General features: G+C 45.4%; 2 protein-coding genes, 1 long non-coding RNA gene and 2 gene segments (V, D, J or C); 1 reads left to right on the forward strand and 4 right to left on the reverse strand.

The window, feature by feature from the left end:
- Positions 1-2,130: 2,130 nt before the first annotated feature.
- Positions 2,131-34,954, reverse strand: LOC102544497 (M1-specific T cell receptor beta chain-like). The gene is made up of 12 exons (XM_072965346.1): positions 34,901-34,954; positions 34,318-34,629; positions 16,929-16,979; positions 12,380-12,772; positions 11,885-11,902; positions 11,621-11,727; positions 11,294-11,311; positions 8,064-8,214; positions 3,433-3,825; positions 2,966-2,983; positions 2,702-2,808; positions 2,131-2,393 (listed from the first exon to the last, which is right to left on the reverse strand). The coding sequence occupies exons 1-12, from the start codon at positions 34,932-34,934 to the stop codon at positions 2,373-2,375; spliced, it is 1,623 nt and encodes a 540-aa protein (XP_072821447.1). The 5' UTR covers positions 34,935-34,954; the 3' UTR covers positions 2,131-2,372.
- Positions 21,658-25,453, reverse strand: LOC102532039 (anionic trypsin). The gene is made up of 5 exons (XM_006210049.3): positions 25,414-25,453; positions 23,896-24,055; positions 22,627-22,880; positions 22,107-22,243; positions 21,658-21,855 (listed from the first exon to the last, which is right to left on the reverse strand). Exons 1-5 carry the CDS (start codon positions 25,451-25,453, stop codon positions 21,703-21,705), a joined length of 744 nt encoding a protein of 247 aa, XP_006210111.1. The 3' UTR covers positions 21,658-21,702.
- Positions 34,955-53,608: 18,654 nt separating the features above from the next.
- LOC102524957 (T cell receptor beta variable 6-1-like) lies at positions 53,609-54,146 on the reverse strand. The segment is given in 2 exon segments: positions 53,609-53,961; positions 54,098-54,146. Coding segments are annotated over 2 exon segments (402 nt in total).
- A 6,427-nt stretch (positions 54,147-60,573) lies between these two features.
- On the forward strand, positions 60,574-71,815 carry LOC116278939 (uncharacterized). The gene is made up of 3 exons (XR_012074180.1): positions 60,574-60,768; positions 61,315-61,441; positions 71,704-71,815. It is a non-coding gene; the product is annotated as an uncharacterized lncRNA (long non-coding RNA).
- Positions 71,816-74,809: 2,994 nt separating this feature from the next.
- On the reverse strand, positions 74,810-75,410 carry LOC102545979 (T cell receptor beta variable 19-like). The segment is given in 2 exon segments: positions 74,810-75,231; positions 75,362-75,410. Coding segments are annotated over 2 exon segments (471 nt in total).
- Positions 75,411-144,179: the final 68,769 nt, after the last annotated feature.

Here is a 144,179-nt window from a genome sequence, read left to right on the forward strand (position 1 = left end):
TGGGAGAAAATGTTTGCAAACGATGCAACTGACCAGGGCTTAATTTCCAGAATATACAAACAGCTCATATAATTCAATAAAAAAAAAAACCCAATCAAAAAGTGGCTAGAAGACTTCAACAAACATCTCTCCAATGAAAACATACAGATGGCCAATAGGCACATAAAAAAATGCTCAGTATCACTAATTATCAGAGAAATGCAAATCAAAACTACAATGAGGTATCATCTCATACCAGTCAGAATGAACATCATTAAAAAGTCCACAAACAATAAACGCTGAAAAGGGTGTGGAGAAAAGGGAACCCTCCTACATTATTGGTAGGAATGTAGGTTGATGCAGCCATTGTGGAGAACAGTATGGAGATTCCTTAAAAAACTAAAAAAGAACTTACCACATGACCCAGCAATGCCATTTCTGGGCATGTATCTGGAGGAAACTCTAATTCAAAAAGAAACATGCACCCCAATGTGCATAGCAGAAATATTTACAATAGCCAAGACATGGAAGCAACCTAAATATGCATCTACAGATGAATGGATACAGAAGTTGTGGTTTATATACACAGTGAAATACTACTCAGTCTTAAAAAAGAATAAAATAATGTTATTTGCAGCAACATGGATGGATCTGGAGATTGTCATACTAACTAAGCCAAAATAGAAAGAAAAATACCAAATGATACCATTTATATGTGGAATCTAAAAAAAATGACACAAATGAACTTATTTACAAAACAGAAATAGACTCACAGACATAGAGAACAAGCTTATGGTTACCAGGGGAAAAAGGAGTAGGGGAGAGGAAAAAATTGAGAGTTCACAGTTTGCAGATACTAACTACTATATAAAAAATAGATAGAGAGCAAGGTCCTACTACGTAGCTGAGAGAACTGTATTCAATATTTTGTAATAGCTTATAATAAAAACAGAAATGTAAAATATATATAGATATCTCTTTATAACTGAACCATTATGATATATACCAGAAACTAACACAACATTGTAAACTGACTATACTTCAATTAATAAAAAAAACCCTGAAAATATAATTTATTGGGTTTGTACACTGAAGCAAGGTACTATGCCACATCCCAAGGATATTATAATAAAACACAATTTTGTCATCAAGGGGCCGAACTTCAAGTGGGGATGTCAGACTAGTAAAGAGGTAGTTTCTATCAAGTGTGGTGAGTGACAGGAAGGAGGTGGGCCCAGGGCACTGTGATAGCAAAATACAGGGTGTGCTCCTTCCAAACTCAGGTACAAAGGGGCAAAGAAGCATTTTGCAGGGGAAGATCTCATTGCTAAATCTTCAAGGCTGAGTGGGAGTTTGCATATATGTCATTCCAGGTACATAATGGACTGAGAGCAAGTCGCTCAGGGTGACAAGAGTGAGGATGACTGTGGACAAAGAGGTGGAGGACATTCCTGGATCTTTTATATCATCATGAACTTTGGATTACATCACTATGGTGACAATGTAACAATAAAGAGCTTCTGAAGGATTAGAAATGCTTCTATTTCTTCTACAAGAAGTAGCAATCGGGCTAAAGCTGGTTGCAGGGAACTCTATTTCCTACCCTCCCAGGACTATGAGGGACGTTCTCACTCCCTTCTAGGTCACTAGAATGGAACTTATAATCAGCTCTGTAACTGAAACTGGAAGGTACGTCTGCTACTGAAAAGAGATTTCCAAGTCAGTGACTTCTCTTCTGGGCTGGCAACCCTACCGGGTGGTGACTGAAGCGCAGCAGCACACTCAGTGAGACCCTTCAGAGGAGCGTGGGTGATGGATATGACTGATGGGGACGTGGCCACTTGGCGGGCGGACACACCTGTCTAGGTCAGCGATCCCTCAGAGCACGTTTGTTCAGGCAGAACGGAAAGTTCCTGCAGCAGCACCAGCACTTTTCCAGGCTGGTCAGGAGCAAGCCTCTCTCTTCACCCACCGCCGCCGCTCACCTGTCCTGACGTTCTCTGTCAAGGAGGAGCGGTGCCAGCCACAGCTGGGCCCCTTGCCCCTCAGACCTGAGGGGACTGCACTTCCCTTGAATTCATCTTGTTTCTACTCTGAGAGGAGTCACATGGGGGTTCAGAGACAGACAGAAGAGATATCTAGACACTCAGGGCAGAGTCAGCCAGAACAGGCCGTGTTTATTGGTCACTCGGTCCAGGCAGGCTAGGGCCCCCCGTGGGCCGGGGCATTTCGGTCATGAGTGTGTAGGTGTGCGCACACATGGCGGGTACATGCTGGGATGAGCAGGTAGAGATGAAGGGGCTCTTCAGAAACACCGGGTAGGAACGGAAACAGGAGTAGTGATATCAGGGCAATAACAGGCTGGAGGCTCCTGGCTCCTCCTCTGAGCTGGCTCAGGAATCCTTTCTCTTGACCTGAAGAACAGAAGGTGTGGGGGGTTACCAGGAGCCAGGAGTTGGGGGGGGACTGGGAGGAAGCAAGATGGCCCATTGACAAGACGAATCACAGGGTTCCTCTCAACACCCACTGGTGTTGGTGACCCCAGTTTCTCCTGCCCAGCGTGGCTCCTTCATTGTGATCCCACAGGTACGAGGTGTTTTCTGAGGCTCGGGGTTGAGCCCCACCTTCCTCTCTGCCCCTCTCTGGTCCTGGCAGGGTCCCTGTGTTCCTGGGTCTGAGTAACAACTGCAACCTGCCTGCCCCATCGCGCCCTCCCCCTTACCATGGCCATGAGCACGAGGGCGCTGACCAGCACAGCGTACAGGGTGGCCTTCCCCAGAAGGATCTCATAGAGGAGGGTGGCAGACAGGACCCCTTGCTGATAGGACACTGTGGGCAGGAAGGGAGAATAGGTAGGTACCTGTGAGCAGGTGTCTCTGGTCTCTTCTCCACCTGCTCCCCCCACCCAGGTCCCTGGGATCAGCATTCTCTGGTTCCAGATCAAAGACCATGGCAGATGGAGACAAAGACGGAGAGGGCCACTTACCCGAGGTGAAGCCACAGTCTGAAAGAGAAAAGTGAGGGAAATGGGTGAGAGCCTCCAACTTCTAAGGTGGTTTCAAAATTAAAACAGCCCTGTAGTGAGCACAGGCTCCCAGACTCAGAGCAGCCTCCTGTCAGAGTCCTAGCTCTGTCTTCTGTCTGTTGTGCGAATGTAGCCACAGCATCCTTGAAATTCATGCAGCAGGGCAGCACTGAAGGGGGTTAGGGCCCAGCACTGAGGCCCTGAGCTGTGCAGGACACTGGTGGCGGGGACCCATCCCCACAGCGCTGGGCTGAGGATCTGGGGGACGAATTAGCCCGAGGGGCCCTGTGCACCCTCATGGTGGCCTCTGGTCATCCCACCCCCATCCCTTATTCCTGAATCTCGTTTTTCTGGGCTTCTGCCTGGATCTCTGCCTTTCTCTGGTCTGACTCAGTCCATGCCGAACCCTCCCCGACCCACCCGCTCACCTGCTCGGCCCCAGGCCTCGGCACTGATGTTCTGGGAGACGGGCATGGGCCAGTCCTCCTTCCACTGGTCCTGGTCCTGGTCCGTGAGCCCGTGGAAGTGGACTTGGCAGCGGAAGTGGTTGCGGGGGTTGTGCCAGAAGGTAGCGGAGACCCTCAGCCGGCTGCTCAGACAGTAGGTGGAGTCGTTGCGGCTGGGGTCCTCCCTGTAGGGCCGCGGGTCCGTGCTGACCCCGCTCTGGACCTCCTTCCCGTTCACCCACCAGCTCAGCTCCACGTGGTCGGGGTAGAAGCCCGTGGCCAGGCACACGAGCGTGGCCTTCTGGGTCCGGGAGATCTCTGCTTCCGATGGCTCGAACACAGCCACCTTGGGTGGTTTGACCTGGCTCAGGTCCTCTGCAGGGGAAAGGGGTTGGGAGCAGGGCTGCTCTGAGAGCTGGCTGGGCTTGGAAGGGGCCGTGTGTGTGTGTGTGTGTGTGTGTGTGTCTGTGTGTGTATGTGAGTGTGTGTGTATGTGTGTGTGTGTGTCTGTGTGATGAGACGGCAGGGCAGGAGGTCATCACAGAGCACAATTATATAGTGGTAGGTCCTGCCTGTTTGGGGGGGCACCTCCCCATTCCTCTGGGATTGACCTCCCTCTGCCTGCCTGTCCTTTGCATTCCCCCTGTGACAGGCCTGTCTACCATGTCTCCATCCCCCCAGGGGGCATTCCAAAGGGCACTGCCCAAAGTTCTGAGTATGTCTCTTCAGTGGCCTGTTTTGATTTCTTACCCAACAAGAAAAGCTCCCCTGTCTACGTCTCACCGTGATGTGTGGTAGCTACTTTCGCAGATCACTGGGTTGGAATCACAATAACAGAATTCGAATCTTAGAACTGACCTTGCCCACCAGTGTGACTGCAGACCGTCTCTTAATTTCTCTGCATCATTTCTCCTACTTGTGAAGGGAGAGTCACAACACTGAGTGTCTGGAGTGGGTGGGGGATTAAAGGATGGAGTCAGGACTCAGCCCTCAGCTGGGCTACTTGCTTATGAATCTGAGGGGCTGCGGCGTGAAGGGGAGTTGGGGAGAAGGGGCTCATTAGGGGGCTGGGACTTTCTTCAGGTGACAATATTCAGGTGGCATATTGCTGTGCACTCATGTGAGGACGTGCTCCTGTCCTCAGGAGAAAGGGTTTTTTCCTGCCCGTTTGGTGCATCAGGAGGGGACCCAGCCATTCCTCTGCCTGCAGGTACCCCTGGGTCTCCTCAGCTGGGACAGAGGGCCGTCTCCCCGTGATTCAGATTCAGCACTCTTCAACCTTCTTTGCCCCCTTTCCTTCCAATTACTCTACTTCTCCCTACCAGCAAGCTTCCTAAATATGCATCTGAAATCATCAGAGCCACTGCTGGTACCATTGTCTTGAGTAAGTTTCTGTAGTAAGTGTCTCCTCTGTGGTGTCCTGCAGGGCTCCAGGTGAAGGCATTCTAGTTCCCACCCCGACACCCACTATAGCCTCCCCGTATGGCTGGCTCTCCATTAATTTCTTTGTTTCTAGCAATTCTATGAAAAGAAACTCATCTCATTCTTAAGGGCTCTAGTTAGCTGGGAAAATGGAGAAAATGTTCTTATACTTGACACGTCACAGTTCTGTGGATGTGACTTAACTTGAGAGCTGGCTCATGGTTGTGTGACCGGTGCGGTCACTCAGGACCCCACACTTGGCAGGGGCCCTTGGTCCCTTGCTTGGCTTAACGTGCTGGTTTATTTGGAAATTTTAAATGATTTTTAAACAAAACCCTTCATTTTCATCTTGAGGTCGTCTCCCTCCCGTCAGGCCAGCCTCGCTCCCCACATTCCTACCTTGCTGATTGTGACTCTGTCCCTAAGTCTTTACAGGCTGAAGGTGCCTGAAATGGAAATATCCTAACTTCTATCTGCACTAGTGGCTCCATCAATCTTTCTCCTCCCAGCCTGGTCATTTCACTCCCCCGTCAACAACCGTGCCTCTGGGATTGTACCAGCCCTCCAGAGGCTCCACAGAATGTGCTCCTCTGACCTCCGCACGCATCAAATGCTCAACTCTTACTGTAAAAATTAAAGATGCTCTTTGAGCCCTGTGTGATGGTCCCCATGATGTTTACTGATGTGATCGGCAAAACAAAGAGAAGCAGGACCTTCCTTCCTCCCGGAAGCACTGACCACAGGGCTCCATGGTCAGGGAAGGTCAGTCTTCTCTCCAGGTTTGTGAGTCCCTGAGGGGTGTGGGCGGGCTTGCTTATGTGGGTGTGTGTGCCCTGGTGAGCTCCTGTTGTGAGTGTTCCGATGTGGGCTGGACTAGCCTCAGGCAGAATTATGAAATCTATCTTTCCTGTCCCCAGCCTACCTCTCACACATTCCCAGCCCTCCACTCCATTATCCACATGTCAAACCTGCCCCTCCTTTGAACTGGGCTCCCCTAGCTCCCAAGGGACCACCTGGCGGAGGGACATGGGAGGGGCCGATGGACTGTGGCAATCCAGGTTTGCCAGAACCTCTGCGTGGAGCTGCTTTTGTAATCCTCACAGCAGCAGGTGTTATCGAGGAGACTGCAGACTAGAGAGAACTGAGGTGCGCACAGAGGCACTTGTCCTAGGTCTCCAGATCATTAAAGGCCCAGGGCTCGGAACCCAGGTTTTTGTGATTCTAAGGTCTCTGTCTTTTCTTCACTCTGGCTGATCGCAGGAACGCGGCTTTTCCTCTGGGAACACCCCAGCTGAGCCCCACTGGCTCCATCTTAATAAGTCTAACTACACACAGTGCTTGCTGTGGTCAGATAATCCAGGGAAATACCCAGCAGTGTGGGTTTCTTCCCTTCAGTGCTCTCATCACCTGGTGACTTTAAGTTCCCTTTCTAGCACTAGGATGTAAGATGCTGCTGGGAATTTTCCTCACCTCACAAGCAAAGTATATGCACTTTAACGGATGTCCTGCCCCTCAGGCTGTTTAACCTCCAACACCTAGTGTGAGGAGGGAGATTTCAGGCTGAAGAGAGGGTGTATATCTGGGGAATAAATCCACCCCAGTGGCCCAGGTTCGCATCCAGCCTCTCTGTGCTGTACACACAGCCTGGACCGCGGAGGTCTGGGGCTTAGGAGGAGAGGAAGAGGTTTTAAGCCTAATTTTAAATCGAAACTTCTAAACAGTAAATCAACAACCCCGCTTGTTTGGAGTTCTTGTTTCTCTCCCTATTTCACCTCTCTTTTCCACCCTTGTTTGTCATCCTTTCTGTCCTCCGTTCAGTGGAACCTCCATCTACACCTCCCAGGAGCCCGCTCTGCCCTGGGCTCACCATCCTGTGCTCACTCCGGCCTTTTCCTGCTCCTCCAGCTCATCTTCCCCTTGGTAGCAGCTTCCCTGCTCCTACCCTTCCCCCAGCCCAGGACTGCCCTCCCCAGGCTTTTTCTCCAGTCAAGCAGCTCTCAGACTCCCAATAAATCCTCTCTTTCTCCACCCCTCACCCTGCCCCTAAAACCCTCACAAAAAAGAGACCAAATCCCCGCTGCCCTCTGTGCAAGTTCCCAGACGTGAGCACCACATCCAGTACCCGCTCCCTTGCAGAGCTGACCCACAGATGGACAAGTGGCCGCGCGCCCCACCTCCAGCCCACCGCCTTCTCCATGGACGCAAGGGTCTGGGCTGGAAGGCACAGAGACTTCCACATCTTACCTAAGACCGTGAGCCTGGTGCCTGGGCCGAAATGCTGCTCATAGGAGCACAGAGGAGGAGCCCCACGCAAACCCCCGCAGCGCCCAGCCGCCCCTCTGCTGGGTCCCAGCGCCGGGCTCCAGCGCAGGGAGGGGACCGGGTGCGGGGCCCGGCCGCCCTGCGCCCGCCGCCTTCCGTCCCGCCCCGCCGCCGGCTGCCGGCCCCGAAGGTCAGGGCGGCTGCTGGAAGCACAGCCCCGGGCTCCCCACAGAGGCCGTGCCCGCCCGCCCGCGCTCACCTAGCACCAGGAGCCGCGTGCCCGGCCCGAAGTACTGGGTCTGTGAGTCACGGCCCCCCAGCCCCGTGCAGAAACCCGCCGCACGTCCCGCCGCGTCCCCGGTGTCCCTGCTCACCTAGCACCGACAGCCGGGTGCCCGCGCCAAAGTACTGAGGGTTCTGGCTCACAGCCCAGGGGCGCAGCACAAAAACAGGCCCCCCACCCGGTTGGCATCCGGAGTGCCAGACTCTCCTCCCCGTGTCCCTGGGATCCCCGCTTACCTAGCACGGTCAGACGGGTGCCCCCGCCGAAATACAGAGGATCTGTGCTCACAGCCCTGGAACCCACGGCAAAAACCTGGCGCTATTCTCTCCTGATGCCTTGGATCAGCCCAGGTCCCTCCAACCATGAGCACAGCCCCCAGTGGAGCTGGGTAGCGGCCCACCTCTCTCCATCCCGCCCCACGGAAGCTCCAGGACCAGCTGCCCTCCTTACCCAGGACAGTCAGCTTGGAACCCTCCCCAAAGTAGAGCTGCTGGCTGTTCACACAGCCTTGGAGATCCACAAGCAAACTTCGCCTTTCCAGAGAGCAGCCAAGGAGGGTACAGCGCCCACTCCCTGAACATCAGGGCTCAGAAGATCGTCCAGGCTGGGCAGCCCATCCTCCCTCCACCTGGAGCAACCCTCTTACCTAGCACAGTGAGCCGAGTCCCTGCTCCGAAGTACTGCTCAGCGTAGGAGCACAGTGAGAAGGGGCTGACAGGAATTCCGCCCCCTTCCCACCTCCCTTGGCACAGACTGAGGGCCACCTTCCCTCCGCTCTCTGGCTTCTCTCTTCCCACCTGTCTCCAGAACTAGCTGGACACAGTCATCTGGACCCTGCTTGAGGTCATCCCTAATTTACAGAGAACCACCTTGGCTTGGAGGCAATACAGTGGCTGTGAAATCTGCAGGGGTATTGGTGGTGGAGGTTGGAGCTGGGAAGTGTGCCGGGCTAGACCCTGCCTCTTACTGGTTATGTGACCTGTAAGCTCTCTGGCCTTAGTTTCTCCACCTGAACAATGGGGTAGTATCTTTACCCCAGGGTTATTGTGAGTGCTTAACAAATAACGCATCTGCAAGTACTTTGTCAAAGGGCAAGTTTTATGAAAAGCACTGAATGATGATCCCACTTTGACGCCTTGATTCTGAGTGTGGAGCAGGGAGAGGCAGAACTGTTTGCTGAGTCCATGTCCCTGCAAGATCACATCAGGGACCAGCTCCAGGGACCTCTGCCAGCTACTCTCCCATCCAGAGCGGGAGACTATGTCCCTGAGGCCTGGTGGAGCTATTTTCTGAGGCAGGGCTTTTTGTAAAAGCACTTCCTCTACCTGAATCATTGTGCCTCCCCCCGCTATAGTCCCCACAATGTTACACCAGGATACAAAAATTTCTCCTCCCGTTGGCTCTCCTCCCCTAACCACTAGGCAGAGGCAGGAAGTGCAGGTGGCAGAGGCTGATCTGATTGAGTGGGGCTGGGAAAAGATAAAAGCTGAGTACATTTAAAGTGGGGAAGGGCAGGGAGCTAGTGGTGGTGGGGGAGCAGCGAGGCCCCTCCCTGGAGCACGCTCCACTCTGAGATCGCCTATATCATGTCATGAGGTTCCCCCCTCAGGGACTCCCTGTGCCCACCTGCACAGGCTGCCATTTATAGGGAGGTGGGGTGGGAGGAGCAAGCGGTGGAACCCATAGAACAGGTGATGGAAACATGGCAAGGGGATTAGCAGCCTGCAAACCTTTGCACTTGCTTCCTGAGCGAGGTCCAAGTTCCTTTCCCTTCATTTATTCCACAGATATTTAATGAACATCGACTGTATGCCAGGTGTCATGCTGGTCGCATGGATAGGCTCCATTCTCAGCGTGGGATGCACCGACCAGCCTTTTCAACCTTCCTTTTTATGACTCCCCTCTCTGAACCATGCACCCAGCTGAGTGGAAGTACAGGACCCTGTAGCCTCAACCCTTGTTCATGTCTTTGACTGCCGTGACCACTCTCCCATATGGATAATTGAGACCAAGTTTTCCTTTGAGGAGTCTGCCACCTTCTCTTATCCTCCCTGATGATCCCAGTCAGAAACTGAGTGCTAACTTCTGCCTGCATTTTAATAGACAGCCCACATTGCTAATCAAAGCATCACCTTGTGTGTTAACTGTTTTTACTTATGAATTATCCCCCTCATGAACAGGGAAGTTCTTGGGGACCCTGCCTTGGATATCTTTATTTTTTGAAGGTTAATAGCCAATGTTGTAATGATACGTGCTTAACAAGTGGGCGACTGTGCACAAGCATGTTTGTATATACAGACACACAAATGTGCATGTGCAAGTGTGGGTACATACACAGACACACAGGTTAGAATGCAGGGTTGCGCTGTCATAGAGAGAGACGGCTGTGTGCTGCAGGCCTGTGAGTGGAAGGGTGGACGGCTATTTCAGGCAGGACTTCGGGTGATATCTGCTTCTGAATTAGGTCACTTAGGCTCCACTCATTAACTCATTCATTTATTCAAAGATAATTTATTTGGTTCGTACACTGAACCGAGGTACTATGCTCCATCTGAAGGATGCTGTAATAAAACACAATTTGTCATCGAGGAGCTGACCTTCAGGTGGGGGTGTCAGATGAATAAAGGGGTAGTTTCCATTAAGTGTGGTGAGTGGCAGGAAGGAGGAGGGCCCAGGGCACTGTGACAGCAGAATACAGGATGCGTTTCATGCAGTCTCAAGGAGTCAAGGACAGTCCAGAGAGGGCTTATTGCAAGGGAGGATGTCATTGCTAAATCTTCAAGGCTGAGTGGGAGTTTGCATATATGTCATTCCAGGTGGAGGAATGCAAAGTAGCCTGAAGGCAAGTGGTTTGGGGTGGGGGTTCAGACTGATGGCAGTGAGGTGGGGGGTGGGGGGGTCAGACTGATGGGAGTGAGGGGGAGTGTAAGCTAAGGAGGTGGAGGACAGTGGTGGGCCTTTCATGACATCCTGAGGACTTTGGGTTACATCACCATGGTGACAATGAGTCAATAAAGAACTTTTGAAGCAGTTTACAAATAGCAATCGGGCTAAAGTTGGTTGCAGGGAACTCTATTTCCTACCCTCCCAGGACTATGAGGGACGTTCTCACTCCCTTCTAGGTCACTAGAATGGAACTTATAATCAGCTCTGTAACTGAAACTGGAAGGTACGTCTGCTACTGAAAAGAGATTTCCAAGTCAGTGACTTCTCTTCTGGGCTGGCAACCCTACCGGGTGGTGAGTGAAGCGCAGCAGCACACTCAGTGAGACCCTTCAGAGGAGCATGGGTGATGGATATGACTGATGGGGACGTGGCCACTTGGCGGGCGGACACACCTGTCTAGGTCAGCGATCCTTCAGAGCACGTTTGTTCAGGCAGAACGGAAAGTTCCTGCAGCAGCACCAGCACTTTTCCAGGCTGGTCAGGAGCAAGCCTCTCTCTTCACCCACCGCCGCCGCTCACCTGTCCTGACGTTCTCTGTCAAGGAGGAGCGGTGCCAGCCACAGCTGGGCCCCTTGCCCCTCAGACCTGAGGGGACTGCACTTCCCTTGAATTCGTCTTGTTTCTACTCTGAGTGGAGTCACATGGGGGTTCAGAGACAGACAGAAGAGATATCTAGACACTCAGGGCAGAGTCAGCCAGAACAGGCCGTGTTTATTGGTCACTCGGTCCAGGCAGGCTAGGGCCCCCCGTGGGCCAGGGCATTTCGGTCATGAGTGTGTAGGTGTGCACACACATGGCGGGTACATGCTGGGATGAGCAGGTAGAGATGAAGGGGCTCTTCAGAAACACCGGGTAGGAACGGAAACAGGAGTACTGATATCAGGGCAATAACAGGCTGGAGGCTCCTGGCTCCTCCTCTGAGCTGGCTCAGGAATCCTTTCTCTTGACCTGAAGAACAGAAGGTGTGGGGGGTTACCAGGAGCCAGGAGTTGGGGGGGATACTGGGATGAAGCAGGATGGCCCATTGACAAGACGAATCACAGGGTTCCTCCCAACACCCACTGGTGTTGGTGACCCCAGTTTCTCCTGCCCAGCGTGGCTCCTTCATTGTGATCCCACAGGTACGAGGTGTTTTCTGAGGCTCGGGGTTGAGCCCCACCTTCCTCTCTGCCCCTCTCTGGTCCTGGCAGGGTCCCTGTGTTCCTGGGTCTGAGTAACAACTGCAACCTGCCTGCCCCATCGTGCCCTCCCCCTTACCATGGCCATGAGCACGAGGGCGCTGACCAGCACAGCGTACAGGGTGGCCTTCCCCAGCAGGATCTCATAGAGGAGGGTGGCAGACAGGACCCCTTGCTGATAGGACACTGTGGGCAGGAAGGGAGAATAGGTAGGTACCTGTGAGCAGGTGTCTCTGGTCTCTTCTCCACCTGCTCCCCCCACCCAGGTCCCTGGGATCAGCATTCTCTGGTTCCAGATCAAAGACCATGGGAGATGGAGACAAAGACGGAGAGGGCCACTTACCCGAGGTGAAGCCACAGTCTGAAAGAGAAAAGTGGGGAGGGAAATGGATGAGTAGGGAATGCCATTCCTTAAAGAGACTGAGCCTTAAGTCACAGCCTTTAGAGTCATAGGTTCATAGGCCACAAACAGGAGCAAGTCAGACAATGCAGTCAGCCTCCTGGTATGGCTGGAAACTGTCTCTCTCATGCTGCTCAATGTCAATGGCATCACCATTATGATTTTAGAACACTGGGATCAGTGCAGGGATGCGGACGCACCACTGAGGCCCTGAGCTGTGTAGGACACTGGTGATGGGGACCCATCCCCAAAGCGCTGGGCTGAGGATCTGGGGGAGGAATTAGCCCGAGGGGCCCTGTGCACCCTCATGGTGGCCTCTGGTCATCCCACCCCCATCCTTTCTTCCTGAATCTTGTTTTTCTGGGCTTCTGCCTGGATCTCTGCCTTTCTCTGGTCTGACTCAGTCCATGCCGAACCCTCCCCGACCCACCCGCTCACCTGCTCGGCCCCAGGCCTCGGCACTGACGTTCTGGGAGACGGGCATGGGCCAGTCCTCCTTCCACTGGTCCTGGTCCTGGTCCGTGAGCCCGTGGAAGTGGACTTGGCAGCGGAAGTGGTTGCGGGGGTTGTGCCAGAAGGTAGCGGAGACCCTCAGCCGGCTGCTCAGACAGTAGGTGGAGTCGTTGCGGCTGGGGTCCTCCCTGTAGGGCCGCGGGTCCGTGCTGACCCCGCTCTGGACCTCCTTCCCGTTCACCCACCAGCTCAGCTCCACGTGGTCGGGGTAGAAGCCCGTGGCCAGGCACACGAGCGTGGCCTTCTGGGTCCGGGAGATCTCTGCTTCCGATGGCTCGAACACAGCCACCTTGGGTGGTTTGACCTGGCTCAGGTCCTCTGCAGGGGAAAGGGGTTGGGAGCAGGGCTGCTCTGAGAGCTGGCTGGGCTTGGAAGGGGCCGTGTGTGTGTGTGTGTGTGTGTGTGTGTCTGTGTGATGAGACGGCAGGGCAGGAGGTCATCACAGAGCACAACTATGTAGCGGTAGGTCCTGCCTTTTTAGGGGTCACATCCCAGTACTCCGTGGTTATTCTCCTTCAGCTTTTTCCCCATTTTTCTATGTCACCCTAGGGGTACACAGTGCTGCCTGCCTCCTCCATCTCCCTGAGGTGGCATCATTTCCTGATTTTCTTGGCTTTCTTTGCAAAGTCACATACTTGAGGCCCTGTAGGATTATCTATCAAATGAGTGTGTCCGTCTATTTGCTTCCTAGTTCTAAGCCCTCTTTGGTGCATGACTGTGTAATTTTTCAGACTTAGAAGTGATTAGAGTTGAATAAGGGTTGATTTTTGAGGCAAAAGATTCCTACTAGCAACGTGATCCTGGGAACTAAATTGACCTTCTAGTCATCATTTTCCTGTTTTTGCAAGGGGTATGTGTTTGTTTGAGTGGTAGCTCATATTAATCAGAATTAGCTGTTCTTGACTAGAAGAGACACTTTTCTCATTGCATCTGATATATTTTTTTTTCCTACGCTATACCCTACTTAGCTTTTGTTTTGTTTTCTGCAGGTAACCTGCTTTGAGGAGCCCAGGTGCCTCTGGCTAGTATCCTACCTGAAGTTCCGCCCGCACTGAGTCCTACCCCGGGGTGCCCAGGGTGTGTGGTAGCTTGCCTCTGATGGTTGTGATTCCAGGAAAGAAGCTGTTTCTGGGTTGAACTCTTTCTTCTTTCTGTTGCCCAGGAAACCACCCTCCCAGCTTTGGAATCCAAATTCCAGCTCCATTTTATATTTGTGAAAGCAGCAAGACCTTGGGAACCAAATTCCCAGGGCCAGTTCATCAGAGATTCGTAGTGGAGAGTCCCAGACTCTTCCAGATGCCTGACAGAAGGGAGAGAATTCTGGAATTGCTGGAAGGCATGCCCTCATGTGAAGACACGGAGGGATGGAAAACAAACTCATCTACCTTTCAAGCACCCTCCTTTTGCCAAACGTACCGTGCCCTCTATTTGGCTGTGTTCTGACAGCGCCAAACTGGGAATGAGTTTGTGGAGCAGAAATGTGGCAAACCCTGATGTCTCAGCTTCATTCAAGTCTGGGCAATGTTTCTGATGGGGAAATTGAGACCCAGGTTTGGAAAAAGGCAAACCCTCTGACACAGTGAGGATAAACAACAGAGATGAAAAGGATGACAACAATAAAGCAAGTCCTTTGCAAAGGATTTTCACATAATTGAGTCCCTTAAGGACCCCCAGAGGCTGCCACTGTTATCTCTGTTTTTTGCATCTCAGAGAGCCCGAGAGACAGTTTAAGTCTCTTTGCAAATTGTGGGAGCCCCTTTTCCCCAGGTGTTTTGAATCTCAGTGATTTGTACTTTCCAATTTCCATTACCTTCCTGGCACATGCTCCCATCTGCAGGACAAAATCTGCTCCAGCCAACTAATCTGGTAGGACCGATGTGGCCCATTCCTCTGGCCTTGTCAGTGTCTCCAGCTCAGGCCCATCCTGTTCTTGCCTTGCTCCTCTGCCTGCCTGCTTCCTCCCAAGGGTGGTGATGGTGTGTTGGTGCTTTGTGATGGGCCCCTGACTCTAATCTCAGGGTAGATCTCAAGGTTTGAGAAAGTGGGGCCTCCAACCTATTTCTCTTCTTTATGCCTTGTTTGTTGCTAAGATGGTGTAAGTTTCCAGTTGTAACAGCTTATTCAGGCCTACCTCTTCTGACCCCCACCAAGCACTGTGTTCCCCAGAGACTCCCCTGCAACTGAAATGATGCTGTGACATGGATTTCTGCGCCCTAGGCTCAAGCACACCCCAAAACCACGCCAGTCTCATCAAGCTGCTCCCCCATTGCCTCCTGAGCCCTTAAACCACCTCAGGAAGACACACCTGGACCTTGGAGATGTTCGAGACAGAGAAGGAGGACAAGGAAGGTGAGGACAGAGTTCTTAGCTGGCGGTAGGTGTTGGGAGGAATTTTAACATAGAAGACAGAGCTATTCACCAGCATGGAGTCAACAGTGCAGGACTGAGCTAGAATGGGAGGGAAAAATGGGGACGATCGGACAAGAAAGGAAACGTAAAACAAAACACACATTAAAAATGCAGAGATGAGAGCAGTCCTAGAGAACAGTAGGAAGAAGAGTGAGAAAACACAAAACCCGGAGACTGAGCACGGCCCCGAGCTGGAGCTGCTCCGGGAGGGAAGGGTGGCTCTGACCCCCATCCTTACCCCCAACTCCCCTCCCAGGAGCTGACCGTCATGGCCAACCTCAGGCACCCCCATCAGCAGCGGGGCCCCCATACCTGTCACGGTGAGCCTGGTGCCGAGCCCAAAGTGGAGGGGTGAATTATAGGAACACAGCTGCAGACAGCTGTGGTAAAACCCCCCACCCCGAGGGCTCCAGCCGGGGCGCAAGTCTGAGCGCCCTGAGAGCCCGGATGGCCACGTTTCCCCGCCTGATTCACGGCTCTGGACCAGAGGGATTCCACTAGGAGAAAGGCCGAAGCCTTTCTGGGGAAAGGTGGGAAAGAGGAAGAGGCTTAGGAGCGGCAGATCCACATGCAGAAGAAGGAGGGATGAACCGACAGAGTGAGGAGGCAGATGATGGGCTGAAGACTTAGGGAGGAGAAACAGAGGAATTAACCAAGCCTCATCTACAGTGAGAGCAGACCCAGCTCCTTGGAAGCCCCACAGGGATCAGAGAGTTTACTCGACCCCTTTCCACCAGAGCTGGGAGGACAGAGACTCCAGGTCCAAGGGACCATCGCCCTGCCTCCAGGGTCCCGTGCCTTACCTAGGACAGAGAGTCGAGTCCCTTCTCCAAAATGCTGCACCTGGTTGCTACACAGTAACACACGAATGTGGCAAACCCGCGAGTGGCTGATGAGGGGGTCATGCTTTCCAGAAGCTAGCTACCCCCGACAACTTCTGGAGGTTCTAGCACCTTCTCTACTCCCCCGTGCTCTCAGAGCCTTTTCTCTGCTGTGTTCTCAGTCCCTGTCTTCTCTAAGGGTCCTCCTAGAACTCCAGCCTTACAATACACCATCCCCAGGGAAGACCTTTACTTACCCAAGACGGAAAGCTTCGTCCCACTGCCGAAATAGAGTTTTTCATTAGTCACACAACACTAAATCCTGGTAGGAAAACTGCTCCTGCGCCTCCCATCCTTCCTCCTCAAGTCCACCTGCCACTCTCCCGTTCCTTTCTTTAGTGGAATTTTAACTCCCAGAGGTGGAGGGGGTGACAACAGTGCAGTCTGAAATGCTGTGGTCAGAGGACAGATTCCACCCCACTCCCACCCCCTCCTTCATCCATCTCCTTTCTGCAGGAGGGAGAAACAGCAGAACGGACAGATCCCAGGCCAGAGGCTCTCCTATCTACCCCTGCCATGATGGGCACATGCCAGGGAGACAGGAGATGGACAAGGTGACCCCTTTCTAGTTGAGACCACCTGCCTCCCAGTAGGGGAACCCAGGCTTGGCACAGGCCGTCCATGAAGTCACTGAATATGGAGGCTGTCCATCTCATCAAGACAAGAATTCATCAAGACATGAATTCGGGTCCTTCTGACAAAAATACGCTTTAACCGAAGCATCTGAGATGGCAGATCTATTGGATGCTGCACCCGCCCCCCTTTTGGTTCCCAGCTCTCCAGCCCTGACTGGCTTACCTACGACAGTGAGCCGGCTTCCCTCCCCAAAATAGTAGGTGTCTGTAAAGCACAGCCTCCCAGATCCACTTCAAAACCTCCCCTTGTCTCCTGAGCCAGCTGGGATTCAGGGAGAGGTTGGGCTGTTCGTGGATCTTTTCCCCCACAGAGCCTCCAGGTCCCAGGAGCTGGGTCATCCTTCCCTCCCCCAGGGAAGCGAGTCCTCCCCAGGAGACAGTCCTGCCTCATGGTACTCGCTGGAGACCCTGGCCTTACCTACGACCGTCAGCTTGGTCCCTGGGCCGAAGTAAAAGTCATAGCACATCAGAATACAGCCACCCTACAACGCCCACTGGGGACCCGCCTTCCCCTACCAGGGGCCAGGAAAGAGCTGGACTGTATCTTACCTACAACCGTGAGTCTGGTGCCTTCTCCAAAGAAAACTTCAGTGTTCACACAGTGACACGGAGCAAAAAGGAAAACACGCATGAGGTGTGCAGAGAGGAGTGGGTCCTGGATGGTGTCTGGTGGATTTTGGAATTAGGAGCCCCTTGTGTGCTTTACAGACATGGCACAGAAGACTGTTTTTGACTTTTGATTCTTGGGGCCACAGAACATGGCCAGAGTCCATCCAGCAGGCCCTGAAAGATTCCTTTCTGGAATCTTTCTGAGGCTCCATCAGAGAGGGATGTGGGCCTGGGGAGGGGAGTGGAGTCCCGGAGACCCATGCCTGTCCACAGGGAGCTGGGACACCGCCGGCTTCCTCTGTTAAAGAACGGGTCCCTTCCCACTGACCTTGTCCTGGGGGGCGGGTGGGGTGGGATCGGCCTAAAGGGGTCTTTCTGGGTTCTTCACCCATGAGGCCCTGAGGCAGCCTTCTCACATCTGGCTTTCTGCCCGGAAGCTGCAGCTCTGATCCAGGCCCGTCCTTGTCCGTGGCCTTGACTTGACAGGTGGCCGGGGGTGAGGCAGAGGCATTCTGACCCAAACCACCCTTGGGCCTGTGACCCGGGCAGAGGGCGGAGGGACTGTGGGCTTTGGGACAGGCAGAAAGGTTTTTGTAAAGATTTCCCGTAGGGTTGAGTCACCGTGGCCCCCTGTCCCCACAACGTTACAGCTTTATACAAAAACGGCCCCTCCCATGGGCCCGCCCCTCGGAGTCGGAGTCGGGGTCTGGGAGAAACCACCAGAGCAGCTGCCCCTCTGAGGGCATTGGAGGGCGAGGTGGTGACGTCAGCGCCCCTGCGAGGGGGAGGGGGTACGAACCAGGCCCCCCACGCCCTGCCCCGTGCCCTTTCATCAAGACGGTGTGTTTTCCCTGGTGCCCGCCCCTCTACACAGTTGTCGCCCACCGTAGCAGCCCCTTTCCACCCTGGGTCTGCCCCTGAGACTGGTCACTAGAGGTCACGCCTTTCATCCAAGAATGGGATCCCTCAGTACCCAGACTCTGTCCCTTTGGCCCAATTCTGAACCTCCAGGGTGATGTGGGGAGAAGTAACTACGAGCTACACAGAGGTAGGGCTTTCCCAGGGGTAGATACAGTGCTGAGGGCTGAGAGCTGTGTTTCTAACCAGGTGTGAGGAGAGGGAGGACCATGTGTGTCGCCCGCTGGCCTCTCTCCTCACTGTGGACCTCAGACATCAGAGTTCAGGGAAGGGAGCTGGGGGAGAGGACGGAGAAGTGGATGAATACAGCCTCAGGGACGTTCAGAGCAAAGCGCATGGTCACGTGATCGCTGTCAAGGTCTCCTTCCTCTTTTCCCTGAAGGGCAGAAACATTTCACATGTTTGATGGATATTTCATTTTCCCTGCACTAGATGACCTTGAGATTGAACCTCCAGTGTGTGGCCTCAACCTCATTTCACTAGATGGTGCTTCCTTTTGCTGCCTTTCAAAGTATGACTTAAAATCTAGAAGGAAAAAAAAAAGAGACCACTTGCCTGCGTAATGATAACACACTTACAGGGGAAAATGTACGAAGAATCAAAAGACAAATAACAACATGGGAGAAACGTGAGCAATTCTCATCCTAAGGGCTGATCTCCCCATTATGATGAACTCCTAGAGATCAATAAGAAAATAATCCAGTAGCTCAATTAAACTAGCAAAGAACAGAGGCTCAGAAACAAGATCCAAATGCGCTTAGCCACAGAAAAACACTTGCAGTGATAAATACAAACTAAAACTGAGTTGAAACGTTGCTTTTCACCAATTTGATTGACAAAAGTGAATTATGGAAGACCATTCTTTTTTGGCTAGTTTCTGGTGAAATACATTGATTGCTGGTAGGAGTGCAAGATAATACGACTCTTTATAGGAGCAACTTGGAAACATCTATAAAACCTACGAATGTGCCTCATCCCACCTGTGGGAATTTATCCTGTGATCACACCTGCATACAAGTGAAAAAAAAGTGGGTAAAATATTTGCATTGTTTGGAATAGCAAAAAGACTGGGAAACCCTTAAGCACCCATCAGTAAGAAATTGGATAAATACATTGTGATACATTCACAAATCAGAATGTTCTTCAGTGCTGAAAAAGAATGAAAATGTTTCATATTGCTATGGAAAGCTTACAAAGATATACTGTTAATTGGATAAAAGCAAGCTATAAAATAATGTTCCTGTACCTGCTACCTTTGTCTAACAAAGGGGAAAAAGAAGAATTATACTTTTGTTTGCTTGATGCTACATAAACAGTGGAAGGTTACAAAGAGATGGATAAAAGAGATTACCTGTTAAGAATGAGTGGAGGAGGCAGAAGCAGAGTGTAAGTCAAATGAACATTTCTCAGTATCAACTTTATCGTGTTTTGATTTTTGAACCGTGCGGCTTTATTATCTATTTAAAATTAAACTGAATAAAATTTTAAAAGAAAAATAACAATAAAGCACTGCTTTAAGTAATTTTGAAATCTGCTACTGAAAAAAACCCCTACATGTTTTATTGACAAAGTTATTCTTTTTTTCCAGAGAAGATGCGTTTATGCAAGCAGTTGTTTTATGGTCCTGAATTTGCATACTGAGTCTCCGATCAACTAGGGAGCTTGTGAATAATACATACTTCTGAGTAGTCCCCAGGATATTTTGAGTTAAAAATCTCTAGGGTTGGGTTTATTAATTTACATGTAAATAAACAATTAGCAGAGAATTACCCTGGGTATTTCTACTTCAGCACCAGGGGACCCACCTCTTATCCCCAGGAGGAGAAGGGCAGGTGTCGGGTGCTAAGAAGAGCAGGGTGCTATCTGGTGGTGCTACGAGCTGGCTGCAACCACAGGGCTCGCAGTATTTACAGGAAAAGGGGCTACAGTCTATTTAACACAGGCATGGTGACAGGTCTCACAGTGCTCTACCATAGCCTGAACAAAAGTTCATTGATCGCTTTTATCAGTTGGAAAGTGGCAAGACCATTTCCTTGCTTCTCTTCCAAAATGAGGACCACTCTCATCAATGCGGTGACTCACTTTGATCTTGCTCCATGATTTTCCCATCTTATTTATGCACACTTTTCACCTGCCAGTAATTTACTCCTTAAGTGGTTTCCTTTGACCAGCTAGCTGGGGACCCTCATCCCGACTGGCCTTACAAAGAATAATACTTCCCTGTCTCGGTTCCACTACTTTTAACCCTGCTGGGGTTTGTCCCAGCTTTGCCACTACTCTGTCATACTCTCAGATGCCTGAGTGTACGTGAAGGTTTGTTTATTTTTCCCTGTAGAAGGAGTTTCCACCGGATAGGCAGGGACCCAGCGGGGTCATTCATCCTCTTGGACAGCAGGGAGCAGACTTTCCTCATTTTTTGTTAGACCTAAGCGGCTGCAATCTCAGCGCGGCCGCTTGAGGGGGCGAGAGGAATGTGGATGGCGCCCGTGCCTTTCTCAAGGCGTGTGTCGGGATGTAGGGAGGAGACACACAACTAATATCTATGTGTCATTTTGAAAACTTTCAAGTACGTTAACAGACATTTTAACCCCGAATTTGTCTTCTAATTTCCCCAGATGAAATTGAAAGTTGAAGAGGCTAAAAGGGTCCTCAAAGGGGTGTGGGATAAAAGAAAGGGCTGGAACCAGTGCCCAGGCGCCGCCACTTCAGTTCCCAGGCTCTGGTAGACCCGGCATCTGCTAGACCCCCCAGCCCCAGCCCCACCACCATAGCCAGGCTGTGGGGCTCCCAACCAGCCTGCTTGGACCTTGGACAAGTTACTGAACCTTTTAAAACTCCAGTCTCCTATCTGTAAAATGGGAAGGATGATGATGATGATGATGATAAATAGAATCACACCTACCGTCCGGAGTTGTTGTGAGAAATAAATAAGAGAATACACGTAAAGCTTTATCATGGTGCCTGCAGGGAGTAAAGATGATATTACTGTCAGTTTCACAGAGGGTCCCGGTCTAGGGCTGTCACTTTGACTTCAGAATGACTTGGAAGTCTTGTTAAAATGCAAGTTCCTGGGTTCCGTCTTAGAGATTCTGGCTCAGTGGGTCTGGTGTGGGGCCCAAGAATTTGCATTTCTCCTAAATTCCCAGGTGATGCTGGTGCCGCTGGTCCAAGGGCCACCCTTGGAGGACCGTCCTCCTGGAAGGCTCTTTCTTCCTTCCGTACATTTCCCTCCAGGCCTAGCTCATACTCCATTTGTTCGATCACTGGTGGCCTACTCTGCCCCAACTGTGGTTTGATCAGTAGATACACCAGGTTGAGCAAGACCAGATTTCTTCCCCAGGAAGCTCATGGCTGAAGGCCAAGGCAGACACATCCATGTACACCAGCAGCATGAGCAGACGTGTGATAGGGGAAAGTGTGGGAGGGAAGGAGGATTCCTCACTGAGGCCAGAGGGTCAGCAGGGCCAGGGCAGGGGTGTGGGGATGAGGGTCAGGAGCAGAAGGAGTCAAAGACTTTTCTGAAGAGGGTGAAGGGGCGGGTAAGACCAGAGCCCCTCAGGAAGTGCCGAGGGCAGGGGAGGAGCTGGAGAGACGTTGAGTAGCGGGGCTGATGGACCACAGGCTGATGGACCACAGGCTGATGGACCACAGTCGCAGCTAGAGATGGGGGTGGACCCTGTCTGGCCTCGGATGGGAGGATGTTCCCCAGAGTAAGGGGGCTGGAGGGAGCAGATGCAGACCCGAGCAATGGGAGCAGAGTCACTTTATTAGCATAACGATGGCAGAGGGATAGGGTTTAGCTGTTGGCCACGATGGTCTCCTCAATCCAGTCCACATAGTTGCAGACCTTGGTGTAGACCCCAGGCTTGTTCTTCTGGGCACAGCCGTAGCCCCAGGAGACGATACCCTGGAGCTGTCCGTTGCAGGCCACAGGGCCACCAGAGTCACCCTGGGAGGGAAAGGTGGGACAAGCTTTATAAAGAGAGAGGAAAGACAGACCAGAGGCGTGTGCAGTCTGAACCTTAAAAAACCCGGTTTCTGTCAGCTCTGTGGCTCCACATCCTTCTCACTGATGAGATGCCACCCATGCTAGCCGCCCTCGCTTCTCCACGGGACCACTGAACAGGAGCGTGCAAGCCCGCTCCCAGGGGGGGCTGCGTGGTGTCTGGGCAGGGTCTCAGCGTGACAGGGTCAAGTCACCTGGCAGGAATCCTTGCCTCCCTCCAGGAAGCCAGCGCAGACCATGTTGTCGGTGATCTGTCCCGGGTACGAAGCCTCACACTCGGCCTGGCTCAGCAGGGGGGCGTCCAGGCACTGCAGCAGCTCAGGGTAGTTGACTTTGAGGATCAGGAAGAGATCAAAGAAAGGAAAATGGGGGTCAGGCCAGGACTGGAGATGGTACTTCAGGGCTGAAGCTGGGGGCAGCCAGGAGAGGCGCCCCATGGAAGGGCCAGCAGCGGGTTTCAGCTCCCAGGGAAGCTCTCTGCCAACCCCTCCCCTAGAGGTAATAATAGCAAGGCCTACACTGGTCTTGTCTTTTGATTCTAGGGGTCAGCTCTCTACACCTTGCATCTCTCTGGTACCCAGCACAGAGTCCTGGGTGTAGTAGGCGCTTGATGTGAATTTGCAGACCGGAAGCAAAGTGGTCCAAGCTCAGGGGCTGCTGGATTCTGGGCAACGTGGCTAGGTAGGAGGCTGAAGTCGTGTGGGGCCCACTCACCGCCAGAGCTCAGGGTGTTGCCCCAGCCAGAGATGAGGCACTGGGTGCCCGCGGCCGCGCAGGCGGTGGGCAGAGCTAAGGTGGATATGCGGGTACTGAGGACTGCAGGCGACGAGAGCTTGATCAGCAGGATGTCATTGTCCAGGGTCCAGCTGTTGTAACTGGGGTGCTGGATGACCTTGGCCGCACTGATGAACTGCTCAGTGCCCTCCACGACATCGATGTTGTTTTCTCCCAGCCTCACCTCGATGCGGCTGTGGGTTTGGGGGGAGAAGGGGAAACACAGAGAAGTCCTGTTCTCCACAACCCGACATCTCCTCCCAGGGTACTCCCTGCTCAGGGGTGGGGGTGTGGGAATGTCACAGGGCAGAAGGGCGGTGGGTCAGTGCAGGTGTGAGACTGACAACCTCCATGCTTCACAGTGGGTGGGGGTGGAGCAAGGACCAGGTGAAGGGGTCTCTGGTTGGGGTTGCTCCTCCATCCCCTTCTCCAGCCACCTTTCCCATAATCCCTCAGGCAGTCAGTGCTGCGGGCATGAGAAACGAGCCACTTCAAGTTCCCCAGGCGTCCTTCTTCCTCTGTAACCTTGCTAACCACACGCAGTGACTTTGACCCCCTTCTTGCTCCGGTGAGCACCACCATCCCGTGTGATCTGCCCAGTGCTGTGCCCAGTGCTGCGCCAGCATCTGCAGCATCAGCCTCACCTGGGAACCTGTCAGACATCCCCTCTCCCGGTTCCTGCCCTGCGCCTGCTGAATGAGAAACTCTGAGGGTGGGACCCAGAGAGCTGTATTTTAACAGGCCTTCCAGGTGATTTTGATGCACACTCAGGTCTGAGAACCCTTGGTCCAGCCAGTGATTCTCAGCTCTGCCTGTAGAGTAGAGTTGCCAGAGGCAGAGAGCGTTAAAAACTCACTGATATTCAAGCCCTCTTCCTAAAAATTCTAAGTTCAGTAGGAACTGGGCATCCGTATTTTTCGAACATTTCTTAGCTGGTTTTGACGTGGAGCCAACTGGGAAAGGTGACTTGTGTGAGGTCCCTTTCTGCTTTTCCCATGGGGACATTTCCACCCCAAGAATAGTCCCTCGCGGTTTTTGTGACCGGCAGCCCCTTGCTGTTTGATCTATCTATTTAGGGTGTGCCCCTCTTCACTTGCAGCTCCCACTTCTTCCCCATCTTTGTACCAAACTCAGCAGCCGCCTGGACGGACCGGGCTCTCAGAGAGGGCCCCTGGCGGTGGGCCTGGCCGGCAGGGGCCCAGCACTTACGACTTGTAGCAGTGAGCAGCGGACACCACCCACTGGTCGCTGATGAGGGTGCCCCCGCAGAAGTGGTAGCCGGAGTTCAGGGACACCTGGTAGGGGACGGAATTCTCCGCACAGGTGTAGCCCCCGACGATCTTGTCATCGTCGTCAGTGGGGACAGCAACTTGAGTGGAGACAGAAGGGAGAAGGCGGCTCAGCCGGAGGTGGGAGGGTGCAGCTCGGAGCCCCGCGGCTGGACCACGCTGATCAGGATTCCCGACCAAGCACAGCGACGAGAGGGAGGCCACAAGGGGGCGTCCCCGGTGCGCATCGCGGGAGGTGGCTCCCCCAGCCGCTCCGCGTGTCCGCAGGGCGCGGAGGTAGGGACCCCGCGGGGACGCAGGCCCAGACCTCCAGAGGCGGCACCAGGGCAAAGAAACCCCCTCACAGTGCTCTCAGTGTGATGGGGTCTCACGGGGAAGGCTTCTGTCTCTCTCTTTTTCATAATTCTCGTTAAAAGAGTCATGTTCTAGCTTACTCCAGAAAACTAACCACAAGTCACTGATTCCTTTTAAAAGAACAGTATTTGAAATAATTCCTTAAACTATTCAGAATTACTTTGGATCATTCCTTACTGATAAATGAATAATAGCATATTATAGATGTTAATATTTCTGAGATGAATAAATCTGAAACCACAGATCTCCTTTTATGTTTTAATATAGTTGAGAATGAACATTATGAACAATCTAATACTCGAATACTGTTCTGATTTTTGTGCTTTTTCTAGTGATTTATTTATACATATATGTATATTCCTTTTCGTATTCATTTTGTCGTAGGCCACTACAAGGCATTGAATATAGCTCCCTGTGCTATTTGGCAGGATTCCTGTGCTGTGCACAAAGTCTCTCTTACTCATCGCCAGTCTCCTCCCCACTGCACTTTCAGCCCCAGGCTGTGAAGGTGGGCTGGTCTAACCAGAGCAAGCTCCTGAGTGGCCCTGGCTGCACCCAGCTTCTCCCACAGCTCCAATCTCCACAGTGAGGCCAGGCACCCATCACACACGGCAAGGGTAGATACTGTTATTGGCCAAGAGCACAGTGATTTGCAACGGTGGCTGGACACCTGGGAATCTTAAAATCACCTGGGAAGATTAAAAATTCAATATGCAGGCCACGTCCCAGGCCAGTTACCAGGACTCCAGCAAGAGACTTCCAGTCTCCCCGGGTGCATCCAAGGTTAGGAGCAGCTACAGCCAAGCCACAAGTACTAGCTCACATCACAGACCATCTCTACCTAGTCTCCCTTTCTAGCCTCTTTCGAAAAAGTCCCAAAGGGAAATGGATGGATGTTGGGGATGGAAGTGGAGTTGGGCAGAAGGGGAGAGAAGCGAGGCTTCAAGAGAGCCCAAGAGTGAGAAGGAAGGTGCTGGACAGGGAAGATAGATGATCAGAGCACAGGTAGACCGGAGAGGCAGCAGGAACGATGGGGTGTGTATCTCCGCCAGGAGAGGGGGCCTGGACCAAGCATGAACCTCACCAGCTGCTCCAACGAAGGCAAGGATCAGGAGTGGATTCATGGTGGCAGAAGTCTAATTGAGTGGGTGACGGGGAGCCTTTATACCTCCCAAGGAGAGGGCGAAGGGTGTAGGTGAGGGTGGAGGGCCACCGCTCCTCCCAGGACAAACACACCTGCAGCTTTCCCTTCCCTGGCGTCTTGCATCAGTTCTGCTACGTTTGGCCGCTCTGTGGACTCAGGACCTGTGGAGATAAGGAACCTTACTTCTGAGGACAGAGAGGAAGAACAGCTGAGCCCAGGAGGATTCTGGGGTGAGGGAAACAGGGGAAGCCAAGACCCTGCACATCACAGTTGGGCCTTCTGAAGCAGAGGAGGTGACGGTTAGGAGGAGGGAGAATGATCTGGGCCCCTAGGAATCCTCTGACCTCATAGAGATTAACTTACTTTAAGAAAAGGCTGCTACTGGGAGCACACTTGGCTTCCCAGTATCCTGGAGTCCCAAGAGAGGAAGGAGGTCCTGACTAAGCCATAGCTGTAAGCGGGAAGACCTTTCTCAAGTCTAAACCGCTGGGGAGGAAGGTCAAATCCAAAGCCTTGGGGAACCAGGATCCCAACATCAAGACGTGATGAGATGGGAGAGGCAGAGCTTCTTGGGAGTCTGGCCTTTCAGCTGGCTCTCCTTCCTACCGAGCCTTGTGGACGAGGACTGTTTGGAAGGAGGAGGGGCCAAGGGTTAAGTAGGTGTTTACCTGATACATTTGTGGGGACAGAGGACCAGTACCATGTTCCCCCTCTTCCTCACTATGAAGACACTGGTCTTTCTCACCGCTCATGCTGCTGTGGGTTCTCTTTAAGCAGCCTCGTGGTTGTGCTAGGAAACTGTATTCAGGGTGAGGGAAATTGCCCCCACCTGCTAGAAGCTGGCAGCCGGAGCTGGAATTTTAAGCTCCAGATCAGAAATTAGGAAAGGTTTGGACAATGGTAAATTGGGGTCCTGATCAGAGAATCAGCCGTAGGTAGAGAGACTGGCATTCAGTTATAAAGGTCGAGTATTAGGTGATTGATAACAAAGTTGAAGGTGGGGGAATTCTGGAATTTTCCATTTTAGATGCAGTGGGACTATTTTGCTAAGCTCAGTACATAGTGAATCTTCCCAGAAACAATCTCAATTTGCAAACTTCCATGGCCATTAAGACACAGCTCTCTCTGTAACTTATTGAGACACAACCTGGCCAGAAGGGCAAGAGATGGAACTGGAGCCTGTGCTTGAATCTAACGATGTGAACCAGGTGGAGGAGGCTGCCTGTGAGGAGACTTCTCAGCTCCTCTGAGCACAGGGTTCGTGACCGGCAGGAGTGGGCAGAGCTCCCACTTTTCTTGGAAAGGTAACAATGAGTGGACGTTCTGGAGATGGTGAACACAGTGAGAAAAGCTCGGAAGTCTGGTGGTGAGACAGGAGGTAGGCTGGGGGGATGGAGGAAATAGAACTAGAGGGAGGTGAGGGTGGGGCTCACGGCTTGAGAGGGACCACGGGGTGTCTCCTGGCCCAGTGCCTGGTGCTGCTGGAAGCCAGCTTCTCCACACCAGGACACCCACCCACGGCTCAGAGCTCTGCCCTCTCCCTCTGCGCACCCTCTGTTCCCTGCTGGGCTCCTGTCTAGGTGGGGATGCTGCTAGATTCTTGGCAGCTCTTACATGGAAGAGCTTTCATACCTGCTGACAGCGATGGGAAGCTGATGCCCATTTGTGTGGAGTTTTAAGTCTCACTGATCATAAATGTTTTGACAGCAAGGTGTGCAGAACAACATTAGTTCCATTTACAGAGGATGAGACTGAGAATAAGAAAGCTTGTGTCTCACCCGAGAATACAGATCTATAAGGCCAGTAGAGCTGGCCTCAAGGCTCCAGGAAGGCCTGGGAGAGCATTGTGAGGCGTGGGAATCACTGCAGATGGCAGCTAAGGGGTCAAGCCGGAGGACAAACTACTTCCTGACCCCCGCTGATGCTTGTCTCCTGGAGGGAAGTAGAAGAGTGAATTAATCTTCCACCTGGCACCTGGCTTCACAGCCTTACCTTGCCACTGTCATGGGTCCCTCCAGGACATGTCTAAAGGATGACACACCTCTCTGTGGCCACAGGTAGCTGAGCTAGGTTGTGAAGTCTCCATAATGGGGACTTTTTCTGAAATATCAAATATGCTATTTTGTTTTGTCCCCCCATTATGGCGTCTTTATAGGAAGTCCTGCTGTTAGATAGAGACCCTTCCTCTGCATGCCAGCATGCCCTGGACAGGTCTGGGGTGGGGGGTGATCTTTGGTAGAAGATAAGAAATTATCTTGGGAAAAGGGAGAAAGTTTTTGGATTGGTCCTTGCGGCTCTGACTCTGTCTAAAAGGGAACTCCCAAGTTTGGGGGCTTTGCTGGGTCTGAAGCCTATAGACTAACCTCCTCACATTTTGTTCTCCTCATTAGAGTAAGCCAGCTCACCCACAACACGGTGTGATGGGAGTTTCTGTCAAAGTAGCAGGGATCGCCATACAGGCAGAGGAGAGAAACGTAGGTGGAAGCCATTACCTCATACTCTAGGCTCAGATGTGTAGAATGGATCAGGTCCACCTTTGCGCAGATTCAGTTTGGATAAGTCAGTGCAGCTCTTGGCACAATCATCCTAGTTCATATTTAGTGCTTGGTGTATCAAGCCACTGCCTTTGAATCAGGATAATAGTGCATAGTTTCTGTGTGCTTACTACACCAATTGTTGTGAGTCCTTCACGGACTTTTTCTTCCCTTTATTATCACAACCACCTATGGGTTGACTGTTTCATAGATGGAAAGATGAGGTTTGTAGAGTGAAGTAAATTTTCAAGGCCATACAGCCAGCAGGTTGTGGCGATGGGATTGAAGCGCGGTCCCCCGACGCCCGAGCCTGCATGCTCTACCACAGAACGAATGTTGATCCTCAGCCTCATGAGGTGGGCAGCAGGTAGCATTTCCTCCTCTTTGTACTGATGAAAAATCTAAGCTAAGAGGTTAAGTGACTTCTCCATGGTCACCCCGCTAAGGAACACATAAATGACACCAGAACCTTTCTCTGTTGAAGATAAGTTCATTTCCCATCGTGTTGTCACACATGCTGGAGTCTTTCCAACCTCCCACTCATCTGAAAAGTAGACTTTTGTCAGATTCCAAATCCCTGGTTTCTTTAAAAAAAAAAAAAAACACTTGCCTCCCCAAGCCCCCTTATCCCCCCAGCACAGGTATTTCTCAGCTCTGAGTCACCTCCTCCCTGGCACCCGGTGTCCTTTACCACCTCCAACCAGATTATCAAATTCTGGGCTATCTTTTCTCAAAACTCCCAGATCCTCCCCACCTCCACTAATTTTTTCTGAACTGCGTGTTTTCTTCATTGTGCAATTTCTCCTTCTCCAATAAGAGCTATTTCCTTGAATATCTCTGCCTGGGAATCACTGAGTCTGAACAGTGAAGGGGTGCTCTGTGCGATAAGGAAAAATTGAAGGGTGAGGCAGAGGCTGGAGGCGCAGACTGGTCAGGGCTGGCTGGCTAAATGGAGAAGCCCGCTCCTCCTCCCCAGCCCCCTCCTGCTCCCCACCTCGAAGCAAGGAAGATGGGCGAGTTTTATGCCTGGGGGCCGTGCATTTGTGTACTGTAGCTGTTCTTCAGGCTGATATAGAGGGGTGACTAGGGGAGGGTCTAGCAATGAAAGGTTTTTATCTGAAGATAGATTGGTTCCTGTAACGTAATGGTCTTTCGGCTCACGTTCCAGTCCCTCCTTATCTGGTCCCTGGGCTTCTTAAGTGACTTCAGTGTCGCTGAAGAGTGAGCAGAGGAAGCCCGTATACATTCTGGCAGCCACGACTTGTCCCGTGATGCTCAGGGCTTAACAGATGACATGCATTTCTTTTTCTAAATCATATTGGATGCGGATTGAGCCCCACAAGCCAAGTTCAGTGATAAGTCTAGTCAACTGAGCTCCCTCCACTCTTTTGGGTTTACAGAAACCCTAGACTGTGTTGTCCACTTGGGATGCAGCCAATGGTCAGTCCACTTCCTACAGGCCAACCTGTCCAGGAGGATCTCCTGAAGGCTCCCAAGGCCCGGGACTGAGTGCTCAGTCCACACAGGCGCCCACGCGGTTCCACCTGAGGACCACCCAAGTTCAGGGCCATTGCGTTTGCCTCTCTAGAACCCATCACACCTGTGCCCTTTTCCAGTCTGGGGGTGGGGCCGCCGATGGAGCCGCCCATGTTACTGGGACACCTTTCTACTCAAATAGAAAGGAAAAGCCTCTGCTCCCCCTCCCGTTAGAACAATCTGGTTCATTTTTTAACGGGCTTACGTCGTCTAAACTCAAATGCTTTTGTAGAGTTTTTCTCCAGGGAAGTCATTATTGCTTAGCCAACTCTTCTCTTTTCTTCTGAATCATATTTATTTACTCAATGTATTATTTGCTCAGACTGCCTTAACAAAACCCCGCAGACCAGGTGTCTTGAACAACAGAAACCTATTTGCTCACAGTTCTGGGAACTCGAAGTCCACGATCAAGGTGTTGATAAAAGAAATTTTCACATACTGAGGAAAGTCATTCTGGCTCCTACCTGAATTAACTTGAATTTTATGCTACTTAGGTAGCATATTTCAGAACGGCCTATTTGTGGCCTATCAACCATACATTGTACATCTGCTTTAATTATTATAGAACAAGACACATCGATCAGAAGTAAAGAATGTCCATGTTAAAAATAAAAATTAAATGCATCCCTTCCTAGGAGACCAGCACTGGTCCTTCTTTGCTGGTAAGACTCTTGTTTCAGATGCCAAGGCCATACTGACTCTCTGTGTATGTGCTGGTCTTTTTTTTTTTTTTTAAACTTTGAAGGAATGTTTCGCTGACTTGTTCAATGTTCTTTGTTCTGACAAGACATAAAACTGTGCTGAAAGCCACGCTTCTCCAGAGCAGTTCCTCAGTTATTTGAAAAGCTCTCTGCTGGGCTGTAGTTCTCCATTTGGCTCAGTACAACTCCTTTCTATTCCTATTACAGATTGTTTATTGATTACTTTCCTTGACAGCGTCAGCAGGGTTGGTTCTCCTGAGGCCTCGCTCCTTGGCTTGCAGACGGCCTCTGTCTCCCTGCGTCCCCACGTGGCCTTTCCTCTGTACGCACATCCTGGGTGTCTCTCCCTGTACGCCCTCATCTCTTCTGATGAGAGCACCAGCCAGACTGGATTAAGTCCATTGTCATGGCCTCATTTCAGCTTAAATATCTCTTTAAAGACCCTATCTGCAAATACAGTTACTTTCTAAAGGACTGAAACATATGACTTTTAGGGGAACACAGGTCAGTCCGTAACACTGAATATTTACTGAATTCCGGTGATGGTCCTGCAGTTTTTCTAAGCTACATGGAAACAGCAATGGGGAAGATACCAATAGTCTTTGCTTTCATGGCATTTATGTGTGTGCGTGTCCACACACGTAAGGAGGTATGGGAGAGGCAGACAGTACATTTAAAAATACATATTATGTATATACAGTTGACCCTTGAACAACATGGGATTCGAGCTGTGTGAGTCTACTTATACACAGATTTCTTTTTCCCAATAAATACTATAATATTACACTATCTGGGGTTGATTCAATCCACCAATGTGGAACTTCAGATACAGAGGGCTGACTATTTAAAGTCACAAGTGGATTTTCAACTGTGCACAAGTTTGGTCCCTAAGCCGCACCTTGTTAAGGATCAACTATATCTTTATATCAGAGTAGTGATTGGGTGTTAGGATAAAGAGATAATAGATGTGAGTGACTGGAGGCTGGGTCCACAAGTGCCATATTAGGTAAGAAGGTCAGGAACACTGTTTGTGGGGAGACGGTATTTGAGCTGAGAACTGATTAAGAAGATACCAGCCCTGTGAAGGTGGGGTGAGGGTGCCTTTCATTATTCAATGCTGAGTCTGTAATAGAAATAAAGAGACACATTCAACCACAGGTTTTTTAAATTGAAGTATAGTTGATTTACAATGTTGTGTTAGTTTCAGGTGTACAGCATAGTGATTCAGTTATACATGTATACATGTGTATATATATATATATATATATATATATATATATATATATATATATATATATATTCTTTTTCAGATTCTTTTCCATTATAGGTTATTACAAGATACTGAATATAGTTCCCTGTGCTGTACAGTAGGATCTTGTTGCTTATCTATTTTATGTGTAGTAGTTAGTATCTGTTAATCCCAAACTTCTAATTTACACCCTCCACCTTTCCCCTTTGGTAACCATAAGTTTGTTTTCTATGTCTATGAGCCTGCTTCTGTTTTATAAATAAGTTCAATTGTGTCATTTTTTTGATTCCACAGATAAGTGATATCATATGATACTTGTCTTTGTCTGATTACCTCACTTGGTATGATAATCTCTAGGTCCATCTATATTGCTGTAAATGGCATTATTTCATTCTTTTTTATGGCTGAGTAGTATTCCACTGTGTGTGTGTGTGTGCGTGTGTGTGTGTATATGTATGTATGTCACAACTTCTTTATCCAGTCATCTGTTGATGGACATTTAGGTTGCTTCCATGACTTAGCTATTGTAAATAGTGCTGCTAGGAACATTGGGGTGCATGAATCTTTTTGAATTCCTGTGGATATATGCCCAGGAGAGAGATAGCTGGATAACAATAACTCCAGTTTTAGTTTTTTTTTGATGGAATTTCCATACTGTTTTCCATAGTGGCTGAAACAAATTAGGGGAGTAAACTAAAAATATAACCAAACAGGCAGTAAACAAGGACAATTATTTCTCTTGGTCTTGGCTTTGGGTGGAGGATTAAAGAGTTTGATCTGAATATTCATGACCACTAGGTAGTCAGCTCTTTGGGGTTTGGCGTAGACACTGTACTGCCAAGAAGATGGACGCTGAGAATTATAAAATAAAATATGAGGTCTGTTGTCCCCCTAATTGTTTGACAGAGGCAAAAAATAAATATTTCCTAGAAAACCCAGCTATACTCCAGGAATTAGGGAAAACACAAAGGTGAATCGATAATATCAAATTACATAATGCACAAGGAAATAAGCCACCCCGAGTGAGAGGCAGCAGAAACCACAAGAAAACCAGATGCATAAAGTCATCAGAAGTCGGCATTAACAGAGAAAAATTCCAAGTAGAAGTTCGATATTTTTAAAGAAATAAAATAACTGAAAAATACACGAGGAGCAGGAAGCTCCAAAAATGACTGCTCACATTTATAAAAGTCCCAAGTAGATTTTCTCGGAATGAAAATATAATTTACATTAAAAAGTCAATTGAAAAGTGATACAGCTTATTGCAGCTCAGGTGTGAATTAGTTGATGGGACAGAGGATCTAAAGAATGTATCCCTCAGGCAGCACAGAGAAGCAGAAAGAGGGAAAATGTGAGTGGATAGAGTCTAGACGATACGGGGAACGAAAGCTGATCAAAGGCTAGAGCTACGTTTCGGGCCATCTCTCCCTTGAAACGTGGACCACCAGATTCACGGACTGAAGTTCTGGCCCTTGCAAAGATCTTCCTCTGTAAAGAAACGTGATCGCTGTAATGCTGACTGCAGAGTAAAGTGCAACCTATGCAGACAACATGCCTGTGGGTTTTTCAGCTGAAAATAGGGGATTTCCCACGAAAACCTGAGTGTGGGTTGAAGGTAAAGCGGCACGGCTGGGGGAGGGGAGAGCGGTGGAATAGGAATGTGCACCATGAAGCTGGAATTTGCTCCTGCCATCAAATCGTGCCTTTTTCAACCTATGCATGGGTCTTGTCTTAATGATATGTTTTCCACGTCATATCAGAAAAATCAGTGTGTGTCCGAATTTACAGTTTTTCAGATCAGATAACAGCTAGTTGTGAACGCTGTGATAAGGCATTTAGTACAGAGCCGGGGGCAGGTTTTTAAAGAAAGAACAGTTGTTGGCAGGTCGTATGAGTTTCCGCCAAAACTGCTTGCATCCGCCTTGTGATTCTCTTTTTTGGGAAAGCCGAGGGCCCTGCAGAGCATCCCTATCTGCCACGGGCTCGTCAAGAACACCTGAGCCGGCCTGGCCTGCGGTCCAGGTGGCTGGGCTGTTCTCAGCACAGCCTTGCTCTGCTACAGAATTGTCTCTTGCATGGGCCCAGCCATACAGATTAGACAGTAAATGGACCAGAGCAGCACACCCGGAAGTACCAGATGTTAGCATCAATGTCTAGAGCATCCAGTAAGCATTGCACCTCTTCCTCCACGGCAGATGATGTAAGATGCAGCAGCTTACCTGTCCCTTTCGAGGACACTCCAACATGTCCCACATCTGCAAACCACTCAAAAGCACACCAAGGTGGCAGGCCCCTGAAGTTTTGCAGATTTCCGTTGGTCTGGCATGCATTTGACATCCCCAGGAGCTAGACTGCTTTATAATTTCTATTCACCAAGAACAATCAGCGTAAGGCCATCCATGTGATGGGCCAGTATGGTAGCAAGATGACTACGGGCCTCGTGAACCATGCTGATGGAGAACGGGCTAAGTGTAGCCTTGAGACGAAATAGTTAAATGGCATTTGGGACTCTGCCACTTCAAGGCAAACTGTATCTGATTGTGTTTACTGAGTATTTGCAAATACTCTTTGGAAGAAATTTTGTCCTCATCCTCCAGGAGCCACTCTTCTTCTCTGTGGCTGGAGCCCCCCAGGCAGTCCTCCAGACCCTCTCCCCGTCCCCAGCCTACTTGTTCACACTCATACCCACCCACCAACACACAGGCGGCTGCATCTGCCTGAGAGCTGTGGTTTCCTGCCTCCACCAGCCTCCCAGGGTTGTCAGGCCCAGCTGGGTGGGAGCCGGCAGGAGGGAGCCGGGGTTCTTGCTCAGATCTGTGATCTGGGCCCAGCACTGTGTCAGCGCTGCAGAAGTAAGAGCTGCTGTCTTCGGGGCTCACACTGCTCACAGTCAGAACTGAGAAGTTCAGGCTTGGGCGGCTGATGGGAAACTTCTCCTTGGCAAATCCACTTTCATAAGTGGCCTGGGAGCCCTGATTCGCAGTTGCCATCAGGCTCAAGCTCTGTCCTGGACGCTGACGGTACCAGTACATGGAGATGAGTTCGCCGCTGACCTCACAATCGATTGTGACGGAGACCCCGCGCTGGCAGATGGCCCTCCTTGGCTTTTGAGAGACGAGAGCACCGAACACAGAGCCTAGTTCCAGAGAGACAGAGAAACCCACGAGGGCTGAGACAAGCTTGTCCCTAGGCAGGAAGGTCTTTTACTATTTGCTCCAGTATCACCGTGGCTCCCAAAGAACTCTGTACCACTGCCTCCATTTGTTTCTGTTCTGCCAGCTGTCGTTCTGTGGGGATCCTCCAATCCAACATCTCCCCCCATCCTCTGACTCGTGTCCTCAGACCCTCGACTTCTCTTCTCAGCAGTTTAGCATTAACTCCAACCGTCCCCATGGGTAAGGCCATACCTAGCCCCAGGAGAAGCAGCAGGAGAGTCCGCATCTTTAGGTGGTAGCCGCTCTTCTTCCTTGAGAAAAGGCACTAAGAAGCCAGATTCAGGTTTGTCTTTCCTCACCACTGTGTACTTCCTTCCTACCATGCTCCCCCCTCCACCCCAACATAGGAAGCTGAGTTTCTGCAGAATAGGGAGGAATTAGTCTGCCCCCTAGTGGAGCTGTGTGGGTCTTCACTTCAGCTGTGTCTTCATTCACAAGGCTCCCAGCCTGCAACTGCCATCCTTCTGTCAGGTATCCACCACCTCCCCGTCCACCATCACTGACTGATCACCTGTACGTGCTACCCTTTGGGTAGAAAGCAAGAATGAGATGCGGTATTGACCTCAGGAAACTAAAGGTAAAATTTTAGATTATGTGGGAATCTTATAACTCAGCATTTCAACTGTTTAGTTCTCACTGGGGTTGCCCCAAACTGAACTCATTTATCCTCCCCTGACGTGTGCTCCATAAACTGGCTCCTATTCCTGAATTCCTCCCTCCTAATAAATGGTATCCCCATTCTTCTTGTTGTCCAGGCTCAGAAATTCATGTTTTCTTCTCACTTGCCTCATTTATTAATTCACAGCTTAAATGCATTTTCTCTCACATCTCCTCCTAATTTTGGTTGTTACAGTCATGACTACTTGGTTCCCCTTTACTTGAACTCTGTATATTTATAATTTATAAAGTTTCTTCTAATTCAACTCAGCGTGCACGATGAGACAGGTCATTCCTCTGTAAAATTTGACCACAGTACTAAGGTCCTTTTTCTTCATCCAGCTGATTTCCTCTATCGTGGAACTTCCTGAAATAGTTTTTTTTTAATTGAAGTATAGTCAGTTTACAATGTGTCAGTTTCTGGTGTACAGCATGTTTCAGTCATACATATAGTTATATGTGTTTGTTTCCATATTCTTTTTCACTCTAGAGTACTACAAGTTATTGAATATAGTTTCCTGTGCTATACAGAAGAAACTTATTGTATATCTTTTTTATATATATGGTAGTTAGTATTTGCAAATCTCAAACTCCCAATTTATCCTTTCCCACTCTCTTTACCCCCCGGTAATCATAAGTTTGTTTTCTATGTCTGTGAGTTTGCTTCTGTTTTGTAAATAAGTTCATTTGTGTCTTTTTTTTTTTTTTTACATTCCACATATGAGTGATATCATGTAGTATTTTTCTTTCTCTTTCTGGCTTACTTAGCTTAGAATGATGCTCTTCAGTCCATCCCTGTTGGTACAAATGGCATAATTTTATTTTTTTTATGGTTGAGTAATATTCTATTGTATAAATACACCACAACTTCTTTATCTAATCATCTGTGATGGACTTTTAGGTTGTTCCCGTGTCTTAGCTAATGTAAATAGTGCTGCTATGAACATTGGGGTGTATGTTTGTTTTTTAATTAGAGTTCCCTCTGTATATCTGTCTAGGAGTGGGCTTGCTGGATCATACAGTAAGTCTATTTTTAGTTTTTTGAGGAATCTCCATACTGTTTTCCATAATGGCTGCACCAAACTACATTCCCATCAAGCAGCGTAGGAGGGCTCCCTTTTCTCCACACCCTCTCTGGCGTTTATCGTTTGTGGACTTTTGAATGACTGCCATTCTGTCTGGTGTGAGGTGGTACCTCATTGTAGTTTTGATTTGCATTTCTCTGATAGTTAGCAATATTGAGAAATTTTTCATGTCCCTGTTGGCCATTTGTATGTCTTCACTGAGGTACTGCTTGTTTAGTTCTTCTGCCCATTTTTGGATTGGATTGTTTGGTTTTTTGTTATTAAGCCGTAAAAACTGTTTATATAATCTGGAAGTTAAGCCCTTGCCAGTTGCACCACTTCCAAATATTTTCTCCCATTCCATAGGTTGTCTTTTTATTTTGCTTACAGTTTCTTCTGCTGTGCAAAAGCGTGTAAGTTTAATTAGATCCCTTTTGTTTATTTTTGCTTTTATTCTTATTTGCCTGGGGAGACTGCCCCAGGAGAACATTGCTAAGATTTATGTCAGAAAATGTTTTGCCTATTTTTTTCTGGGAGGTTTATAGTGTCTTGTCTTATGTTTAAGTCTTTAAGCCATTTTGAGTTCTGAAATTGTTTATACTTCCATAAACTTGCTTTCCATGTATTATTTCAGTCTATCTATGAATTAGGCTATTGAGGCAACAATTATTTCATTTTTACAGATTTTAAGACATTTTACAGATTAGGCATAAAGATCTTATATAACCTATCAAGGTTGACAAAATCCAAGTGAGTGACAGAGGCAGGACTCAAATCCATGTCTATGTGACTCCAAAGATCAAGAGCTAATGTCAGTACAATTCAGGACTGCCTCACTTTTGCTTGTGCCTTACTAGAGTAGAAGCTGGTGGATGACTGAGAGCTTCAGGTCTAATAGCCTAAAGTAAACGAGGGACCTGGAGAAAGAAGTTCTTGCCAAACTAACTTGTTTATTTGATTCTGAGTTTCCATCTATTATAAGACATATGGTTAAAAACATAATTGTTATTTTGGGGTGGTGGTTAGTTCCACTACATGAGAAATGAATATTGATTACAGGACTTGGCAATATTTTAGAAAAATAAATCTGTGGAAAACAATTTTCCTTATAATAGAGGAAATGCGGTATGTTGGGGATACTAATACTCCAGTAGCCCCTTGTATGGTGTGCACGTGTAGCTTCTGCATCTACGGGAGATGTTAGAGACAGAGGTTCAAAATAAACCCTACTAAGTAGTATACTGGTGAAAGGTAGAGAATAATCCAATTTTTTCTTGACATGTAGGAGTACAGCAAAATTTCCTGGTCAAATATATCATACTTTCTTCCAAAACAATCCCCCACATCTTCTATTTTAGCCATCCTAAGTTTTCCTGAAAATTACCGAATTACTTACTGCAAGAGTCTGAAATCTAAGAAAGCGCTGACTCCCCATTCCATTTCGATGGAACAGCGCACTGCTCAGGGGTCCGGTGGATCAGCACGGATGCAGAGGTCTTCTCCCTGCTGAGAGAGCCTCGAACAAAATGCTCCTGCAGGTTTTTGGACCCTAGGGCCAGGGAGGAGGGTGTGACCGGAGGGCTAGTGGTGAAGCCCTGGGTACTGAGTCAGAGTGGGGAAAAATGTCCCAGGACCCCTCCCCCTCTTCCCACTAGGAGGCTCCCTCTAGGAGACCCCTCCCCAAGCCCCGAGGCCTCAAATAAAGAGACTTCAGGATGCAGTCTTAGGACCAGTAATGCAAATCTTATGCAGAAGAATGACAAGCTGTGGGGGTCTGAATGCTTGACTACAACTCCCTTCAGAGACTGCCCTGCGTGGGCTGCGCCCCAAGGCTGGTGTGGGGGTGGTAGCCTCCCGCTGTGAACCTGCAGACGGGTGTCTGTTTAGCTTCCTAACTGAAACTAAGCGAGGTGAGAGATGCTGGAAGAAGCAGGTGCACCCGCGTCAGCACAGACGCGGAGAGGAACCGGGTCTGGGGAAAGCGCTCCCTCTACATGGGCTCCACTGAGGAGGTGGCAGCTGTGATGGGGAGGCTCCCAGGCAGCGCTGGAAACAGACTCTCAGGCTCATGCCTTTTCTGTTCCCCTGCAGCGATTTTCTGAGTCTGGGCAATGCTTTCTGTGGGGAATTAAAAAAAGAAAAAAAAACTTTGGAGAGATTGTAGGACTCCCAGACACCCTGGATGTCCACCGAGGGTAAATGTTTGTAGATGAGATGTTCTGTTATTTACTGTTACTCTGTGAAGGTGTGTTTTCTCTCTTCTGGATGTTGACCCACAGCCAGGAGACTCGTGACTCCTGCCTTTTCTCAAAGAAAGAATTCACTCCTTCATTCTAGTGGGACCTCTCACAAAACATTGCAGGGTATTTCTTTTAACTGTTTCTCTGTTATTTTTATCCAAAGTCAACCCAAGTCCTGTCTTTCATATGAGCTTTATCCTGAGTGTTGTAATACACATTGATTTATTTTTTTCTTTGAATTCTTCTACATCAAAATTTAGCACTGAATCAAAATATATTTTCATATGCCCATTTTTTCTCATTAATGGTTTTGCAAATCCCCTGCATTTTGGGGCTTCTTTTTTTCTGTATATATACACATTATTGAAGTATAGTCAGTTTTCAATGTGTCCATTTCTGGTGTACAGCATAATGCTTTAGTCATGCATATACATAGATACATATATTCGTTTTCATATTTTTTTCACCGTAAGTCACTGCAAGATATTGAATATAGTTCCCTGTGCTATACATTCTGGGATTTCTAATACCCTTTACATTGCTTGTGTACTCCCAAACAGAAGAGATTCACTTAATATTTACTGAGGGGATACTTCATTCTTAAAAATAAACAAATACTTTCTCCAAATGATCGTGACTGCAGTTAGAACCTAATTCTTACCACATTCTGCACCACAGTTCCCGATCAGAATTTTCAAATAAAACATTACTGACCTTTCAGAGAACCTGGAGAAAGATTTATTTTTCAAAATCAGTTTTCCTCTTTTTAGATTGAATGAGCAAAACTCAAATTCCACAAACTTTCTCTTGAATCAGCACATGGACAATAAAGTTTATGTCAACCAAGGGTTTAGATTGTGTGAGGGCCCTCTAGTGAGACATCAGGAGCAAAGATACTGAGCAAAGGAGCAAATGTACAGTAAGAGGGACAAGGGAAGGGAAGGGAGGGGAGGGGAGGGGAGGGGAGGGAAAGGAAGGCTGATTTAAAAGATAGTAGGGTGGGGAAGGGCTTCCTCAGTGTGACTCTGTGAGAGGGCCCCTCCTCCTGGTTGGGGCAGAGTATCATGAATTTAGACAACACATCAGGCTGAGCAGGTTAACGTCAGAATGGCCCCTAACTTGGAAAGGAGTATTGAATGGGTCCTGAAAAATAACCCGTGCTGTTCTAGCCAAGATGTGTGCCTGTGGGCTCGGTTCCTTCTCACTGTCTACCTGTCGTCTAATGGGCACACATGTGCCACTGGAGCAGCGTAACTCAGCCCTGAGTCACTCTTCCCTTGCATCTGCCCTTTTTGTGCAGAGAGGATGTGGCCGTGCAGTGCTGTGGATATACTGCTGGCGCAGAGGTACACAGATGTCTGGCTGGTGCTGGCGGACTCCAGGGTCAGGGCGAAACGCTCTTTCTTCTTCCTGGAGACATTGTACTCTTCGGGCATATCTCCTTTCTCAACAATGTCGACACCATATGAGTAGTGCAGCAGTTGCAGACCCAGAGCTGGGTCTTGTCGATACCAGAACATTCTCTCATGGCCCATGTCCTGTACACAGTCTATCAGAACTTTCTCTCCCATTCGTTTGACCAGATATCTTGGAATTTGGATTACTTTTGCATCCATGAGGCCTATGGAAGACGGATGGGGGAGGTGAAAAAAGAGGTCACTGGGAAGCCTGATGAAGGAGTAATCTTATCCAGGGTCTAGAAATAATAGAACAAAGGTTTGCCATGACCTCCCCAAACTCACCTACTCCCAGGAAACAAAAGGCACAGAGGAGCCTGATTCCCATGGCAGGTTTAAGGCAAGGGTGCATCTTTCCCCAGGACCAGGCTCTGGGCAAATTGACTATGAAGTCCCTGTCCCGCCCACACTCGTAATCTCTCAGCCACCTGCTAGATTCTAGAGAGGTTGGAAGAGCTAAAGTGAAAGCCATCCCTTTTCTTTGTGAGAGTGTGTGTGTGTGTGTGTGCGCGCGCGCGCAAGGTGATCTGTAGAAGGAACTGCTTACAAGGGAAGCCCTTGGCTTGATCTGGGAACTTGTTTCGGGAGCACTCCCACCACTTGATAACTTGTGAGTGTGATTCATTGTACCTGCCTGCAGAAACAATGGAGTCTACGCTGAACACTGCTCTGTCTCCTTGAGTCTAGAATTTGGTATATGCTAGGCAGCAAATGCCTATGTGATCAGCTCTATGAGTTTGCTGGGACTGCCAGAATGAAGCCCCATAGACTGTGAGACTTAAACAACAGAACTTTATTTTCTCCCTGTCCTGGAATCTAGACGTTCGAGATCAAAGTGTTGGCAGGGTTGGTTTCTTTTGCCGCCTTTCTCCTTGGATGGTATGTGGCTGTCTTCTCCCTCTGTCCTCGCAGTGTCCTCCCTCTCTGTGTGTGTCTGTGCCCTAATTTTCTCTTCTTATAAGGGCATCAGGCATACTGGGGAAGGGCTCATCCCAACGGCCTCATTTAATCTTAGTTACTGCTTTAGAGAACTTATCATCCCCAAATATAGTCACACCCTGACGTACTGAGGGTTAGGACTTCACCATGTGAACTTTGAGGGGATCCAATTCAGCGCATAATACCAGCCACCCAAAGTAGAGTCTCTAACGGGCTTCTCTGGGCAGAGACATTACACACAGTTTGCTTCATTTCTATCGCTGGGGTGAAAGTGTGTGCCTTCATGGGAGGGAGAGGGCATAAGAACATCTCACAAGGATTCCTCCAAACTCTGCCAATGTCTTCTTTCCCTGATGCTCTAGCTGTGTATCCCTTACAAGGTCTGTGTGATGATCTTAGCCGTGAATACAACCATAATGCGAGTCCCATCAGTCTTTCTTGTGAGTCTCTGAAAGTGCGTCTCCAGAAGTCGGATTTTTTTTTTTCTTGACCAGCTCTGATTAGGACTGCTTTACTGTTTCTCCCTCTCTCAATGTACATTTCTTTCACAGCACGTTCAGTTTTTCATACAATATTATTTAACAACAGTAATTGTGACAAGTAATGTATTGGTTTCAGACGTTGCTGCTAGACTGCCTGGGCTTCAAACTTGGCTCTTTGACTTACCAACTTTGACCATGGGCAAATTCTGGGCCTCAGTGTCCTTATATGTAAAATGGAACTAATAAAAGTACCAACCTCACAGGGTTATGGTAAGAAGGCAGCAAGCTGATACGTATAAATTGCTTATAACTGTGCCTGTCTCAATAAACGTAGCCATTAAAAGCATTGACTATTATCACTACATCCATCATTTACTGAAGATTAATTTTGTCTCAGGCACTATGTTAAAATTCCTCACTGATTTTTAGCAGCCTTAAGTAAGACTTTGTCTTTTTAGATTTGCCTTCCAAAATATTTCTGTAGGAATAGTTTTTCAATGAAGTCTAATCTATAAAATTAAAACTACACTTACTATGCCATGGTTTAGCCACCATGGATATTAAACTTTCATCCATTACCAAGCATCCTGTATAATCTCTGTTGATTTTTCTCTAAGTCTCATGATACATGTGTAATAGGTACCTCATCCAAATTCATCTGCTCATCTGCTAGGAAGGAAAAGCTACAAACTCCAGGGCTCCAATTCTGATATTAACCATCAATTTTTTTCCTCTGAATTCCTGGTGAATCTCTTAACCAGAAGTGGTCAGAAGAAATATGTCTGGCTTGGTGTTCTGGTTCAAGTTCTGCCTTCCTGTTGTGCTGCTCTCTGCTTTTGAAATGATTTACTTTAGCATTTAGGGGACTTTATCAGATTCTAGTAGCTCCCAGCCGTCCAGAGGACATCTTTGCATCCAGGTTGGCATCTTGTATTGCAGAGTATCGTAGCAGAAAATACAAACCTGACTCCATATTGGATCTATTCCGTTGGCTCTAGCCTTTAAGCTCTGTTGCTTGCGCTTAGTCATGCTGGCTCTGCACCTTTGTAAAAGAAGGTTGCCAATAGCCTGAATTATGCATAATAGCCCTTTCTATAGGCTCTGCCTCCCAGGCTTGACCCTCAAAGGTATAACACTTCTCATTCCTAGAGAGATAAAAAGTTGCAGAACAGAGAGTAACATTTGTCTTGCTGGAGGTTTGCAGGAACATCGTGACTAGACTCAGGTGGACAACGCAAGAACGAAGGATTGTTACATCCCCTTCAGGGTCTGTCAGGCACCAAGAAGTCTGCAACAACCAGCCACACCTCCTCCTCTTCTAGTATAAAAGAAGCCTGAATTATAACTCAGATAAGATGGTTGTTGGGGATGCTAGCCCACCATCTTCTCAGTCTGCTGACTTTCTGAATAAAGTTGTTTTTCTTTACCCCAATGTCTTGTCTTGCAATTTATTGGCTTGTCGTGTGGCGAGCGGTCTGAGCCTGGACTCGGTAACAATAGGAGAAATTTATATGTAATTTTCATAGTACATAATATTAAAGAATTAGAAAATCTTTGTTAGGTAAGATAATATTAAGATAATATAAACATGTCATTATTTTCTAGAGCTTTCTAAAATCTGGAGTGAAATATTGTTACCAAGGCTGTTGCCCCAGAATCACACCCCTGGCTCCGCCCTCTAATGGCAACCAATTACTCTTATCTTCAGGAGGAAGCTGCAAAGACTAAATAAGAAGAACTGACTAGAGCGAACTACGCCCAAGATGGTGGCAGATTTGACTTCCAATAGACCTTGAGCTTCATTATATGCTCATTATAATTCATTAGCATGCTAAATGACACACCCACCAGTGCCATGACAGTTGACAGATGCCATCACAACGACTGGAAGATCCCCTACAAGGACAGGAAAGGAGTGATGCACCAGGTCCAGGTCCAAGCCACACCCCTGTTCTTGGATAACTCATGAATATTCCTTCCACTCTTTCCAGATCCCTCCTTTTACTTTTTGACTCTCCTATGTATTTAGTGTCTCCACTCAAACTGGGCTGAGAAATTGATTTGTGAACTAGGCTCCCACTTCTCCACTCTTTGGTCATTGAATAAAGCTCATGCTGTTTCAGCGACAGTCTCAGTGTCTGTTTTGTTACTGGCTGCACAAATCTGACAGGAAAAAGAACTCCCCTGACCAAGACAAGGGATCTTAGCCTGAGCCAGGACCCATGCACGGGTCCAGTCAAACAGTTTGGTAACATTATGATGTCTGGAAATTGCTCCCAAATACATCAACTAAAAGTGTCGTGAATAGAAGAAGGAAGGACAGCAAAATACTAATGACTGCTTTTGGGTAACAGGGCTCATTATTATTCTCCTTGCTTTTGCAACTGAAATTTTTCATAATAAAAAGCTTGAAAATGTTATACCAAGAGAAACGTGGAAAGTACAAATTATTTTTATCCAGTGCTCTACCACAACATTCAAATAAGCACCATCTCTTCTATGAAGTAATTGACTTACATTTTTCAAAATTGTCATGATTACAAAAGATGAAGACAGACTGAGGAAAATTCCAGATTAAAGAGCAAAGGGACACAAAAACTCAACACAAGATGTAATTTTGGATTGGACTACAGACCAGAATCTTTTTCCCTTTTTGCTATAAAGGACATTATTTGGACAATTGCAAACATGAGTAAAATAATACATAATGATGTAAAAAAAATAATAAAACCTAATTGAAAGTTGTTCTGCTTTTATTATCACCATGTGCCAGAAATTCTAAACAATTTTGGTGATAAAAGATGCAATATTTGTCCTTCTGTGACTGGCTTATTTCACTTAGTGTAACGTCAAACACCTGGAAGCAGAAAGAAGCATCATTGCCAAGGGCTGTGGGGGGTGGGGGGGATGCCCATAAAATCCACACCCTTTTTCTCTTTAATTCTTTCTTCATTTACACACCACCACTCTGCCCACCCATTCTGCTGTACAGCCGTTGTACTGTCTTTACCTTTTTAAATTTAGTCCAAACACTGAGATGCCTTTGTTCTCTGACCTAAACCCAGGTCTATAATATTGTTTTCTGTTTCATACTTTCATTCTTTATTCTTACAAATTCCCTTTCACTTTTTTCTACATATGTTTCTAAGAACATATCTCAAGTCTTCTTTGTTACACTTGAGGAATTGGAGGGAATCCCAAACAAAGAAACTTTGAGAAAACTGTAGATTCTCCATCTAAACAGAGAGGGACCTGAATTCCTGGATGGACAGAGAAAATCTCACATTTCACGTGTGCATCTGTGTGTGTCCATGTAACTTTGTGTCATTCTATGTAAGTGTATGATCCTCTTTTTTATTTTTTCATGCAATTTGGGTACATTTACTTTTAATCATTTTGGTTTTTTCTCTAATATGAAACACATCAAAGTTATATTCAGGAACTAGTTTTTAAGGATTGCTGCAAAACCGTGCTCCTTGACTGCCCTCCAAAACTCCTGGTTACTCACATGAAAAACTGGATAATTTGGTTTTCATCAAGACTGGCAAGGGGATTAAGTGCACAGAATATGAAGAGTTGAGTTTGAAGTACAAATGGAGATTTCAAGTGACATCACCATGTAGAAAGTTGTATAAATTGGAGTGAAGCTCAGATTAGCTATCTGGCTAGAACACTTAATTTGGAAGTTATTAGAATAGAGATTTTTATTAAAGTGATAAAGTTGGAATGCTACTGTTCAGGCAAAGTGAATAAAGTAATAAGAAGAGGGAAAAGGATGGAATACTGAAGAAAATCATTTTTAATGGAAGAATATAGAAATAGTAGTCTACCAAGGACAGTGGCAGTGAGTGAACCAAAAATTAAGACTAGAATATTGTGAATAGTGTTCTGTCTTAGTCTGTTCAGATGCTATAACAAAAATACTACAGATTGGATGACTTAAAAACACCAGAAACTTATTTCTCACAGTTCTGGAGGCTGGAAGTCTGAGAGCAGGGTGCCTGCATTGTCTGGTGGGGGCTGTTTTCTGGTTACAGCCTTCTTGCTGTAGCCCCACTTTGTGGAAGGGGCTAGGGAGCTCAGTGGGGTCTCTTGTAAAAGGGCGCTATTCCCACTCATGGGAGCTCCACCCTTACAACCTAGTCATCTCCCAAAGACCCTGCCTCCTAATACCAGCCCATCTGCGATTAGAATTTCAACATACATTTTGGGGGAACATAAACATCCAAACCATAGCATGTTTTAACTCTAAATATGCACTAAATTTTGTAGATATTTCTTTAGCATGTATGAGATTGGTTGAGGTGGAAATTAATCATAGGGGAAAAATTCCATAAGGAATACTGAGACTGGATCCCTCTAAGGAACAGTGTAAAACCAGAACGCTCCTAGTCCTAGGAAACAAAGGGCAGAGTAATCTGGTGCCTAATGCAGGTCTAAGTCAGGAATAAAGGTTTCCCAGCTCTAGGCCTTGATATAATGGAAGGCATTAGGTTTGCGGATTCTATAAAAGCAAGAAGGGATCTGTCGACATCATTGTCTCAGAGGCTCCCGTGGGATGCGGGTCAGTTGTGATGACCTCCAGGAACCAAGAATAAGTAATTGGAAGTAGACTCTTTCACAGGGAACAGTCTTTGGTCTTATAACCTCTACTGACATCTTTGACTTAATTAGTATAATTCTATTAACATTGAGAATATGATAAAAGGTCGGACCTAAGGGGCAGCAATTTTTAAAATTCTGAAATGTCTGGGTAAATCTTTTGAAAAGGAGAGAATGGTCCACTGGAAGCCTATGCTGATAATCACATGAGATGCTCCCAGGAGAGAGAGCTCACCTTGAATTAAGTGTGGAGACAGGGGTCTGGCAGGGTAGACGGACCCAGTAAGACAGCAGTCATTCTTGGAAAGATGAGCAGATTCTAAGCTGAGTTTTTGTTGCCAGACTTTGTATGTTGGATGAGGTTCTCTGTGTGCTTTTGTTCCAGGTGAAAATTACTATTTTAGTGACTGGTGAATGATGTATGTAGTTGAATGAACCTTTGCACTAAAGTCTCAGTAAGACACTGGGGATCAAGACACAGACTTGCAGTTCTGCCCCTCCAACACAGAGAAGGAAAAGGCAAAGGCTGAGCAAAAGGTTTCCTCGTGCACTTCACCAACAGAGATGCTACTCTGCAGGAAACTATACCTGGGAGTGATGATGGAGCCCACTGGGAGCAATACTAGGGTCTGCTTATTGCCTTGCTTGGTAGGTGAAATGGTACAGAGCAGAAGCCTCAGCAGCGGCTGGCATGTATTTTAGGGTCCAACAGAAAAAGGAAAGAATCCCATGGATATCGTGGTACCCAAGAGAGGCAACATCCTTTTCGGGGTGATATATAGCACAGAGTAAACCAGGGCTGGCGTAGAGGAAGAATTAAACACTACTCGAGTATGTGATTCATCTTGTTTGCATTCCCACGTGAAAACCTCTGGAATCTCCCCAAAGAATGGGTGGGTGAGGACTCTGCAGGGGGCTCAGATCCTGGACTAGTCAGAGGGGTGTTGGGAAGATGGTATGACTGATCCTTCATTCATTAACCCCACTCTCCTCAGGCACTCTGGTAAGTATGGAGATTAAAAAAAAGTACCCAATATAAGCATAGTCGCTGCTCTCATTAACTCCAACATTTATTCATGTACGTTTTAAACAGCAAACAATCGAGTATGTTAACTGCCCTGAGGATTGATGTTCAGGCTGTCATTAGAGCACAGAGAAGAACTAATTCAGTCAGGGATTCAAAGAAATCTTCCTGGAGGAAATGACTCTGAATTGGTATGTGGAGAAATCATTAATTAGGTGTCCAGGTAGAGGGAACATTATTGGTGAAGACCCAGGGGTGAGTCAGCGGAGGACATATTTGGGGCCTGAGGCGGGTGGTAGAGCGGAAGGTAGCTGTGTAACTGAAGGAAAAGGGACGTTCACGTTAAGGAAGGGAGACAGGTGCAAAGACCACATCGTGGAGTTGTTGAGAGGCTTGTAAAGTAACATAAACTTCAGATGTCAGCCAAGTTAGTGAAAGACGCTGATGAGTTTTAAGCTTTAAGTGGGTGAGGGCAGGTAGCAATTTGGACGGTGGTTAAGGAATCCAGGTGAGAGACAGCATTTGCTGGACCACAGTATTATCAGTGAGGTTAAGAAAAGCTAGTAAAATTTGCAAGAAGTTTAATACTTAGAAGTGTGCAGGGAGGGTACATTAGGGGTGGGAAGAGAGTATCCAAGAGATGATGGGGACGACTTCTCCACCTTTGGCTTGGGCATTTGGGTGGATGGCAGACCATTTGCTGAGATGAGGAAAATGAGATAACAGATTTAGTTAACAACTCAGAACGTGCTGTTCCTCCAAGCTACAAGACTTGTAAGAAGAGGACTTGAAATGTGGGGTGAAATTTTGTTAAGTGATTGAACTGAAAACAAAATGTTCAGTTTGGGTAATAACGATCCTCAGTAAGGAGAAAGGATTGCAGTGTGTGCAAAAGTCTTTTTCTAGGAAAGGAATGCTTTACCCCTGGTGCTAGACTTAACGCAGTTAGCTGGGCCTGCTTTGAAAAGCTCCTTAGCGCCAGAAATGAGCGGAGGGCACATTGCAGAGGGGCTGCATTGCTCAGAGTCCTCACAGCTGGGGAGTCAGGGAAGGACTTCTGTGGGCACAGATGATGGGGGAAATTCTTCCTTTTGGTTGGGTGGGGCCCTTGCGGCTGCCCTTTTTGTGCAGACAGCAGTTGGCTGTGCCGCGCTGTGGATACGCTGCTGGCACAGAGGTATAAGGAGGTCTGGGTGATGCTGGCCGACTCCAGGGTCAGGGAAAAATCCTTCTTATCTTTTCGAGAAACAGTGTACCCATCAGGGATATCTCCCTTTTCAGTAAAATTAACATTCCGTGAAAAGTAGATCAGCCTGAGACCCAGCCCTGGGTCTTGTCGATACCAGTACATAGCATCGTGGTTCATATTCTGAGAACAAGTCACTGTCAGCTTCTTCCTGGTCTCTGTGATGCGGTGTGTCGGGCTCTGGGTCACGTCAGCTTCCACGGGGCCTGTGGGGGAAGGGGACAGGGCTAGAGGCAGCCGAGGAGGCACCTGATGCTGCAGCCCTTAGGAAAGGACTTGAGCTAAGACCTGCAAGCTACAGGCGAGGTTGCCCACGGGCTCTGGGTCTCACCTGCTCCCAGGAGCCAAAGCAGGACCCAGCCCAGGAGCCGGGGGCCCATGGCAGTGTCACTCAGGCGTCTGCTAGCCCTGGGGGCTCTAGTCGGTTTCTGTGATGTCTCTTTCTCTGCGGCTACTTGGCCCTCCTTTTCAGGAGAGAAGCCACGCCCCTTTCCTTATAGGGAAAGCGGAAGTGTAACCCAGGCGACAGTCCAGGCCAGCTCGGGCTGGTGAGGCTTGTGATCCCTGTCATTTTCCTCGCCCTCCTGGGAGAATGCTGGTTTCTGTGCATTTGACAGCTTCTTATTAGCACCTTTTTTTGGTCAAAGTTGAAAAATATTTTGGATCTCTAAGATGGAAACTGGTGTAACATACTTGATCATCACTTAGAAATGTGAGAACGTGAAACATGCTATCATCAAAACTACACATTTTCTGTTTTTCTACCTCTCATTTCTACTCTGCAGAAAAATTTCAAGTATATTCCTGTCTTTGTATGGCCATGGACATATTTTTCAGCCACGACCTTTTAAAAGAGTCTTGTGTGAAAATTTAGCCAAATCCCTGTCATGGATTATTTTATTGGTCTGTATCCAGTTCAAGATCCTAGACCCAGGGCTCTTTTCTCGTTAGCAGGTTAAACTTAGTCATGAATGTGAATAACTGCTTTCCTCAAGGCTGGTGTTGGATGTATCTTTCTTCCCTTTCCTCCTGTCTTTCCTCTTAAAGGGGCTGTGAGAGGCAGAGGCGACATCTGCCTTCTGCAGCAACCTCACATTTTTACCAGCAAACTCAGTTTCTTTGCTGCTTGTGGCGTGTGGCTTTGCTTGCTTGTGGTCTCCAGATGCGGCTCCACAGGGAAGGTTACTGTCCCTGGAGAATCGTTAAGTCAGTCTGTGCTTTTCTGCTCTGGTCCCAGCCATGCGGAGCTCTGCCGGTGACTGGGGTGTCCCCGCATCATCTTAGCTCCTCCAGCAGCTCACAGATGGCTCCATTTTCTGGGTCTCTATGCCCTTCCTGCATTGAGATAACTTTCCTGGGGCTGCCCAGAATATTTCCCCCCTTTAACTCCCTTGAGCTTTTCTTGGGCTCTGTTGGAATCGCAGTATTCTTGAGAGGGGCGGAGGAGGAGAGGGAAAGACACTGCCCTGTGCTCCTAATTGCTTCCCACCACAGCTAGAGCTTCACCGAGCCCCTCTGTATTTTGCTAAATCGTTATTATCTCCAGACAAGAAGTGGGTCCTCATCCCAGTTCTTGGGCTGCCGTCAAATCTCAGAGGTGGCTTTCTGGCCCCAGTCCCCTTCAGGTGGACATTTGGCTCTAACAGTCCATGGGAGTGAGGGAGTCGTGACATTAACCCTACTCTAGGAGAGTTCTTTCTTTTTATATTTCTGCACCATTCCTTTCTGGAAAAGGCTGTAGGGAGCAAACTTGGTTCTACTTCCATCCTAGGTGTTCATGTTGTCCTGGCCAGTCCTCCATACCCTAGCTATGGATCCTGGTACTCTCAAGAAAAACCCCTAGCAGTTTTCATTCTCAAGAAACTGCCTCAGTAAATAATTTTGTATTACCTAGTAACAACTTGTCATCCCAAATTTCATCTTTAGAAATCTTTCACAGCTTACCCACATCCACAAAACAAAAGTATCTATTTATGCTCCTGTCCATTGGATTTTCCCAGGTTCCGTGGTACTTCCAACATCATAGAGGTGGACAATTACAACTCAAAGCTTTGTACTTTATCCTAAGCATTTTCCATATTAGATTAACCCAAGATTTAGGAGGCTGCTGCTTCTATATTCCTACCATCCCCCACTGGCTAATTCCCTCTCCTCAGACACCTGCTTCTCGCCTCCCCATCCCACGGACTGTGAGGCTGCTCTGGTCTCTTCTTTCTTCTTCAACATCAACCAAGACACTAAAGTGATACTGCTGAGCCGAGTCCCCAGTATGTTTGTACTTAGAAGCCAGTTGCTGTATCTTCCCACCCTTCTTTCCTGGAAACTTCCCTTCCCTCTGATCTCTCCTTCCCAAGGCCACCACAGTCAAGAGTTTGGGGAACTTCACTTCCCCAGTGTGGGCCAGGCTCCTGTGTCCCTAACAAAGGGACTGGGAAGAAGAGAGAATTCTCTAGGTGGCCAGGAGCTCTGAAACGTCTCCTCCATCTTTTACACTTTGATGTAAGGCATTCTGCTTTACACTGTCCATCCCCGTGTGTCTTGCCCTGCGTGTCTTCAGTGCCTGCTCTCAGCCTCCTCCTCTGAGACACTGCTCAGTACATCTGCCGCGTCTCTCATCCATCCTTCTTAGATGACAGTCTCTTGACAACAGTAAGTATGTTTGCCTTTATCCATCTAAGGAACCATTTCTTTAAAACCCCTGTAGGAAGGACACATCTGTCCCTTTAATTATACAGCCATATTTTTTTTCTGTGGGTGATCCTGAACCCAGACACAGACTATAGAATTTTCACCACACTTCAAATCCTGTTTTACTTATCCTCAGGCCGTTTTTGGTTCTGAGGAAGTCATTCTATCCTGTATATTTTTCTATACTATATGAGTAACCTTCAAAAGGCCTTGTGAGATTTTGGTACTGAGCTTTCTTTTAATTGGTCATATAGTATCCAATTTTATGTACACTTGTCTTATCGGTGTCTGAAATGCAAGTGTATATTAAGTAATATGTTAACGCCCTCTAGTGGACTATCCCAGCAGTAGGCCGACTAATGGCCCCTTAAAGATGCCCAAGTCCTAATCCCCCCAACCTGTGAATGTTTAGATTGCAAAAAGGAGGGAAGGTTGTGGATGCAATTGAGGTTGCCTATCAGCTGACCTTGAGCTGTAGACAGTAGCATGAGTTATCCAGGGAGGCCCAGTCTAATCACGTGGGTCCTTCAGAGTGGAGAACCTTTCCTAGCTGTGTTGAGGGAGACGGGAGTGTGGAAGAAGAGTCAGAGAAGGAACATTGCTGACTTTGAAGCTAGAGGAAGTGAACCACAAGGCAAGGAAATCTGATTCTGTCCAAGAGCCTTCAGAGAAGAATGGAGCCTTGCCAATATTCTGATTTTAGTTGAGTGAGACCCATGTTGGAATTTGGACCTCTAGGACTATAAGATAATAAATTTGTATTGTTTCAAGCCATTAAGTATGCAGTTACTTGTTGTAGCAGCAACAGAAGACAATCATAATCACCAACACTAAAAATTAGTGGGGAGATGTGGCAAGAAAGCAACTAAGGCGGGAAAAGCAGAGGAAAGGATGATAACCTGGCAGGCAGGGCTCTGGGTGTTCTTGTGTGGGTGAGGGGAGCTGGGGAAGGCAGGGTCACTACATGTCTTGGGTTTTCCACTTTTGTGCAGAGGATATGGCTGCGTTGATAAACTGCTGGTGCACAGGGACTCTGGTGTACCTAGAAGATTCAAGGATCAAGGGGAGAGCATTCTTTTCTTTCTCTGTCTCTCCACATCTCCATCCACCCTCCACCCCAACCTTTCCCTCTGCGTGCTTGAGTGTGTGGTCACCTCACAGTGGAATGAAAGCTGGAAAGCCAATGGACTTCTTTGATATTCTCAGTAGCAGGAACAAATTCCAATCTCCTGCTATTTGGAGGGTGACTCCTTGGGTCACCCTGGTGGCTCTGTGCTCCTTAGTAGTGACCATGCACACCGTGTTGGCTATTGACTGTCAAATCACAGGAAGGATTTCTTCCCAACAGAATAGTCCATCCCTGAGGCTAGCAATGACTGCGGGGCTCCCTGCTGGAACATTCTGATCCTAAACCTGTGGAGATGAGGCATTTGCAAAAATGGAGCTTGTCAAGAACAGAAACTGGTAGCATCTACCTTTAAAAATGGCATCAACTCTTCTTTAAAAAACTAAAAGTGAAATTACCATATGATCCAGCAGTCCCACTCCTGGGCATATATCCAGAAGAAACTCCAGGTTGAAAAGATACATGCACCCCAATGTTCATAGCAGCACTATTTATAATAGTCAAGACGTAGGAGCAATTCCCCAGTGACAGCCAACAAGGAAACCGGGTCTCTAGTCCCACCACCACAAGGAGCTGAGTCCTGCCAGTCATAGGGATGAGCTTGGTGGGGGAGCGGGGCTCCAGAGAGAATGCTGCCAGATGACACCTTGATTTTAATCTCATGAGACCTTGAGCAGAGAACACAGTCCCTCCCATCCAGGACTTCCGACACACAGAGCCATGACATGATAAGTGGGTGATGTTTTGACCTGCTTAATTGCAGTGATTTTTTACCCAGCAATAGAAAACTAAGACAGCTGGCTGGCACTCAGCATCCTCCCTTGGGGACTGTACAGTGAAAGTTCTGCTCCCGGATAATCCCTGAAGACAAACACATTTCATTTCTTTCTCACCCCTCTCCGCTTCCTTTCACACACACACTAAGTTCTTCCTAAACCCACACATTGTCTGACAACCTTTCACTACCGTTGCATCCTCTTTTACTTATGCTCAGGCCACTGCATGTCTGAGGAAGTCCCAATACCCTATCTTCCCATCCAACATGGTTACTCATTGAGACACTCATTGAAGAATCTTTGGCTTTTTGTTTTTCTCCTTTCTTGACTTAATTGAACAGAATTCAGTTTCATCAAAATTTTCTTACAGCTGAACCTGAAAACTGAGGTTGGTCTTAGAAAATATTCACATTGGGTTAATATCCTTTAGTCTAGTAGAATATCAAAGAAGGGCAAAGACTTTGATGAGAATTGAGAGAGTGATTTAGACAAGAATGGGAAAAGGGAAGCAAAGAATATTAAGGTCAAAGGCAGGGCTTCAGTGCAGGCTTCTGAGGAAACTTCTAGTCGGGGTCAGGAATCTTGAGGACAGCACCCCCTCACTCCTCCGTTTGCCTCTCTTTTTGTGTGGAGAGGATGTGGCCGTGCAGCGCTGTGGATTCACTGCTGGCGCAGAAGTACACAGATGTCTGGTTGGTGCTGGCTGACTCCAGGGTCAGGGGGAAATCGGTCTGACTGTCTCGAGAGACATGATACCCCTCAGGGACATCTCCTTCCGCAGTAGTTCCGGTACCAGTTGAGTAATAGATCAGCCGCAGCCCAAATCCTGGGTCTTGGCGATACCAGTACATTGAATAATGATTCATCTCCTGTGAACACTGGAGAATTAATTTCTGTTGTGTCTTCAGGATTCTGTGTCTTGGGGACTGTGTGACTGCAGCATCTTTGAGGCCTGTGGGAGACAAAGCAGGGATCAAATAGAAACAGCCTGGGGAGCAGAGATGAGTGCTACCTTCCTGACAAAACATTTTGCTGTTGGAGCCTGGGAAGCCAGTGACAAGGATTCCTGACCTCTGCTCAGGACTCACCTGCTCTGATGAGGAAGATAAGAGCACAGCAGAGGAGCCTGTTGCTCATGGTGGCAGCAGATGGAGAACATTGTCTGCTCCTGGGCTGAACTAAGGCTCTGATGCCAACACTTTTCACCCACTTCCTGGCCCGAGACCACGCCCTCCTCCCTCACTGCTTCAGAAAGGATCGCAAAGCCTCTTAGACTTGACTGAATGTGATAATTTCATTTATCCAGGTCACATGACTGTTTACGCCCTTCCCTTGAAGAAGTAGCATGGCAGGTTTTGCCTCTGTGACTTTTCTGATTTCCCTTATCTTTTGTAATATGGGGGTTTTGTATCTTTTGAATTTTCTCTGGACTATTGTGGTAAATTGACCTGTGTTCCTTGGACCCTTGAGTGTTTTCTCGGAATACTTCTGGAACTCTTTTCCATTTTGTCCTTATGTCCAACCTCAAATTTCACTCTAAAAGTACTCTCGTCTCTTTAGCCAGCCTAATGTTATTCTTTTCCACAAATACTGTATGTGCTTTCCAACCTCTGTGCTTTGCACATAATCCTACGTCCTCTCTTTTTCCTTTAGGCTGATGCTTAACGGAGTGAAAAGGTGTGGGGAAGGGAACGAAGCAACCAGACATATACAAATTTAGGAAAATCTCGTAGGTGCCCAGAGCATGTTCAGAGAGGATTAGGTATGGTGTAGCAACTCATCTTAGCAGAGCTTCCACCAATGGAAGTGGGTGTGGACAAATGCTGATGTAAGGACTTTCAGCAGCTGTCTCACAACTGCTCTGAACAATGCTTGCTTTGGGAAAAAAGCATTTTAGGGAAATTGTGGGATGCTCATCAGATGAACTGAAATCCAAATGTCATTGATGTGATTTTCTGCAATTTAACATTATTTCTAGGAAGTTTTTTTTTTTTTTTTTTTTACAAATTCTAGGTCACCTAGGATGTGGTAGTGAATTACTATAGATAAACTGCTAGCACAGAAGTGTGAGGATGTCTCTCGGACCTGGAAGAAACCCTTCTTCTTCTGGGAGACACTCATCAGGGAACCTTTTTCAGTGCTGCCCCCAACAAGTGAGCAGGGTTCAGCCGTAGCCCCAACGCTGGGTCGTGGATGCACTAGAACATTCTGTCATGACCAAAGTCTGAAAGACATTCCAGAAAAGCTTCCCCCCTGTTCTTCTCTAGGTTCTGGATTACTCTAACCCCCAGGTGACCTGTGGGAAAAGGATGCAGAAGTTACAAACTGTGTCCATCAGGAAGCCCAATGTTTTGACCATGACAAAAACAAACAAAAACCCTGTGCTGGTGCCTAGAAGCCTAGGGTCTGAATTCCCCTTGTACTCCAAGACCTCATCCACTTCCAAGAGATAAACTGAGAGCCTGAGCCTTGTGGCAGGATAGGAGAAGGAACAGGTCTTCCTCCAGCTGTCAACAGCCCATCGATTGCTTGCCTGTGATGTCACTGTCTCCGCCCACACCCACAGTCCCACATCTACAGAGGTGGTGTCTTCCCTTCCTTTCACAGAGCACCACTAGGCATTCGACTTTCCCGACCAATTCAGGTTGGGGAAAACAATCACTCTTTTCGGTTAATGCTTGCTATTCCTTTGCATTCTTTCTCACTCAGACTCAGTTCTTCATCCATGACACGCCCTAACAACTACCATTGCAGCAAAGTAAGTGGATAACATGAAGTTTCCAGAGGGAGACTGCCTAGATCTGAATGCTGGTTCTGTTTCTTACTCTCATCTTGGGGAAGCAAATGACTTGTTTTGTGCCTCAATTTTATGATCTGTAATTTGTTTTATTAAAAGTATGTACCTTATAGAGTTGCTGTAAGGATTAAATGAGTTAATATGTTAAGTGGTTATAACAATGCCTCGTACACAGTAATCACTCCTTCAAATTTAGCTTTCAAATTGGTAATGAATTGTATTGCTACAAACGTCATCATTTATCACTGAGTCTAATTTTGTGCTGGGGATTATGTTAGGCAATCTGCATTCATTTTCTTGACTAAATAAAACCTGGGAGCCCCGAATTATTCACTCCACTTTCTAGATTAGGGAATTGTCTTTAGACAGGCTAAGTAACTTGGCAAAACTAGAAATTAACCAGATAGTCTAATTCCAAAACCCGTAATTTCAACTGTTTTTTTTTTAGTTTTCTTTTTTTTAAACATTTTTTATTTATTTATAATCATTTTACAATGTTGTGTCAAATTCCAGTGTTCAGCACAATTTTTCAGTCATTCATGGACATATACACACTCATTGTCACATTTTTTTTCTCTGAGTTATCATAACAGTTTGTGTATATTTCCCTAATTTCAACTGTTAATGATGAAATTTTCAAGATTCTCTACTCTGTATAGTCCTCTCTATTTTCTCTCTCTTTTAAAGAGTTTGACTGGAGACTTCTTTCTATGGGAATTATTTTTCAGTTTACTGCAGCTTCTATAACTAAATGACACTTAGTATGCCTGAAATTCAACAGTAGCACCAACTGATGCCTGCCGCTCCGATGGCCCCTCCAGTGGCAGGGAGGGGATTCTCCTAAGAGAACTGCCCTCTTCTGAGCCCAGGGATCACTGTGGAGTGCCCTGCTGGAAGATTCTGTCCCTGAACCTGTGCAGGTATGACATTTACAGAAGTGGGCCAATTCGGGGGTTATCCACCCTTCCAACTGAAATCACCAGAATAAAAATAATTGTCTTCATTCCATGCCTCTTTTTTAGCCCTTTCCACAGAGGTGTCTCCATCAGCCTCCCATTTTAAGCTGCTTTACAACAGGGCCTTCGTTCACTCAGTTAGGGAGGAGAATGAGACCTGGGACATGGGAAACTGGAGCAATGAATAATTTTGGGGGTGAGTAGGGAATACTGGGGCACAAATTCAGGGTCAATTCCAGGAAAATATATCTGACTCTTTCTTTTGTTTGTTGAATACATTTTTATTGAACAGCTACTATGTGCCAGACCTACGATCAGACATTGGGATACAAGCATGAACCCAAAAAAGTCTCTGCTCTCATGAAGTTTCTAGTTTTGCATCCAGTATATCTCACACAGTCCTGGATCCTGGGGTTACAATGTAAAAGGATATGAAGTCCAGTCTCTCCAAGGCCATATTTGCCTGTGAGGAGTCAGATGGGGCCAACATTTCAAGCTGGATTATAAGGACAAAAGTTGGGGTTTCTTTAAATTGATGTAGGACCACAGAGAAAATGAATGATTTATCTTTCTGGAAAGGAAGGGAGGACTTCACAGAAGTGGTGTGGTTTTAAGTAAGATTCGTAGGAAAAGAAATAATTCTCTGGTAGACTAGACAGAGGGACCAGCATAGGAAAAGTCCAGGGGCTTATGACATTTTTGGAGTTTAGAAAAGGTTCAGTAGAGCTGGAAAGTACAGTTGAGGGAGGATGTGAATAGCTGAAAAGGAAGATAAGTTTCTCCTCCTCCTCCTCTTTACCCTTCAATAAAAGTGTGCAAGAGGAGCAGAAGCTGCTGTTCTTATAGCAGAGGGAGGCTTGGTGTTGGCTGTGTACAAGTGGTAGCTGCTCATAGAACATCTCACTCATTTCTTTGCCGTGGACCCAGCAGTTCACTCGGCATCTGTTTAAGAAGAAGTCACCATCATCGGCATCAGAACCCAAACCAGATCTTTCTCCTACCTGAGTACAGCGAGGATTTTACTGCCTCGGCATCCAGCATCACCCTCAACACTACCCAGCAGGACAGACATCTGTCTACGCTCCGAGACTTTGCTCTGCTTTGTTTCTGACTGACTTATGCCCTGTGACCATTCTTATTCAAAATGTATCAGGAAAACCAGTAGCCCAAAGAGACTCTATTCGGGCAAATAAGACAGACAGTGGTAAGGGAAGCCTCCCATACTGCTATTTGGAACACGGGGCTGGACTGAAACAGAAGAAGACTTCTTGTGTCAGGACAGTGATGAATGGAACTGTAGGAGTCAGCCTTGCAGATGAGAAGAGTAGACCATGGAAGGTGGAGAGACAGCTCGTGCAAAGGCTCAGAGGGGGTCAGAGAGCATTGGTTCAGTGATGCTGGAATGAAAACCAGCAGGGGTGAGGGGACTGAAGGCCAGCTAGATCTCCAGAGTCCAGATTGTGAAATACCTTTGTGTCAGGTTAAGATATCTAAATTTTACCATGAATGTAAAAGAGAAGGATAGGGAATGTGTGAAGGGACTGGGAGAATGATCAAATCTATGTATGATGCATGTCACTCTAGTGGCAATGAGGAGGAAAAGGTGGAAGAGGACAAGAGGCAGGGAAGAAGGGTTCTTTTTTTAAAAAATTAAATTAATTAAACTTTTTAAATTGAAGTACAGTCAATCACATGTCAATTTCTGGTGTATGGCATAATGTCCCAACCATGCATATACATATGTATATTCATTTTCATATTTTTTTCATTGAAAGTTACTACAAGATCTTGAACATATAGAAGAAGGATTCTTAACCCTCCAGGCATCACATCAAAACACCTGACCATAGAAGACAGGGCTCCCCGAGTTCGCTGGATCGGGCGCCTACAACAGAGGGTGATGAACTCTGGGGGAATAAGCTGAGCTGAGGAACCTATAAATTAGGAATGTGGAAATACCTAGTAGGTGGTTCAGAGAACTAGCTTGGAGCTAACGAGAGATGCAATGTGAATCGTGGATTGGATGACATTATCCAAGATGCATGTGCAGATCGAGAAGACAAGAATAAAAAGTCCAGAAATCAGGATAAAATAAGGAAGAGAAGAGGAAGAGCCCACACGAAAGACTGCAAAGGAGTGGACAGTACTGTGGGGATCAAACGTAAAAGAAAGATAACCAAGCAGTGTCCTTTACAATCAAATACATATCTTGTTCTACGGATCGTTTTCTCACAGACTGAGCCCCTTCGGAGAAGAGACCAAGACAAAGACTCTGCCTGGCTTTGCTCTCCGGAAACCTCAAGACCGGGGGTTCACATCTGGGCCAGCAGCCACTTCTTCTCAGGAGACATAGGGCCCCAGCGCCGACAGCTGCACTTTCATCTGCTGCCTGAGTAACAGCAGAGTTATTCACGGTCCCAGGTCTGGCCTTGTGTGGATGGAGACCCGGTTCTGCAAGATTTGGTTTGTCCAGGCAAGAAGCACTGATCTGTGGAGTAGCTTCCCAAAGGCCAGGACGGTCTCCAAAGGGGTCCAGGGCTAAACACAGGGAAGCTTTTGGAGGGTTTTCTTTGCAACTACAATTTCTGTTCCTTGTGTCTCATGTAGATTTAGTTAAAACTCCATTCATTTCGAGATAGGATTGTGAAAATCATCAGTTCATGTCCTTCTGCTATTTCAGTGTTCAAAGCCACGGAGTGAGGACCCGAGGGTTGAGAAGAGGGACTGCGTGGGAAAGGAAAAGGCCTTTGAGCCGCTGTGAGTGAAGTAACCTGCTTTACGTGAGGAAGGAACCGTTAACCAGAGATGATGGTCTGTGGAGAAAATCAAAGGAATCGTTTCCTGTTTCCTCCCCTGCAGGTCGCCACGAGGCAACCGTCAAATACCATCCCACTTATCTTGCTGGACACAACTGGCGCCGGCCTCAGCGGGGCGGTGCAGGAGGGCGCAGGGGACGGGGCAGTCCGACCGCGGCCGGACCATCCCCCAGCTTGGTCGAGGCCAACCCGGGCACGGCCCTCTTCCCAGCTTGCTGCTCAGACCACACTGGCCGCTCAGGGCTGGGGAGTCGGTGGACACCTGCAGTGGCTTCTGCAGTTTGAGATGAGGTTTATGAAGTTGGGGCTTCCTCACTTTTGTGATGAACTTTTTTGTGCTGTCTGTAAGTGCCTGCGCAGTGCTGTGCATTCACTGCTGGCACAGAAGTATCTAGATGTCTGTGAGGGGCTGGTGGCCTCCAGCGTCAGGGGAAACTGATCCTTCCTTATTCTGGAGACAGTGGACTCGGAGGGGCGATCTCCTTTCTCTGTGATGTTAACCCCGTGTGAATAATGGATCAGCTGGGGTTCCATTCCGGGGTCTTGTCGATACCAGTACATGCTCTCATGGTCCATGGTTTGATTACATTCCAGAGTGATCTTCTTTCCTGTCCCTATGACGGCATATCTTGGGGTCTGGTTAACATCGGCATTTGTGAGGCCTGAGAGATAAAGAATAAAATTGGCAACTGAGTCCAGGATGGGCCTGAATGCTGAAGCCAGAAGCAAACCTAATACAGAGAAAAATGCTTCTTCCTGATTTTAGAGAATTCTGTGTCTATGCCTTACCCGCACCCAGAAGGGAAAGGGCCACATAGCAGAGGAGCCTGACGGCCATGGCGCAGTCGGGGTGAGAAGGGTGTCTCCCGGCTCTGGGGAAGTGGGACGGGCTCTTAATGAAGTCGCTCAGACTGGGATGACGTAGTCCTTCTGGGCCCCACAGCTGTCCTGTTGATACCGTAGTGTCGTCTAGACCCTTTTACCCATCAGAGCACTGATATTTTTGTCCACGTCTCTCATCCAGAGGAGGCTAGATGCTTTGCTGGTCTTAACTCAGGTCTCTGTTTTGACAAAACATTAAATTGCACCTGTATTACAAGCAACGAAGATGAGAACAGTAACGCTTCGAAAGCTCGTAATAGGAGGACTTGACCTGATCAGGGAGGTCGGCAGAGGCAGTGATGCTCGAGGTGAGTTCTGGGGGACGGGCTGGAATGAAGTCTGCAGAGCTGAGAAAGAAGCACATTTGGTGAGCAGCATGGCTCAGTCAGATGGGGTGCAGGGACCATCTGGCGAGGATTAAGTGGGACAACCCCTTAGGTAACACGCGTGAAGGGCTGAACGCAGTAACTGGCGTTCACCGGGTTCTCAGAAAATGTATTATTATTGCGTGATAATCACACAACGTTCCCCGTCTCGCTTCTCACTATTCGGTGTTCAGATTTCACTCACTTCATCAACTTAGGCTCCATGGCACAAGGTTCATCTTTCTTTAACTGCACTACCAATTGTGCCAGGACGGAAAATTCAGATCTGCAGTTTTTTTCCAATACATACTTGGGTAACATTGGCTAAAAAATTTTGGATGCTGCTGCTATGAACAGAATCCAAAACAAACACTCCTCTCTCCTCTCTCTTTCCTCATGTCATCTTGAGAAATGTTTTTAGCTGTGACTGTGAGCCACGAAGATTAATCCCAAGTTTCCTTCCCCCTTTGTCTGCTCCCTCTGCCCCAGTTCACTAGGATACACACCCAATAAAACTCCTGCTTGCAGACTGCTGACCCGGGCTTTTGGATTTTGACTATTACGGCTCCACTGTTTAAGGATCACCTCTTCAGTTTTCTTGGATGTATTAACACCGGTAGGTCCCTGCTCACTCTTGCTCTCTCTCCCCTGTGTCCTGAATGAATATAACGCTTATGACTTACAGACCCTGAAATACTCTCATTAGGGGCTCTCTTAAGATAAAGGTAATCATTAAAATCATTGGTGACATTTGGTCTTTGCTTTTACTGTGAAAGCTGGTCTTCCATTAATAGGAAGTGGCCAGGAAGAGAAAAATCAATGAAGCTTTACTGCCCCCTGCTGGAAAAAAAGTGGAATGGGTGAATAGAGAGAGATCTGGAGAGATTCTTTCTGATGAATTTTAAAGAAACAGGAAGGGGAGAGGCTTCCAGTTGATCTAAGTGTGAGGAGGTGTTAGGATTGAGTGATGAGTCGATAAAAGTTCTCAGCAGGGCCTGGATGTAAAATCTTTATCTCGCGGTAGAGATGGCTAAAGAAAGAAGGAAGGATGAGAGGGGTAGATCTTGGGTTGGGAGTAGATATGAGAGAGGCTCAGGTTCTGCTCAGGGGAAGGGATGCTTGAAGGCAGGGATAAACCATGTGCCCCTTGTTGCCTGTGCAGGAGTGACTCATGCGTGCCCACCTTTCCGGGACAGCCAGGGAAGTCTCTGGAGCAGCTGACGAGAATTTCTAAATGTCAACAATTAGGGATACAGGAATCATCAGAGATAATTGTTACATACATCTGTATGCATTTTTTGGTCCAGTAAAAACACCCTGTCTCATTTTCTAGTCTTCTTTGTCTTCTTATATAATTATGCTTAAAGGACTTGCAGGTCAGGGTGGGGGGGTGTGTGGAGGACTTAAACACCCACCAGAGCTCAGAAAACATGTTATTTGGAAGAAAATCCTGAACTACTTGAGACGTGTTTGAGTCTATTTCCCTCTCCTGTCCTCCGTCCCATCCTTCTACTTTTTCTTCACTCAGTCAAACAATGTTCTCAGTTCTAGGGGTGTCAAACTGGAGGGACATCACTCTCAAACTAAAGAACACAGTCTCGGGAAGGGTGAGCATAAAGTGATTTATGAAAGAATACGCCAACTGTGGTAGTTTTAGAATGGATAGGAGCCGAGTCTTCCCTGTCTGTAGGAGTCAGAAAAGCCTTTATGGAGAAGCTAATCTCACAGCTAAGAATGAAAGGACATGCAAGAGTGAGCCAGGCGGTCAAGCAGCAGTGACCCACTTCAGACACAGGAGAAGCCTTTGCAAAGGTGAGGCCATGCGATTTGGCTTGGCCCCTTCAGTGAAATACGAAACATTCGGCAGAGCTGGACTCTCAAGTTCTGCAGTGAATTTGGAAGACTTGGTCATACTTTTAGACAGAGACCTCTTCATGAAGGGCTTTGTGGAGAACGTTGGACTCAGTCAGGCTGGTGGGAATGTCCAAGACAGAGGAGAGCCGATGCAGTAAGAGGCTGGCGGACCAGTGAGAAGAACACTGCATCTTTTCTAAGTGACAGGTGATGAGGGCCTGCAGTAAAGTAGAGGCAACGAAGAAGGACAGGATCAGCTGAATCAGATAAGCGTGTGTGTTGGAAACTGTGATGAGTCTCCTGTCTGTCCCTTTAGGCATGAAGGCCATCTCCCCTGCCTGCTAGGCATGCTGCTGGCTGGCGGCCCTCCTTGTGAGTTGTCTTGGCTAAAGGGACCCCTCTTCCCCTGAGGGCAGCCCCCTTCTCAGGGCCATCGTGTCCAATATGGCTGCACTGAAAGCGGGCATGAGACCCGGGCTCCTCACCTCCTCTTTGGATAATTCTAGGGGCCACCTCCACCTCCCAGCACCCTGTGGACTCAGCTTAGGCCTTTGTGGAGGCTGCAGGACTGCCCAGCTTCTCCTCTGCCCCACGCAACTTCCTTCTTTTCCCTCCTGCCCATGTTGATCATAAGGGCACTTTCTAATAATCTTCCTGAACACTAATGTCCCTTGTAAAGTCCATTTTCCAGAAAACCAAATTGATGACAATGTGCAATATAGAAGTAATAGATTTATCAATGGATGTAATGTGAGGACTAATGGAAAAGAGGAACTTAGAACCATCATTCCACTCACTGAGACAGAAGTACTGTATATGGGCCAGAGTGGATGCATGTAGGAGCGGGGAGGCAATATATTCAGCAATAAATTACTTGAGTTTGAATTGTAGGCCATCCAGCTGGAAGTGTTGAGGAGAAGACTGAATTTATCATTTAGGAACTCATGCAAGAAATTGTCAAAACCATGGATGGGAAGGTTAAGGGAAAATAGTTATACTGAGGGGGAAAAATGCAGAAGAAAAGTCCAGGGAAATCTACTACAAATGTCCAGTAGACTGTAAAATGGAACAGTTACAGCTCATGAGAGAAGAATTATTATTACAGGTAAGATTGCCTGTGAAGTGTGTATAGAATGCTGGGAACAAAACTCCATAGAAAACTGATTTTTTTTTCCAAGGGAAAACATGAAACAGAACTCATGAAGGACACTGGAAAACAAAAAAGAAGTATGACTCACCCCTCGCCCAGATTAAAAGCGGTAGAAAACAAAAGCAATTTGGTTCTTTGTGTCTGAACATCACCAGATCCTGTGGATTCTTCTGTTGAAATAACTAAGGCTTCCAAGGTAAGAAGAGAAAGCACATTAGGAAGGATTTAACCTGGTCCGCAGGCAGACTCTTACATCATGCTTAGCAGTCCTTGATTAAGTAGCTTTGTGCCTACAGTTCACTGGCTCCTAAGAGGGTTCTCCCTGCAGGGCAGTCAGGGTCTTTTTTTCCAATGCCTTGAGAGAAAGAGGAATCTCCAAGCTCCTAGCTTTGCCTCCATGTTGGACAGTAGGCGTATTTTTTTGAATTCAGTACATCCAGGAAATGAAACAAGTCTTTCTGCTCCTGCAGGTTAAGATTAATCTCAGGACAGATTCAAGTATGGAGCAGTAGATGAAAGATAATTTTTATAGATCACTATCTCTGGTAGTTGAACTCCACCTTCTGAGTCAAATTGAATGGTAATTAAATTTACTTAGAATGAAGTTTTAGAAAACAAGCTAGTCTGTTTGTTCTCAGTATCAAGGCAACCACGTATAGAGCTAAACAGCAGGATCTGGAGGGCCCAGGACTGAGAAAGGCTGGCAGGGTAGAGGGGCCATCAGCAGGGACAGAATGGGTGGGGATGCTGCAGAGTGGGTGGAGGGAGACAGGTGCCACAGGACCACTGAAAACCACACTGTAGAAGAGCCAACAAGAGATGCTTTTATTGAAAACCATCATGGTTTTCCCAAATGCTCAGGTTCATTCTCCTAGGAGGACACTACTGGGCTAGCCCCACCAGAACAGGTAACGAGGGTCAGAGGATAGCTCTAGTCTAGCCTGTGCTTTTGGAGTCATCCCGTGGCCTGGGAGCCCTAACCCAAGGTGGCCCTGAGTTCAGATGGAGGCTCACCCAGGCACAGAATGACCTTGAAGGATCCTACATCTTGCATCCAGGAAGACTTCTGAGCCCTCCTGAGCAAATGTGCTGGTCTTCCTGTGCAGAGCACAGGTGGGCAGGAAGCACTGTGCAAATAACTGCTGGCACAGAGGTAAAAGGCTGTCTGGCTGGGGACGGGAGTCTCCAGGAACAAGAAGAACTTCTCCTTCTCCATACGAGAGACCCTGTAGCCATTGGAGAGCTCTCCTTTGTTGGTATCATTGACATTGTAGGAGGAGTAGATCAGCCGGAGCCCTAGTCCTGGGTCTTGTCGATACCAGTACATATAATCGTGACCCTTAGTCTGAGAACATTCCAGTAAAACACTGTTTCCTGTGTTTGTGATCCTATTCCGTGGGGTCTGAGTCACACCAGTATCCATGGAGCCTGTGAGGAAACAAGACAGAAACTAGAGAAAGTCTGCGTAGGGTCCTCTTGCCACAGTCTTGAGGAAGAAGCTTCAGCCATGACCGGAAAAATTTAAGGCACGGATTCCCTATATTTCCCTAACTCACCTGTTCCCAGGAGACAAAAGGCCACACAGCAGAGGAGCATGGAGCCCATGGTGGGGAGAGGCAGGATGGAGGTGTTTCCACCTCTGAGGGCTGGGGGAACAGGACATGGAAATAGGAAACTGCAAGGATTCAGTAGATGATGTCATTGTCCTTCCCAACTGACTGGGCTCGAGAAAGATGCAACCACACCCCTTCCCACCACACCCCCCAAGGATCTAACCTTCAGTGCCGCACTCGTCTGGCGGTGGAGCTTTGGCTTACTTAGTGTGTGTCCTATCAGCGGATGCGGAAACTCCTGCTCCTTCCGCTTCCTGGTTCTTCTCTGCCATCTGTCAGAAAGCAGTCTCTCTCCCTCTTCTCAGAACCTGTCCGTTTCAGTTGTTCAAGGAAGCATCACCGTCCCAATTGAATAGGGCACAGAGAAAGTTCAGAATCCTCTCAAATAAAAGGAGTCTAGTCTCACTGGAAGGCTGTGACCCTGTAACATTTCTCTTTTTTTTTCCTGCATTAATTTTTTTCTAACTCAGGTCTAGGTAAGCTATGTGATTTGAATATATTCACCATAAATGTTGAGATTTTTTTTTTAAAAGAGAAGGGAAGCATGATACCTTTGTTCCAAGTTGCCACTGCTCTTTAGGGGATGCTGCTTTTTTGGTCAGTATTTTCTAGATGCAGATCTTCGCTTAAAGTATTAGCTCATTGCAGGAAGGCACTCACTCAATGTGGGTAGGGTTTGGAATTTCAAAATTTTAACATCTTCACTCATATTTTGAATGAACGGTAAATGGTTCCTTAAAGAAATATTTTTGGCATAACATAAATTGTTCCTGATTTTAGGAGGAAAGTGTTCAGTATTTCAGTGCAACAAATTAAAATATGGCACAGTGAGACAACAATGGTGTGAAATCCTGTGTGATGGACATAATAGGCAAAGTTGGTGGCCTCGTCTTGTCCTGGCTCCCCCTCGTCCGTGGATACATCATGGCATCTCACACCAGTCAATCCTGCTGCATATAACATTGAAAAATCTCCTTCTTAATCTTTTTTCTTTTGATTATGAAACATTCTAACACATACAGAGTACATACAATAGTATAATGAGCTTCCATGTCCCCACATTACCTGGCTTCAATAATCATCAACGCATGGCCTGTCTTGTTTATTCCCCGTTTGCTTCTCTCTCTCCTGTGTTATTTTGCACAGTTCCTGATTTATTTGGAGCACCCAAGCACATTGTACAGCCAGTGCATCATTCCATATCACACATTCCACTATTCTCTCCCTTGTCTCTCTTTCTGAGTGGAGTTTTCCATTAATAATACCAATAGAAATGTGGACTTGTTCCAATAAATTGCATATCCTTGGGTTCAATGAACACAAACAAGGTCATTATAATAAAAAATCATCAGTTGGTCCTGTCCTTAATGGGAGAAATATAATTGCCCTAATTTGCAATTCTTAAACATGCTCATTTGCTGCCCCCTGCTGAAGGCAATGATTTGAGTGGAAGAGAGATTTGGGAGCTGAATACAACCTATTATTGAGGGCGAGGTCACATCAGTTGAGAGAACAGAGGAGTCAGGTCCGGTGGAGTCCTACGGGAGGAGTCTGTAGACACAAGGCAAGGAGCGGAGACGCAGAAATCATTCTGGGAGCAGAATCTATGCCTGAGGAGGAGTGAGAGACTATTATCAGAGGAATGAATGGGAGAGATACATAACGGATGCGAAGGGAATTGAAAAAGACATTCTAATTTCTGGGCAACCGAGAAGGTCCTTGTTGGAATGGACCAATATTCCCTCTACTCTGGGCGGCTCATATGGCTTGCAAACCTTATCTATAATCCCCTTTTCCTCTGATTTACCTTCCACCACAGGCAGAGCACAGGCCTCTCGGTCTTACCCACATGCCATGCTCCTTGCCACATACGTGCTGTGTGTTCGTAGGTGATCTTAGGGACGCTGAGAACACTCTTCTCATTTGTGAATCATTAATCTGTATAACAAATGTCCTCCGGTACAAAGAATGCCAAAGGAGAAATGATGTTTTATCACTAGTTAGTCAAAAGAAAATTTTGTCTACCTTCAACTCTCAAGGGTGTTTTCTTCTAGAAGATTTGTAGTTTTAGCTTTGACACTTAGTCCTATGACCCATCTCAAATTGATTTTAGTTCATGGGATGAGGTACCAGAAAAGTCCATTCCTTCCCATGTAATCATCCATTTGTTTCAATATTATTTGTTGAGAAAGTTGCTATCGTAATGCTTTAAAATTTTCAATCCATAAACAGGATATATCTTTTCATTTTTAGTATTTTCTTTAGTTTCCATTTGTGATGCTTTGTAGTTCTTCATTGACCATCGTTTGCTAAATTTATTGATGCTACTATATATGGAATTGTTTCCTAAAGTTTATTTTTCAGTTGTTTGCAACTAGTCTAGAAACATCTGATTTTTAATTTTGATGTGGTATCTTGTGATCTTTCTAAAGTCACTAATTGTTTCTAGTTGTGGATCACTGATTTCTATATAAATAATCTATTTATATAATTTCTATATAATAAATATAAATTTATTTATAATTTATAAATACATAAAGTTTATAAATATATATAAATAATATAATCTAATAAATATTATATAATATAAACAATCTGAAAATAGTGATAATTTCACCTCTCCTTTTACAGTATTTAGGATTTTTATTTCGTTTTTATTTGGCCTATGACACAGTTTAGGTCTTCCAATATAATGTTGAAGAAAACTAATGAGAGAAAACGTCATGCCTTGTTCCTGATTATAGGAAGAATGTGTCCAATATTCACCATTACGTTGGGTGGTAGCTGTAAATTTTTCATTGATAGGCTCTATCAGATTGAGAAAGCTCTCTTCTATTACCAGGACTGAGAGTGTTCATTTTGAAAGTACTGGATTTTTCAAATGTTTTCTCAGTACCTATTGAGATGGTAAAATGGTTATTCTTCATTATTTTGCTAGCATGATGACATCCATTGATTTCTGAGTGCTAACTCATTGTGCCTCTTGCAGTAAATTCACTGGGTCCTGATGCATTATCACATGCACAGATACATACACATACACACATGCACACATTACACAAATGCATTTGGGCTGGATTTGTTAACATGTTGGGAAAAATCTTTTCACCTACGGTCATATAGGATAGTGTTCTGTAATATCTTAGATTTGGGCATTAGGGTTTTGCTAGTTTTATATAATGAGTTATGAATTGTTTCTACCTCTTATTTTCTAAAAAAAAAAGAAAAGTTAGGTAAAGCTGGCATTTTTTCCTCTGAAATGTTTGAAAAAATTCACCAGGAAAGGAATTCAGGTTTGTAGTTTCCTTTGAAAGAATGTTTTTGATAAAGAATTAAATTTCCTTCAAATAAGGTTCTTCACATTCCTAATTTCATCTCTAGTCAGTTTGATAAGTTGCGTTTTTCAAATAATTTCACTTCACCTAGTTGTAGAATTGATTGGCGTATTCTTATGACAGTCTACCATTTAATGTCTGCTGGATCTATGGAGATGATCTCCTTTGCATCATTGATATGGTAACTTGTGTTTTTTCCTTTTTTGTCTTGACTGTTCCGGGTTTATCACTGTTATCGATTAATCAAATTATGTCATATTTTCCTCTAAATCCTTGAACATTTTTGTAACAGCTCCTTAAAAATCCTTGTCTGAAGTTCCCAGCATCTGTGTTATTCATGGTTGGTTTCTGCTGCCATTTTTTCCTACATTGGGTCATATTTTCCCATTTATTCCCAAGTCTAACACTTTGTTGTTGCATGATTCAAATTGTGTATACTACCTTGTTAAGAGTCTAGATTTTTTTTTGCTTTATTTAATGAGTGCTGATTATTTTTCTCTAAAAGGCAGTGAATTTCTTGGCAAATCAGCTGGATCCCTTTGAGGCTTGCTGAGCATTGTTAGGGCAGTTCTGGCGTGGCTGTCACTCTAGGACCTGGGTGGCCCATCTCCCGACGTGTGACTGCTTCCCCCTGGTGGTGCCAAGTGTATTCTCAGGGTGTCAGCAAAGTCTGTCCACTCTGGCTGCTCAGGAGTCCTGTCTCCCTGGACTGTATGACCCCCAGAACCTCCATTCCTCTCACAGCTCCCCAGCAACTGCTCTCTGCCAGGCCTTGGGGGTGCTCTCTCTGGTAGACGTCTACTGTTACCATTTGACCAAAGACTACAGAGGACTCCATGAAAAATAAATAAATAATAAAGAGGACCCCATGCCATACTGGGAGCTCTGTTTGTGCACAGCTCCTTTCTCCATAGCAGCTTCCCCTCCCCTACAAAGTCAGCCACATCCACAGCCCTGAACTCGGGTCTCAGCGAGGCCCCTGTGCTCGGCTTGGTCTCCACGCCCTTGTGCTGCCATCCAGAAACTGTACCAAGGCAGGGACTTGTATGTCTCCGCTTCTCAGTGCTGACAGCCCTCCCCTGCCTGCTGTCCAATATCTGGACACTGCTGCCTTAAGACTTTTGTCAGGTTTTATAGTGGCTTCTGTGTGTAGGGCAAGTAAGTAACAACCGTCCATTTTGAAACCTGAAGCCAAATTTCCAAGTTTTTCTTATTATAACGATAGAATTATCATAATGCTTTTGCATTTTTAAAGTTCTTGATTCCTATTGTCAAACTGACACCATTATCAGTAGTTTATAAAAGGAACCCTTCGACTGGGCTCTTTATCAAACTGGATAACTTGAATCATTTTTAAAGTGTTCTTAAACACTTTTTCACAAATATTATTCCTTTCCAAATTTACATGAAAAAAATTTTTTCTATTCACATTTTCTCATTTCCTACAAAGTTGTTGGTTTTGTTCTTTTCTAAAATCATTATTCTCATCTTTATGGTAAATGCTTAAAATTTGTTTCCCTAAAGTTATTCCTCAGGAATTTGTTTTAATTTATCCAATGAGTAATTGCTCCCCACAGAGCATATAACATTCTCATATTTTTCATTTAAAAAATCTATAACTTGCCATAACTACACACATTCTTTGAAATACATTTTTCATGGCTCGTTTACTCTTCCCTCTGTTCCCAGAGACTGAAATTCTGTGTTGCACCCCCCAAAGTTTCTCAGCCCTTTTAAGCCTCAGTGAATGGGAGTTGTTCTGCCACACTGGTGAAATTTAAATGAATTAGCTGTCATGTCAAGAGCTCAATAGAATCGATGATTGTACTGGATGGAATTTGGCTCTAAAAGTAGATAACATGTGGATAAATATTAAGTCTTTAAGAAAAATTTGTGAATTTTTGCTGCCCTGTGCAGCAGAATCCACTTAGAAAAAAGAGAGAGAAAGAAATTTGTTTGAATCAAGTTGACTCCAGGGAGCAAACAGCACAGCTGAGTGGATGAAGCACTTTCTCAGCATTTTCAGATGAAAGGGGGCTGTTGAGGAGTGATGAGTAGTCTTGGGGCCAGAAATGATAGAAAAGCTTTTCTATTCTTCACAAAGACATGAGTGATAATAGGGGAGGCCACAATCTGGATGCCCAGGGGACTGGGAAAGGGAGAAAACAAGGTGAGATTCATGTAACAGAGACAATGACATGTGCCTGCTCGAGAAGAGAGACCCCCGGTTCCCCCACGCCCAGTGGTTCTTTGGAGTCTGGGATGCAGATGACGTCATATAGGAAGGTGGTATTTCAATGTCTAAAATAAAAAAGAGGGCTAATATCTAGTATATCTCATCATTGTCTGTCCATCACTCCTTGGCTTCTGCTAAGCACCCTTTAGCCTTGTATTAGATTGCACTGTGGCTTAAGCTAGCTCCAGGGAACTCCTGTTACATCCTTCCAACCTAATAGATCACCTGCTTCCTGAGTTGGGTCTGTGGTAAGTTTGTGCACTAGAAGGAACTAACATTTCGGCGCTGTGGGTTGGCTACCGGCACAGAAATACAGTGCTGAGTCTCCTGGTTCAGAGGACTGGATTTCCAGGCTGCAGGGTGAGTTTGGGGGGCATTCTGCTGAGAATCGCTTCTTGACTAACTCGATTTGATGAAGAACTCGTTCGTTCTGAAAAGAAATTAGAAACTTCAACTCTTTTTTCTGGATCTGTTGATACCAATTTAAAAAAGTATGTCCTTTTGGGGGAATACAATCCATTTTTGCTCTCTGTCCTTTGCTTTACACCAAGTGTCCTGGAGTCTGGGGGACACTGGCATCTACAGAGCCTATAAGAGAAGGAAGCAGAAGCTACAGACAAAAAGGGAACCTGACAAGACTTGGGTGTGGGTCTTAGCAAACCCAGAACAAGATTTTTCTTTTGTGCTTAGGACTCACCTGCTCCCAGAAGACAAAGGGCTACAGAGCAGAGGAACCAGGTGCCCATGGTGGAAACAATATAGCAAAAGGATGAGGCTTTGAAATCCCCATCAACAACCTTCTTGTGTTGTCATCACTTTGCAGACTCAGTCATAATGAAATTTACCAATGTTTGCATGTTTCATGACTAAATAAATTTCTTCTTTTGTGAGGTGCTTGTTTGTGTTTTTTATACATTTTTCTATTATTGTTTTTCTCACTAATGTATAGAAAAAAGTATAGTAATTTGTAGATGTCCTTTATAAATTCTATACACCAGCCTTTCTTGGATATACAAATATAATATACATCTTGGACATATAAGTGTAGCTATGGATAGAAAAATAGGAATATAATCATATCTCACTATGGAGCTATTTGTTCACTCTTGCATAGTTCACTTTGATGGATTAAATATCTTAAATTTGATAGAGTCATTTCAGTCAATTTGTTCGTTAATGATTAAGGAGATTAAGAATGATTTTCTTGCCTTGAGAACATGAAAATGTGCCCCTATCCTTAAAGTTTCATGATTTGACTATGTTTATGCTTTGAACACAGCTGGAATTGATTTTGGCTGTTGTGAGGTAAGTGGCCAGTTTCATCTTTCTTCATACATACAGAACCAATAGTCCCACCCGCATTTGTTGAAAATCTGTTCTTTGTCTTCTGTGGTACTATCTCTGTGTGTATGTGTACCTGTATAAATAAATCCACGGAAAAAGCCCACAGTTCCTATGCCACACTGTACCTTGATTTCTGTGGTTTTATAATGACTCTTAACACTTGTTACAGTCCTCCCTCTTCTATCTTCTACTGTAAGAGTGTCCTGGCTACTCACTGCCCTTTGCAGCATCATATAAAGTTAGATTTAGCCTATCAAGTTCTATCAAAAACATATTGGGAGTTTGATTGAATTCTGTTAAGTATATAAGTCAACTTGGAAAAATGGACATTTTAAAATTGTCAAATCTATCCAACCTGTAAATATAGGATCTCTTCACTTATTTAAGCCTTCTCTAATGGTGTTAATAAGGCCATATATATATTCTTCGTTTCATGGAGGACTTTCACTACTTTTGCTCAATTTATTCCCAAGTATGTATATTTGATATCTTTGTTTGATTTAATTTCCTAAATCTGTTTCTGATATACAGGTGTTTATGTTTAGAATATCATTCACATCTGTGTATACATGTGAATAATATATATAGCTTTATATATGTATATATATATTTATATATCTATATCCCATGAAATATACCTGGTTGGGAACAGTATTTGTGTGTCTCATCACTCTCCTCTTTCCAACGCCTTTTATTTCTTCCACATCCTCAGAGTCTCCTCTGGCGTCAGCCATTGGTAGACAGACCCACACTCCTTTCACAGAGGCTTCCCACTGCCTGCTTTGGTGGTTCATCAGAAGCTCACCTCTGCCTCATGTATTTCTAAAGATGTCCTGAAGAAACTACAATGTAAAATCTCTTACTGTCCAGAATAAGCTAATATATGACCCTTCCCCTATTCCTACAAGTTACCCAAGAAGTGTTTGTGGCTTTTTCTGCTTTGATCACCTTTACTTTTTTCATTTTCTTATAAATATCAACATTAGACAACCCAAAGCTCACACTTGCTCTTAATTCCCTTTTTTTTAAAGGTTTTATACCTTGATCAATCCTTACATAGTCCATTTCTGCCTTCTTTTATCTCCTTAAAGAACTGCAATACCATAATCTATGTTTCCAAGTATTTTATCTCAACCTAAATCTATATTTTGGGTGGACTTTTCTGGCCCCAAAGTTTAATTCTTGATATGCTGAGTTCTACAGAACCTGTACCTCTAGCCAGGCTCTATTCACATCTGTATGTACAACTGCCTACTTCCAATTTTTATCTTATTATCCAATAAATAATTCAAACTCTACTATCCAAATGGGAAATGCTACTGATAACATGAAGTTGTGCCTTTATAAGGAACCAAAGTCATCTAGAGACCATTGAAAAATTGTATTGATCGCCTGTCTGCTGGTGACAACTGAGTATTTCTCTCACGTTTCAGTTCCATCTTTTGAGCATTAGCCCACAAGAGATTTCTATACTCACATCCATGAAACCAGAAAGTCACCTTGTTCAGAAACTCCATTCCATCAACTCTCTCAAATTTGTTCAGTTGGATAAAATTCATATCAGTTGATCATGTACTTTCTCATCTTTCAATTTTGCCAAATGTGACTCTCTTTAATATGAATGTTCTACACGCAATGACATCCATCTGGTGAAGCTCACATTCTCTTAGCTTCATCTGATCCACCACCAGGCAGAACTGTCATATCTTCCCCAGAGCAACCAAAGAGCTTCTGATTGCAGTGTTATATTGTATCGTGTTGCGATATATGAAATTACAATGTATTAAATTATATTCAAATTGATTATAATTACTTTCTTACTAGACTAGTAGCTCCTTGGAGAACGAATCTGTTTTCTATTTAATTTTTTATCCTTTATATCTGGAAAAGTGGCGGGACACAGGGAAATGTCAAGGAAAAATATAGGTGAATGTATAAGGAGCGATTAAAAGACCGAGGCCCCAAAGTGCTGAAATGTATCTTCTGGGTCTATTCTCCTGTGTTTTTTTTTTTTTTTAATTTTTTTTTGAAGTGTAGTTGATTTACAATGTTAGTTTCAGGTGTACAGCAAAGTGATTCAGTTATACATATACATACATATGTGTATGTATAAATATAAATATGTATAGTTTCTTTTCAGATTCTTTTCCACTATAGCTTATTACAAGAAATTGAATGTAGTTCCCTATGCTATGCAGTAGGTTCTTGTTTATTTTATATATAATAATGTGGTGTCTGTTAACCCTCAACCCCTAATTCATCCCTCCCCACCCTTTCCCCTTTGATAACCATAGTTTGCTTTCTATGTCTGTGAGTCTGTCTTTGGTTTGTAAATAGAATTTGTATTTTTTTTTTTAGATTCCACATGTAAGTGATATCATATGACATTTGTCTTTCTCTGTCTGACTTACTTCACTCAATACGATCATCTCTAGGTCCATGAGTCATTGACTCAGAATGCATAGTGCAGGGAAGCATGCTGAGCAGAGGGACATTTAAAACGTTTTAGGTAGAGGCTGTAGTGGAGGCCGCAGGGCTGGAGCGGGTTTGTGCACTGATGGGCGGTGGCCGTGTTCCACCGTGGTGCGCTGCCAGAACAGACGTACAAGGCTGTTTGGTTGATGTGGGCCAGCTTCACAGTGAGAGGAAACAGTCCTTTCTCCTCTCGAGAGACACTGTAGCCTTCAGATATGTCTCCTTTCTGAACATCCTTTTCAACCGTTGAGTAATAAATCAGCCTCAGACCTGGCCCCGGGTCCTGCCGGTACCAGTACATGGCATTGTATCTCAGACTCTGTTTGCACTCCAGGGTCACATCCCATCCAGCTTCAGCAAGCAGGAATCTCCTCTGGTAGATTTCAGCATCCGTGGGTCCTGTACAGTAAAGATACAGAGGCTGGGGATAACGCCCAGAGGGGAGCCCGACAATGTAGTGAGAAGAGAGTGTCAGAGTGAGGGTCTGCACATCCAGGGTAGAATTGTACTGAGTGCGTGTTGGGCTCACCTGCACCCAGGAGACAGAGGGCCACGTAGCACAGGGCCCAGCTGCACATGGCAAGGGCTGGCTCTTTGTGAAGCTCCAGACACAGAGTCTGAGAGAGGCCAAGGGAAGGGGCTGGGATCTCGGGCTCCCCCTGGCTCAAGACGCAGAATTTGTCATTGCTATAAGGTGACTGTCACAGCTGATTTTGCAGATGGAGAAATAAGACTAAGAGAGATCAAGACATTTGTATCATCTCTTCTGCCTTATGGAGCACTTTATATCCCTTCTAAATGGACAGGTGCCCACATGGTGAGAAGATTGAATCCCCCATTTCCTGGTCAGAGCCACACTCAGAGGGTCACGTGCCTGTGTACTTGCTGTGATGAAAACTAGGAAATACCTACAATTTTCAGTCTATTGCCTGCCCATCGACTGCTGTTTCCCACCAATACTGTTAGTGGGGAAACTCCAAACACAAGAAGAGATTCAGATGTTGTGCTGTAAGATGGGGTCAGTGTTCTCCATCCTCTGCATTTGTAATAAATAACTGACATAGAAGAGATGGAGTAGAGACGACTGCAGTCAATAGCAAAGATCCCTATACCCACCCTCCCCCAGTGGCGGCGGATTAGAGCGGGGAATTGGGAGGCAACCTGGGCTTGAGTCCTGGCCCTGCCGGTTAGCAGCTGTGTAACCCTGAGCAAGTCCCTTAACCTCCCTTTGATTTGATTTTCTCATCTGTAAAATGGGTAGAATGAGCATCTACTTCAAAACTTGTGAATATCATATAAAGAATTAAGAAGGGTTCTTAACACAGAATAAGCACCGTCTTTGTGTTTGCTATGATTATTTTCTGGAGCTGTTATCTGATCCACAAGATTTAGGAAGTTAATACCATGTCAAGGAAACTCAGACATTTATTGACATAGGATTGTGCAAGATAGCAAAAATATTATTCCCAGTGCTGAGCTGAAATGTATATAGTGAGTATACATTCATTGCAGAATATCATTTATTCGCGAGAATCTTAGATAAACAAAAATGTGATCATAGATTAATTATTTCTTATCAAATGTTATTTTGGTAGACAAATGTTTGCTTTATTTTTATTTCTGGGGTCATCTGTAAGAAAAGATACTTTTATGATGAAACTTGGTTGGAAACTGATGATTCACTGTTGCTGCCACCATCTAGAATAAAGGCGTGTGTGAAACAGAGACCGAGACCAGAGAGAAAAGGGGAAAGGAAATGATAGAATGATTTAGAATGGGAATCATTAGAGAGTGCAGCCACAGGGTAGAACTCTGAGAAACAATGCCAGCCGACAGCTCTCTTCCAACCAGCGGGCCCAGTCTTGAGGTTCTCACTCTACCAAGTTGAGGACCGCATTCCTCACACTTGGACTCCTTTGGCATTTTGGTAAATCCTAGAAACCCCTTCTCAGAAAAAGCGTTTTAAACTCAAAATAGAACACGTAGTATTACAAAGGAAACCAATTATTTTGAAGTGCAGTTACCAAGACATTTTAAATAAAACGTATAACATATTAATACATAAACATCTTTAAAGTTCATTTAATAAAATATATCCTGGTGATTCTGAAAACTGCCATGATTTCCAAGTAGCAAGTGATGAGAGTAATGATATTTACTCTGTAATGTGATATGAAAATATCTGGGACTTCAATATCAACTGTAATGTGCTGATAACCAAATGGACTGATATGCAAATGTATTTATGCAAATATCTGGGATTTCTATTATTGATTTTGTCACAGGTTCTACTAACACTGCTACGTTTTATTCACGACAGCTATTATGAACTAAATGCTGTAGTTTAGTTAGAGATTAGTGAAAATAAAGATACATTTTTTCCACTCAAATTTATGGATTCCTGAATTCTATTATTGCACCCCTTGGAAGTCCATGGGTCCCAAGTTAAAAATTTCTGCTTTAGAAGAGAATGTTCTTGGTACTGAAATCCATGAACAGAAAGGATTAGGAAGTCGATGTATCCTCAAATATTTTGCCTCAGATTTGTTAAAGGTGTCCTGATTTAAAAAAAAACTCTTTTTAGACTGATTTACAGACCTAAATTATGACAGTAACAGGACTTACTATGATTGTATTCCAGTCCTGGAAATGTGATTTAATATCTGTATCCATCTTTCTATACACCATCTTTACCATCAGTTACTTTCACCATCTCTGTTGTCCATATCATCTTTGTTACTAAGATGTACGTGCGACTCTCGAGGGGCACTACTGGGATAGAAAGTGGCAGGGACACGACGTGGCAGAGATACACTTGTGTGAAAGAATGAGGCTTGTGCTGAGAAACCCTGTAATCAGAAACAGCATCCCCCAAATGGAACAGTAAGAATATTGACAGAGACTATACGTTAAAACCATCCCCTACAACGATGGTGTGTGTGCTATTTCTGAGACACTTCAGATCCCAGTGAATAGTTACATGTGTGCTATTCTCATTGATGGAATTTTAGACAATTCTAGTGGATTCAAGATCTTCACTGCATTCATTGTTAAGGAGAGTCATGTTTCAGAGGTAGCTCGAGGAGTAAATAATGAAAAAGGTTATGTTGTTAAGCACTGTTTTCTGTATTGCAAAATATTTCACAGCCTGCACCCTTTCCATGCCTCTAATGCAATAATTTCATATCTGGAATGCTTGTATATTTTCAGAAATAACCCTGAAAGGATAAACCAAAAATCAATAATAAAAAAAAAATTACCCAGAAAGGGAAGGAGCAAATAGGGTAGAAGAAAGAAGCCAAACAAAGAGCAAGAATGACATTTTCATCCAAATATGTTGCTAACCATATTAAATACAAGCACTCAAAATGACCCAGTCAAAATGAGGAGATTTTCAATCTGGATACTGAAAACTAAGGGACAGCAGATTTATTTGATAGCAGAGTAAGGAGAAAGATGACTGTCTTGTAGGGCTAGAAACCTGATGAAATGGCCCACAAGAGGAACAAGAAGAGCACTTGCAGATTGACCAGCAGAGCTGTGACGCTGAAATTCATCTCTGTAAGTCATGTGCTTCACTGTCAAATAACCCTCTTTGGTATTTTTAACTCAAAGGTTTACTTTCATAAGGAAACAGTGAGACTTCTTAAAGTGCACACTGCCAAAGTTTCATAACTTTTTCAACATGTTTGAATTGTCTATTTTACTTCAACACAGAGCAGTACTAACAGTTGGTCACACAGGTAGTAAGGCCAGTGGTGTGACCCAGGTGTGGTTGCTGGTGAACACTTTTTCTGGAGAAGGTATTTTTCTGTGAGATACTGAGGCTCAGACATCAGCTGAGAAATGCAAAGACTAAATTGAAGTGGACTAATGTGAAGTCTTGGCAGAAAATACTTTAAATAAATACATTCTTTATGAGTATTAAAATAAAATCATAATACATTTTTAAAATCCAAAAAGTACAAGACATGTATGATAAAACTACAAAGCAATGTTGAGAGATGTTAAAGACCTTGACAGAGCAGCATGAGGACACTATTAGGGGAGAGGGAAATGTTCTGGGTCTTGATTGTCATGCTAGTTACATGAGTGTAAAAGTCTGCGAAAAGTATTGAAATATATACTTAAAAAATGGTGCATTTAATTGTGGGCAGGTTATGCTTGAAGGTTGCTTGAAACCACAGACAACCCCAGCGTTTGGGAGAGAGGGGGTTGCAGAGCGCCCTCAGCTGCTCTGGCAGGGACAGCTGTGACAAGCAGTCATGAACCCACAGGAGAGTCTGGGTCGGGATCTTGAATTGTGCCGGGCCAGGGGATGAGGGTCCCCAGGAGAGAAAGTTCACCTGCCAATCATCGAACTTCCTGAAGGCACAGCTTTGTGAGGTGAAAACCACACAGTTACATTTCTCATAGAGACTGTTAGAAACCCATCAGGCTCATACCCCGTGTCTTTCCCCTGCCTGACGCCCTGCACGCTGGGGCATCTGAGCCCCTTTACCGCTTCCTCCCCCTTCCCTGGCTTTCTGTGCCATCAGCTGTTCTAACATCCCTTCCTGCTCACCCACAGTTGCCATGTACCAGCTTCTCCTTCTGTCTTTCAAGTTGCGTTTCTGTTACTCCCCTCCCACCTCATACACCACTGATTTCCTGAGCTGGGCCCACGATGAGTTTGTGTTCTAAGAAGAGCCAGCGTTCAGCACTGTGGATTTACTGCTGGCACAGAAGTACCGCGCTGAGTCCCCTGGCTGAGTGGAGTTGATTTCCAGGCTGCAGGGTGAGTTTTTGGGACATTTATGTGAAAATTGCTGTTCAAACCCTTCTGTCTTTTGTATGATATGTTCATTCTGTAAGTAAACCAAAAACTCGAACGCTCCTTCCAGCTTCTTACGATACCAGTAAACATAATTATGTCCTTTTATGGGGACACAGTGCATCTTTGCTCTCTGCTCCTTTCCTCTGACCAGATGTCCAGGACTCTGGGTGACCCCCGTGTCCATGGAGCCTGCGGGGGAAAGAGACAGAAAGTGGAGACAAAGCCCAGGAGGAGCCTGATTCTGCAGCCACAGGAGAAAGTCCCGGATCTGGAATCTGACAAGTTCACAGCAGGAACTCACCTGCTCCCCAGAACAAAAGGGCCACACAGCAGAGGAGACTGAAGCACATGGCTGGCTCCGGGGAAAAGCAGGGCAGGTGGCTTTTTGTCTAAGTCTCCTCATCCCCCGTCAGCGACGTCTTGGTGACGTGGTCCCTTCCCATGTCATCACAGTCCCCGTGGAGAGGAAACTAAACACTTTATAGGCTGGAGGGCAGGGAGGGCTGGTGATTCAACTAGTGTGGCTTTCAAACCGCTTTTATTGACTTTTTCCTGCTTGTTCATTTTTCAGAAAATAAAGCCACTTACAGATCTTTAATTTATTTGCTTTTTTAACTTGTCAATTTCCCTCCTCTCCTCCACTCTTGCTTCTCAGGCAATGAACCATACAGCTTGGTGTATGTCAGTCATAACTTCCCCTGCACTTACAACTCAGATAGAAGCTGCTTCAAATTTTAAAAACTGCATGTTGAAGTATACAAAATAATATTTACGATGAGTATACAATGCGTCTAGGGAAACAGCAAAATCAATGATCTTGCCTGAAACCGTCAATTTAGGAAACAGATGATCACTGAGAAATTTTCAGCCGCTGTGTTATTTTTCTAGATTTCATTGTTCTTTCTCTACCACGTCCAGGTAACCATAACCCTGAAGTTTATATTTTCATCCCCTTGCTTTTCCTTACAGTTTTTGCACTTATGTAAGAATCTTTTTATACCTATTATTCAATGTTGTTTGTCTTTGAAATGTGTCTAAGGGAGTTCATTTTGCTCATACTGTTTTCTGTCATATTCTTTGTTTTCAACACTATGTGTATGATATTAATTCATGTTGTGGCATATACTTTTAGATAATTCATTTTCACTAACATGTAGGCTTCCATTCTATTAGTTTGACAGATTTATTATTCATTCTCCAGTAAATGCACATGAGGATTTTCCCCTAGATTTTGGGGCTACTGCAAACAGGACTATCTTCTTGTACTTTCTTTTAGATACCCTGGTGTAATATGTATCTATCCCTGAGATATAAAAATTGAGCCTTAGGGTCCCCATGTCAACTTTACATAATTAGGCAAAATGCTTTCTACATTAAGACAAATACACAGTTCCATCAACAGGGCATGCGTGATTTCTTCTATTCCACCTCTGAGTCAATTCACACTTAATATTCTTTTATTTGCCCATCTTCTAGGTTAAAATAGTACCTCACTATAGTTGTAGTTTGCATTTGTATGATTGCTAAGGTGGTCCAACTTTGTTTTTTATATTTATAGGCCACTAGTGTTTTGTGTACACGGCCCTTTGCTCTGTAGCTTTTGGTTGATTAGCTATTATTTACTCATTACAGTTCCTTATATATTTAGGATACCAAACTTTGTTAGTTGTATATGCTGCCAATATATTTCCATTTGTGGCTTGAATTGTCACTCTTTATAATGTTTTTTGGTGACATTCCTAATTTAGTAGATGTGTCATTCTTTTTTGAGAGGGCATCCATTCTTTAATGCTTCATAAGCAATGCTCCCATAGTGCAGCTTCATAAAGGTGTACTCCCATGTGACTTAACAAATAGTGAACAATTGAAGTGTTGTATTTAAGCATTTAATCCTTTCAGAATTTATTTTTGCTTATACAGGGAGACGTTGTTCAAAATTAGTCTTTCTGTGGATAACCACGTGTCCCAGAAGAACTTACTGTATATTGTGCCATTCCTCTGCATTCATGCCATGATGGTTCTCTCACATATTAAGTGCCTCTCTATGTTTGGTGCTATTTTAAATCTATTATTTTCCATTTGTCCATTTATTTATGCCTTTTTCAGTATCCTTAATTATAAAATAATTTGATGATACAAAGGGGGATTCACCTGACTTGGTAATTCACTATTATCTGCCCTAATCTTCTCTCTCTTTTCCATTTAAATATCAGATTAGTTTTGTCAAATTTCATGAAAATATCTTTTGTAATTTTGATTAGTGCTGCATTCAACACATAGATGATTGTTCAGAAATTGGAATACATTTCCTGTTGGTTTAACTTCTGCATGACATGACATATATCTTCACTTACTTCAAATTTTTGAAATGCTTTTCTCTAAAGTTTAATAATTTTCTGAATTAAAGTCTAACTCATCCTATGATATTTGTTTCTGTATTTTATAGTATATGTTATTCTTAATTGCTCTCTCCTTTCGAAAATATATATTTCACTGTTGCTAGTATATGGAAATAAGTTGACTTTTCATATTATATGAAACTCGGTTAACTTATTAAGTGATATGATAAGTAATGCAATGCTTCTTTAGATTCCTTTGCGTCTTCTGTATTTGTCGTCTGTCTATAATCACTGACTTTCCCTTTGCTCACTTCACACTTTGTCTTGTTTGTTAGCTGGGATTTCAGCACAATGCTGAACAGAAATGGTGGTGGCATTCTTCTGCTCATTTATCAATTACGTGTGACCAGGACAACTAGAGGTACAGGATACGTGCTACTCACAATGGGGGTTAAAAGTGTAAGACTAGATCCTGGGTATTTCAAGGACCTACTGGCATCCCAGGATGGTTGCAAATCATTCTCCCAGCTGCTACTGAACCCGGTTCATCTCAGCTGACCCACAGGAAGCCAAAACGCTGAGGTGTGCAGCAGAGAGAAGATTTTTCTCTAAGGCAGCCAAGCGAGGTGATGCGAGAACAGATCTCAGATCCACCTCCCTGAAAGCAACAGGCGCAGGGTATGTATGTGATAAAGAATAAAGAAGTAAATCTGCCTTAGGTGTGGGGAGCGTGGAGATCTTGAGGAAAGGTGATTTGAAAAAGATGTGATAACTCTCATCCTGCGCAGGCATAACTGAGCTAGAAGCCCTGCAGAGTCATAAGGGAAGACTCTGAGCAGGATTCGAGGGTCGAGGTTTTGGTCCTCTGATTTGCTCACCCAGGTCGAGGGTCCACGGTTCTAACCAGTCTTAACAAGCTGACATCCACTAGACGCAGCTTACTCTGGCTCCTCGCAGCTGGATGCAGCTGCCTCCAGGTTCCAGGAAAATACCTCAAACAAACATGGTGTTTAGATTTACTTGAAGCTTGGAGAACATGCAAGTCTTGAAAAGACCTTGATTCGAGAAGGCAAGCGAAACGGATTTGACTAATCGTTACCCAGGGTTCCACAGCCGGGACCTGAAGTATGTCACTTGAGTTCCCTCAAGTATCTGAGACTTCCCATCTCAGGTGAGGGGAGGTCTGTGCTTGCTCTTTAAGCTCCAAAAGTGTTTTTACAGAAAGACCCACATCCCCTCCTAGTGGCCAAAGTTCCAAATGGTCTTTCCCCTTGGTCCTTCTCATCCATCTGGCTGTGGTAATCCTCTCCATGAGCCTAATGAAGCCCAGCTCATCTTTAGCAGGACGTTGTCTTGCTCTAAAGCACTGTCTGTGATTCTACCAAATCTCCCTGTGTCACAGAAAGTAATAACTGGGTTCACACGATACCCTGCCCGAGCCTGGCTAACACGGCCAGAGACACCAGATCCCTTCAAAGAGTTTTCCCCATGAGTCTGAAACTGTAACAGAACTGTAGAGACAGAAGGTAATGGTTGCTGAGGCGTTTTTGGCTTTTAGAAAGAAGACTTACGAGCTTCTGCTGCTTAGGAACACAGGAGGAGGGTTTCTGTTCTTTGTGGTATTTTTGATGATACCATCTGACAGGTGTGATGTAACATCTCACTGTGGTTTTGATTTGCCCCTGTGACGACAGCAGTGTCGAGCATCTTCTCTGTGACCCTTGGCCATCTGTATGTCTTCTTTGGAAAAATGTCTATTAGCTCTCTTGACCATTTTGCAATTGGTATTTTTTTGGATATTCAGTAGTATTAGCTGCTTATATATTTTGGATATTAACTCCTTATCAGTCATCACTTTGCATACATTTTCCCCGCTGTGTGAGTTGACTTTTCATTTTGTGTATGGTTTCCTTTGCTATTAAAATCTCTCAAGCTTCATTAAGTCCCATTTGTTTATTTTCGCTTTTGTGTCCTTTGCCTGAGGCGACAGATACAAAAATATTGCTGCAGTTTATGCCGAAGGGTACCCTAAGTTTTCCTTTCAATGTTTTATGATTTTTGGCCTTGCATTCAAGTCATTAATCTATTTTGTGTCTATTTTTGTGTAAGCTGTGAGAAACTGTTCTCACCTCTTTCTTCCACACGTGGCTGGCCAGTTTTCCCAGCACCACTTTTTGAAGAAAGTGTCTTTTGCCAATTTTAGGTTCCTGCGAATTCTGTCACAGATTAATCAACCATATTTGTGTGGGCTTACTTCTGGCCTCTCTACTCTTTTCCATCGACCTGTGCCTCGGTTTCTGGGCCAGTACCATGCTATTTTGATGATTATATCTTTGTACTACAGGCAGAAGTCAGGGAGCGTGACGCCTTCGGCTTTGGTCGTTTTTCTCATGATTGCTTTGGCTATCCGGGGTCTTCTGTGGTTCCATGTGCATCTTAGGACTCTTTGTGCTGCTTTTGTGAAAATGTCATGGGTTTTATGATAGGGGTTGCTTTAAGTCTGTAGATTGCTTTGGATAAAATATACCTTTTAACAATCTTAACTCTTGAACTGGCCCATGGGAGGAACAAGAAGTGAATTCACAGACTTGAGCAGCAGAGCTGGGACACGCGCATTCCTTACTGCAGGCCACGTGCCTCCCTGTAAAACACGCTCCTTAGTGTGCTTAATGGACTGGTTTATTTTCGTAAGCAAGGGGCGTCTTTTAAGTCTATCACTATTGAATTACTAATAGTCTGTATTAAAGAAAGAGAGACTAACAGTTGGTTACACAGGTAGTGAGGCTGGTGCTGTGACCCAGGTGTGGTGGCCGGTGACACTCTTTCTGGAGAAGGTATTTTTCTGTAAGATACTGAGGCTCAGACATCAGCTGAGAAATGTAAAGACTAAATTGAAGTGGACTAATGTGAAGTCTTGGCAGAAAATCCTTTTAATCATTAAATTCCTTATGAGTAGTAATATACATTCATAATGCATTTCTTAAAGTAAATTTAGGAAAATATCAACAAAATATGTGCAGGATATGTTCAATTAAATCACAAGTCAATGCTGAGAGAAGTTAAAGACCTTGACACAGCAGCATGGGGCACTTTTCAGGGAGAGGGAAGTGTTCGGGGTCTGGATTGTCATGCTGGCTACATGGGCAAAGGTATTTGTCAAAAATCCAGTGAAACATAAACTTCAAATGGGTGTGTCTCATTGCCCTTATGTTATATCTGAAGGTTGCTTTTCCCTTGTACATTTGTGGTCTTCAGGAGGGAGGGGGTTGCAGAGCGCCCTCAGCTGCTCTGGCAGGGACAGCTGTGACAAGCAGTCATGAACCCACAGGAGAGTCTGAGTCTGGATCATGAATTGTGCGGGGCCAGGGGATCGGGTTCCCCAGGAAAGAGTTGACCAGCTGGTCATCCTGCTTCCTGAAGGCACAGCGTTGTGAGGGGAAAACCACACAGTTACATTTCTCATAGAGACTGTTAGAAACCCATCAGGCTCATACCCCGTGTCTTTCCCCTGCCTGACGCCCTGCACGCTGGGGCATCTGAGCCCCTTTACCGCTTCCTCCCCCTTCCCTGGCCTTCTGTGCCATCAGCTGTTCTAACATCCCTTCCTGCTCACCCACAGTTGCCATGTACCAGCTTCTCCTTCTGGTTAATGTCTTTCAAGTTGCGTTTCTGTTACTCCCCTCCCACCTCATACACCACTGATTTCCTGAGCTGGGCCCATGATGAGTTTGTGTTCTAAGAAGAGCCAGCATTCAGCACTGTGGATTTACTGCTGGCACAGAAGTACCGCGCTGAGTCCCCTGCCTGAGTGGAGTTGATTTCCAGGCTGCAGGGTGGGTTTGGGGGACATTCAGCCGAAAATCGCTGTTTAAACCCTTCTGCCTCTTCCATAACATTTCCTCCATTCCGTAAGTAAACCAAAAACTCGAACGCTCCTTCCAGCTTCTTACGATACCAGTATACATAATTATGTCCTTTTATGGGGACACAGTGCATCTTTGCTCTCTGCTCCTTTCCTCTGACCAGATGTCCAGGACTCTGGGTGACCCCCGTGTCCATGGAGCCTGCGGGAGAAAGAGACAGAAAGTGGAGACAAAGCCTAGGAGGAGCCTGATTCTGCAGCCACAGGAGAAAGTCCTGGATCTGGAATCTGACAAGTTCACAGCAGAACTCACCTGCTCCCCAGAACAAAAGGGCCACACAGCAGAGGAGACTGAAGCACATGGCTGGCTCCGGGGAAAAGCAGGGCAGGTGGCTTTTTGTCTAAGTCTCCTCATCCCCCGTCAGCGACGTCCTTGTGACGTGGACACTTCCCATGTCATCACAGTCCCCGTGGAGAGGAAACTAAAACACTTTATAGGCTGGAGGGCAGGGAGGGCTGGTGATGCAACTAGTGTGGCTTTCAGACTGCTTTTATTGACTTTTTCCTGAGTCTGCTTTTTCATTATTTTTTTAAAACTAAAACAACTTACCCGTACAGATTTAATTTATTTGCTGTTTTAACCTGTCAGTTTGTCTCCTCCCCTCCCTACTCCCCTCTTAGACAGTGAACCCTCCAGTTAGCTGTACATCTATCAGCGTCTACTGCACTTACAAAAATCACACAGCAGCTACTTCAAGTTAAAAACTACATTTTGAGCTATGCAAACAATATTTATGATGACTATGCAGTGCGTCTAGGGAAGCAATTTGTTTTTGCCTGAACCAATCAGCTTAGTATTTAAGTCAGCGCTAAGAATTTTTCAGCCCCTGGGTTATTTTTGTAGATTTTATTGTTCTTTTTTCTACCATGTCCAGGTAACCATAACCCTGAAGTTTATTTTCATTCACTTACTTTTCATTACACATTTTAGTATTTATGTAAGATTCTGCAAATTATATATTATTTACCGTTGTATGTCTAATTTATCTAAGGGGAATCATTCTGTTCATATTTTTTCTGTGACTTTTTTTAATTCTTTGTTGCATATAATTTGAGATAATTCTATTTCACTAATATTTAAGATTCTATTGTATTATTTTGGGAGAATTTATTATCCATTTTTGAATTAATATCCATAGTTCTTTCCTAGTTTTTAATGCTACTGCAAAGAGGACTGCATTCGAATACATTTCTCTGCATACTTAGGTCCAAGATTTTCTCTGTACCTGGGAATGCTGAGATCAAGCATTAGGGTCACCATGTCAGCTTTACATAATAAGATAAAATGCTTTCCAAATTAATTAAGCTGAATTAATAGTCCCATCAACATGCATGAGTGTTCTCTAGTGCTCCACCTCTAGGACTCAACCACACTTCACATTCTTTTTTTCTGCGCATTTAAAAAACAAAAATCACAGATATGTACTGTTCATTGTTTCGAAGAACATTTAGAGCTTTAGATTTTTAAACTTACATAGTTATCAAAAGAATAAAGCAAACCACAAAATAAGAATTAAATAAAATGCACACACCTCACTATTAACAGCAACAATATTCTTTTTCTTATTTGGGGGGTAGATAATTGGGTTTTTTATTTATTAATTGTGATGGAGGTACTGGGATTAAGCCTGGGACCTTGTGCATGCTAGGCACGCGTTCTACCACTGAGTTGCACCTTCCCACCTTGGGGCTGACATATTTTAATATTTGTAGGCCACTAGTGTTTTCTATACATTGCCCTTTGCCCATTTTTGGAGGATTAGCTATTATTTGTAACAATTCCTTTTATCTTCTGGATACCAAACTTTATCAGTTATATGTGCTGTTAATACCTTTTCAACTTGTGGCTTGTGTTTTCACTGTTCGTAATGTTTTTTGTTGATATTCCTGGTTTGGTAGAGTCTATCATTCTTTTTCGGGAGGTTATGCATCTTAATGCTTTATAAGCAAGGCTCCCATAGCCCAAGTTCATAAAGATGTACTCCCATTTTTTATTTTTTACCAGTTAACATACTGAATGTTGCATTTAAGCATTTAATGCTTTTAGCATTTATTTTTGCTTATGCTGCAGAGAAGTGGCTTAAATTAATCTTTCTGTGGCTAACCCCTTGTCCCGAAGACTGTACTGTATATGGCATTATTCCCCTACAGACATGCAGTGATGGCTCCATCATGTATTATGTGCCTGTATATGCATGGGCCTATTTTAAATCCATTAGTTTCCATTTGTCCATTTGTCTTTCATTATCTTAAATTATAAAATAATTTGATGATTGGAAAGTCACCTCAGTTTTTACTTCATTAGTATTATCTGCTCTAAACTTCCCTCTCTTTTCCACTTAAATTTCAGATTCCTTTCGTCAAATTTCATGACACCTTTTATGATTTTTATTAGTGTTGCGCTTAATACACAGATGTTAGTGCAAAAATTGGGATGCTTGTACTATTGCTTTAACTTACTCATGATCATGGTATATATCTTCACTTATTTCAGATTTTTAAAATGCCTTCCTCTGAAGTTGAATAATTGTCTCAGTTAAAGTCTTGCTTATCTTTAATAGATTTGGGTTTTTTAATATTTAATTTTACTGTTGGTAAATGGACTCTCCCTTTAAAAATATATCTAACTTTTGCAAGTATATAGAAATAAACTGACTTTATTTTTGTTAAAGTCAGTAAATTTATTAAATGTTGTTATAAGTAATGCAATGCTTCTTTAGATTCCTTTGGTCTTCTAAATTTGTCATCTGCCTTTAGTCAATTTTTTTCCTTCTTATTCTTCCCTTTTTTCCTTATTCTACAGGCTGAAAATTCAGCACAATGTTGAATAGAAATGGTGGTAGCATTTATTTACTTATCAATTTTATTTGACCTGGACAACTACAGGTACTGGATGTGGCACGTGGTATGGGCGTTAAACTTTAAGATTAGATCCTGATATTTCAAGGGTCTACTGGCATCCCAGGACATCTGCAAACATTCTCCCATCTGTTACTGAACCAGGGTCATATTGTCCTATGCACAGTGAGCCAAAATGTTAAGAAGCCGAGGTTTGCAGCTAAAATAGGGTTTATTGTCAAGGCAGCCGAGTGAGGAGATGGGAGAACAGATCTCCAATCCACCTCTCCGAAGGCAAGGGGCTTGGAGTATTTATGGGACGAGGAATAAAGAAGCCGGATAGTCTGAGACACAGGGCACATGGGGAGGATGGGGAAAGGCGGTTGGAAGGCAGTGTGTGAATCGTCTTTCTACACAGGCATGACTAAGCCACACGCCTCTGCGTGTTCATAACGGAGGCCGTTAGCATGAAATGAGCATGGACTCTTTGGTCCTTAGGCAAAAGGTCACGAAGAGGAAATGTGCCCAGTTGGAAGGTCACTGGTTCTAACCAGCCTTCACCAGTTCAGCTCCAACTAGACACAGCTGACTCTGGGCTCAGCTGAATGGCAAGCAAATGATGCCATATTCCTGGAAAATAACTTGGGCAAATGTCTTATTGTTTAGGCTACATGCCACTTAGAGGACAGCAAGTCTTAATTTTTTTTTAATTGAGGTATAGTCAGTTTACAATGTTGTGGCAATTTCTAGTGTACAACACAATGCTTTAGCCATACATGAATATACATATATTCAACAATTAAAGTGCCCTTGAGTAGTGAAGGCAGGTGAACTGGATTTGACTAGTCATTACGCAGGGTTCCACCGCCAGTGTCTAATGTGTCTCACCTGAGTGCCCTGAAGGCCCTACCAACTCATCTCAGGTGGAGGAAGGGTTGTACTTGCTCCTTACACGCAGGAGTATTTCAGAGACCCACATCCCCCCTAGTGGTCAAGGGGGCACATTCATCCCATGCCCTCTGGTCTCTCACTGCCTTCACCTCCTTTGTGGTGAGTGGGCAGTGGCCAGTTCCACACTGTGCAGCAGCAGCAGCAGCAGCCAGGCACCCCACGTATCAGAGCAGAACCAGCTATCGGCGTGTTGACCTGCTGGGGTCCTGCAGAGATCTGTTACTAGTAATTAGGGATGCAATTCGTCATTAATCCAGTATTATTGGTGGCTCATCAGTAAAATTTGCTTCTCAACCTCTTCTGGCCACATTCAAGGTGAACAGGGTCCTTAGATCGCTGTCCTAAGTTCTCTGCTCTCTTCTCTGTGTATTCTATCATCAAGGGATCAAATGCACTTTCATTCTTCCAATTACGGAAATTGTCCCGGATTTTTACCTTCATCCATTTCCACTGAGTCCCTGTCTTGAACATACAACTGCTTTCTGCATATTTCTGGTCAGATTTCTGTCTCAATGTAATGCCCAGTGTCAAATAAACCATGAAACCTTCCCCCTCGGTCCTCCTAGTCCATCTGGCTGTGATAGTCCTCTCCATCCTCCCCATTTATTGCCTCTCGTGTCTAATCAATTACCAAGTCCTTTGATTTTCTTCCTTATTTCCTAATTGTTTTAAATTTCTCATTTTTCAGTATTTCCATTACCACGGCCACCATTGTCTTAGCTTCGCCTGCCCGGGTCACTGCAGGGGCTGACTCTGTTCTCTGCCTCAGCCCTTTCCACACTGTCCATTGTTTTTTCACACTGTAGCCAGGACGGTTTAAAAAAAAAAAAAGCAGTGTACACACACACAGCAAGAACAAACATTAATTACTACAGAAGTTAAGTACTTAAAACCTCAAGCGCAGGGCAAGGGATATACGAGAAAATGAGAAATGGCTGTACCTTGTGCTCAGTTTTGCCGAACATAAGACTGTTCTAAAACAAATTATCTACAAAAGAACCTCAATGTCTCCTATTAAATTTTAGGTTAAATTCCATACCACATTCTTCGACATCCCTCAAAATTAATTTAGACTAAAATCTTTCTAAGAACCTTTAAGAGTTTTTTGCCCCTTGTTATGAGGAGAAAGTAATGTTTTTGTAAATGACACACAAATCTTGATGTAAATCATTAAGAATAATATTTAGTGTTTTCTCATACTTTTCCTAAAGGTCCGATAACCATTAAATATACGGTAATAGAGGCTTCAAATTCTCACCACCTGTAGTAAGTTCATTTTTGTTAGGAAAACCAAAGAATCTTAACTTTTTTTAAAAAAGGAACCAGAGATAATTACAGATTTAAAAAAAACACTAAAATATTTGAAGACTATTTGAAATTGACTATTGGTCACTCAAAAGTAGTCCAGTTGCTTTCCATGTTCCAGAATGGAGTCCCAGTAAAGCAGCCGATCAAGTGATTCTGTTCAGTTCCACTCTGGTCAGGGTCAAGGTTTAGTGTTCATGCCTTCATGTTCACACTTAGTGTCCACGAGCCAACTCCCTGGTTCTCACGACACAATACCCTCCATCCTCCCCTTCCATAGACTCTCATCTCTTCAGTTGTTAATTTTCTCTCCTTTTTGATCTCATAGGCACAGGATTTGATTAATTTTAAGCCGTGGCTAATAATACAGAGGCACTGTTTATCGATGCACATTCTTTTATTTATTTAAATATACTGGTTAGCTGACTCATCCAATGACGTGCGAGGTAGACCTTGACAATACTGAAGTTTAGCGCATCCCAGCTCCTGCCACTCCCGATCCAAGCCCCGTAATAAATATCATTCTGGGTTGGGGGAGGTGTAGCTCAGCAGTAGAGCGTGTGCCTAGCAGGCACAAGGTCCTGGGTTCAATCCCCAGTATGTCCATTAAAAGTAAATAATAATCTAATTACCTCTTCCCCTGCTCCAAAATAAATAATTTAGGAACAAACATCATCATTCTGGACTCGGGTCAATCCTCCTTGCCAGTGTGTGTTGACAAATATTTGACAGCCAGCTCCCTGGAGGAAAATAAATCAAGAACCCTGGATTGCTGTGCTGCACGCACCCCCACTATGGCTGATTTCAAGCCATCAACGTGATGCCACTGACACTGAAGTTGGGGAGATGTGTACCAGCGGCTTTTGGGAGCTGGTAAAAGCCAATTCACTCAACAACAGCTATTTCTTGCTTTTCTTTTAATATGATTTTGTTCTGATCTATTTGTGGTCATGAAAATAATTTCCTTGATTTAGTTGGTTTTAGCTTTATATAAAATACATCATGCTTTACAAAATCTTATCAGGGTGAGTTTTTGCGCCTCATATTATATCGTTAAGATGACCTATAACTTTGTTCATCATTCGTTTTGACTGGTGTATATCGTTTTCCATCACATGGATGTGCTACAGTTTAGTCATTCACTTTCTTGTCAATGCATGTGTGCCTTGGTTCCATCATGAATAGTACTGCTTAGAATGTTTTTGCATTTATGTCATCTGATACGCGTATGTAAGATGTAGTGGAACTGCTGGCTGCTGGAACAAAGGAACGATCAACTCTGAGATAATGCCAAAGTGCTTCCAGTTGTTTGCATCACTTACACTCCCACCAGTAATCCTGTGGAACCATACCCTCTCTAACAGGTTTTATTTCTAAGCTTTTTATATTTTGCTAATCAAATGGATATAAACTTAACGTATCTTTGTGTCTTGCTTCTCATTTTCCTGATCACCAGGGAAGTCAAATATCTCATGTGTTTATTGATCACAGACGTTTCTTCTATTAAATATATGTTAATATCTTTCGCTTATTTTTATTGGATCATATAAGAGTTGGGATCAATGTATGGTTTTTCCTGGGAAAGGATTTTTCTGAGGGCTTTACATTCAATGCTCTTCTTACTATCTGGTGGCTTCTGATAGAAATTTCTGGCTTTGTAGACAGGTCTGAAGTCTTTTATTTACTCCCTCTGCCTTCTCTTCCCTCTGACACCTTCGTTGGGTGACAACTCAACCAACACCTTCTCTGTGAAGGTTTTTGGCATGCTCAGTACCGAGGTGCAGAGGGTGCACCCCACCCGGTCTTACCCCCTCCCTTCATCAATCACAGCGCTATATATAGCACATCACTGAATTCTTTCAGTATCTCTGCTTGGCTGCCTTATGATTCTGTTTTGTCTTGCAAGCCTGAGATGTTGACAAGACAATGCTGAATTGTCTTGGAGAGACTAGTGCCAACACTTATTATAAAAATGCACAGTGTTTTATAGAAGCATTTTGAAATCTACCCATAGGATTATGTGTTGATTTATCTAAGAACATATGATTAACATATGGTAGAGTCGGGGAAAAAAACCCAGGCTTTATCATTTTCAGCCCAGGGAAATTCCATGTCAGTCGGCCACTTATAGACCCAGGTCCTTTCCCATATTGCTGGTTCTCAAACACCAAACCTCCACACTCCACACCCAGATATTTTTTTCTCTGTACACGTTCACGCTGACAGATGTCTCAGTCAGAGAGGCTGTGGTTTTTCTCTCCCACGCCCCCTTTCCACAGGGCTCCCTGCATTTGGTGGGGTCGGGGAGAGGGGCTGTTGCCGGATTCTTGTTTGGGTCTCTGATCTCCGCCCAGCGCTGTGTCACTAGCACTGCAGAAGTAGAGGCTGCTGTCTGCAGGGTGCACGCTCGTCACCATCAGAGATGAAAATGTTAGGTTTGGATGGTTGATGGGAAACTTGTCCTTGGTAAAACCTTGTTCGTATGTGGCATTGGAGCCCTGGTTAGAAGTTGCTATCAGTGTGAGGCCCTGCTCCGGGAACTGACGATACCAAAACACAGTCATGGCCTGAAAGTCCTCTGCATGGCACTGGAACGTCACAGAGGCTCCCTTCTCACGGATAGCCCTGCTCGGATGTTGAGAGACGTGAGCGCCAAGCCCAGAGCCTGCGGAAACAGAGGTCAAGGAGATGAGAGAGGCCAGCAGGGCCAGGCAGAACATCACAGCCTCGCGCCCTCATCTTTCTCCCTGCTTCCAGGGAATCCTGTTTGTTGTGTGCAATCTTCCCGTCCTACTTCCTAGGAACATGATCCCCCATCTCCCCTGACTGGTGCCTTGTCGCCTTACGCTCTGCACCTCCAGACAGCATGGCTGCCCCCCTCCCCTTGATCAGCATCAACAACCTGGAGTCTGGCTACCGCTTCACCCAAGCCAGCACGTGTGCACACTCGCCCAAGCTCCTCAGATAATAAGGCTTATACCAGGCCCCAGAAGCAGCAGGAACACCAGCATCTTCAGGTGCCGGCCTCGTACCACGCCTCTGAAGAAAGGTCTGACCTTGCCCCTCGATCTTCCCTTCTCCACCCCTAGGAGGAGGGATGACTACCGGCCTAACCCTGAGGGTGCTCTATCCTGCCCCCTGGTGGTCATCGTCGCCAATGCTGCAGGGTCCATCACTTTCTAAAAACATTTTATTTTATTGAGTTATAGTCAGTTAACAATGTTGTGTCAATTTCCAGTGTAGAGCACAATTTTTCAGTTATAAGTGAACATGCATATATTCATTGTCACATGCTTTTTCACTGTGAGCTACCACAAGATCTTGTATACATTTCCCTGTGCTGTACAGTATAAACTTGTTTATCTGTTCTAAGTATACACCTGTCAGTATCTATAAGTCTTGAACTCCCAGTCTGTCCCTTTCCACCCCTCTCCCCTGGCAACAAGTTTGTATTCTATGTCTATGAGTCGCTTTCTGTTTTGTATTTGTTCATTTGTCTTTCTTTCCTTTTCCTTTTTTTAAGATTCCACATATGAGCGATCTCATATGGTATTTTTCTTTCTCATTCTGGCTTACTTCACTAAGAGTGACCCATCACTCTTTCAATCAAAGAACCATACCAGCATCGCTGGAAGGGTCTCAGAGATGTTCTAAATGGACTCCTAATTTATTGGAACATAAACGGAGACCCAGATCATTGAAGTGACCGAAACAAGTTTCCTAGCCTTCTGTAAGGAAGGGGGCATGTTTGTGTATATTAAATGATACCATAGGTAATTCTTTCCTTCCGTAACACATCCTCAAAGTAACAATCGTGAGTTGTCTTGGCTAATCACTAGAACTAAGGTGAGCATAAGAAATCCCAGGCTAGAAGCTCAGTGTTCCTTCACACTGATAAGGACACTTCCTCATCTTCTCAATGAAATATTTATTTCATGACTATCTTACGCCAATGCCCTGGTAAAGTAAAGCATTTTAGTTCCATCTCATTTCCAACAACTTTCTTACTATTTCAGAGAACCCTGGCTGCAGGGGGCGGCTGGGGGAGGGGGGCTTGGAGTCCTCATCCTACCATATTTCAGTGTTTTAGATCCTATTCAGCGGTGAGTGTCTCTTTCCCGTCTCTATTTCTCAGCATTTTGGTCTTTGTATAAATATATGGGAGAATACGGGGGAGAAGAAAGCCAGAGCTAACGTGAGGTTCAGAAAGGAATCCAAACAAAATGCCTGGAGCCAAGGCTTATATGTAATGGTCCGGGGCTCCCTCCATTTCCCCAGAAATTGCTGGTCCCAAGAGACATAGGGCCACACCAAAGAGACTGGGGCTCGTGGATGCCTCCAAGAATTATTTTAAAATATACTAGTCCAGCATTTTTTTCTGTATGCAGTTTGAATAATATAGACTGTCTGTCATTCATTGCTAGAAACAGAATTATACGATTAAATAAATATTTGTGAAAAAATGAAGTCCCAAGAACTAACAATACCTGTCTTCCAATTCGATGGATGGCAGACCTCAGAGGGAGAAAATATACAGAAGACACTGAGACCATTTGCAAAATAAAACTGACCACCTGTCTGCTGATTAGTCATGCAAATATTTCTCTCAACTCTTTTCCAAGTGCCAAGCGTACAGTTACATGAGTCTGCTCGGTGTTTCTCTGCACAAATCCAAGGAAGGTCCACCGGAGCTAGAAACCCAATTTTGTTTAATAACGTTGTTGCTCCACTCATTTTTCCAAATGTTCTCCTACTGCCATATTGGGGGGGGCTGTGATCATCTATTCCTGATTTTTATCTCCTGATTCTCTCCTGCCGTGGTTCCCTAAGCCCGTGTCAGTCTGTCCGTGTGTGTCCATCTCGTGAAATCCTGCTCACCATGTGAGTTTCATCTCACATCCTGCCTTTTCTCTGAAGCCCTTCCTGATGTCACCAGACAGAACTGGCCGTGCTGTTTCGCACACTCCACTCACACCTCTGACGCATGCACACAGCATATGATACTCGGTAACAGTGTGTTTCTACACGTTTCTCTCCCCACTGGGCTTTTATTAATTTTCTGAAGGAAGGGACCATTTTGTGTTCATTTTTGTTTTCCACGATTTGGTAAAAAAGAGCTGGATTGTAAAATTAACCTCTCCTCTCTCCCTCTTTCTGATGTAGACAGATTTAGATACGTAATTTAAAAATCAGCTTAGTGGCTCTCCGAGGCATCGTGCCATTGCACAAAGCGTGTTGATGCAGCCACTGCTTTGGATGCCTGGTTGAGGAGGAAGACAGCGTTCTGATCAGGGGACCAAAAACAGAAAAGCCCTGCCACCTGGTGGGGATGCAGGGCTTGGGACACATTTATGTGCAAAGAGAAGGTGGCTTTGCTTCACTGTGTCTGTACTGCTGGCACAGAGATAAACAGCCGTCTGGTTCTTCTGTGTCAACGTCACAGTGAGAGAAAAGAGTGGCTTCTTCTCCCGAGAGGCACTGTAGCCTTCGGCTATGTCTCCTTTCTGAACATCCTTTGCAGACAGTGAGAAGTAGATTAGTCTCAGCCTTTGTCCTGGGTCCTGTCGGTACCAGTACATGGCGTCATAATTAAAATCCTGCTCACACTCCAGGGTCACATCTCGTCCTTCCTCTTTGAGCACGTATTTTGGGGTCTGTGTGATTCCACCATCCACGGTGCCTGTGGAAGAAAGGGAGCCGTTCTGGAAACAAGGCCCCGGAGGGCGTCTCAGGGCTGCTGCTGTCGGGAAAGGCTTAGATCTGGAGCTCAGCACCTTATGGGGCAGGAATTTGCCCCCTGAAGCCACGACTCACCTGCTCTGAGGAGACAGAGGGCCACCCAGTAGATCACCTGGTTGCCCATAGTGGGAAGGGGGGTCTCCCTCCAGCTCCAAGCCCAGACAAATGAGGAAAGGAACTTAGCCTGGGGGCTCCCCCTTGGCTTAATGTGCAGAATTTGTCACACGGCTAGAATGGACACTTGGATAGGATCCTGGAGATATTCAAGACTGTCTCCCCAGTTTGGCAGATGAGGAGATTGACAACAGAGCTCTGAATCACTGGCACCGCCACCTTGTGTCTTCCTTCCCCAGACTCTGCACTTTGGCCTGACTTGTCAGCACTGCCACATTCCAGGCTCGAGCTTCACTCTGATTGGCTCACGGGTTCACCTTCCTCGTCATGGTAACGTTTGCTCACTGGAGGACGAGCACATAGATGCTCTTGTCACACAAGAATGGAGAGTTTATGTTTAATCCCCTCGCTGCCAGGTACTGCTCCAGGCCTGCAGCAGAGGAGGAACAGGACTACCACCGCCTGGAAATCGCCCCTCTTCCTCAGCCTACGAGTTTTGTTACTTTAGCTCGGCACGTCAAGTGTTGAACATTAAAGAAACGTTGATTGTGCCCAAATAGTTCAGTAAGTCCCCTCAGGAAAGACCCCACGGTCCCAAGTGGCTATTACCTGTTGTAGATGAGTTTGCTTTCCGCCTAGAAACCTTAGAATAAGCAGGGATAAGAATGATCAAGTAAAACTAGCTGCTAACAACTGGAAGTTCTGCAGGAGCCCTGGGATAGCAAGCAGAAAGACAGAGGCACGTTATGCTTTCCTTGAAGGCCAGGTGGCTCCGAGCAGCCTGCAACCCGCCGTTTAGTCTTAAACCCTCCTCCTCCCACTTCTTCCTTAGAATAAAAGCAACCTGAATCCTACCCCGCATTAAGATGGTTCTTTAGGACGTTAGCCCGCCATCTTCTCAGTGTGCTGGCTTTCTGAATAAAGTTGCTCTTTGCCCCAACACCTCTCTTGACTTATTGGCCTGTGGAGCAGTGAGTGGTGAGAGCCTGACTCATCCACAAAATTTGACAAGCCAGCCAGGAGTCTTGCTGCTCGTGGCCCCGGCTGGGAAATTGTGTTGGGCAAGCCCCTAGCAGCTTCCAGGACCTCTTGTGCTGCAGGTCCTCCTTCAAAAGTCCTTGGAGCAGTGCTGGCCACCCCGGTGCTCAGCAGTTGGAGCAAAGACTTGACATTCGGGAGTCAATGGACTGAATGCAGAAGGGTAAGTTGCTTCCATGTACGCAGCCAAAACCTCCCCTCCCCTCCACTCCGGGCTTTTCCTTTTTCCTCGCCAGAATAAGCCCCACTGGTTTTGCATTTGCGTGGGGGGGGGGGTACCCTGTCGGACTCTGCCCGATCTGGTTTGTTTGTTTCTTTGGATGCTAGCATGTGGTTTGGGGGGCACTATGTTTTGTTTTTCTTGACTTTGTTTTTAAAAGATGGGGAACGTCTCATCTGTCCCTAAGGAAAGCCCTCTAGGTCGCTTTTTGGAAAAATGTGCTGATTATAGCTATGAACCTAAAGACTAAGAAACAGATGATATTTTATTGTAACAATGTGTGGCCACATTATTCACTGGGATCTGAAGAATGGTGGCCTCTGAATGGTTCTCTGAATTATGACACAATCTTACAATTAGAGTTATTCTGTGAAAGAGTAGGGGGAAAGATAAAATTCCCTATGTGCAAGCATTTATGTTGTAACGTCAGGATGAGAAAAAGACAGTTGCCATCTTATGGTACAAAGGTCTGAAAAGAAACCCAAGAAAATCTCTTCTACAGCAGAACAGGGAAAGGAGCAAGAGTGAGGATACGTTGCTGCAAACCTTACATTCCCCTCGGGCCGTGCCAGCTGTCCCTGCAGCTGCTCCCACCACCCCTGTGCAACTGACATCCATCCCTTCCATCGCCTCTTGTCCCTGAAACCCAACCCGTGACACTGAGGCATGGGAAGTGGCAGGACTGGCTCTCCCCTCCTTATGGGCATCAATCAGAAAATCCTGCATTATTTCCTGGAGCAAAGGGACCTGGTCTCCAGTCATCATCTAAGACCCATCAGGGCAGTCAGTTCAGCCCGGGAGCCACCTCTGGGGCGGGGCAACTTTCCGTCACCCTCCAGAAAGCCTCAATAAGTACAGCCAGTCGGCTGGGTTTTGTGAAGCACTGTCCATTTTCAACCTTCAATTTATTTAACTGGAAGGACCGTGAACTTCTTATAGAAAAGACCCTTTCCAAAGGACAGAATAGTTATTTTCGTTTTCGCTACCCACCACCCTTCACGGGCAGGCATTCATAGTCTCAGTATGATGCTTACTGGCAATGAGACGATGGTCACCGATAAGGCTAGACGTAGCGCACCAGCGCCACCTAGTGGATCCAAATGGCACACATGAAGCCTGCTTAGCAGGACCCACTGTTGAACCGCACTGGACCCTAATGAAGGGATGCCCCACGCACTACTGTAAGTGCATCCTGGCAGGACTCTGGGAAGGGGTACCAAACCAAAAGTGCCTAAAAAAATTTCAAGAGATTCAGCAAAACCAAGTGAAGACCCCTCCGAGTTTGGGGAAAATTTACCAGGTGTTACACTAAGCAGACCCTGAGGCCCCAAACACTAGAATGGTAAACTATGGGTTTACTGGACAAAGTGCTCCAGATATCAGGAGAAAGCGACAGAAACTGGATGGTGCCTTTGGAATCAATCCTTCTGGGTTGGTGGATATTGCTGTTAAGATATTCAACAGCAGAGAACATAAGCAGAAAACATAAGGTACAAAAAAAAAAAAAGCCACTTTTCTGACTGCAGCATTGGATTCCCCAAAAGAAAGGTAAGTTCTCCCTAGGCAAGGAAAGATGCACTGACTGTAGAGAGGAGGAACCTTGGAAAAGGGAATGTCCCAGACAAAAGAAAAAGGGCTGAGGAGGAGAAAAGGGGAGCGAGGGAGGAACGCTTGGATCATAAATGAGGGAACCCAGGGCCTCCCCGGGATGCGCAGCACCCAATTCAAATATCCCCACTGGAGCGCCAGGCACAACTGACAGTGGGGAGCAAACTGATTGACCTTCTAGCAGACGTGGGTGAAACCCATTTCATGCTAAATACCAAAATGGCACACAGAACATCGCAGTCCACTCCCATCACTGGGGTATCTGGAGAAGTACAGAGCCGATCATTTTTACAACCATTGCAGTGTCAATTAAGAGGCCTGACATTTAAACAGTTTCTTGTATACATCTGAATGCCCTAGTCCCCTCTTGGGTCGAGATCTCCTTTGTAAAGCTAAATGCACAAGTGACACTTTCACCAGGACAACTTGATATATGGGTCCTGCCAGAACACATTTTAAATGTACAGATGGCTCTCCCAGAAAAGGAGACAGACTTCTTTGCCCTGAGGTCTGCAAAAAGGTAAGACCAGAAGTGTGGGCTGACGGTACCTCAGGAAAGGTTGAAAACTGAAAGACAGCACAAATCCCATTGAGAAAGGACACTGGGACTCCTAGCCTAAAATATCCTCTGAAACACAAAAAGGAAATCTAGCTAATTCTTGAGAGATTTTTTAAAATGGGACTCATCAGATCTTGCAAGTCCCCATACAACACCCCCATCCTCCTGGTTAAAAAGCCAAATGCAGCAGAGTATCTCTTTGTTCAAGACATGAGGGCCATTAATGATTTAGTCCAAGATCTGCACCCTGTGATACATCCTGCTCACAACTATTCTGGGAGAATGCAGCTGGCTCTCAGTTTGGGGACTGAAAGATGATTTTTTTTTTCCTGCATCTCTACTGCAGAAGAGTTACAGTAGCTTTTTGCCTCTGAATGGCAGGACCCAGAAACACCGGTAACGCAACAGTGTGGCTGGATATCTCGGGGTTTCAATATTCTCCTCCTTAGTTTGGAGAAGTGTTGGCTAAGGACCTCAGGAGCTTGACAGTAGACGAAGGGCTCTTGCTCTGATGGGTGGATGACGTGCTGGTAGTGAGCGCCACGCATGAAAAGTGTCTACAGAATAGCATTAAAACTCTCAACTATTCGGCTGAATGTGGATGGAAAGTCTCTTCGAAAAAGGCCCAGGTTTGTCAAGCAGCAGGTCACTTATCTGAGTTTTGCTCTCTCCCAAGGACAACGAGGTCTTTTGCCTGACAGAAAACAGGCGATTGCAGACTTAGGAGTACCCGAGGCCACAGACAAGAGGGTTTTTTTTTTTTTTAAGGAATGGCAGGATTCAGGATCTAAATCCAACAGAATTAGAAGCTCATACTAAAGCCCCTCTACCAGGCTCTAAAAGTGTGCCAAACAGCCTTTGAAACCATAAAAAAGTTCATCTCAGCCCCAGCTTTGAGGCTACCAGATTTGAAAAACCCTTTCAAAATCTACATCCATGAAGGATAGGGCGTAAGTCTTGGGGTATTAACTCAAGCTCTGGGACGCATCCTGTGACCTGTCGCCTACTTCTCAAAACAGCTAGATCAGACAGTTAAAGGAGGGTCCTCTTGCCTTTGGCTGCCACTCGTGACATACTTCAGGAAGCCAAGAATTAACCCCTGGGACAACCCACCACAGTGTCTGTCCCTCACCATGTCCTTTCTTTACTAGAACAAAAGAGGGGCTATTGGCTGGCTTCTGGGAGAATGGAAAGTATCAAGCCACTCTCCCAGACTATCCCAGTGTAAGACTGCAGGTCACTTTGGCTCTAAATCCAGCCACATCGCCCCAATGAATGCTGCATGATCCCCAGAGCATGGCTGACTGCCTGCCTGTCATCGAGCTACTGCATACTTCAGCAGACCAGGCCTAACAGATGAACCCTGGCTGAGCTGAATTTTGGAACTAGTCATCAGTGGGAGGAGGTTCACGGATCAAGGAAGTCAACACACTGGATATGTGGGGGTAACCTTAGAAAAAATTGAGGCCCTGCCCTCGGGGAACTCAGCTCAGAAGGCAGACATCATTGCTCTGACAAGGACCCTCCTACTCACCAAAGGGAAGAGAGCAAATATATAGACAGGCTTGTTGTGGATTCTCTGTAGTACGTGCTCTCAAGGCGGTCTGGAAAAGAGAGGGGCCTCTCCTTCAAATAATAAGGACATAAAATATGCTTCTGAAATCCCGTCACTGCTAGAAGTGGACCACAAGCACTCACAAGTGGCCACAAAGATTGCCCAGGCCAAAGAGGTGAGACTCATAAAAAACGCAATCAGTTAGCTAACCAAGCGGCAAAGAAGGTGGCAGAGGAAGGTGACAACCAAGCCATGATAAGTTCACTGTGCCCGCAAATTGGTTTGTCAAAATATCAGCCAGAATATTCAGAAGGGACAAAGAAAGGGCCAAAGGGTGGGGCCTCACTTTTGATCACACCTCACCCGGCTGGAAATGTCATGCACAAGAATTGTTTTGATCCCTGACGCCCCTTTGAACACCGTGTTAACGACACATTGCTGACGGTGCCCATCGAGGGAGGGAGGCCACCTCACAATGGACTCAGTGTATCATAGGGCCTAACCTGAAAGAGACCGTCCAGCAAGTCAGTCAGAACTGCATGATCCGATCTAAAAATAACCCAAATACTGCCACTAGATGCCCCGAGATGGGAGCTCAACACAGAGTGCCCCGCTGAGGACTGACGCATAGACTTCAGTCAAATGCCCCGAGCCACAGTAAACTTTATACTTGTTAGTGTTTATGGATACATTTTCGGGATGAGTGGAGGCATATCCCATCAGGGCAGAAAATGTCTCTGAAGTAAAGTCCTCCCAACAGAAATCATCCCCCAATCGGACTGCCGAGCCCCCTTCCAAGTGACAACGGATCTGCTTGTCTCCAGCATAACCCAACAAGTGTCTTAAGCGTTGCGTGTTGACTGGAAACTTCATTCACCTGGGAGACCACAATCAACAGGGAAAAAAGAAAAGAAGTCATCCATGAAAAGAGCATTGCTAAAAAAAAGTCAAGAGACTAGTTTCGCGTGGGATGAGACCTTGCCAATTGCCCTGCTAAGGATCAGAGTGGCTCCCAGAAACAAACTTAAGCCCCTTTGAAATTTTGGACGGCAGGCCATTCCAGATGTCTGCCCAGGCGGGGAAATCATTCATGCTTTAAAGGACCTAGCTGGTGCTAACTATGTCAAATCGATGGCCACTATACTAACTTCTGTTTATACATTTTGCTTCCAACAGGTCTGTCTCTCAGGCACCTCATCCTCCTTAAAAGCTGGAAAAAACAAGGACCCAACCATCCGCTGGCTGTAAAGTGGACCGGAGGGGGCCGTATGAGGGCTTGCTGACCGCACAGTCATCAGTTAAGCAGCTGGGGTTAAGCTGTGGCTTCACCACACCTGTTAGAGGCAGCATCCACAGCAGAGGGCCGAGGGGCGCCCTCTAGGGTGGAGGAAACTAACAGGCAGTGGACTCGAGAGCCTCTGAATGATTTAGTTTCTCTTCAAAAAAAAAAAAAAAAAGGTACGTAAGGAAAGCATGTTATTCTCCAAGTGTTTTGACTATCCTCCTGGGAACCTCCTCCTTTCCCTCAGCTTGGAAAGATACTTTTTAGGAATTTCCTGCATCAGTAGCCTCTTCTGCTAATGCATCTCACAGCTGGATATGGCATCCTAAATCACATTCTGTTTGTGATCATTGGAACCCCCCAGTTTACCCCATTTATGATTTTTCCAGTATCTCCCTGTGTTGGTCTAGAGATCCCCAGACCACCCGAAGAAAAGTCCTTTGGGTCTGGTGGATACATCTGCTAAATGAGGCTGTGAAACTGCCGTGTTTTTATATAGTGACTCTCTTTTCCTTATTTCATTAAAGATGCTTTTGAGTATGTAGAATCTGAGGATGATTTCTGCTATCAGCAAGGTGTAAAGGGAGAAAGCACATTACTGATCTGCACTAATCACGCGGATCCCTGGTTTAGAGACAGCTGTGTAGATATTCTCTTCCACGGTTTTGTAGCCTATGCCCCGGAAGGACACAGATGTGTGTGTCGTCAGGAAAATATGCCACGGGCACATGACTGCGTAGGGAACAGAGCAGACAGGAGCTGCTGTCCATTAGGGGTTCTTGCTATGCGTTAGGTTATATGCTTGCTGAGCAGGAAGGGGGCCTCTTGGTAGCGAACTCCAATGATGCACCTGTATGAGTTCTTTCTCTGATGTAGAACTCACATTGGCAGAATTCGACAGGAGTTCGGCTACAATAGCCTTCAGACCATCAAAATGGGTCTCATCCGGCAGGCTGGCTTTCTGCATTGTTTTCCTGGGTCCCACAAAGGGTCCAGTCAATATTTTCAGGTATTTTAAGCTTGGCCTGTCCCTCTTACTAATTGTTATTCTGTCTAACTCCTACTTAGTGTCATCATTAAGTGCGGGATATGTCGTTCAAGAACCACAGATCACAGTGCAAACGTGACAACGATGTTTAACAGAGACTAGGCAGGCTTACTGACCCTGGACAGTTAACAAGGGGAAAGAAGAGCCCCGCTGATAAGGAACAGGAGATTTCTCTCACCTCACAACAGGCTCCTTAGACCCCAAAGACATTCCCCAATATCCCCTCCTTTGTTCCCGCCTACGTTTCTGCTAATTGCCTTGTTTCAGGGCTGAGCTGAGGGAGGATGGAGGCTAGCAGAAAGTAACTGCCACCACCAGGATGAAGACATGGTGACAGGACCTTGTAATAGACGACCCCGCAGCCCGGCCAGGAGCTGGAGCCGTCCTGACCAGCTACCTGGCTGACGGCTCCCGACACGAGTGTTTCGTTTTTCCCCCTCTCCAAGCAATAAAAGCAGCTGTTTTTCACTTCGTCTTTCTGCCTCATTTGAAAATTCTTTCTCACTCTGCGGGCAAGAACCCACATATTTGGGAAGCAGCCTTGTCTACCCATTTGGTGGGCTTTTTTGGTTTTGGGGGTCCCTCTACCTGCAAACACCAGACACAAAGAACACTTTCAATTTCAGGTTGATCAATTCCATTCCGCAGTCACCCCTTCCTCCACCCCATTCAGCACGAAGTAGCCGGAGTGGCTGTTGCCCCCTTTCCCCACTAGATTGTGGAACGGTGGTGACAGCGGGGAACTGGAACAGAAGAGAACTAACACCTTCTTGAAAGAGCCTCCCTCATTCTTCAGCCTTCATATTCTACTACTTTAGCCCTGCAGGTCAAGAGTTAAACACTAGAGAAACGTTGCTTGTACCTAAGTAGCCCATTAAGTTCGCTTAAGAAAGTTCCCATCCCGCAGTCCCAGATTAGCTCTATTACTTGTAGAGAAGTTTCTTTCAGCCTAGAAACCTCGCGAATAAGCAGAGAGAAGACGGGTAAAGTAAAAACTGCTAACAACTGATGAGAGCTAACAATGCGGAGTTTTGCAGAAGCCCTGTGATCCCGCCCACGTGAACAGACAGAAGAAGAAATGCTATGCTTTCCTTGAAGGCCAGGTGGCTCCAAGAAGCCTGCAACCCACCTTTACCCTTCAATCTTAAGCCCTCCGGCCTCCCTTCCCCTTTTCCCGCCTCAGTTTGTTGGCTCTCTGAATAAAGTTGCTGTTCCTTGCCCCAGTACCTTGTCTCTCAACAAGGCTGGGTATTGGCCTGTGATGCAGTGAGCGGACAGGCAAGGACTAGTACAGAGCCATCTTGCTTTCACACCAAGGCTCCCCTTTCATTTCACCACCTTCTCACTGGCTGGTTTTACTTGTCATTTTCATTCTCAGGTGTTTCCCTGCCTTCCTTCAATCCCTAAGTTTCACATTTTAGTTTAGTTCTTCCTTCACTTCTTTAGAGAGTTGTGTTTTAAAGAAAAAGAAAGAAAAGAAAGGAAAGATCTAGTTCCTGAGTTCAATCAACCTTTAAAAAAATGTCTCCCTGCTTTTTGCCCTTTCTGTTCTTAATTTTTGAGCTTCTGGTTATACGTGGATTACCCTGTTACTGAACTAGCTTTGTCTTGCTCGAGGCACAGAAAACAGGGATGCCAAGACTTGAGGCAGAGAGTTTCTTCTTAAGATAGACAAAGAGAGAGCACGCAAGAAAAAAAAAACCTCCCCCCTTCCCCCGCACAGCGAGGGGCTGCGGTATTTATGGGATGAGGCCTAAGGCAGCAGGGCGCTGTGGGGCGTGGGGAGCGCGGGGAAAGGTGATTGGCAGGTGCGGGAGTACCCTTCTGCGCGGGTGTACCCTTCTGCGCAGGCGTCACTAAGCTGCCGGCCTCTGTGTGTGTCAAAGGTCACGGGACGCCCTGCGCATGCCCAGCGGGAGGGTGGGCGGTCCCATCCCGCCTTAACCAGCTCAGCTGAACTAGATGCAGCTGAGACTCCAAGTTCCTGGGAAATAACTCAGGCCAACATCTTACTGTTCAGACTACAGGCTGCTTAGAGAACATGCAAGTGTTCAGATGACCTTGATTAGTGAAGGCAGGTGGAGTGGATTTAACCCATGGTTTTACTTGTTGAGTGTATTTAATTCTGTTGGGTGTGTAGACTTGGAATTTTTTTTTCTGACTCATGATGGGAGGGGGAGGGGTAAAAGGTGTGAATTTTCCTCTAGTCCATGGATTTTACTTTCCTCTTCATTTTTGTGATGCTGGGGTGTTTCACAATACGCTCAACTTAATGGTATCCTTTTCCACTGTTGGAGCAAGTGGAGACACTTTTGTAGTTTTGCCGGTTGGTTTTCATGATAGGAGTTGTGAGTCCTCTTATTTTGTGACTCTCTTCTGTTTTGCAGGACTCTATAAGTCCCCCCTCCCCTTTTCTTCTTTTTTCCTTTCCACTACTCAAGTGCCAGAGGAGCCTTCTTCCTAACTTATTTACTTTTTTTCCCTCAGAAGCTGCACATTCGGAAGAGGATTGCTTTAAAACACGTGCCAGGTGCTTTTAAAGGAGTGTGCAGGCTTTGAAAGCTTCTTCCTGCAGTCCCGCCCAGGTCTGATCTGGGGTTCATCTGGTGGTCCCTCCAACACCCTCTAACCGCCAACCCCTTGCCCCTGTCACTGCCCCTCCTGCATCTTCCTAGCAGTTTGTCTGGTCCTCCTCCTGCATGGGGAGGGGAGGGACTGGAGTGCTTGAAATAATTTTTAAAAATCAAAAGGCAGAAAATGCTGTAGTCACATGGTTTCTACTCCATCCTGGTGAGGGTGGACTTCTTGGTACACATGTATGTGAAATGACTTTCCTGCATCTGTCTGCTTTTGATTTTCTGAAAATGTTTCATCAAAGAAAATGATAATAAACAGTGTTCTGTAGGTGCCCAGCATTTGTTGTGTGATGAGAATTAAAAAAAAAATTCACTATTTGACGCAACCTTGTAGACTGAATATACTTCAATAAAAAAAAAATTCACTGAGATAAAAATTTGAGATGATGTTTCTAATGAACAATATTTGGGGACCAGATCTATCTCTCAAATTCCAGACCAATTTATCCAACTCTATTTCCACCGTCTCTGCAATAGCTGGAGTCTTCAGTCCTGACATCTGTACCTGCCTGCGTGGGCACTAGGCAGAGGACAAAGCCAGGATTATTCCAGAAGGAATAAGAATCAGCATAGCATGGTGTAAACATCACAACCCTTTTGGCCAGACAGAACTGGGTTCTCTCTTTCTTCATCCTTTTTTTTTTTTTTTTTTTTTTTTTTTTTTTTTAGTTTAAGGAAAGAAATGAACTCCTGGAACCATGTTTTCTTATGCTGAAAATAGAATGTTTCCTTTGCTTGTCTTGGTGATTAAGTAAAGTTGTGTATTTAAAGCAGACAATAGAGGACTTACAGAGCACGAAGTAGAGAGAAGTGTGCACCAATAAATATTTAACATGACAAATTTTGTCCAGTTTTTCAAAAATCTCTACTGTTTTCCAGCGACAGAGTCTTAGTTCCTGAGCTTGGGCTGGGACGTGCCAACTCTCCCCTATTTCCATCTTCATCCCACAAAAAGCTTTATGGCTGATTGAACTAATCAAACATGTCACCTCCCCCAGGAGGCAGGGGGTTACCCAGAGGAGGAGCCTGATGTCCACGGCAAGATCAGCGGCAGGATGAACTTTCCAGCAATAGTGTCTGATGCTCAGCAGCGAAGAGGAATGGAGTTCTGGGCTCTCTTGGCAACACCCACAGCCTCGGGGGCACCTTCTGCAGGAGAGGGGGACTCCTTGGTCCAAATGTTGGACCTCTTGTTTATTTTGTAACATGGAGGATGTAAACAGGCTCCAAACTCAGTTGAGGGTTCTTAGGGAAGTTGAAGTTTAAGGAAATCATATGAAAAAGGAAAAAAGGGAAAAGAAGAGAGTGGTTAGGGATAGGACAGGTGGGAAGAGCTGGAAGGGAAGGATTAAAACATGACACAAACGTATGCTTCAAGAGCGTGAGAACCAGAAACTAACAGAACATTGTAAATCAACTATATGCCAATTAAAAAAAGCAAAACAAAAAAAAATTAAAATTAAAATAAATAAGAGCAAGAAGAAAATTGTAGAGCCATACACTAGGGCTGTAATTTTATCAATCTTATAAATTTCTCTTGGCAAAAGGTCTCAAACTTTAATATGAACAAAAATCACCAGGGGCTTGGAAAAATAATATGTACTCCTATAACTCACCTCCAGAAAGTCTGACTCTGAAATTCTGACTCTGTCCTAGAATTTACCTGCTTACCCTAACCCTCAGTGAGGCAAGTGGTCTCAGACCTCCCTTTTATTTATTTATTTATTTTTTGCGTAGAGATTCTTAATAGGCTAAACTAACCAAAAAAAAAAAAAAAAAAAGAGACCACTTTATTAAATTACATGTTAAAATTTAAGTAGAACAAGAATTTTCCTGGGAAAGGGAATATTTAATGGATAGATTTAGGTTTTTAAAATTGCATTTTAAAAAAGAATCAATAGGAAATAAGAAACTAAATTGAAAACAATGTGAATGAAGCTGAGGGAGGAGAATTTTCCAGGGCTTAGGGTATAGTCAGTATTGGCAAATGCTTCAAAGCAATCACACCAGTCAGAGAAACAGGAATAAGTCTTTGTCCCAGCAAGCATATAATTTTACTCCTCAGAAGAATAGTTTCATAAGAATGGAAGTAGTCCCCCCAAAGCAGAAGATGGCATTCAAAGGACTGACTCCTCTGTGACAAAAGCAAAGGGGTTAGTTACTGAGTAAGACTTGGATTTGGAGAAGAGCAAAAATGGACAGTAAGGAACATTCACTTTTGAGCTGCTGTTTCAAGGGGTCCGAATGAAGTTTTGCCTGGGAAAAAAAGTATATTTGGACTTCTGGGAGTAAGACAACTGGGTTCAGCTTATATTGAAATAAGAGCAGATGTGACTAGGAAGAGTATATAAACTTTTCTAGAGATGAGTGATGGGTGGCATAGAAATAACCAGTTTTGTAAAGAGATCATCAAATTTTAGAGGAGGTATTTTGAATCCTTTATCTGCTCTAAAGAATTGCACGGATCTCCCTAGGTAGAAGTAAAGTCACAATGCCTGCTTTCACCTACACTGATGTGGAATTATTGTCTCACTACAGTTTGGATCACACACCTGAGGGCTTTTCAACTGTCTGCATATCAATTTGCAATTGCACATCAGATGTGTTTCCAGTCAGTGCATACATATTCATCTGTCTCCTTCCTCAACTCCATAGAAACTAATTAGTGACTGGGGGGAGGAGGGGTCTGACATTGTCACACTTAAAATTAGCACGCTTTTTGTGTGACTTGGATTTAACTCCTTAAAAAGAAATTAACCAGAGTCTTCACTTGGTCTGATATTATTCTAAAAACTAAGGATTTGGTCGCTCCTCTGATCCTTTCTCTTTTCCTAGGTTTTCTGTATCCAGCAAATGCAAGTTATCCTTCACCCCTCACACGTGGTGGACATCACTTGGGTGTCCTGGCCCCTAATTAGAGGACTGAACTCCACTCTTTGGAATTCTTGATGCATAAGGTCAAAGTCACAGACTCTCAGCTGTCATGTTGTTCAGAATAACTCAACCCATTTGGCTAACGTTGAGTTTTCTAGAAGCACAGTTTTTAGTAAAACAGAATCTTTTTTTTTTTTTTTCCTATTTTCTGGATTTGTAATCTAGCATGAGAGAAAGCTGATCCTTCTCAATGTGGCTGGAAGGCTGACGTCTGAATCTATAATCATCTCATCACTATGCAATCTAAGAAATGAAGGAGACGGTCTATAATAAGGGAGAAGAAACGGAGCCAACACGGTGGGAAAAGAAATGAGCTGTCGAATCTGCCAGGACTTCAGTCTGGTTTGTTCCAGAGAAAGTCCTACGTTCTTGTTTTGGGGTTTCATAGGATATACTTTAGCCTTGCAAGAAATTTCCACGTGGCTTAAGACAGCTCTAGTTAGTTTCTGTTATTTCCTCTTTCAACCTGCTACACCACCTGCTTCCTGAGCTGGGCCAGAATGAGTTTGTGCATTAAGATCAGCTAATACTTACCACTGTGGATTCACTGCTGGCGCAGAGATACACGGCTGAATCCTGCAGTGCCGTAGGCTGGATCTTCAGGGTACAGGATGAGTTTTGGTAGCACACAGCTGAAAACCTCTCCTTGGGCATCCCTGTTCTATCAAGTTCATTATTATTTTGGAAGGAAATCAAGAACTTGAACTCTTTTGCTGGGATCTGTTGATACCAGTAAACATAACTGTGTCCCTTTTTTGGGACACAGCACATTTCCGCTTTCTGTCCTTTCCCTTTGACCGGGTGCCCTGGAGTCTGGGTGACTTCTGCTTCAAGGAAGCCTGTGAAGAAAGCACACAGAAGTTGGAGCCTTCGTGCCTGAGGGAGTCGGCTGACATGGACAACAGGCTACGAGCAGGGGGCTGAAAGATCAGGACAGGAACTTACCGGCACCCAGGAGACAAAGGACCATGAGGCTGAGGAACGTTTGGCACATGGCAGAATCAGGAAAAGAGCAGAGGCATGTGGCTTTCTCCGAGGTTCTTTCTTCCCCATGAGCAGCTTCTCTGTGACGTGCCCACTTCCTAGAACCGAGTAGTCTATATAAAGGCAAAACTTGCTTTTGTCACAGAGAAATCACTCCTTCAGACGCCGCCTTCAACTTGTTCATGGAATACTTCCATTCCTTATACTCTTATGAAGTTATTTCCCTAAAGATTAACATTATATACTTACCGAGGGAAGAATTTACGTTTTCTTCTCTGCCTGCTTCTCTTGGAAGCGTTTGACAGTATTGACTATCGACTATGTACTAAGTCCTGGAAATTTCTCTTCCTTCAACTTCATTCACATCCTTTTCAACTACATTTCTTATTTCCTGTCCTTTCTTTATTTTTATTTTATTTTTTAATTTTTAATATTTTTTATTTGCAGTTTCCAGAACTGAAATCTATCCATTAAATTTAGAATCCTGCTCTGTACAAGTGAAAAACAAATGGAATATATGACACAACTCAGTCACTGGAAAACAGGCAGCACAGGACTCTGATTCGTCTAAAGTCAGAAACAAATGGGGGCAGTGTCTACACACAATGAGGAGGGAAAAACAGAGCCTGTAAATCTTCTGAGTTGATGAGACAGAAGTTAAAAGTTGGAACAAAGGCAGCTAGAAGCTGTGAGGAAGACCGCCAGAGAGGAAGGAGCCACAGCAGAACGCCGAAAATCTTCACAGGGATCAAAACCAATTTTTGTCTCAGCAATAAGCTGTGTCTGTGTGGATGGAACTTTAAAAACATAGAGAGAGACTGCAGAAAAGCTTAAAGCTTCAGCGGGATCCCCAGAATGGTCACCCTTTAGTAGTGGGACAAAATGAGGCTAGAGCAGGAGTGGGCAATCACAGCCCGGGGTCTGGCCACCTTTTACGTAGATGGTTGTACTGGGGTGAGAGTCACTTCCAAGATGGCAGCAGGAGGAGCTTTAAATATCTGATTTCCAGAGAAAAAACCATAACCTGAAAATTTAGGAACAAGCATTTAAAACCTCTGAAAATTATCCTACAAGCATACAGCAAATGGAGAAACAGTTACTCAAGACAATCTACTAAATCTCAGGAAGAGCAGTGAGAGTCGGTGGCCTCGGAGCCACGACACCCTGCCTCCTCCACCAGCCCAAGTTCTGTGGCAGGAGCTCTAACACACATGGATGTGGTCCAGAACCCAGGGATCCCCCAGGTTCTCCCCAGGGAAGGGCAGGCTGCCAGGCCCTCTCATCCCCACCAGCCCTGCAGTGTAGAAATTCTGTTTCTGGCCTTTACAGCCCCAAGGTCTGGGGTCCCTTCCTCCACCCAGCACCCACTCATAGCGTGGACTCTCTACTCCAGGAACAGTGGGCCAAGAAGACGAGGCCCCAGGCTTCCTCTTCCTGGCTTGCTCATAGCATGGAGAGTCCACGCTGGGAGGGGCAAGTCAAGAAGACCAGGGCATCCTACCCCACCCAGGGACCCACTCAGAGAGCAGGGGTATCATTTCAAGGGAAGTGCATCCCTGTCTCTGCCCTGGCCCTGAAGCAGCGGTCCAGGGCGAGAGGCGGGCCACAAGGACACAGAGCTTCATAGCTCTACTTTGCCTTAAGGATCTGCCCAGCTTTGCTGCCATTTCTTAGAACTGTGCTGCAGCCTAAGACCTGCTTTCCTTCCTTCCTCCCTTTGCCTCCTTTTCTTACCTCACTCCTTCCCTTCAGGGTCACAGATCTCCATCTCCCAGCTGCCTCCCATTTCCTCCTACAGGCGTTTTCTCTAATAAATCCCTTGCAAGACTAACCCAGGCTTGGTATCAGCTTCTTAGAGGACTTGAACTAAGGCAGCTTTCTTAGGGGCCATCAGTATTAACTCTGCTGAAATAACAGATATTCGTAACAAATAAAACAATAGTCCAGAAAATGGTTGGCTCCTGTAAGCCCATCTGATGGCCCTGGATCTGCACAGAAGCTCTCTCTTCCAAGATGCCCTGGTTTGGCTGCTGGGAAATGAAATTGCTGAATGTAACTGGGAGAAGGCAGAGGAGGCCAAACGTGGGATGACGCAGAACCGCAGAAGAAACCACTGACCCCTGGATAAATGGAATCACGTAGCGCCTGTCCTTCCGTGACTGGCTTATCGCTCAGCGTAATGTCCTCAAGGTTTATCTGTGTTGTGTTGAATTGCAGCATTTCCTTCTCTTCTAAGGCTGAAAAACGTTCTACTGTATGTATATACCATATTGTACTTACAATTTTGTGAGGAAGGTAAAGCTCATGTTAAGTGTTCTGACTACAATAAAATATTTTTTAATTTTATTCTTTCTCCTTTACTCTCTCCAAACTCTCAGAGCATCCAACATCACAACCTCCAATTTTTTTCTATCAGATTCCCCCAAGAATTTCATTCCCTCCTTCCCCAAATGTGTCCTCACATTTTTAGTGGCCTTCACACGCCCTGGAGGACAAGACAGTTCCCTGCCACTCTGCTTATCGACAGCAAACCATATCGACCACATCGGCAGCCCCTTTCCCGCTCCTCCTCTCCCATCACATCGCCCGACGCCGTCCACGTATGAGGATCAGGCGGGGCACCACGAACAGCGAGAGCACCTGCATCTCCAGTCCCGGGTCTCGCCTTCCTTTCACCTGGACCAGAAAAGAGACGAGTCCGTGCTCTTCATTTCTCTCCTTTTATTTGAGACGATGTGGCGTGTTTACAGAATCGGAGGGCGGGCTCCTCCTCCCCCTGGTGGAATGCTTTGGCCATTTCACTCAAGATACATCCGTTTTATACATAGGCTGTATCGTGGAAACAGGATAAGCGAGAAGAGGCCCCAGAGAAATCTGGCCTGAATACTTGACTTTATAGAAGAAAAAATTTTAATCTAGGCAGAAGAATAAAGAGACACAAGCTTTAATCATTTGTAGGCAAAGGGCTGCAAATGTGTGGAAAGCAGGACATTGAAGTTAGAGGGCCGGTAGCCCAGCTGACAGTTTATAGCAGCCCTGGTTTTCACTTAACAGCACCAGAATTGGATGCTGGGCAGCACCTCTCGGCCTCTTGATGAGAGACTTGGAAGCTTGTGGTGTTGCTCGTGACCATATGTGGTGACGGAATAACTACTGCACAGTCGGACCATGTATGTGTTCCTCAAAATTAAAGAGGGCACACATCCTCATCTTCTGAGTCCGGCATCTCTAGCTCACAGATGCCAATTCCTTCTCCCAGGGGTGAACTGTACTCACTCCTGCATCCATGTATTCAATCAGCCATCATAAATGTTTCAGTCTAGTAAAGGGTGTAAGTCACATATCGGCCTTTAGAAAGTTGTTCTGGTCGATTGCAGGAGTCTTTTTTTTTTTTTTTTTTCCAGACGAGCTGCAGCATTTGATATTATTTATTAACATGAAAAACAGAGGGCAAACTCTAGTCATTTCAATATATCTTCCAAAGCACTGCTTCTAGCTTTTGATATAAATCCTATTGTTTCCACTTAAATGGTTCAGAGACAGATCTGTATCCGGCAGGATAGTTAAATACATTGTGAATAAGGCATGCTCCAGGTGAGTCACTTGTCTTCAAATCTGGCACAAACTTTTAGCAGTTCTGATTTTCCCTTCTTGATGAGAAAACTCTGAGACTGCATTAGCATGCTACGAGGGCAGTTTCTTCCCCTAAAGGCAGGGATTCGTGAGAGTGGGGCAACCTCTCACCTGGGCCTGTCAACATGTTTCTAAGTCTCCAACTTAGATTAAACAAACAAACAAACAAAAACCAAAGAAGAAAGTTCCTATTTATCTACTGAAGAGAACAGAACAGGTGATTAAGGTGTCCCGGGAAATTACCACAAACTGAACGTCGGGTAAGAGGAACCACTTTTCCCACTCTTGGCATAACTGTTGATGGTTTCTGTAGGTTTATGCCCCACTTCTATCTACAACGGCGATCACGACAGTCACAAACCCACTTCCTCCTGTGGTTGTAAGAAGGGAGGGAGGTCTTCACAAGATCCTTGGATCTGGGAAACAGAGAGGTTTATGAACAGAGGGGAGGGAACCCTTCAGCTCTGTGTCTCTACTGCTGGCACAGAGATACACGGCCGAGTCCCCCACGCCTGCCGAGCGGATGTCCAGAGAACAGGAAGAGGTGCTGAGCTGCCTGGACTGGAAATTGTCAGAGGTGTCGGCTTCCTTGTTTAACTGTGTATCGTAGTAGTAAAGCAGCAGTTTTGGTGCTTGGCTGGGCTTTTGTTGGTACCAGTACATGGTATCATGATTCAGAGTCTGAGAACAATTCAGGGTCACTGGTTTTCCCGTCCTGGTCACCCAGTATCTTGGGGTCTGGTTGACCATGGCACCCACGGGACCTGCAGGGAGAGGAGGAAGATGCTGAGACAGTAAAGGAGAGTAACGTTGCTGCCACAGAGCTGGGGACAAGATAGCGTTAGTCAGAGATGTCCTTTCTGACCAGGACTCACCTGCTCCAAGGAGACAAAGGGCCACACAGTGGAGAAGCCTGGGACCCATGGCAGGGCCAGAACAGGACTGAGGCATCTGTCTGTTCTGCACTCTGGTCTCTGGCCTGGGAGGTGGGACTTCACTGCATCCCTGGTCCCTCATAGGCGGATGTGCCTGTGATGCTGCTGCTGATTTCAGCACGGCAAGGGCCCTGCTTGCTGTGACACTGTCCACGGCTTCCTGCTGGGCAGAGGCGCTGGGCTCAGCTGGGTCAGGAAGGAAGTGCTGTGGTGGTCCCTGACTTGCCTCTGTTCCTCTATTTGCCCCAGGTCCATCCAGGCTTTCCTTGCTCAGTCCTCGTTTCCTTCCTCCTATAAGGCAGTTTTGAGGTTCCTCATCGCATCAGCAATTTCTGCTGAAGGCTCACTTAGAAACCTGTTGAGATAGTGACTTTGTGTTTTGCTGTCCCCATCACGGGTGGATGACTGATGTCTGCAAGCTAGCCTGACCTTCATACAGGCATCAAGCCCTGGAATCCCCCCATGTATATCCACTTTTCAGAGAGTAACTAGGAAACGCTGTACAACTTTTGTCCATCAGTGACACCAGAATGCCTCCTTGTGGCCGATAGAAAAGTGCCTCCAAGCAGAAATCTGTGCGAAGGAGAGAGACGCTAGGGCTTAGAAATGTATCTGGTTCCTCATTCTGCTCCTACCAGAGCCAGAACCCTCCAGCTACCGCAACACCAGGGCCCCGACAAGCCTCACTAAGAATGCCAGCGCCCTATTGCAGCAACGGGAAGTGACCTCAGAAATGTCCAGGACTGGCGGACACACAACTGTATAGAGTGCTGACCCATGCTTATCACACTAAAAAATCAGACACAATGGATAAAGGAAAGCTGACTTTATCTGTAACAACTGACCTGGCTATTCCACCCTAAAAAGGGATTTTTAAAAGTATTTGGGGGGTGGGGGTGGTATAGCTCAGAGGTAGAGCACATGCCTGGCATGCACAAGGTCCCGGGTTCAATCCCCAGTACTGCCATTAACAGCAACAATAAAAAAGACATCAAGACATCAAGACATTTCCCCCATTTAAGCCTTGATACCAGAGTATTTCAGCCTTCCAAAGCAGCCCCAGTAGCTACAACCAAATGAAGTTTCCAAAGATGAGGATAAAAGTACTTGGAAGCAGATTTGTGCTAAACCAATGTAACTTAAACTCATTACCCGCATTTCCACCATTGTCAGGGGGCAACCTGCACCCCTGGAGTAAATGCATTTTGATTCACTATTTGTATTTCCATCAGGGAGACTTGTTTATTCTGTGATAAAAAGGCACATGAAGATGTTGCCATAAGCATGGTCACAATCGCTCTTACATCCGAGCAGCAAGACAGGCAAGAAACCTGCTGTGACTTACACCAGCATAACACACACATATTTAAAAAAACAGATTAAATTTGCATCGACTGAGTTCTGTGTAAGGAGCCCCCAAAATCCCCCTAATCACAAATCTCCCCATCCAGATTTTCTGGAAGTACTCTGGTCTTTCAAGAGTTAATTCTAGCTTTTCCTCGCTTCTCTCCCTGGGGGGAGGAGGCAGTGGGAAAGACTCCTGTTTAGGGCTGCCCCAAGTTGAGAGGAGACCGGGGAGGATGTGGTTTTGCACAGCAAGGACGCGACACTGAAGCACTGTGTCTAGGCTGCTGGCACAGAAGTAAACCCCCGAGTCCTCTGGCTCTGCAGGGTGGACCTTCAGAGTGGAATACGTCCCTTCAGTCCTTTCGGCAGAGAATCGGTCTTTGAGCATCCCCGATGCATCCTGTACGGTGTCTCTTAGGAAGGACATCAGAAACTTCATCTCTTTCCCCACAGCATGTTGGTACCAAACAAGATACTCATGTCCAGAAATTGGGTCACATCTCAAACTCATGGCCTGTTTCTTCTCTATGACTCTGTGGCTGGGGAACTGAGCGACTCCAGCCAACAGGTGTCCTGGGGGAAGAGACGAAAACATAGAATACATGACAAGAATGGACTAGGAAAAGGGCAAAATGGAGATTTTCAAATTTCTAAGGACTCACTGGCTCCCAGGAGGCAAAGGGACACCAAGCTGAGAAGCCTGGAAACCATGGCAGGGTCCAGATAAAAATGAGAACTTTTCCAGATGAGAGGCCTTGCGAGGGTGAGCAGAAAGGAAAGCAAATTCATACCCTGGTGGCCCCCTAGGTGTGGCCTGGCAGTGACATCACCGTGTTAGCCGCTGTCCACCGTCTCAGGAGCTCCCTCTAGGAAAGAACAAATTTTCTCCAGAAAAAAATCGCCCCCTTGAGGGGTGATGAAGACCTGATACCAATAAAAATTGGCCTGTTCATGCATTTAAACAGGCATTAACCTCATCTGTGTTCCATCTCCACCTCCGTCATCACGTCGCATTCTCCTCTTCCAGCGTGTCAAGTCCCCTCTGCCTCCCTCTTACAGGGGTACGAGCGACTGCATTAGGGCCCAGCCGGATAACCTGGAATGATCTCTCCTTAAGATCTTAATCACACCTGTAAAGTCCATCTTTGCCGTCTAAGGCAACAGTCACCGGTTCCAGGGATGGAGACACGGGATGGGGGTCTTCGCGGGGGAAGTGGCATTATTCAGGGTCATTATTCAGCCTGCCACACAACACAACATGTTTCGTTGATCAGTTTGGAAATGTTTATGGCCATCATCCTCCTGGAGTACAAAGGACTCAACTTCAGCCACAGGTTTCTTGCCCCGCCTGAGGTTTAGGAAGCAGCGGAGGGGAGGCCAAGAAGAAAGCGCGGAGTCGGGGTCTGTCTGAGGGCTCTGAGTCTGGGGAGCAAGGGCGATTAACAGCAACATCGCGAGTCGGCTTAATAGAGACTCTGGAGATCCAAAGGTGGGGAATTTATACATAAATAAGTCACAGGGATGTCATACACAGCACAGGGATTGAAGTCAACATTTTATAATAACTTTGTATGGTGAGTAATCTATAGGAATATTGAATTACGATGTTGTACACCTGAAACTAATATAGTATTGTATGTCAACTAGACTTCAACTTTAAAAAGCATATATGAAATTAAATGGGACTTTTATTAATTGTTCTTAAATAATTTTATGTACTATGTATTAATCTGCAAAGTATTTCCCCTCTGACAGTTTATCCTTAAGCATCCCTACCGGAATAGATAAATTACCTATTTGGTTTTCTTTTACTTTCTTTGTGCCTGCAAAGGGAAGCACAATACATGTAAATGAGATCAGATCATGCATTCTAGGTCCGTAACATTTTTTCAGTGCTTTTGTAGCCATCAAAAGTTTACCTGTGATTGATGGATAAAACTAACAAACTCAATTGAAAAACAAGAAGTTCTTTTGGTAAAAGAAAAGGGGAGGGATAAACTGGGAGTTCGGGATTTGCAGATATTGACTGGCATATATAAAATAGATAAACAAGTTTATACTGTAGAGCACAGGGAACTATAATTGATATCGTGTAGTAGCTTATGGTGAAAAGGAATATGAAAGCGAATACATGTAGGTTCATGTATGACTGAAGCATTGTGCTGTACACCAGAAACTGACACAACATCTAGTAAACTGACTAGACTTCAATAAAAATATTAAAAAATACCCTGTAATGGCCTATAATGAAAAACAATATGAAAAGTAATATATATCTACAAATGAATTACTGTGCTGTGCACCAGAAATTAACACTTTTTTTTTAGAAGAGAGAGAAATGGTTGAGAAGCCATAATGAAAAACAAAAGGGACATTACCAATGAGCGTGATTTACAGAAACCGGTAACACTGCTAGTTAATGCCTGCAAGAGATGTTCAATTCCCTATCACTCTACTTCCATGGGGAAGTTCGGACCTGGGGACGGTAAGTCTAGGTTATGACAAGCATGATGGTGGTTATACGACAGTACTTAAGTGATCCTGAATTTCCCATGAAGCTTCAAACACAGGCCTCTTTAGAAGCCAATGCTACTGAAGCCTCGCTGACTGTATTAATATGTGGGCTGTAATGGAGCAGATGCAACGTAAAATGATGGGCTTTGAAAACTTCTGCAGTCCAGAATTAATTATACATGAAACTCCAGAGAAGACTTTGTGGTCGTGGATCCCACAAGGACATGAGGAGAAGGCAGTGCGTGCACTTGAACTGGAAGAACGCAATACCCTGGGAGGCAACGTTGTGCACTCTGTGTTTTCTATGACCCGGGCAGCCTGGCATGGACTCCGAGGCTTCTAGGATGGCTGACACAAGTAAGCAGACAGAAGCCACCAATGACGACTACAGTGAAGAGGCAGGCCCCTCAGGTAGATAAGGAATAGAAAGAATTCAAATATTTCTGAAGAGAAAAGGGCAAAACGTCCAAAAAAGAGTACCTACGTCCAGCATGTTTGATTTTCTGTTCTTTTAGTTCTTTGCATGTGTATTGTGCAGATGATGACGTGCAATGTTTCATGTACGTTGAAATTATTAGTATTAAAAATGCCCCTCTGGGAATGTAAAACGATACAGCCACTCTGGAAAATAATTTGGCAGAGTCTCTACAAAGTAAGGATGCACTGACTGTATAACTCAGCAATCTCACTCCTGGGCACAAACTGATCCCAGAGAAACAGGAACTTATGTCCATACAGAATCCTGTACACGGATGTTTATATATAGTCAAAAACTAGAAATAACTAAAATATCCTACAAAGGGGAATGGCTAAACAAACCACGGTACATCCACGCCGTGGACTGTCACCCTCTGAGAAATGCGTAAGAAGTGCCAGGAACCAGCCCCCTCCTGCCTTCCTGCCAAAAGCTTCCTAACATGATGGCTTGTTACATTCTGTGCTTGCCTTCCCTGGGGTAGAACACCAGACCCGCATCCTTGTGCTGATGGCTGTTAGGGGGCGGTGCTGGGAAGACTGCTGAGGACGGCTGGGGGCTGGAGCCGGAAGGGGAAGCAGAGGTTTTCTGCACGGGGAGGGGTGACTCTGCAGCGCTGTGCCTATGCTGCTGGCACAGAGGTACGTGGCCGAGTCCCTGGGTTCTGCCGGCTGGATATTCAGGGTGGAGAAAGATTTGTTAGTCATCTTAGCTAAGAATCGGTCCTTGGGCATCCCTGTATCATCCACAGGATCCTGGTTGTTGAAGTAAATCAGCAACGCTAGTCCCTGCTCTGAAGTCTGTCTGTACCAAAAAAGAGCAGTGTGGCCTGATGCTGGCTCACATCCCAGGGTTACTGCTTGTCCCATTCCTGCCACTTGGTGCCTGGGTGTCTGGGTGACTCCAGCATCTGTGGGCTCTGTGGAGGGGGGCAGAGTTTGGGGACAGAGTCAGAAACATAACTGGAATCATAACTGGAAATATCCAAAAATGCAGATTCTTTGTTTCTGGGGACTTACCTACTCCTAGGAGGCAGAGGGCCACACAGCAGAGGAGCCTGGCGGCCATGGCCGGGTGGGGTGGGAGGCGGCTTCGCCCAGATGCCACCCTTGGGAGCAGGAGCACAGGGCGGGGCTTCTAGGTCCTCCCCCTCTTCTCCATAAGGCGGAGGGGGCCTGGCAGGGACACAGTTCTCTGTCACTACTTGGAGGACCTCCTTCCAACAGTGACCATTCATCGTCCACGGAAGATGGACTGGAAGGGGCCCTGACTCTGCTGGGACGTGGCCGCCTCATTCAGAGACTCCAAGCTCTTCCACCAGTTGTCACCTCTCGCAGCCCCAGGGCTCCGACCCTCTGCCTTCTCTGATGTGTCTCATATCAAGGGTCTGCTGGATGTTTCCGCTTGAACGTGCCATCAGCATGGCAAATTCTGGACATCAGTCAGTTGCTTTTTAAATCTCAAGACCACCAACATTCCTCTCCCCGGCCTTCCCCATCACTTGGACACAGGAAACCAAAATAATTCCTTGCAGGGTTAGGCCTTTCCCCGACTCCTCCTGGAAGCATTTCCTTGGCCACCATGCTCATCTCTCAGGGGCCTAAATGGAGGCCCTGGGAAGGGACAGGACTGAGAAGTTTTACTCCCAGTGAAGGCTGGAGACCAATGCCCCTGTGCTGCGTGACCCCCAGCACCGAGCCTATGGTACTTCCATATCCCTGCTCTCTCTGCCATGGAGGGGGTCCTATCCTACCTCCACGGTGAAGCTCAAAATCGCCTCAAAACTTCAGGCGCTGGTGTGAACTGTGCAGCATAAATGAGGACTTCAGCTTTCCTTGAGGAGCCACAGTAAAGCACTCTCAGTTCATTCTAATCTTCTTCAGTGCCTAGCAAAGCTCTAACAGGTTCTTTGGTGATTAACACCTGACTCTTCCTAGACTAAGTAGCCACAAATTAACTCTTTCTGGTGGGGGGGATGAAAATCTGGAAAATGGCCCTGTTCTCAGAGTTCAGACGATAGTAAGATCTCCGTCCACAGAGAAAATGAAACACATGAGCCCCATGCCTTTGCTGCTGGCACAGAGATACATCCTTGCATCTCCCCAAGCCGGGAGCCTGTCAAGGCCACAGAGAGAAACATATGGCTTGCTACCTGGAAGTGATGATAGTGAAACTTTCTTACTGTTAGAGGCTCAACGGTGCTCACTCCCTGGTCCAGAGTTTGTTTAGGGAGAGCATCCTGCAAGCTGTGGGAAAGAGGGCAGAGCTGGATACAGGAGGGACAGTAATGACAGAGACAGAGAAAGCACTATGAACCAGGGCACAGGGATGTGGAGTTTTCCCACTCATGTCCAGGGTTTGGCTCCTCTAGGCTACAACACAGGAAACGGCGAAGCTACCAGCAAAGACAAGGTCAGGATGTAGGCGGGCCAGCTCCCTCCTACGTGCTCTCATCATCAGCGGAGAGGAAAGTCAGTCTTAGGTCTCCCCAGGCCCTGGTGACTTTTCTGGCCACGCTAATGCGCTTGTGGGCTTCTGAAGGTTCAAGGTCCCTCTGCCGGAGGACATAGTCAGGCCACCTTCCTGGAGGCCCTGCCTTACAGGCCCCCAGCACAGCGGTAGGATCAGGCCAGGCTGGGTTTACAGGGGAGCCCATTCTAGCAGCTTCTCTGATGTTCCCGACACAGGGGCTGTTTTGCTTCCCCTCATCAGGACACACCATTTCACCCAACCAGCTCCGTCTCCTCCCACGTCCTGACAGGCTCCGAGGTGCCCCGTGGAGCAGAGGCAGATGACCCTGGGGACTCCTTTTCTAAATCTTTCCAGTGATTTAGCAGTTTGCTCAGTGATCTGCGTTAGCTTACAGAACAGCAGGCTCTGCCTTTCTCTCAAGGCCGCTTCTTCGACAAGGAAGGGACTTCCATTATTGCACGGTCGCAGAGTTGTACCCTGCCCTGCCCTCCTGTCGCACTGAATACCTACAGCATCACGGGGCTGGGTCCCAGGCCACTGGAATATGGGCCACGCTCTTTGCAGTCTACCTGAGACCGACATAAACACGTCTCTGTGGGATGGGATCGCGTGGGCTCTTTTACTTTTCATTTGTCTCTCTCTCTCTCACACACTCATGCATACACACAGAGACACACATACACTCCTATTTTAATCTGGATTGCATGGTGTCAGTGCTTTGTGTAGCAGTGGCCCCTTTGCCTGGCAACCATCCCAGGTATGCCTAGAATCACATGCTCACTGTTGGTCTTAACCCATTTGCACAAGAATAGACAACTTTGGGTCCTATCTTTTTCTCTCCAACACATGCTCCGTGTCTGCAAATCAGGATCATGATTCAGAGACCAAGCCCGGGCTTCTTGCTAACCCCGACTGCCAGGCAGCTCTCAGCTCTTCCACAGACGAGAAGTGTGGAACCACAGCGTCTCCTGGTGGCCACTGGGGCAGAGTCCCTAGAAATCAGCCCTTTGTCAAGGCCCCAAGTAAACTGTGCTGTGTTACCCTGGAAACAGGGACACTGGGGAGTCTTGTGTGTTGATGTTCTAGGAGTTGAAAAGTAACTCCTGTTTTTAAGATTTAAAACATTTGAGAGTTACTGAAGTCAGATAAACTAATATTCAAATGTCAGCGCTGGTGCCAGTAAAGGCGGGACTAAGACGTGCAGTTGAGTGGGAGCCCCCATCCCCTGTGTTGAACACGCCCCCTGCTCCCCACAGGACTATCTTTTCCCTAGCAGCCAGGTTTCTTCACTGAATAGAGTCCGCTCACTAATTTTACCATAATTCTGAGCCAGGGGAATAGAAAACATCTTCCCTGTGAGACAGGAAGGGGGCAGGGCACAGCCATTCAAGGAATGCTACGGCAATTAACATCAAAATGGTGAGAGATTCAACCCCCAGGAGGCCTTGAGGCTCAGATGATGGGAGATTTAACTTCTAGCAGATCTTGAGCTTCATTATACACCCATTGTAATAAAAGCATGGTGAATAACACGCCCACAGGCACCATGGCAGTCCCAAGGCTGGCCACAAAACGTCTGAGTGGGAAATGGCCAACTTCCTGGGAATCCCAGCCCCTTCCCCAAGCTACTTAGACTGGTCCTTCCACTTATTAGCATATGAAGCCACCAAGCCCATAAAAACTGGCAACAAGGTGCCTCGCAGCCAATGCTCCCCCGACTCCAAGACGGCCCACATTCTGTCTATGGAATGTGTACCTACTTTTAATCTGAGCACCCAACCCCCACACCTCGTGGCCTTTCTCTTGCCTTTCATTGTATCTCTCCGAATAAATCTACCTTCATTCAACTGTGGCTCGCTCTTGAATTCTTTCCTGTGCGAAGCCAAGGACCCACATGGCAGGGCATGTCCCAGGCGCTCAATGGAGACCTGAGACATGGCCCTCCACACGCCCCACATCCGTTTTCCTGCATCAGTAATTCAGTAACTCCGAGGTCAAGCTGGCTTTGGCTGAAAAAGTCAAAAACTGAAAAAGGGAATTAGCTTTCCACCCCTCTTTCCCTTTTCATTTGTCCCATTATGACAAAACAGAGGTTCAATGACATACTTGTGACATAACGAACTATGAAAAGTAAAATGCCAACACCCAGAACTGCCCCAAATTTGAATACATACTACTTCCATGATAAAATTCTAGAACAACCAATCAAACTCATTAATTTCTTTTTCATCAACTCCCTTTTTTTGAATCTAGAACGTTCCAGGCCTTGAATAGTACTTATTCCCATTACAACATGTTATTTATCCAAGGAAGATATACACATTTAATCATTTTATTTCCCTCTGCAATTATATAATCCTTTAAGAAAGATTCAATTGAAGTTCCAAAAATTTTAAATGCCTTTAAAATTCATCCTGTTACTTCTCAAACACAGCTAACACACAATAAACACTGGAGTTGAATACCTTCTTTAGTTTTATGTTTGCATCCTAGCCCAAATCGTTAATCTCTCTAATATTGTTACAGAAACGACAGGCCAGTCAAGAAACTCGCACCACTTGGAGGGTTGGAGTACTCAGATTTATTACGCCGGCGGGCTCAGAGGGGCTTCTGCTCCGAAGCTCTGAGCACCTTCAAGATGTGCACATGAGGTTTTATAGGGTAAAGTACAAGCTTGGGGTATTCGGCCAATAGGCAAGGAACAACTTTAGCAGCATTATCATCACAAAAGTGGAGGCGGGGAGGCAGCAAACCAACATTCCAAAGCCAGATATGTATCTTTGAAAACCCAGCTGGCTAGCAAAAAAACATAAACAGCAAACCAACACGAATTAACTTAGATTTACAAGTTAGTCCAGCAGAACTCAGATCAGTATTCCAATACTTAGACTTGTTAGCCCAGCCCAGCCTCTCCTTCACATTCCTAGACCTGTGAGTTATCTTGTTAGACCAGCCCAGCTTTTCCTTCACAATATGTTCTTCTAGATTTCATCTCTGCAATCTTCCCAAGTGAGAGATGTGAAGTTAATGTCTGGGTTTTCTGAAACAAGCACCACTAAAACAAATATCACTTATCTTCAGTTTCCTCTGCTGAGCAACCCCATCTACAAGGTATTCCCATTGTTTGGCTTGCTTCCCCTTGAATATGTCCCATGTGCCTTAAGCCTTCCATAAGAATCATAATTTTATATATATATCAGTCATGCCCCTTTAAGCAATCGGCTATAGCTAATGCTTATATAATAATTTGAGTATTTTCACTTCGTCTCTTGTCAAAACTGTCCAGATAGTATGTAGCCCTTCCTGTAGGTCTGGTTTTGAGAGCGGTCCCTATCTTCCCAGTGCCCTCTGAGATCCCGCATTTCTTTCTCAAGGGCGTCTGGGGGCCCAGTTATCTTGTCTACCTTGGTAGCAATTAAGAAAACAGCTGTGTGTTTTCCAATAACTCCTCTGAGAGCAGTTGAACCCGAATGCTTTCCCTCTTCCCACAGGACTACTGAGTCTTCTAAGATTTTAGCACTTCTCCTAAACATCTCTTTCTTCCTCCAGTTTAGTGAATCTCTACTTTTAATTCTGCTTGTAATGGTTTGTAAATGGTTGAAAAGAATTTGGTCTCAGTTTCCTTGTGTTTGAGGACCCTTTTCAAATTGAAATTGAAATTGAAATCCCCGACAACATAGTTTCAGGCACCAGTGTTCTTTCAATTGTCCTCTAAGCTTTTGCCATAATTATGTTGATTAATTTTGGATCTTTCTGTGTATAAGGTCTATTTTATTTCTTCTCAAGAGTTCTCCTCATTACTTTTTTTTCTTCGAGAGAGGGCCTGGCCAGTCATGCTTATTATCACATACTCTGAATTATTTCTGTCTGGGAGTTCACCAGTTGCTAACAAGAGCACTCTCTTTGGCTTCATGAAGAGCCTTGGAAATACAGACTGTCCCATGACAATTCCACCTAATGAGCCATTTTAATGGGTGTCATCTCACTGTCTGAAGGACTCAGTATAGACTTAACCCTAATTTTTTTTTTAACCTCTTACCAGTGAATGAGGAGGTTACCAACCAGGATCTCAGAAAATATCCAGACAAGAGTAGCTGCCACGTATAGCTCCATACTTAATGAGACCCCAGAGCCTGCAACCACTTCATCGAAAATACATACTCTGCATTTGAACTGAGGAATGCGGGTGGGAGTGGATCTGTTAATAACCCCAGATAAACTTGTTGGATGTTTTTCATACGTAATTATAACAATCCACTGGGAAGGTGAAAATGACAAACGTCCTTCCTTTATGCAAAACAATTAGACCTTCGTATTACATTTTTAGGGACGAAATATTGTTGAATTCGTCCTGATGTGTCCAAGAATGACCAAGGATTGGTGAGTTAGTCTCAGTAAGAGCTAATGACAGACTTGGGAGTAACTCAGAGACACTAGAAATAGTTGATACGATTTGATGCACAAGCAGGAACTGTGCCAACCATGGGTATCTTCAACTCCTTGTGTAACAAATCCCTAATCACTGAAATTGAATACAGAAGAACACAGCAGAGTTAAGCCCCTCTTTACCATCTCTAGTTCTTTCTTTCCCTTTGTCATGTAATGATTCTTTTGAGTTTGGTGAATCTATTTTCCTCTTATTTCTATACTTTTAATGCATATGGATTTTATCAAACACAACCATGAAAATAAATGGCTATATGTGTTGAAAACTTGAAAATTGCAGCCATTCTTTTAAAACCTTTTCATAAATCATCTTTAGAAAAATACCATCAGTCATTTGTAATTATTATTGCTGCTTTACAGATGAGAAAACTGAAATGATGAGACATGAAGTAATTTTGTCCATGGCGACATATTTAGTAAATGATCTTACAGCCCACTGCCTTAGTCAGTAAACATACTGTCTCTCAATATGTTGTGTTCTTTTGCTTACATTTAAAATGAAATCAAATGGTGGCATATTGGACTTGTACTTATAAAATTTGTTTTACATATTTATTTTCTCCAAGTAGATTTAGTCTATTCACATTTTGGGTTGTATAAAATAATTGGATGGATTTCCAAGAATTTATTTATCCATTTTCTTATTGACACATTTTTTAATTGAATTCAGCTCTGCAATTACAGACAATGCTCCAACTGATATTTCTGTATCTGTCCCCTTGTGTAAATGTGCTAGAAGAGAATTTATGACTAAGAGTAGAGTTCCCAGGCTACAGAATTTGTGTGTTCTTGTAGGGGAGCAAAATTTGCCACCCCCAAATTTGTCTCTTTGGCATGAGAGTTAATTTAGTCTGATTATTTTTAAGACACAGAAGACTCAGAAAGTTTTTTTCTTGTTACCTTCCCCTTAACCGCCTAAAAGAATTTAGATAAAGGGCCTGTTCTCAGCATAGAGCTATCACCAGAGGGACCTGCAGATATGGGCTCGGTGTGGTGGGGGAAACTTGGCAGGGCCTGGAGGTCAGAATCTACTATGTGCTGCGTTCTCTCTGCATAGCCCTCAAACGCTGGTTTATCAAACATTAGTTTTCCCATCCTGTGTGAATTGCCTCCCCCTGCCGCCTTTGAAATCTCAAAACCACTACCCTCAACATTTTCATCTGTCTTTAGATAAAGATGATATTTAAGGTGAGTTTTGGCTATTTTGGTGAATTACTTAGTTTTCCTGGGTCTCTACCATTTATACAGATTATTAAACTTTTGTTTGATTTTCTCCTGTTAACGTCTCAAGCCCATTTAATTCGTAGACCTGTCAAAAGAACCTAGGAAGGTAGAAGAAACTTAGTTTCTCCCTAACATTGTCAACTTTATTAAATATCGTAGGGCTGCTCTCCAAAGATTTTATGGTACTTTGCATTCTGGACAGTAGTCTGTGAAAATTATTGTTTCTCCTCCTACTAACCAACTTCCTATTATCATGTTTCTGAATTTTTCTGTTATAAAGGATGGGAGATGGAATAGCTATCATTTGCCTTTTAGGGATGCTAATGAATCTGAGCACCCTTTCACATGTTTACTGGACATACGCATTTTGGTCACGATTTTGTATAGTTAGAGTAGACCTAAACTTTCCTAACAAACCAACTTTGAAATGATTGCTCTAACGTGGTGAAAGCTTATTTTTCCTGGCAAAGGCAGGGGGCTTTAGGATGGCAGTGGATTCTGGTGGACTGCAGAGCATTAGAAGACCAGCCCCAACACCATGGGCTCCGTCTGATGAGAAATACCAATTACCTCTCTAGCCTCTGCTACCCCTTACCTTGCTTCTCCTCTTATCTGAGGGTTTTCCTTTTTCTTTTTTGAGATCTCCTATGCACTTGAAGAATTTGGGGGAGTAATATTTAACAAATTCCCTTGGTGAAAAGTGAAACTATGTGAGAAAAAGTTATACATAACACAGAGCTAGGCATCACCCCACTGCCCTTCCTCCAGTCCCACCTCATTGAATCACCAGTAAGAACTCGCTCTGTATCCTTCCCCAGCTTTCTCATTGCTCGTGTAAATTTATACTAAAAATATAACATATATAAGAGACATATGCCTCTGCTTACTGAAATAGACGTATTCTCTATGCGTTATCTTGCAAATTGTAAAATTTGACAAAATTCATAAACATTCCTATAAGTCAGTAGATGTAAATCTATATATATGCCTACGATAAAGTGTTTTTACATAAATGGGACCATATATATTCCATGCTTAATTATTTAGTTCTTATATAGTTAACAAAGTTTCTGATATTTAATAGACACTAACAGATCAGGTCAGAAGAAATAGAGTCTCTCAGTATAAGCAAAATATCCCATTTACCTGCACACAGATGGCAGCCCAGTGGAAGGCCCTTCAAGCAGGAGAAGAGAATTCCTGCTGATGATGACGGTGCAGCCTGGGCATTGCAGCAACGCTGTCAGTTCCTTTGGGAATTCACCAAATTCTAGGCGCCCAGATAACAGTTACTCAGCCCTCTCCATGCTCTTTTACCTCTAAGCTATTGACAGAATTCCACCTCCACCCTCAACACAAGTTTTTTTTTGATTGTGATAGAAACCTCTTTACCACAATTCTGGACATTCTGTTATAATGCTAACATCAACTTAACATATATGGGGCTTTTTCATTACACTTAAAAAGTAGCTCAAAGGTAGGTAAAGCAGAACTCTTAATTCATTAGAATTAACCAGGGATGATATTGTAGTCCTAAACCTTGAATTTTGATCTAGATAATGTCAGAATTAAGAATGTGGGAGTATAATTGCTGTTGGATATGTGGACTGAGGCTCAGTGGATGGAATGACCGTGGGTGTAGTGGTACTGGAGTCAGTAAGATGGAAAGAAAGCGGGTAATGGTAGGAGAGTAGGATGATTGAAATGGAAAGTCTGGAAGGAACTTATTTGTTGTTCATTACATGGTCTATAATCATGGAAATGCAGTTGAAAAAGACTGAGGGCAAAAAAATCATCAGAAGTGAGGAGGTCAAGAAACTGAAAAACCAAAATGATGTATAAATTGTCAACATGATGATTAAATCACCAAGAATGATCATAGGATTAGTCATGGGGAGAAGTGAATGAGGAGAGATCTGATGGTAAAGAAGTAAATGCAATGATAGATAAAGGCTGATATTCTAGTTCGAGATGTACAAAGTGCGAGATGTACAAAGATGTTTTAAAGCAGGAGGGAGAGAAATGATCTGGAAGCAGCAGGGAGTAGCCAGGAGGACAGAGGAGATGCTAAAACCAGACACAGAAGCAGATTATGTCTCTTGGTGTGAAGATAATAGAAACTGAATTTTCATCTTGACTGTTAGGGCCCCTGAATGGCATAAACTAGGGCGATGACAAGTGGAATTTGCCTCTAGGACAGAACTCTGGAAAACCTGGAATGCCTTGAACACTCCAAATGCAGGCATCTTTTGCACCAGCTGCTAAAGATACCCAGACAGGGGCTGAGAAGGGATTGGGATGTAAAATAAGACTGAGGAAGAGAGTAATTATAACCATTCAGAATGGACTGCAGGTGTCATGCGGAACTTTCTGGCATAAATCAGAAAAAAAAAACACTAGAGATTCAGGTCTTAAGGACAGGTGACCAGGGAGGAAAGAGGGCAAATTAAGACCAAACATGTCTGCACACGTTTAGATCTCCCGACGTGGAGTCCACTTACTGTTCCAGAGCCGGCAGCCGAAGAGGCCTGGTCGGTCCTCTGTGAGCCCCGCGCCAGCCGCCAGCTGGCACTGACCTCTGCTGTCTGTTCTCAGTCAGGCCCGGGCCCTCCTTAGGCAGAACAGAGACAAATAAATTCCAAGATCCAAGGAGTGGTAACATACATGCAGTTAATTAAAATGTCTGTGTTACCCACTTCCGGGCTACTTGTGTTTTAAGTGTAATGAAAATGCCCCCATATACGTTACGTTGATATTAGCATTATAACAGGATGTCTACAATCATAGTAAAGAGGGTCTCAGTACAAACAAGAAAATGTGCGTGTGTTTTTGGGGAGGGGATTCTGCTAACAACTTAGAAGAGAATGGAGAGGGCTGAGAAGCTGTCATCAGGACCTTCTGCCATTCAGATGGGGATAGAAAATGCAGGGAGGCAGGCAATTCTGCAGTCCGGGTAATTAAGGTTTATTTTACATGTGGGGTGAGTTTTGAGCCCATAGACAATTTCTGAGGACGCCTTGAATCCCATTCCTACATTGTTTCCCACACAAGATCTTCTGTGCTGTTATCTTATCATTTTCTGTCTTTGCCAGGCCACTCATTTCTCTTGGTGATGGAGGGGCAGGGAAGACTTTTACTTAGGAAGGCTGGAGGCTGGAGCCGGAAGGGGAAGCAGAGGTTTTCTGCACGGGGAGGGGTGACTCTGCAGCGCTGTGCCTATGCTGCTGGCACAGAGGTACGTGGCCGAGTCCCTGGGTTCTGCCGGCTGGATATTCAGGGTGGAGAAAGAGTCGTTAGGCATCTTAGCTAAGAATCGGTCCTTGGGCATCCCTGTATCATCCACAGGAGCTTGGTTGCGGAAGTAAATCAGCAACGCTAGTCCCTGCTTCGAATTCTGTCTGTACCAAAAAAGAGCAGTGTGGCCTGATGCTGGCTCACATTCCAGGGTTACTGCTTGTCCCATTCCTGCCACTTGGTGCCTGGGTGTCTGGGTGACTCCAGCATCTGTGGGCTCTGTGGAAGGGGACAGAGTTTGGAAACAGAATAAGAAAGATACTGGAGTCACAAGAGGGAAACCCAACATGAGGATGCTGAATATTCAGAGGACTCACCAACCCCCAGGAGACAGAGGGCCACACAGCAGAGGGCTCGGGGGCCCATGGCAGGATGAGCGCAGATGCGGAACAGCCCAGACCAGGGCCCCTGTGAGCTTGAGCAGAGAAGTGAGTTTGGGACATTTTATCCCCACAAGATGCGTTTGTCAGTGACATCACTGAATGAGCCACCACGCCCAACTCAGAAGCTCCTTTCAGGGAAGAAGGCGACACCTCTGGGAGATAAATCAGGCAGGAGGGAACTCAATTAGAATTGATCTGAGAGACAGATTCACATATCCAGAGGATCCCTGTAGATTTGTTTCGGCATTGTCAATTTATAATGCCTTCTCTATATTATCTGTTATCTAGAGCCTGCTGACTATTTCCATTTGAACCTCAAACTCCAAGTATTTACAGATGAATTCATGGTCTCCTTGCAAGCCAGCTTCTCAGTGAACTCTCATATTCCTCTCACTGGTGGCTAGATGCTCCTGGTCGTACACAACACACTCAAAATCATCCATCAGTTAGGAGTTGGACTCTGAGCTCTCCAGGAAAAATACGAAGATCAAGGGCATTGTTAGGGCTTCAGGGGCTGAAATGATGCCCTAAGAACTGATTTAACTTGAAAGTCCTTTTTGCAGTGAAAGATTTTTCTGAGTTCATTTATCCTTGAGCTCTATTAAATTCTCAAAGCCCGTAGCACAGAATTTCCCATATATCTCCAGCCCCACTGGGAAATAAACAGAGAATTTTCATTTTCTTTTTGCAAATAACATTCTCTAGGGTTGATTTTAATCTTATCCTTATTCCTAGGAAAGCTCAGCATTTTAAAATTAACACCTGACCCTTTCCCTGTAAAAGGGGTCTGAGGCCACAAACCAACTTTCTCTCATGGCTGAGGTTACAGAAAGCTGAGAGAAGCCTCTGCTTCCTGGGTTGCTCATTAAGTTATTTGTTAACCAAGAAGAAGGACCAGTTCAGATCCACATTTTGCGATTAGCCCAGAGACATATTCCTGAGCCTTCTGAATCTGAGGAGCATGTGCTAATTTAAAGAGCAGACAGTTTACAGGCTAGATTGTTACCAGAGGTACCTGTTTCCCTTGTGGGGTCCATCCCCTCGGTTTCTGTTGAACCCTGATCATCAAACGAGGCCGTCCTTCTGTTGTTTTGAAAGCTCATTATTTGTTCCTTCCCTGTTACAGGTACCTCCGTGTGGCAGGCAGAATGACGGCTCCCCAAAGATGTGCTTGTCTTGCCCCTGGAACTGTGGGTGTGTTATATTATGTAACAAGAGAGATTTGAGGTTCCAAGTGGAATTAAGGTCGCTACTCAGCTGACCTTAAGACAGGGAGATTAGCCAGGATTTTCCAGGGAGGCCCCATGTAGCACCAGTGCCCTGAATAATGTGGAAGGAGGAAGAAGAGTCAGGGTCACAAGATGCAGCTTGAGAAAAAACTTGATCACCATTGGCTTTGAATATAGAAGGGCCCATGAGCCAATAAATGCTGGTGGCCTCTAGAAGCTGAAAAAAGCAAGAAAATAGATTCTCTCCCCTCCAGCCTCCAGAAGGAACACAGCCCTGCTGACACCTTGATTTTAACCCACTTAGATCCAATTTGGACTTCTGACCTTCAAAACTGTAAGATAATACACTTGTATTGTTTTAAGCCACAAAATGTGCAGTAATTTGTTAGAGCAGCAATAGAAATCTAATAAATTACATTATCCATGGGGCTCTGGATGAAAGCTGCAATAGCTAGATACAAAATACAGGGGAGAGACTGATGCACAGTCACAGAGAAAGAACTTAAAATCGGGCCACAGGAAGCCCAGGCCCAGAACACCTCATTTCTGCCAGACCTCACCTGCTTCCAAGGGACACATGGGAGTCTGGCGCGAATGGCAGAGTCAAAACTACATTTTGCATCTTTCTGCTGAAAGCAAAAGTTCTTGGGGAGAAATTCTGTTGTCCTGGTCCACCCCAGCCCCTGCTGGATATGTGGGTTTGCCGGTGGTGTCACTGTGGTTGTCAGCTCCCTGGGGCAAAGGTCCCTCTGATGAGGCCCAGGGAAGCACCTGCATTCCTCCCAGCTCTACCTTCTAAGTACAACAGAGCTGGTGGGCTGGTCAGGGCTGGTTCGGTTCAGGCTTGCTAGGCTGTTCTGATGCTCAAGCTGCTTCTCTGTTTTTCTTAACCCAAAACGCTTTTCCCAAGCTTACCACCCCAGTTCCTTCTGCAGCCATGTCTTAAGGAAACTCGGAGGAATGCCTGCTATGCAAGCGTACCTATGACTCCTAGCCAGTTTAGAGCTCAAGTCAGAGCAAAACCCATTGCCACATCAGAAGAAGGAGGGTTGGTCTCTATTTCCTTCATTCTCAACCATTATTCAAGACACCTGCAACTCCCTAGATCTAAACCCATCACTATGGTTTCCCTTAATGCTACCCTTCCAGGGAGCCCTCTAGCACCACCACACAGACTTTAGATGACAACGAAGCCACAGTGCCCCCTAGTGGCCAGTGGCAGAAACAGCAAAAATGCGCTCACTGGCCAGGACAGGAGGGGGGTTTTGCATTGTCATGGAGTGCAGGGGATAAGGGTATTAAGATTTGCTGGTGTTAGAGAATCAATAAATAGTATGACTGTCTTATTATGGCCTAAGATGGAACCACCTGAGAGTTAGACATTGGAGTCAGATAGGCAGCAATGATAATGTCAGTTTTAATGACATTAGATAATAGGGCTGATGTGAAACCAAATGGGCTGGCTAACACTATCCTAATCAGAACTTAACTCATTTTCTCTCCCCTCCAAAATACAGGCTGACCTTGTACGTGTACGAAAGTTCTTCACCAATCTTAGTGCGTGTTGAGAAAACACCAAAGCATCTATCTCTTCTCTAGGTAGCCAGGAAGAAGGCAAGAGGATGAAGAGAGACTTGAGTAAGACACAGAGATTAAATAATTTATTTCCCTGCCCATAGAAAAGACTGGCAAGGAATAAGAAGATTAGAACAGGAGGATTACTTTAGGGAACGCCCCCAAAATGGGGAATGTCAAACGAAGTGTTGTCCTAGGAGACTGGGTTTAAGGGAAGAAGGAGAGACCCATGTCAGTTATTCTCCCCAGTGCCAGCCATGGCCCCTTGGGTACACTCACAGAGAAACAGCACTCACGTGTCCTGTCAGTGCAGCAATTAAACAAATTCCAAGTCCGTCTGTGCTCTCTGACCAAGTCTGCATAGTCACTCCCTATTTCATCTCCTATCCTGCTCCCTGGTTCACTGGAACATCGGAGGTTATGCAATAAAAGTCAAAAAAAAAATTTAACTACAATAGTAAAATGAGAAAAAGATATAGATGTCTCAACTTGATTATAAATAAACTTGAAATTAAAAAAAATTCTTTGGTTGAAATTAAAGTTTAAGTGTAGCATCTCTGCCATTTAAATTACATATCAAAGAAATCTCAGTCTAGGAACCTAACATTAATTAGTTTTAAATTAAAATTTCAAATAAAATTCTTTTGATCTTAATCCCAGTAATCACAGATGAGAGCACTCAAGTCAACCCTTCTTTGTTATCTAAATAGTTGGGTAAAAAGCATAAAGAAAACAACATCAAAAACTTTAATTAATGTCCTAAAAATATAGTGAGGGACTCGTGGCTGGAATCTTGGAGAGGTGAGCATCTAAGGAGGGGAGCACAGGGGTCCCTTTGCCCTTAGGGACATTTGCCGACCCTGACTCAGTGCTCATGAAACTGACTCACAGGCCAAGGGGACGAAAGTCAAAGACCAGAATGTACCAAATGTGGGACATTGACAAACTCCATGTAAAGATGAGCTAGAAAGTAAATCTATTCTCTAGGTGATCCAGGACCTCTCAAGCCCCGAGTCAGGTAGCCCCAGACTGCTTACACCCCCATGCACTTGGCAGGAGCAAATAAAATTCTCTCTGGAGGATGATCTGCCCAACCTAGACCAAAATTATTTCTACAAATCTAGTGTCTGGCACAAAGTCGAAGATAACCAGATTCATCAGGAAAAATAACACAAACATCATGACTGAGAAGCAGCACAGGAAGAAAATCAACAAAAACAGACCCTCAAGATCTCAGATGTGAAAATGATCAGACTCTACAGCAGCTCTGTCTCCTATGTTTAAAGAAGTAAAAGATACTCTTAGAAAATGTTATGGGGTGGGAGGGATAGACTGGGATTTCAAAATTGTAGAATAGATAAACAAGATTACACTGTATAGCACAGGGAAATATACACAAAATGTTATGATAAGTCACAGAGAAAAAAATGTGACAATGAGTGTGTATATGTCCATGAATGACTGAAAAATTGTGCTGAACACTGGAATTTGACACAACATTGTAAAATGATTATAAATCAATAAAAATGTTAAAAAAAAAAAAAGAAAATGTTATGAGAGAACTAGTGACATAGGAGATCGGAAAAAGAACCAAATAAAAATTCTGGCATGGTGGATGATGAGCTGGTGGAGAGCTGTGCTCATCCATGACGAGGTTTTATCAGACAAGTGAGTTGGAAGGAGACGTGGGCAGAGGAGTTGAGGGAATGTGTGTTGGGTGAATGGATGTCTATTCTGACTGCAGTCTCGGTTGAGTCAGGAGAAAAGTGACACCAGCAGAGGCTGAGGGGCAGGGACTATGCCTCCGGGAGGATCTCAGTAAGCTGCTTTCCAAACAGTTCCAACCAGTGCCTCAGAACGATTTCTAGAATTATCTGAGAGAATCCAGGCAGAAGTTAAGAGGATACGTACCCCCACACAAAGAATGTATTCTCAGAGCGGGCAATTGGATTAAGGGAAATTGATCGTCTTAGACATTCTTGCTAAGAAAATTTTAAAGCACTAAGGAACTATTTTAATGGCCTAAGACAGACAGCTGGACATGTTCCCCAGCAACCTCTGAACGGGCTGGCTCAAGCCTGCGTACAGCATTGAACTGTGTTGGTTACATCGAAGAGTTAGACCACTCTGGAGTAAGAATTCGTTTCGAGCTAAGACTGGAGACTGGTGGCCTGGATATCTATTTGGGTGTATTTCTTTGAAGTTGGAAAAGGGCTGAATAAAATAGCTGAAATGATCGTCACCATCAACAACATCATTATTACCAACACATTTCCATAAAAACAGGGGGGAAATGCTTTCCAAACACATGTTCTCTGCAGAGACTTTGATGCAGAAAACCTCCTGAGTAAAAGCAGAGAAGCCAGAGATGGAAGGATATCAACTTGAATCATTAAGTTGGTAAAAAAAAAACAAAAACAAAAACTGTAGTGGGACAGCCACGGCTGCTAGGCTCATAGCATCACCATCTGTATCATTAAAGCTTGCTGTACGTGATTTGTGACTGAGTATTCTCATAGGAAAACAGCCATCACTGGTCCCTGAGGGCTGAGTCTGTGACAAGTACTTTCAGTTTGGGATTCTTGAGTTGCCACCACGAAGTGCTTCTAATTCCTGAGTCATGATTATTTTCAAACAACAACGTCAGCCCTCGTGTTTCAAGAAATCATACGTGTCCTCCCTGTGGATGTGTCATAGCTGGTCTCTGCCAACCCACTTCTTCTCCTTGTGTGATGAGGAGTAAGGGGTGGCCTCTGTCTCGAGCTGCCGGGAGCTCCAGAGAGAGGGAGGATCATGAGGTTTGTGCACAGGAAGGAGGGGTGCCTGCAAAGCTGTGGCTAAGCTGCTGGCAGATTGGATCTTGAGAGTGGAGTTCGCTCCGCTGGGCCCCTCTGCAGAAAATCGATTCTTAGGCGACTGTAAAACGTTTATTCCTGCCGTTTCCTCAAAGAGAATCAGTAGCTCCAGGTCCTGTTCCAAGGTCTGCCGGTACCAGTGAAGGAAACTGCGGCCAGAAATAGGATCACACCACAAAGCCACAGCCTGTCTTTCCTCTGTGATCTTATGTCCGGGGGACTGGGCGACTCCACCTTCTGTGAGTTCTGTTGTCAGGGGAACACAGAATTTGAAAATGGGAGAAGGAGGTGGTTGAAGTAATCACTGGAAAGATAAAATGCAGAGAGCTTGGTGTTCTCAGGACTCACCTGCCCCCAGGAGACAGAGGGTCGCCCAGCAGAGGAGCCTGGTGCCCATGGCAGGGTCAGGGCAGCGATGGGAGGTCCAGCAGCTCAGGGTCCTTGTGAGAGGAGCAGAGGAGGAGGGGCGGACCGCGTCCTCATTGGCAGGTCCCATGGTGACGTCACTGTCTCTGCAGATGCCCACAGTCTTAGAAACCAAATGTTATTAACTGAAACGTACCTAGAAGCTTGTTGAACATGTTCATCAACTGAGTGTGAGTTCACCCAAGTGTCCTCACGCATCGCTCCAGGGCCTGAGCGATTGGATCTCCCATCTCCATCTTCTAACTCTCTGCTGGATGTTTCTACTTAGATTGTCAAAGGCAATGCAAATTTGAGATATCGGCTAACGACCCCTTTGTGTTACCTGTAATCACCCTTCTCTCTGGAAACATCTCTTTCACCAGGTTCTCTAGTCTCCTGCTCGCATGAGCTTAGACAAGGTGAAAGCTGGGGAACTGCCACAGATTTAACCTAGAAGCACACTGACCTGACTGACACACTTCAAGGTAAAAGGATAAAATGATGCCCTGAGTGTAGATTTGAATTGGAAGCTTTTGTTCCGTCTGAAGGTCAAAGACAAGTTTCCTCTTTGCATTCGTTAATCTTCATGATGCATTGTGATGACCAAAGCCATCATCACGGTGCTGGCGGTACTTCAAGGTCATCAATGTAACATCTTATGTCTTACATCATCTTAAGAAGGAGAGAAGGTGGAGAACTTTCTTATCCCTGAAAATAATGGGATGGATGTAGTGATAATAAATACAAAATTGAACAGATCTGGAATCATAAAAAAACCCCAAATAAACCAAACCAAAAAACAAAACAAAACAAAAAAAAACCCTTAAGGGTTTAAATCTCTAGCATAACTTACAATTGGATTTGAATTTCAGTGGTTAGTATCTGGCTTTTTTTTCTTTAAGTATAGTTGGTTTACAATGTGGTGTTAATTTCTGGTGCACAGCATAGTGATTCAGATATATATATCTGAATATATTCTTTTTCATTATAGGCTATTATAAGATATTGAATATAGTTCCCTGTGCTATACAGTAGGACCTTGTTGCCTTGTTGTTTGAGACTCTTTTTCTTTTTTTTTTTTTTAATGGTGCAACATTAGTTATGAAACACTGCCTTTCATTGTCTGAGTGATGAGGTAGAAAGAGCTGGAGGATTGGAGAAGGCCCTGAGAGTTGATGTAAACAACAAAACAAGGAAATGTGTGTCAGGGAGGCAGAAACAGTATAGTCAGGTTCTCAGAGATATTCTGCTGAGTCTCCAAAACCGAGGGCTTACATGCCAAGGCTATCAACTTCAGACCCCTAGATGGAGAGTTCCAGAACCACGTTTCCCTGTAAATTCTCTATTACGGATCATTTAATCATTCCATGATGGGAAGTTTCTTCACACTGAGGTGTCACTGCGTGTCCCATCCGTGTGACCGGGTTTCAGCATTGTGGGTGATAGCAGCATTCAGGGTGGGTGGCCACTGGGTGGCTGGAGATGGCGCCTATTGGGCTACACACAAAATGCTTGAAATTGAGGAGTGAGTGCCAATCCCAGGCAAGAAGTTCGCCCGGTGTTCTCAGACCTCACCTGCTTCCTGGGCAGCACAACTGAACAAATCCAAGACAAAAATCCTAGTGAGGCAGGGATGGGGCTCCTTAAGCTCAAGGGAGGAAAGGCGGGAATTCTGGGAGATCTGATTCTCATTAAGGATCTTTGCAGCATTACCACCAGCAGTTTGAGACCAGCCTAGACATGGTCTGGAATTGTCTACTCCCCTGGAATTGTCTACTCAACCTTACATTTCCCTGACATCATCCTATACAGCATCTAGGACACACAACTGGGGTGGGGCAGATTTGAGGTACACGTGGGTATCTGATGTTTCCCTGACGGTCTCCCAAGGCAGCTGGTTTCCATTTCATGGGTCCCTGAGACTTTGGCTGGCTCCTGGCTCTTCTCTGTCTACATCCCGTGCAGGGTCAGAAGATTATCCACATGGTGATTTGCTCCACTTTCACAGTTCAAGTTTCACTGCCAAACAGAAGTCTCCTGCATCAATCAAGGGAGCAGCATCTCCGTTTAATTCCTCACATGCGCCTGGCCACTCACCACATCTGCAAACCAGATGCTGGATGCTGGGACGAAGCCACATCTCTTCTGCCTCAACTCCGCAGGCAGCAATAAGCCTCGTTGCAAAAGCATCTGCTTCTCATTATGCTAATTAACACACACCATCCAACTACACCTTGGCATGCATGCTCTATTTCCTCCATTTACCTTCAGCCAACATCGCCAAGCTTGTGAACTTCTGACTACCCTTCAGAACACTCAGCCTCTCTTGACACAGAGAACGTGGTTATGTGCAGCTGTTAAATAAAGACAGTGGAAGGAACCTAAGTAACTGGAGTATTTCGTTAATTTATCCAGAAGTGCTGTCTGTCCGAGTATATCCGCAAAACATTTTCTGATAGAGCGGCAATGCTCTTCTGTACTGTAAGAGTTCTCCCTAGTCTGTCTCTTTACTCAGATTTCAGACTGTCACTCTTTTGAACATTTTCCAGGCTGGTAAGTTTGAAGTCATAACTTATTGTTTCAGTTTGCAAGAGTTTGAGCCTAAGTAAGGTTGAGAATGTATTCACATGTTCAGTGAGAATTCACGTTGACTCTTCTGTGAATGACCTAGATTAGGTACTACCATTTTTACTGGGTTGCTTTTTCTTATTAACTCATAAGAATTATTTATTCATTGTAGATACTAAGTCTATCAGACAAGGGCAGCTCTGCTGCAGAAAATAAAACAAATCCTAAAATCCCAGTGGTTTAACTCGGTAAATTTCTATTCCCCAAGTCCAGTGTGCCAGGAACAGAGCCTCCCTCTGTGGTTGCTTACCAAATTATGACCCAGTGAGCCAGGCTGCTTCCACATTTTAATTAGTCAAATGGTAATGGGTACCTTCCAAATTCCCCAAGGCATGGAAAAAAAAAAAAAAGAGTTGAAGGGTGCCCATGTAGAAAAAAGTTAATATAGCAGGCCTGCGAATGCAGTGCTTGGGACGCTACGCTTGCAAGCCTGGCTTTTGGCTGGCAGTGGGAGCTGGGCTGGAGAACAGTTGCCCACACCGACAGAAACTTCCCTGAGAAGAGGGTCTCACTGTGCCTAGACCATTGGTGCAATCAACACAGTTAACGCTGAACACTAGTTTCCCTTCTGGTGGGTGCCTGTGGGATCAGCTCCCAGTAAAAACTGGCCCCTAAGGGGCTCCCTTGGCAGAAGCATCACACTCACGCTGCTGCATAAATTTCGTTGCTGAGGGAAATGTGAGCGCTGTGGGAGCCCTCCCAGGAGGAGCAGAGCATGAGGAAGCCTGTATACAGATTCTTCAAGACTCGACCTGTGTCTTTGTTCCTTATGACCTGCCGCTGAATGTTTACTCTGTCACTAGGAAACCTGCGCCATGACTACACCTATAAGCCGTATACTGTGAGTCCCTTAAGCGAATCTCCAAACATGGGAGTATACCTGGGGGTCCCCACACAGCGCCACAGGGCACCTCAAAGGGCAAAGCTTGGAACTGGCTTCCGTAATTTTCACACACATCCCACTGCCCAGAACCTGGTCATAGGCTCCCAACTCTCCAACCACGAGCGAGGCTGGGACTCGTGGAGGAGCTGCGGGGATTTGATGACCATGAACAGCCTCTGTCACTCTGATACTTTATCATTTGTTTGCCATCCTCATGTCTTTTCCCAGGCTGCACCTTACTTTTCCATTTTTTTGTGGTGTGTTCTGACGTACAAGACTTTAATGAATGCAATTGATATTATGAATATTTGTCTTTGTAGTCTGTGTTCTTTTGAGTCGCCACTAAAAGAAAATCCTTCCTCAGATGAATGCCTAAAAATATGTTTTCTTAATTTCTTCCAGTAAAATTTTAGTTTTGCTCTTCACAGTTAGGTATACCTGGGGAGGGATAAATTAGGGGTTTAAAATTAACAGATACACACTATTGTATATAAAACAGGTAAACAAGGAAACCATAAGTAAAACAAAAAGACAACCTAGGGAATGGGAGAACATTTTTGCCAATGAAACCGACAAAGGCTTGATCTCCAGAATATATAAGCAGCTCATATGACTCAATAAAAAAAAATAAACAACCCAATCCAAAAATGGGCAGAAGACCTAAACAAGCAATTCTCCAAGGAAGACATACAAGTGATCAAAAGGCACATGAAAAAATGCTCAATATCACTAATTATCAGAGAAATGCAAATCAAAACTACAATGAGGTATCACCTCACACCAGTCAGAATGGCCATCATTCAAAAATCCACAAATGACAAATGCTGGAGAGGCTGTGGAGAAAGGGGAACCCTCCTACACTGCTGGTGGGAATGCAGTTTGGTGCAGCCACTGTGGAAAACAGTATGGAGATCCCTCAAAAGACTAGGAATAGACTTACCATATGACCCAGGAATCCCGCTCCTGGGCTTATATCCAGAAGGAACCCTACTTCAGGATGACACCTGAACATCAGTGTTCATAGCAGCATTATTTACAATAGCCAAGACATGGAAACAGCCTAAATGTCCATCAACAGATGACTGGATAAAGAAGAGGTGGTATATTTATACAATGGAATACTACTCAGCCATAAAAACTGACAACATAATGCCATTTGCAGCAACATGGATGCTCCTGGAGAATGTCATTCTAAGTGAAGTAAGCCAGAACGAGAAAGAAAAATACCATATGAGATAGCTCATATGTGGAATCTAAAAAACAAAAACAAAAACAAAAAACCAAAGCATAAATACAAAACAGAAATAGACTCACAGAGAAAGAATACAAACTTGTGGTTGCCAAGGGGGTGGAGGGTGGGAAGGGATAAATGGGATTTCAAAATTGTAGAATAGATAAACAAGATTATACACAAGATCTTATGGTAGTTCACAGAGAAAAAAATGTGACAATGAATATATATATGTTCATGTATAACTGAAAAATTGTGCTGAACACTGAAATTTGATACAACATTGTAAAATGATTATAAATGATTAAAAAATGTTTAAAAAAATAAAGCAGGTAAACAACAAGGACCTACTGTATGGCACAGGAACTACATTGAATATCTTGTAATAACCTATAATGGAAGAGAATCTGAAAAAGAATATACATATATATATCTGAATCACTTGCTGTATACCTAAAACTAGCACAACATTCTAATTCAACTATACTTCTATAAAAAAAAAAGATTAAGTATACCTGAAATACATTTTCATGTAAAGAATGGAGAAGAGAACTAGAAACAGGGCGAGAGGTATATGTTCAGTGCAGAAGAAACAGCCTATAAGAAAGATCCTAGCAGGGCAAAGAACATGGCACAGAGGAGCAAATAACTAAATGTAGATGTGTGTGGCTGGAGCAGGGAAAGCCAGGGAAACTGGTACAAGATGATGGTGAAGGGAGAGACAGAGGCAAACATTATAGGACCCGGAAGGGCTAGTGCCCCTTAGAAGAAATATTGCCCTAAAGAAGAAAGGCAGCCAGGAGCAGAGACCATGTGAGTGAAGGTTTGTGACCAGTTGCAGGTTCGTAGAAGGCGGGGTAAGCAGCAGATGAAGAGCTAACAGAAGCCCACCTGGGAGAGAAGGATGTGGGGGCTTTGGGGTCATCCAGGGGGTCTTCACGTATCTCAACTAAAGATGCATTTTCCTTTCTGCAAGCAGAGACCTCAGAAGAGAGAACCAGCCAGCTGAGGTGTCAGGGTGACCTGCAGTCAGGCTGAGACTGGCGTGAGGTGGACTTAAGCACGGAGGGTCACATCTTCCAATGTTGTCCAGCCCCTGTGTTGGCAAGAGCTCTGGGACTGTGATGGAGATAGAAGCTTCCTGGGGGCTGGGCCAAGCCTCCTGAGTGCGGCCAACCGTCAGTCTTTCTAACTACCCTTTATGTGCAGAGAGGAAGCAGCCGTGCAGCGCTGTGGAGTTACTGCTGGCACAGAGGTACACAGATGTCCGGGAGGGGACAACAGACTCCAGGGTCAGCGGGAAATCCCCTATATTTGATCTCGAGACACTGTATCCATCAGGGATTTCTCCTTTGTCAGTTTTGTTAACATCATACGTGTAATAGATCAGCTTCAGCCCATGTCCCAGGTCTTGTCGATACCAGTACATATAGTCGTGGTTATCAGTCTGGTGACATTGCAGAGTCAGTGTCTCTCCTATCACTGCAATCTTGTATCTTGGGCTCTGGGTGATCCCAGCCTCCACCTGCCCTGTAATAGGAAGGTACAGAACCTGAAACTGTCGTCCCAGGAGGAAGGCTCGCACTGAGGTCTTGGGAATTCCAGGGGAGGAAGCCCACCGTACTCACCTGTCCACAGGAGACAAGAAGCCGCACAGAAAAAGAGCCTGGTGACCATTTCAGGTCCAGGGTAGAATGTCATGTCTTCCAGTTCTCTTGGAGGGGAAATAGAACTTGGGTTCTCGTTAACTCAGTGATGTCACTATCCTTGGCACATGTTTGAGCTGCAGAGCTTAGATGCCACGCCCTTTCCCCACAGCAATGAGTCAATAATGTATATAAAGTTGAACGGCTCAGAACAGAAAGAATTTGTAAATCTGCTTTAAAAAAGAAATCTTATTAAGTCTATATCCTTCTCCCCTGCTTGTTAG

The sequence above is a fragment of the Vicugna pacos genome, chromosome 7 (genome assembly GCF_048564905.1).
Source record: "Vicugna pacos chromosome 7, VicPac4, whole genome shotgun sequence".
In the NCBI taxonomy this organism is placed as follows: Eukaryota; Metazoa; Chordata; class Mammalia; order Artiodactyla; family Camelidae; genus Vicugna; species Vicugna pacos.

Excerpts from the sequence above, each read along its gene's own strand:
- LOC102544497 (XM_072965346.1), bottom strand. The coding sequence starts at position 34,934 with ATGCGGACTCTCCTGCTGCTTCTCCTGGGGCTAG. Across the intron at positions 34,630-34,900 it reads GCTGCTTCTCCTGGGGCTAG|GCTCTGTGTTCGGTGCTCTC; the intron begins GTATGGCCTTAC and ends CTCTGGAACTAG. Across the intron at positions 2,394-2,701 it reads CCCTCGTGCTCATGGCCATG|GTCAAGAGAAAGGATTCCTG; the intron begins GTAAGGGGGAGG and ends TCTGTTCTTCAG.
- LOC102532039 (XM_006210049.3), bottom strand. The coding sequence starts at position 25,453 with ATGAATCCACTCCTGATCCTTGCCTTCGTTGGAGCAGCTG. Across the intron at positions 22,881-23,895 it reads GCTGCTCACTGCTACAAGTC|CCGCATCGAGGTGAGGCTGG; the intron begins GTAAGTGCTGGG and ends CCAAACCCACAG. Across the intron at positions 21,856-22,106 it reads GAGGCAAGGATTCCTGCCAG|GGTGACTCTGGTGGCCCTGT; the intron begins GTGACTTGACCC and ends TTTCCCTCCCAG.